The 121,327-nt window shown below is 52.0% G+C and overlaps 8 protein-coding genes across 17 annotated transcripts; 2 read left to right on the forward strand and 6 right to left on the reverse strand.

Moving 5' to 3' along the window:
* Positions 1 to 1,062: 1,062 nt before the first annotated feature.
* ENDOV (endonuclease V) lies at positions 1,063 to 10,786 on the reverse strand. The gene is made up of 9 exons (XM_065694101.1): positions 10,690 to 10,786; positions 10,062 to 10,233; positions 8,888 to 9,022; positions 8,723 to 8,762; positions 8,508 to 8,620; positions 8,344 to 8,412; positions 7,624 to 7,752; positions 2,399 to 2,475; positions 1,063 to 1,326 (listed from the first exon to the last, which is right to left on the reverse strand). The coding sequence occupies exons 1-9, from the start codon at positions 10,731 to 10,733 to the stop codon at positions 1,299 to 1,301; spliced, it is 807 nt and encodes a 268-aa protein (XP_065550173.1). The 5' UTR covers positions 10,734 to 10,786; the 3' UTR covers positions 1,063 to 1,298.
* A 31-nt stretch (positions 10,787 to 10,817) lies between these two features.
* RNF213 (ring finger protein 213) lies at positions 10,818 to 58,241 on the reverse strand. 2 transcript variants are annotated; one of them, XM_065694086.1, is made up of 67 exons: positions 57,922 to 58,241; positions 56,702 to 57,382; positions 55,784 to 56,068; positions 54,564 to 55,244; positions 54,291 to 54,472; positions 53,428 to 53,586; positions 52,969 to 53,162; positions 52,473 to 52,753; positions 51,113 to 51,381; positions 49,883 to 50,071; positions 49,298 to 49,496; positions 48,569 to 48,624; positions 48,160 to 48,313; positions 47,507 to 47,659; positions 46,781 to 46,879; positions 46,084 to 46,206; positions 45,530 to 45,710; positions 44,743 to 44,916; positions 44,330 to 44,488; positions 43,471 to 44,048; positions 43,046 to 43,211; positions 42,213 to 42,430; positions 41,532 to 41,672; positions 41,185 to 41,346; positions 39,632 to 40,772; positions 38,416 to 38,609; positions 37,875 to 38,027; positions 33,758 to 37,351; positions 33,415 to 33,551; positions 33,020 to 33,115; positions 32,608 to 32,726; positions 31,905 to 32,027; positions 31,463 to 31,539; positions 30,601 to 30,748; positions 30,100 to 30,235; positions 29,485 to 29,673; positions 28,915 to 29,054; positions 28,349 to 28,503; positions 27,929 to 28,150; positions 27,422 to 27,603; positions 26,567 to 26,687; positions 26,356 to 26,456; positions 25,907 to 26,086; positions 25,438 to 25,601; positions 25,241 to 25,343; positions 24,428 to 24,542; positions 23,329 to 23,539; positions 22,175 to 22,365; positions 21,714 to 21,842; positions 20,843 to 20,953; positions 20,370 to 20,612; positions 19,647 to 19,728; positions 18,992 to 19,026; positions 18,602 to 18,696; positions 17,683 to 17,842; positions 17,174 to 17,354; positions 16,386 to 16,480; positions 15,545 to 15,796; positions 15,103 to 15,235; positions 14,604 to 14,687; positions 14,057 to 14,237; positions 13,731 to 13,932; positions 13,514 to 13,591; positions 13,017 to 13,214; positions 12,172 to 12,261; positions 11,884 to 12,062; positions 10,818 to 11,417 (listed from the first exon to the last, which is right to left on the reverse strand). In XM_065694086.1, exons 1-67 carry the CDS (start codon positions 58,162 to 58,164, stop codon positions 11,264 to 11,266), a joined length of 16,401 nt encoding a protein of 5,466 aa, XP_065550158.1. In that variant the 5' UTR covers positions 58,165 to 58,241; the 3' UTR covers positions 10,818 to 11,263. The 2 variants fall into 2 exon arrangements, with proteins under 2 accessions (XP_065550158.1, XP_065550159.1); XM_065694087.1 differs by lacking the exons at positions 55,784 to 56,068; positions 56,702 to 57,382; positions 57,922 to 58,241 and having other exon boundaries at positions 33,758 to 37,348; positions 54,564 to 55,049.
* Positions 58,242 to 60,802: 2,561 nt separating this feature from the next.
* POLGARF (POLG alternative reading frame) lies at positions 60,803 to 62,309 on the reverse strand. The gene is made up of 3 exons (XM_065694042.1): positions 62,158 to 62,309; positions 61,521 to 61,813; positions 60,803 to 61,149 (listed from the first exon to the last, which is right to left on the reverse strand). The coding sequence occupies exons 1-3, from the start codon at positions 62,307 to 62,309 to the stop codon at positions 60,803 to 60,805; spliced, it is 792 nt and encodes a 263-aa protein (XP_065550114.1).
* SLC26A11 (solute carrier family 26 member 11) lies at positions 61,955 to 68,847 on the reverse strand. 2 transcript variants are annotated; one of them, XM_065694097.1, is made up of 16 exons: positions 68,463 to 68,847; positions 68,050 to 68,242; positions 67,784 to 67,869; positions 66,910 to 66,989; positions 66,269 to 66,411; positions 65,827 to 66,002; positions 65,618 to 65,690; positions 65,218 to 65,268; positions 64,798 to 64,858; positions 64,474 to 64,529; positions 64,228 to 64,368; positions 64,002 to 64,129; positions 63,782 to 63,890; positions 63,476 to 63,609; positions 63,115 to 63,187; positions 61,955 to 62,694 (listed from the first exon to the last, which is right to left on the reverse strand). In XM_065694097.1, exons 1-16 carry the CDS (start codon positions 68,769 to 68,771, stop codon positions 62,600 to 62,602), a joined length of 1,908 nt encoding a protein of 635 aa, XP_065550169.1. In that variant the 5' UTR covers positions 68,772 to 68,847; the 3' UTR covers positions 61,955 to 62,599. The 2 variants fall into 2 exon arrangements, with proteins under 2 accessions (XP_065550169.1, XP_065550168.1); XM_065694096.1 differs by having other exon boundaries at positions 63,476 to 63,612.
* SGSH (N-sulfoglucosamine sulfohydrolase) lies at positions 68,747 to 72,101 on the forward strand. Of its 3 annotated transcripts, none has more exons than XM_065694098.1 (9): positions 68,762 to 68,934; positions 69,163 to 69,323; positions 69,552 to 69,657; positions 70,055 to 70,205; positions 70,439 to 70,595; positions 70,770 to 70,851; positions 70,937 to 71,140; positions 71,343 to 71,500; positions 71,594 to 72,101. In XM_065694098.1, exons 1-9 carry the CDS (start codon positions 68,841 to 68,843, stop codon positions 71,900 to 71,902), a joined length of 1,422 nt encoding a protein of 473 aa, XP_065550170.1. In that variant the 5' UTR covers positions 68,762 to 68,840; the 3' UTR covers positions 71,903 to 72,101. The 3 variants fall into 3 exon arrangements, with proteins under 3 accessions (XP_065550172.1, XP_065550170.1, XP_065550171.1); XM_065694099.1 differs by having other exon boundaries at positions 71,395 to 71,500; positions 71,594 to 71,891; XM_065694100.1 differs by having other exon boundaries at positions 68,747 to 68,934; positions 71,343 to 72,101.
* Positions 72,102 to 72,217: 116 nt separating this feature from the next.
* GAA (alpha glucosidase) lies at positions 72,218 to 78,126 on the reverse strand. Its single transcript, XM_065694088.1, has 19 exons — positions 77,725 to 78,126; positions 77,493 to 77,638; positions 77,064 to 77,229; positions 76,630 to 76,726; positions 76,428 to 76,547; positions 76,167 to 76,285; positions 75,918 to 76,049; positions 75,681 to 75,791; positions 75,425 to 75,538; positions 75,229 to 75,313; positions 74,997 to 75,114; positions 74,541 to 74,674; positions 74,295 to 74,446; positions 74,029 to 74,177; positions 73,812 to 73,953; positions 73,505 to 73,603; positions 73,193 to 73,357; positions 72,663 to 72,815; positions 72,218 to 72,589 (listed from the first exon to the last, which is right to left on the reverse strand). Exons 1-19 carry the CDS (start codon positions 78,106 to 78,108, stop codon positions 72,530 to 72,532), a joined length of 2,646 nt encoding a protein of 881 aa, XP_065550160.1. The 5' UTR covers positions 78,109 to 78,126; the 3' UTR covers positions 72,218 to 72,529.
* Positions 78,127 to 78,320: 194 nt separating this feature from the next.
* Positions 78,321 to 90,194, reverse strand: CCDC40 (coiled-coil domain 40 molecular ruler complex subunit). The gene is made up of 19 exons (XM_065694102.1): positions 90,115 to 90,194; positions 89,513 to 89,623; positions 88,958 to 89,126; positions 88,610 to 88,764; positions 88,020 to 88,103; positions 87,712 to 87,931; positions 86,715 to 86,872; positions 85,747 to 85,869; positions 85,268 to 85,389; positions 84,312 to 84,555; positions 84,022 to 84,204; positions 82,762 to 83,007; positions 81,832 to 82,045; positions 81,239 to 81,408; positions 81,025 to 81,116; positions 80,353 to 80,473; positions 79,518 to 79,706; positions 79,206 to 79,364; positions 78,321 to 78,621 (listed from the first exon to the last, which is right to left on the reverse strand). The coding sequence occupies exons 1-19, from the start codon at positions 90,118 to 90,120 to the stop codon at positions 78,376 to 78,378; spliced, it is 3,012 nt and encodes a 1,003-aa protein (XP_065550174.1). The 5' UTR covers positions 90,121 to 90,194; the 3' UTR covers positions 78,321 to 78,375.
* Positions 90,195 to 90,420: 226 nt separating this feature from the next.
* TBC1D16 (TBC1 domain family member 16) lies at positions 90,421 to 121,044 on the forward strand. Of its 6 annotated transcripts, XM_065694093.1 has the most exons (13): positions 90,422 to 90,542; positions 96,679 to 96,914; positions 97,886 to 98,300; positions 98,466 to 98,516; positions 111,549 to 111,746; positions 112,268 to 112,415; positions 113,453 to 113,620; positions 114,276 to 114,424; positions 115,212 to 115,346; positions 116,407 to 116,593; positions 117,706 to 117,885; positions 118,438 to 118,584; positions 119,082 to 121,044. In XM_065694093.1, the coding sequence occupies exons 2-13, from the start codon at positions 96,737 to 96,739 to the stop codon at positions 119,325 to 119,327; spliced, it is 2,202 nt and encodes a 733-aa protein (XP_065550165.1). In that variant the 5' UTR covers positions 90,422 to 90,542; positions 96,679 to 96,736; the 3' UTR covers positions 119,328 to 121,044. The 6 variants fall into 6 exon arrangements, with proteins under 6 accessions (XP_065550167.1, XP_065550165.1, XP_065550161.1 ...); XM_065694089.1 differs by having other exon boundaries at positions 97,886 to 98,516; XM_065694092.1 differs by having other exon boundaries at positions 97,886 to 98,516; positions 113,456 to 113,620.
* Positions 121,045 to 121,327: the final 283 nt, after the last annotated feature.

A 121,327-nucleotide genomic window follows, 5' to 3' on the forward strand; every position in this document is an offset into this window, starting at 1 on the left:
ATCTAAACCAGCCCCAGGAGCCCTGCCCCACAGCACGCCCCTCCTGTCCTAGGAAAACTGCCTTCTTCCTCCTCAGGCTGGAATCCTACACAGCCGTGGCTTTTTATATCAACATGCCAGAGTTTTGGCTCCTGGCTCTGCTCCTGTTGTTCTTCAGGACCAGTCAGGAACAGCCTGCCAAATACAACCAGGAACCCCAGCGCTGCAGGAACACTTTAGCTGTGCAAACTGGAGGAGCCTCATTGCATTGATCCAGGGATAGAAGCTGTTTGCCCAGTGCTCTGCTGCTACAGCAAAGCTTCACAAAGGGCTTAACTGGTGGGTGCTGCTGTACGTTTGCTGGGCAGTGAAAACCACACACGAGTGCTCCTGGTCCACTCCAGCTGCAGAAACTCCAGCCTGGCACTGGCTGCGCTGACTGATTTGTGTATGGGAAGGACCCTCCTCCCCATTCTCCTCGGTGGGAAATTCTCTTCTCTCCTGAGATGCTATTTCTTCAGGAAGAGCTGGTCTGCACCGAGTGCTCTGCCTCAGCCCTGCAGAGGGTACCAGCAACACCGGGTACCACAGTGCCCCTCCAGCTGAGCTGTGCAATGCAGAGCATGTTCCTACCACCACTGGAGCACCGTGATGATGGAGACATCACCCAGACACAGCCACCGCGCGTGGTGGCTGCTGCGTGGCACAGGGCACGCAGGAGCCACTGGCACCAGGGACAGGAGCTCTCCAGTACCGGAGCTCAGACCTCGCAGCTCTCCCCAGCAGCCTCTTGGCTCTGTTTCTGCGCGTGAGTCACTCGCCCACCTCAAAGCCGGCGCCCTCGGCCCGTCTGTCGGGACCAGCCGGAGCTTCTGTTCCCGAAGACGTGCAGAGGGAATAACGTGAGCACAGGCTGCAGGGACAGGGTGGAAGCTGCTCCAAAATGATGAGAAAGGAAGTGTCTGTGCCACAGAGGGGTGGTGGGAGCCAAAGGCCAGTGCTGGAGATGGTTTAGAACTCTGTTAAGTGCCTCGGCATCTCTTTGTAAGTCACCTCCTGCCATTTCCCCGGTACTCAAGCCAGTTGTTGCAAACTTACAAGGGTATTTATTTACACAAATATTTTTACAATGCTTAAAAATAAACCCTGAGAAATATATCCTAAACATTATCCTTCAACAGAAACTGGTGCCTGCCCCATTGAACCATGCACCATGGCCTTGCACTGCTCTCCCCTGGGATGGCATTTGACAGACCCATAGTCTTGGTGGAAGAGAGGATCCAGTGAAGAGCAGCCCCGCATTTTCTTCTGGCATCATCCTAATCATCCAGTCCAGTCTTCTTTTTCCTGTTAGGAAGAAATAAGGAAGAAAAGGAAGGGTCAGAAAAGAAAGTAGAAAGCAAGAAGACCCCATCACTAAGTCACTTGGTGAATAAGGGGCTCAGATTCACAGATTTTGAGATACATGGCCATAAATGGGATGAGTTTAGTTTTGCTGTTGCACAGACCTCCAAACCAGCTAAGCCTCTGTGTGAGCTGCAGCACCCGCCATGGCAGGAAGGTGTCAGAGACAAAGCTCCAGCACAAACAGGGGACTCCCAGCCTGGCTCTGCACAGGGCTACCCCATGGCCTGGCCATGCTATGCAACTGCTATGAGCAGTAGAGCAGAGAAAGCCCCTTCTTTCGCCTCTGCCTGCATGACCCAAAGAATAATGGAGCTGAGCAGAGCACGATGAGTTGCATCATCCGGCTGTCCTACAGAGTCTGTCAGAGCTGCCCCAGTCAGTCAGTGTAAGTAATTACTCACTACTGCCACCACAACCTTCACTCCTCCTGGTCCATCAGGACCCTCAGAGCAGGGCAGGCGCTGGGTCCTGACATGCTTCATTCATCCCCGAGCAGCTCTTGAGGCAGGGCTCTCTGGTGCCTGGTACTGCTGTAGGTCTGAACGCAGCAATGCTCTTGTGAATGGTGCTGAGGGGGCAGCGTAGCCACAACACAAAGGAGCTCCTACACCTCAGTGGACTTGCTACGGATTTACACCAATCAGAGCAGCCACTGGCCTACATTATGTAAGGGGGTTGTGGGGCTGGCCCTCCCCTGCTCCTCAGGGGCAGAAGCCAGCTCCCCACAGGGTATTTCTGTCCCCTCGTGTCACACCTGTAGGCGTTGGTGCTTATTGCAGGCATCGGAAACACACCAAATCCCCAATGACCTTCCCCAGCCTGGGACACGGCGCCCTGCGCCCTGCGGAGAGGTGTGTGAGGAGCCATCACCAGAAATCACCCTCCGTGGAGGCAGCAAATGTCCTGCTGTCACTTGAGCTCACCTTGTTACCCAGCCTGTCCCTTTAATGCCATTACTGAAGATCATTACATGAGCAGATCCCTTTGGGGAGGCAGCTGCCCGCACACCCACCTCAGCACCCCAGAAGACACGACCTCCAGTGGTGAACACAGCTGCTTCCGAATGTACTCCCTCGATCTAATGTCAGCCTGGAATTAAGGAGGAAAAGGGGTGAAAATGGATTGATCAGCCTGCTCAGGGCCTCCCCTTTCTCATCTCAGTATGCCCCAGCACACCCTATTACAAATAGCTCTTGTATGACTGTGGTATGAAGAGGAACCTGCATGTTTCTTTCCTTGTTTGTTTTCTGTGCCTCACTGCAAGCTGCTTGGGAGAATGGAGACTTAAAATGAAGAAATAGAGGGTCCTGGACCAAAAGCCATACTGCAGTTATGGTCCATTTCAGAAGCAGAAATGACATCTGCTGAACCCTTGCTGTCTGCTCCTTTACTCCTCGCAGGAGTCACGGGGTGGGTGAGACATCAGGCTCAGACAGCTCCCACCAGCAGCTGTCTAAGGTCTGCTCCACTGTGACCCACCTCAAGCACAGCAGGAGGAACAGCCAAAGCAGGACCCAGCCTGGACTTCCCCAGCAAATCAGCTGCTGCTGAGTGCCATCAGCCTTGCCCAAGGGTCCCTCTGGGACGCAGAGGATGAGCTAGCACAGGCTTCCAGCACACACTGCAACGCAGCAAGCCTTCATGCTGTACCTGAACTGCAGCCCTCTCTGATGAACCCTGGCAGCAGAGCCAGACTGGAGGAGACCTGGGAGTCTGAGACTGGTCCAGTGCTTTCATCTTTTGAACTGACCCAAATGACCCCTTCCACATGTAAGCACCTCCAAGTGCAATGCAGGGAAACATAATGAGCAGCAAAGTTCCTTCACAGGCTTTCCCCAGCAACAGCTCATCAATGTCTGATGAGAGATGGAATAGACTTGTTAGAGACTTAAGGGCAGGGTAAGTCTTCCTTCCCTCAAGAGGAGATATTCCAGAAAGTAAACCAGCTCTCCCACTGAACCCACAGAAGCTGCCCTACCACCCTCACTCCATCAAGGGATCACATGCCCTGATCACTTGGGAGTACAGCAATCCAGAAGGCAAGTTCTCAAGAGGACAGGGGATGAAGAGAGAGAAGATGGCATCGCCCATTCATGTACCCATCCCTTTCCTTCCTCTGTCCCAGCAGTTGTGTTGTGCAGCAACAGATGGAGGAAGCTTACCACTCGTCTGCTGCATCTCCTGTTCCTAGGCAAAGCTTGGCTCATCCTGCCTGTGCACTCGAGGGGCTGGCACTGCATGGGGATTGTGCAGCTAAAGCAGGTAAAACACCCACTGGAAGCCAACAGAGACAAGATACAAGACACAAGCACATTCCTGGCAGCAGCTGCTATGCAAGAGACTGACACACCTTTCACACTGTTGTACACAGGAGTCAAAAGGCAAAGCTGCCAAGGAAGACAACGGGAGCAGTTTACACACAGGCCATACCTGCGCTCTGGGCTCTGTTTTCCCATACCAACATCAAAAGGAATAATGTTGACACCCTACCAAATTGATGTTTACTGCCCTCCCTGTTGAAACTGAGCTTGGAGCCATCACCAAACCTCATCAAAAACATCCTTACATGGGCCCACCTCCTTCCTTCCTCTTCTGACATGGTCTCCTGTGACTCCTGAGCTCACCAGGAAAACTAGATGGCTGTGTCTTAGCACTCTGTGTCTCAGCAGCAAGGCAGAGTGGGGCAAGGACAGCACCAACAGAAATCCCAAGAGCTGTAAGAAAGTGCTGCTGGCCATTTACTGGGTGTTCTTCCTCCCACTACCATGCAGCTTTCCAGTGCTGCACCATGCTAGCAGAGCACTCCAAGATACAAGTACGTGGATCCTGGGCTCTGGAGGACTTTGGGAATTGGCAGTTGATTTTTACATTCCCTCAAAGATTTCTGTCTTTTTTAGAAACTTCCTTTCTCAAAACCACTGCTGCTCTGTGGCATTTAGAACCGCTGCTGTACCCCTCCTCAAAGGCAGAGTGTCTCTCCACTTAAAAAGCAGTATGTGACCTTTCCCAGCTGGAAAAGCTTCAGAGCACATGATGATCATGCTAATAAAGTGGGTTAATGCATTCCCCAGTGGCAGTGAAGCATTTGCTACTCCCATCCCTGTGCTACTTCTGAAGAGCTTCTACCCCCCTCAAGAAGCTCCCCAGCACAGCTCCGTCAGGCCTCTGGGGTGGTGGCTCTGTGGGCTCAGGGCTGGAAACACTCATCCACCACTGCTTAACCATCTGCAAGCCTGAGAATGAAACACAGTTACATAAGGGATGGTTTGTTTGGGAGATTTTTTTTTCCCTTCTCTCTATAATTGGACAGTTTCATAACTGAACTGACAAATAACTTTGATCACTCTTCAGGATAAGAGATTACGTGATGTATTTTATAACAGGGAAGGAGGTTGTTCAATAAAGCCCCTACTGGGAGACCAAGGTAGCAAGAGTCACATCTACAAACCATTTTTCTAGGGAAGAAAACCCCACCACGTTGTGCTGGTCACATAAGCCAGTGCCTGATTAGGTGGCAAGTTACTGGCCAGTCCTCACTCCTAACGCAGTGCTGTGACACAGCTTAACCCAGCGATTAACCAGGAGGCTCATCAATAAGATGGATAACTGTCCAGAAATAATCCTCACAGGCTGTTTCTATTTTCAGAGGGAACTAGTGCTGGCATTAGGGTCTGGAATTGTTGCTTTGCCTGTTTTGTGAGGGGCAGCAGTGATCTCTGTGCACACAGCAAGCTGGGGAGGGTGCTACCACTGAAGAGAGTTGGAGTTTTAGGGTATCAGCTACTGATTTCCCTGCTGGGCAGCAGGAGTTCTTCACACAGAGAAGAGGAATGATGGCTCATTCCTCGGCTCTCCTAAGGGCATGTGTTTGATATTTCACAAGAGGTGCCATACCCGCAGCTCCAGGCAGGCTCCTGCCCTCCCTGGTGGGCTGGAGCAACCAGGCTGTCCCACCAGCCCCATTCTGAGCCAGCAGAGGCAAGGTGCCAGCTGGAGCTAAAAGGATCATCAAGTGAGCTGGAAGTTGGTGTGCAGCCAGCCAGGAACCTGGAGCAGGGAGAACCAGAGTCAGCCCCAGTGCAATCCTCTCAGCTGGAGAGTGTTAAAAGCTGCTGTTGCCCTGCTGTGTGTAGTGATCCTGGCTCTGAGCAGGCTGGGAGCGTGGGCAAGCACTGGAGAGGACCTTTGGCCTCTGCCAGAAGCAGGCAAGGGCGGCTGCTCTCAGGAGGGCTCTGTATGGCTCCATTGCCACTCAGTTTGAGTGCTTTGCTTATTGTCCTGGGATGACAGCTCCTGCCTACCTCAGTCCCTGTCTGGGTGTCTCCATATGACCAACTCCCTACAAAAGAACCTCAACATCTCACAAGAGATTAACCCCATGCAAGCAAAATTCTCCCAGATTGGCCTGGCACTTCCACATGGAGTAAGGACTAAGTGGGTGGTAAATACTGACTGTAGGTGATAATGAATTTCCCTCTGCTTTCTCGGAAAGATCACTTCTCTCACCTTTGGCAGCATGGCCACAGTGCGGGCTGAATGCAAACCAAACCATTTCTTATCACTGCCTGGAGGCTGTTGCATGCACAATACACCCTGAACAGACAGGTCAGCCATACCTCTAGGAAAGCAGAAGGTCTGAGTTCCCACAAGACTTTCCTAGCACTACACGTGCTGCAACATGCAAGCCACAAGCACAGCCTCAAGAAGGTATGGGCAGCACAGCTCTCTTAAGAACATACTTCCAGGACTAGCAGAACTTATGAACTAAGAGCTGCTGATTCAGAAGTCTTTCACGACTGAGAAAGCCATAAGCACCATCGCCCATCAGGTCTGCAAGCTTGTGCTGGGGACACGCCATAGCAAAAGGCCAAGGCAGGATCCCCCACAGCCATCCACTTCCTAACTCCAGCTTGAGGTGCTCCAGAGCTGAGGCTTCCAGCACTGCCCTGTGTCAAGATCTGTGAGTTACCACACAGAGGAATGGCAACAGGGAGAAGTCCCATTTTAAGTGCCCTTTTCTCCTGCCATTCCTCTACCTCTGCAGTAAACACACTCTCTTCTGGATTTTTAATCTCCCTGTAAGGAAAGTGACAATTCATTCCATCACTCCAAATCAAGATTGCAGCTAGAGGACTGGGAGAGTCTCAGAACACAGACAAATCCTAGAGATAGCTGGAAATGAAATGAGGGTGATGAAAAGCTTCAAGACACCTTTTTGTTTCCAAAGGGAATGCCTTTCCTCTTCCCTCTGAGCACGCCGCTTTGCAGAGCTGGCTCAGAGCTGGCTCAGAGCTCTGCAGAGGCATCTGTCCCTTGCTGGAGGAGATTACATAAGAAAATCTCTCAGCCTACTCCCGTCTGGCAGGTAGTGGTTTATGGGATTAGAAACCCCCGTTCTGGTATGGACACTTCAAGGTTTGTTTTGCTCTGAGGTGTTAGATTTTCGTCTGGTTTATAACTACAGACTCAAGACTCTGTTTTCAGAAAACATGTTCTGCAGCACCAACGAGAAGCTCCTGTGTGCAGAGACTGTGTAACAGCCTCAGCAGCATCACCTTAGCATGGCTCTGAGGAGCTGCAGAGCAAAGGTGGCCACACACCTGACAAAGTGTAGTGCTGCAGCAACAGGAACAGTGTGTTCCAGGCCAACAGCACCACCACAGACATTCCAACAGGCCGTGCTCTGGCCTGCCTGAGCCACTAACAGCGGGGTGACCCCTCGACAAGGGAAGCACTCGCCAGGCTGGAAGTCCCAGGGGCTTTACACTTTCGCAGATCCTTTCCTCAAACCCTGCTGTGATTTAATTAGTCTGAAGCTGAGTCTCGGTGATAGCTGCGGCTCACTGATGGTGATCCAGTGCTGTCACCTACAGGCTGGCTGCTGCCCCAGAGCCTGCAGCTCTTTGTGGAGTGCAGTAGCAGGGAAAAGCACAGAGAAGCAGCCCTGCAGTCTGTGCTAGGCTCAGAGTGCCCAGGAAAACTGCATTCCCAACAGGTGTATTAATATCAGCACCACAAAGTTGCCTGCAGAAAGGAACCAAGAAATCAGGCTGGGTCTGCAGTAAGGGCTGGATGTGCTTCTGGGCACTGCGTCACCACAGCAGTCTGGGAGAACAGGCCAGAACAGAGGGTGCCAGCTGCAGAGGCTCCTAAACATAACGAGAGGCTTGGCACCCACAGCCCCTCCACTGCCCGCTCTTCTGCTCCAGGCTGCTCCTCAGCTCCCTGCCCTCATACCTGGCGGATGGGCTCCGGGATGCGGTACCGGCAGCAGGACTGGACCAGGCGCACAGCTGTACCCAGGCACACCCTGTGCCCCACCGAGACGTAAAGTGGCTTAGAGCTGTTGCTGCAGCTACGCAGGACCTGTGCATCCAGAAACAAGAAAGATCAAATACTTAAGCAGCTTATTTTAACAGATAGACTGTCAGTTGAATTATAAGCCAGTTGCAAAATACAGAGCCACCATCCCACCTTCTGAAGGCAACTCCCAGCTTTCTTGAACCTCTTCTGTTAGCCCTTTTGGGCTGCTGTAGCCCTTTCCCAGATGCCTCACACTGCTCTGGGAAGCAGAGCTGCTAACGCAGACTGTGCTGAAATACCACCAGACACAGGAAGTTTCTTACACCTGCCTGTTTCCTGCACAGAGCTCTTCTGAGGCAGATACTCCCATATTGTACCTTGGCGAGAACTGGCACCTCTCCCTGACTGCAGCTCATGAACAGGGGTGCTGGAGCATAGCACCTCAGAAACTGCAGCCATGGACATGAGTGCATCCAACACCTCAACTGTCAACTCTGCAAGTATCTGAGCTCACAGAAAGAGGGACACAGTGGTGGCAGTAACCTGTTCACACTGAGACAGTGCCACTGTAGAGACAACACCCTCCTGTGCTCCCAGCTACACAAAGCTGGAAGACTTGATGCCCAAGCAAATAGGAAATTCCACACTGCTTACCATGCCCAGGAGCCTCCCTGAAGCGCCTGTCAGTGGGAATGTATCTCCTTCCCTCTGCAGGGAACGGATCTAGGGATAAACACACACAAACTCAGCTGGTCAGGAAGTGCTTGTATGCTGCTGCCCTAATTCTTTGGGGAAATAAACTCCCAGCCTGGCCTCACCTGCTCTCTGTGCAGCTCATCCTTGGCTAAGCCATCCACCTGCAGGAGGTTCTTGGCCACTCCAATGCATGGTAGATCTGTCAGGACTCCGAGGTGACAGGCCACACCAAACCCTGCCAACAAAGAGTCACTGTAACCACAGGATGCCAGAGAATTGGAATCTCAAGCAGCAGCACAGGGACCCTGCAGAGCGGGGCTCTCCAGGGAAGTCCTACCTCTGGGATGGAGCAGGCCATTCCCATCTACAAGAAGTACCTGAAAAAGCCAGAACAGAAGTGTTATTTCCTGTGCACTGAGCACCACTCTGTCAAGCAAACTGGTCCCATGAGGGAGAAGACTCTCTCCTTCATCTCAGCTCAGGACAGAGAAATGTGCCACACCTGAGGCTTGAGCTTGGGCTCCTCCTGCTGAAGCCTCTGAACAGCTTCCACCAGGAAAGGGACCTCCCGGAAGGCCAAGAATCCTGCCACGTATGGGGCACTCACAGCCACCATCCGACAATCCTCGTACAGCACCTAGGAGCAGAGCAGAGCCAGTGACCACCAGGACCTTGCTGGTCTGTTCCTGGCTGCCTCAGGGGCCTCTCCTCTGGCTTACATCCCTTAGACACATCTGTTTTAAAATACGCTGCTTCTGACTCTCCCCTGCTGAGCTGAGGCCATTGGGTTGTGTCAGCCTGTCAGTGACAGAAGGGGTGGACAATGGACCGCTGAGAGGAGGGCTGGACATCACCGTACCCTGCTTGAGAGCAGAGTCCTTGGGACAGCCACTTAAACTGACAGAGGGGAAACCTCAAAGTTCACCCACTCAGAGCATCATCAAAGGGTGTCTGGCTCCATGCAGGGCAGGACCAAAGCATCCCTGACAGCCCAGACAACACCTGCAAGTGGGCAGGGCAAGGCAAGAAGCAAGGCAGGATTTGAACTTCAGTTCATAAACATCCCAGTGGCCAGCATCAAACTTTATTTCTCTGCTTGTTAGAGGTTTTAAAGATAATTTTTATATCACATTGAAAGCTAGGAAAGAAACCAAAAATCTTTATTAATTCAAGTAAACTGACTGTGAGGTGTGGGATTGATGGTGGTTTTGAAAGGGTTTTACATGTTACATCCCATATTATTAGCTGATTCCCAGGAAGAACTCAAAACCAAGACAGCTGCAGTTTGAGTGCTACAAGTGCTTTAATTCCCTCTCTTGATCAGCACTGAATAACAGTGGTCCTTTTCATCTCCTGAGTAGTGGCTGAGCCTGACTCTTTTCGACATACACTTAAACCAGTTAAAGTCTTCTGTGCTGACCATGGAGCCCATCTCATGATGTCAGCAAATCAAGCAGTATCTAACCCGAACGCACGCTAAAGCTCTCTCCCCACCCTGTACGTTCCCAGTAACCCTACAACCCTCTCGCAGTCAGGAGCAGGTCACATCCCACCCTGCAGCACAGACTGCTCTGGGCTGGAAGGGACCTGCAGCAGATATTGGCCTTTGTGTAAGTTTTCTGTAACCCCCCTCCCGCTGTTCACCCCCGGACACAAGCCGTAGGAGCCAGGGTTACCTCAAGAGCCGGGTAGCTGAGCACGACCAGGGAAGCGCAGGCGCTGCTGTCATCTCCTTTGATGTAAGACAAGTCCACGCCTCCCACCCGCTCCAGCCCTGGAAAGCTGGAATCTTTCTGCCACTGCTCCGTGTCCTCCTCAACCACGCTGGCTCTCAACCGGGCCTGCTCCCTGAGAAGCACCACCGAGCCGCGGTGAACGGGCGCCTCCTCCGCCGGCTCCAGGCCCTGCCCATCCGAATGCAAGGCTCGGGGCCCAGGCTGCGCCCCACGGCCGGCAGGCCCGGCAGGAGCACACAGGGCCCAGCTCTGCGGCAGAGCTCCAAGGGCCCCGGGGCTTGCAGGGACAGGGCGGGCCCTGTGCTTTCTCCTCAAGGGAGGAGCTGGCCAAGGCAACAGCGCTCATGAGAGCCACGGCAGAGCGGGGCAGGGGCTGAAGGGATCCTGGGCCTGGCCTGGGAAGGGGACCCCAGCCCGGTACCGAGGGGGAGGGAAGGGGATCTCGGCCTGCTAGGCCCGGTACCGGGGGGCAGCGGACGGGGTCCCGCCGCGGAACACAGTCGCGCACGGTTGCCATGGCCACCACCACCGCCCCCCGCGCATGCGCAGGCCGCGCCGTTGCCCTTACCGTTCCCAGCGGCGGAGCGCAGCGGCCGGTAGCGGCGCCGCCATGGCGCGCACCGGAAACCCGTGTCACCCCCCCCCCGCGGGCGGAGCGCGGCCGGGCCGGGCGGGAGGAAGGGGAGGAGCCGCGGGCCAGAGAAGGAGCTTTATTGGGAAAGAGCCGGTCCTGAGGAGCAACCGGCGCAGCCCCGGCCCCAGGCGCGGATAAGGCAGCGAAGAGGCAGTTTGGGCCCGGGGCTCTGCTTGGCTCCGCTGCGGAGGTGCAGCCCCACGGGGGCGAGAGGACAGGAGAGAGGAGAGCGCAAAACTGAGCCCCAGCCCCGGGGAATGGTGCCTTGTAGAAATCCTTTATCTGCAGCAGGCGATTGGTGATGCCTCAAAGAGGTTCCACTTTGAGGTGCAGCCTTCGTGTTCCTGCACACCAGCACTGATCCCTGCCCCAGCGCAGGGGTGCTGGAGTCAGCAAGGAATCCAAACCCTCAGAGCGCAGGCACGGAGTGTACACGGTACCGGCACCGTGGGTGGGTGGCAGTAGCCCAGCCGGGGCAGGTCGGTCTGAGCCTGCCCTGCTGCCGGGCCTAGCGCTCCCTGCGCTCCCGTTTGAAGAGAGCAGCCGCTTTCCAGGTAGCAGTAACGTGAGAGAGAAGAATCTCGGCGGGGAAGAGCTCCTCCAGCTCCGTGGCTAATTCAGAGCGTTTTGCATCAAGATAAGGCAGGAGCGATTCCTTCAGGCTGGAACACAGAGCATAAGTAGCATTAATAGATGCTGTATAGCAAACTACAAGTGCCACACGGCAGTAGCATGTTCCTAAGCATACTCAGTATCCAGTGGTTTAATACGTGTATTTTGTACTGAGGAGGATCTAACAGCCTGCCAGAACCCAGCAACGGGAGGCTGCAGGTCACAGCCAAGCTGCGCGCGTTCATCCAAGTGACTACAGAAGCGCTTCTGTTTGGTGCTCATGAACAGCAGCTCCTGGTATATTCCAGCAGCGCTCCCAAAACACCTTGTGTAAAATAAGGAAGAGTCATGCATACCAGACACAGGCAGCATGGCTCAGACCTAGCTGAATGCTCTTAATGTTGGTGTCGGGCAGGGCAGTCATTTGCCAAGGGAACCATTTCCATCACGTGCATTTTCAGAGCCAGAGCAGCCTAAGTTAACAAGTGTGGTGCGTTTGGGCTACACAGCTCTTACCTCCAGTTGGGTCTGAATTTATTCACAGCTTGGATGTGTCTCAGCTGCAAGACTATCATTTCATGGAGCTCCTGCAGGAAGGTTTCCAGCCTTGAGTTTACAAGGAAGGTGGTGAGGAGCTTGGAGGTCTCTGAACTGAGCTCGTCTTTGTAGACAGCATTGATGTCCACAAAAGGGTCCTAAAAATGCAGTTAGGGAATAAAACCAAACCAAACACGCATTTGAGCAACTTCAGTTGGAGGAGAGAAAAAAGCTGATGAGACAGTTAACGTTGTGAGGGTACCTTACCCTTTTGAGGCGCAGAAGCTGCTCAGATTTGTGGGTAGAGAGAAGCTGCCACAGGGCTATGTTGTGCTTTAGGTGGCATTGTCTGAGGGCCTGAAAGAAAAAACACATCTGTGGAGTAACCCTGGGTGTAAAGGATGTATGTAGGAACCTGGCCACATCCTGCCTTGCCCATGCAGGTCAAAGCTGCAGCAGAACACAAGGCAGAGGGAGGGAGTTCGCTGAGCCCTTTTCACCCAGGTCTGCAATAGGCTTCTCTCCCTCTTTCCCATTTTGCCTTCAATAATCCATCTTTTTGGTATCATGAAAGGGAGTGGGAAAGTGATTTGGCTGTCACATGTACTTGTCATAACATGGTGCCTCTGGCCCTTATCAGTCAAGGGCCTCTTCATGCATCATTAGCGGGTAAAACCTTGCCCTGTCACCACTTCTGAGAGGTAAAGGGATATTTTCAATCCAGCTCAGCAGCAGCAAACCAGTGTCACTGAAAGCTGACTCATAATTGAGGGTTCTCCCTTTTCTCAGTTTTAACATTGCAACTAATTATGCTGACACTCAACTGAGAATTCTCCTTCCTGGTGCTGACAGAAGAACTTGGATCTGCAGACAAGTTTGACCTTCTGCACATCCTGCACCTGACCCTTCTGTAGGGTTCTGCAAGAACCTGCTGAGCACCACAAACTATTAGATGCTCCCACTGGTTGCAGGGGAAGTGAAAATTGTTTCCTCCCTGATGCTGAATGCAGTGGAGAGGGAATTCTACCACCTTTTCAAGCTGAACTTGTGCTGGGCTTGGAGATCAGACTGGCTGGATTTTATCCCGTAAGAGCTTTGCTCTCAGGACTCACCTGCAGTACATGAGGGTTTGTCTGGTCACCCATGTGCAGAACTTTCTGTATGTAGTCAGTCAAAGGCATTTCTGAATCCTCTCCAGCCATGGCCAGGAATCCCAGGGTAATTTCAGTGACAGACAGAGCATCACAGACATCACTGTAAGACTGGAGTTCCCCACTGATCATGTTCATCACAGAACTGGGGAGAGCACTCTGAAAACCATGAAGTCAAAGCAGTTGCCAGCATTAGTTTGGAGGCAATCCTTATTGCTGCTCAAGTTGCTAAAGCTATGGAAGATAGCAGAGCCCCTGATTTAGGAAACTGATAGTGCTTAAGTGTATCCCTTTCCTTCTTAAATCCTGACTGACAGAGGGCAGCCATTCAAGGCATGGTGAGAGATCAGTGGGCCAGCCTTCAGATGAACAAGGCAAGTGACAGAGGACAAACCTAACATTTCTTGGGACATCAAGGATCATGTGCTTGCCCCATTTCCTCCAGTGCAGAAACCCACCTGTTCCACCTTATTCCTGACATCATTAAAGAGCTGTTCGTAATTCCGATCACGTCTGTACACGAGGGTGGGTATTCCCTGTCAGGAGAGAAATCCACAGCTGTAAAGCTTTGCCTGCCCTGCTACAGTGCATGCCCACCTGCAGCACACACTGCAGGGCTCCAGCAGCAGCAGAGAAGTTGTCTGCAGGAAGCACAGCTAAGCTGCCTTGTCCTACCGTTAGGGTGATGAGTGGCTTCCCCTGCAGGAACTTGCTGATGACTTGCTGCTGGATCTTCTCCAAATCAAAGTCCTGCAACGTCTCCCCTCCCTTCTCCATGCTGTACTGGCAGTTGGACAGGATCAGAGGAATCAGGTCTTTCTCAACCTCGTAACTGATCAAGTGCAGGTCAGCCACTTCTGAAGGACTGATCAAGTACCTGCAGAAGAGAAAACAGTCTCCATTTAGAGCAAGAAGCCTTTACGAAGCAGGAAAAGCCGATTGTGCTTTTTTTTCATGACTGTTAATACAACAGAGCCCCCCCAAAATGCCTAGCAACATACCTGTCATCTTCCTTGATGTGCTTGTTCACTGAGTGGATGAAGTCATTGTGCAGACTAATGAGGTAACTGGTTAACGCTGTGGAGCAGAGGCCCAGTCCCTGTCGACGTGGCAGAAGGACCTCAAGCTTGCTGTCCAGGGTCAGGTCAGCGTCACAGTAGCCTTCAGGAAGCTTAATTTCCCCTGAAATAAAAGGCAGAGAAGACTGCTTGAGGCGGCCCAGAGCCAGCCATGATGAGCAAGCCTCTCCTGAGCTGACCCATGTCAGGAGAAAGTACAGAACTTGAGCAGAGCAGTGCTCTTTCCCTTATAGATAAGCACTAAAGGGAACAAGTTCAGGCAAGACTTTTACAGAAGGGAAACAAATTCTTCCCTCTGCACCCAGATCTTCCCAAACCTTTAATGGGCAGGGTCAGTTCTGAGCATATGTCTCAGCATTGTTGATGGAAGGAACTTGAACTGGCAAAGAGTAGAGAAGCACTGTTAAACAGCTGGGAAGCCCTTGTTCCTATCACCCTCAAAACAATGCTGGGAAAGAAGGGGACTCACCATTGGTGTCCAGTGAGCTTCTCAGCTTGTTCCAGACAGACAGAAACACATTCACTCTCCTCTGTAACAGTTCCCTCATCACATCTGAGGAGTAACAGAAAGATGTACTTAAGCATAACAGAACGAGGTACTTGAGTACAACTGAAGGAGTTACACAAAACACCAGCACGCTGCTCATGAATGGAAGGACAACTCTTCCACCTTTAGGCAGGCCCTAGTCTAGGACAGAGCTTATAAACCCAGTGCTGCATTGAGGGATTTATCTTGCCTATCTCTGAGCAGAGTCCCCTCTGTCCCTTGTGAACAATCTTCCTGTGCTTAATTGTCTAAGCCACCTGATGACTTCCAAGTTTAACTCCAGGGTTAAGGTCTCCACTTCATGAAAAAGGAAAATGAGGGGTTAAGATTGCAGCTCAAGAGAACTTTCCACCTTTGTTTTCAACTGGACTATCCAGTGCTTTTTGTTTCCCCAATTACAGTTTTGGCAGAGTCTTCTCACCTGAGAGGGGTTCGTTGAGGAAGTCTCTGATGGAGCAGTGTTTGACATCAGCAGTGTTCTGAAATCGCCTCACCAAGTCTCTCTGCAGAGCCAGAATCTCTGGTAAGAACTTAACCAGCCTCAGTTCTGTTTCCTGGAAGAGGAAAGGGGGCCTGTGAGAAGCTTGTTCCTGGATGAACCAGGTTTGAATGCTTCTCATGGAATTTCTTTTGAAATATTTGCAATAAAAACTGTTTTACATGTGCAGTTCTCGAGATTAAAGTTATGAGAATAGAGACTGTATAATCAAATGGTGGCTTAGTCCTGGGTAACTGGCTGTAGGGACAACCAGCCTGAGCAGGGCTGGACCAGACAACCTCCAGAGGTCCCTTCCAGCCACAATCAGTCTGGTTCTGTGAACTGATCTCTGACCATTGCAGCCTCATCCCTGTGTCGCACCCACCTTCTGCAGGAACTTCCAAAGGAGAGGGACACTGTCCTTGGCATTCTTTTGCTGGACTACATGGCCCAGGTTCTCCACTGAAATCCTCTTTCGGCAGCTCCACATCTTGGAGTGATGTATGTGACTGTCCCTTGGCAGCTGGGACAGGAAAGTGGCTGGGTCACCATACACGATTTTCACTACTGGATTGGAAGAAATCCTCTCATCCTCTTGTATTTGTCTGTTTAACTTCAGAAGTTTTTTGTCCAAATCCTGCATTTAAAAAACCCAAGCAAAGAACGAGATCAGAGCTGGCAGTGTTCTGCTGCACTGAACTGCCAGAGTCTGTTTCCCTAAGAGCTTGATGACCAGTTGACACAAGTATGTCAGAACAGAAGATGAGCTCCCAGGGATCACATGTAAAACATACTGCAAGACAGCATAATAAGTATTATAAAATTACTATTACAAAATATTTTAAAAATAGTAATAATTAAATAAATAATAATAAAAGAATAATAAAGTTATTCTTTGTTCTCCAGCTCATCCAGCTCACAGGGTTTCCATTCTCGAGATGATGTATATAAGGGAACAAAAGGCAGACAGGATTCATTTGGGGCAACCGTGTGCTCACCTGGACAAGTACTTTCAACAGCTCTAGTTTCGGATACTCATTTCCACAAGTAAAATAAAGTTGGCTGACCCTCACAAATGACAGCTAACCTGCAGCTATGTCACAGATGTCTTGGCTTTAGGAACAGCTGGGTGAAAAGTACAGCGCAGATACTGCAGCAGGTCAGATTTCCAGTAAGTGGATTTTGAACTGCACAGCTGCTCAAGTTTGATACAGAAGATTTCTCACCTCCAATTCAGGAACAATAACTGTTCTTGCAATAATTTTTTCCCATGTGTTTCTCTTCTCTTTGGTGGAGAGCACATCATCAAACTGAACTGGCCCTGCAATAAGAATATTTGATCTCCTACAACTGCAAGATTTTAGTTTAAAAAAAGCACATATTCTCTAAGCTTTCAGATGCGACATCCTTGCAAGTTAGCATTGTGAACCCACGAGCAATTATGGAGGTCCTACGACCTGTCTTGGTCTAACTGGACAGTGTCATCCAAAACAGCCCACAGCGATTTCAGGTTTTCAGTGGCTTCAGTCCAGTCCTTCCTTTGAAGGACAGGGACATTTACACCAGTCATTCATAATCCCAGAAAGGTTGAACAAGTTGTCCAAGGTCAGACCATGATCAATGACAGACCAAGGAACAGAGCTCAGAATACTGCTTCATGCTGTCACATGCTAAAAATATGGCTATTACATATAAATCCCTGTATGACACAATGAGTCAATGACTGAGTTGAGTAGCACCTCTGCTGGTGAGCTGAAAGCTCTGTCAACACAACGTGAGGTTATTTATGCAATGATTCCTTTCCAGAATTATGCACCAAACCTTGCAAGCCCCACGTACTCGACTGAAGAAGTGAACAGCCAAAAATTCTTCACTCCCTACACTGAGAAACAAGCCTCAAATTTCTGGATCTTCCTCATCAGTTCAGCTACTGTATGTCGGTAAAGCAGCCAAATGACTGCTGCCCTTCGAGTGCTGACACAGCCTGTGGCTGTCATATGGCAGGTATCCTTACACTGGCCTGGGTGCCGATGGGGGTCCTTGAGAAAGCTGCTGAGGACAAGGTGAAAGATGTTGATAGTCTCATCCACACTCTTCCCCAGGATCTTTGTCAGCTGTGCCAGGTCCTCCTGAATGTGCTGCTGCAGGAAACTCACAGAGTTGTGCACTGGTGGCTTGATAATGTTCTGCAGTGACTGAAGAGCCGGAAAAGGCAAGAAAGAGCATCACCGATAACATCCAGTTCAAGCACAAGCCATGCAGAACTACAGTGCCACCAGAGAGCCAACTCTGTCCTATGCAATTCCTACCACTTGAATAGAGGCAGGGGGTGTGTATGCATTTCCATGCACGGGAGTGCATGAAGGAAACAAAATCACTGCAGGGCAAGGAGGGAAGTGAATCTGGGGTCTTGCATCTTGAAAGACTGCCCCAGTTACTTGGCAATATGATGAAAGGGACTTGCACCGTTCAAAGGTTTCATTGCATTTTATGTAGCCACTTGGCACTATGATGGGAAGGTACCTGAGGATCTTTTGTGGCTCCCAGGAACATTGCCAGATGTGTGAGCAAACGTGTCAGAACATAGACAACCGGGGACATGTCCCGGTCAGACACTCCTGTTGTTTTTCTGTGGTTTACATCACCGAGGATGTGGCCAGTCTGAGTTCTGTCTTCATTACTCCTGTTGGAAAGTGTATGTACAGGGTTTTTTGCTTTGACAAAGCAAACATAAGATGTCTTTTATACCCAGCAACATCTGTTTGACCGGTAGCATCTCTAAATGCCACAGAAGCTGCCAACTGAAAGTGCTACAGGGGAATGAGGACTTGCAGTAAGTTTTGTATAGAAACAAGGCAATTTATTTGGTTTTGCTGGCTCATTACTCTTGCTTGGACATCTCTTCCTAAAGTTTTACATGAAAGGGGCAACATCCCACCCTGCAGGGCAAGATTGGGCAACTCCATGTTGGGCAGATAAGAAACCACTGCTGCTAGAATTAGTAACTTCAGCGTTCTTACACAAGGGCTGTAAGTGCTTCCCCAGAGAATCGAGGAGCAGGGAGCACAAGCCATAGTTCCTGGAGCTCTGGAAGGAGTTCCTCGGTCATGTTGCTCCATTTCAGAAAAGGCTGCCCATTACTATATGCTGGTGTAGAACCACAAACTGCATCAGCCTGGACAAGCAGGGAGATGGAGAACTCTAAACCAGCAGCTTGACAAGATCTTATGTTAAGGCAGTTTCTGCAAGGTCAGAGTTACACCAGCACTCCTAGCAGCTGAGCTTCTTCCCCCTCAGGAGCCAGTGTTTGAGCTAATGGGGGAATCCCATGTGCCACCTTCCAGAGAGCAGCAGGAAGTGGTTAGTACCTTTTGCCTTGTAAGCATGAGAGGCAAATACTGCATCACTTAGCACTGAAAAGGGAAAGGAATCAAAAGCATACTGGAATTCCTGGAAGCCGTGCAGCGGTTTGTGCGCTTCCCCTCCAACTCTGACACCGCAGTCCACACAACGGCTGGTTTCCATGGGGAGCCCACACTGGCAAAAAGCAAAAGAAGAACACTCAATTCCAGGGCAGGAGCCCCTCCAGCACAGACAGAGAACATACACAGGGCACAGGACCTCTGCCTCTCTTGTTTCCTGGAGCTATGGTATAAGCTGTGTTAGAGCTATTGTAAGTTTCACAATGGCAAAATGATGAATACTACAGAGTTTAGCAAATGAACCACTGTGCAACAGAAGCTTAAGCATTAAACCCATAAACAAAATGAACTCATTTATTGTTGCAAATGATGCCTGCTTAAACCCCACACCCCCAGTCCCAAATTCTTACCTCTCCTACAGTGCAAGGGTGGCCATTTGGACATCCTATCAAGAGAAAGAAACAGACATGACAGTGTTGTAAGACAGATGCTTATAAAGCCCCCGTTACTCCCTTTTGTAGAGACCATCATTTTTGAGCAATAAATCTGCTTCAAGATCTAACCAAAGGCACTGACTGTCCCAAAGCTCTAAGGAGTGATAGGGCTCCCACAGGAACACAAGGAATTTTTCAGTGCTTCTCCTTGAAAAACAAGGAATGGAAGCCTGAAAGATTCTGCTACTGAGTACCAATGGGCTGGTAAACATGAATACTCCCTTCCCAGATTCCTGGTCTGCAGTAGGATGCTACTGCGGAGAGCAGAGAACTGAAAGCTGGCCAGGAAGGTGGCCGAGAGCTCCTCTTCTGCTCACACTGCTTTACCCTTGCCAGAAGTAACAGGGCAGCTCCTCTGCACTCTCAAACTTAGCAAACAGCTACAAGCTTGAGACTAAACAGAAGCTCAGTGCCCTTTGGTTCACTGCCCACATAAACCATAGCTACAAAGGGTACTTTACAAGGGATGACTCATGCCGAGGAGCGTGTCTGTCCTCACGTTTGGAACAGTTTCATTCAAAACCCAAGGATTATCCCTGAATTTCTTTCAGAGCCAGTCAGGAGCACTTACTGTACCAGCGCAGAGCGGCCACTCCTTCCCAGGCCCTCGCCTGAGCCATGATATCTTCTGGCATTGTAGGCAGAAAAGAGCGCTAAAGGAAGAAAAAGGAAACAAGGTGGCAAATGAATACACAGATCAGTTGCTCCCTGTAGCAGTAGCTTACTGGCCCTTTATTCACAATGGGGAACAAGAGACATCTGAGAGCAGAGCTCATGCAGATGATGCACATGCGCATTTTCAAGTTCTGTCTTTGAAAATCCACTCTTAAGAACTGTCAGGACTGTTTAGATCTGAAAGTGCGCTTCTCTAGACATCCTAAACTGGATTCCTCTTGGGGTGGCCTGGTGTACCTTGCTGTGTCCTTACACCACGGATAGCCAGAAGTAGGGGTGGAGGGATCTGCTGCTCTACTCAGCCTAGGGCTCTGGGAGCCACTACAGAGCACACAGGTCTCCCCAGTATGACCCACCAGCTGCTTTCAGACTCACTCAAATACCAGCAAAAGTATTTGCCTGACTGCTCAGGATGCAGAGGTACCTTGAAAAGGTACCAGTCCAGAGCTTGTGGCTGTGCTAAATAATCCCAGCAACACTGAAACAATCATACATTGGTAAGTCACAGCTAAAACAAGTTGGTGCTTTTGATGTCGACAAAGGCTGGGCTATAGAGGGTCCAGCGGATATATGACAGAACTAGCAAGGTGCTGAACTGCCATCCGAGCTAAACCTCTACCTGCATGGTGTGTGGGTGGAATGCCAGGTTCCTCAGAGGCCCCAGGATGGGGTTCCTCCCGCAGAGCAGGACCGCTGCGGTGTGAACAGCCATCTCAGTCAGGGCCCCGTGGTGGCTGAAGCTCTGAGGGTCCACTCTCAGAGATGGCAGCGCATTCATCACAAGAGAAGATGCAAAGTCCTGCACGTCTGCAGAATTCAGGACTTGGGAGCTCTGGATGAAGTCACTCATAGCAGCTGTTTGCTGAGAGCACATATTTAAAAGAATTAAAACCAGCCTGATATTGCTCACTAAACTATCAGCTGCTTCCCAGCTGCATTGCCCCTGCTGCTGCCCATTTCCAGTCTGCTCAGATCAGCACATAACCATATTTGGGGCAGAAGAACAAAAGGCTTTTCTACCAGTTATTTAAATCTCATTCATCCCTATCAATGAAGCAATGCTTGTCACAAGCCTCCAATGAAGTACCTCACCTGCTGTTTGGGATGAAGACTGGAGTCACTAACTCCATACAGGGCAGTGACCTCTCTGAAAATAGCCAGGAGCAGATGGGCAGATTGTACGGCCGGGGAGCTGCTGGATGCCTAGGAAAGAAGACCTCATGAGATGGCAGAGAACAGGCTGTGGCTGTCACAGCTAAAGATACTGGATATGCTCTGCTAAACTCTCCCCACAAATCAAATGGAATAGCACAGGAATGGCTGTCCAGATTGAAATCTGACAGGAGGGTTTTACATCAGAAACCTCTCAAGTATTTCATTCTTCTAACATCCAGCCAGAACTGCAGACTTTATAGGCAGCAACCTGTACATGCCTTCCTTCAAATCAAATCAAAAGTGAAAACATAAATCACAACCAGTGTGCAATAGATGGTATGGAAACATTCATAGTCCTTTGTTTGCAAGCTTCTTTTCTTACACAAAATACCTGTTGCAAAAAGGTTACAATCACACAGAGATCAATCACCTGCTTGAGTTCTGCATGCCAAGACAAAGCTAGGCAGCTATGGGCAGGCAGGGAGGGGGCATAAAGCTTCTCTTGCTATCTGCCTACTGTCCTATCAGGTGGCTACAAGGTGCCCGTGTTGCTCGCTGTAAAGCAACCCTCTGTGGTAGATCACAAGGGGAGGAAAGCAAGGAATAACCCACAGAAATAACCTCAGTTACCTATGCTGGAACGCTGGTGAGAAAGCAAAGTAAACGTGCGTGTCTGCCAGCATAAACCAGAGTAAAGCAAAAGCAACCCGGCTGTCTCCACTGGAAGAGACACTGCCAATAGGAACACGAAGTCAAACACTGGCCACCCAGATCCCGCAAGGATTGTGGCGAGGAGCATGTGTCCTACCTTCTCTGCCTCTAGAAGCCCCTCAGTCTTACACTCGATCATGGCTTTCCCCACAGCATCACGCAGGACCCTGTAACTCTCGCCACATGCCAGGTAGCGATCGATGTGATTAGACTGGCTGTTCTGCACCTACAAGGGGAAAAGCCCACAGACATTACTGTGCACATTAACCACGTTAATGGATAATGTCCACAAAAGCACTGTGGACCTTAACCAGCCATTGGAGAAGGCAGAATCTCTTCCTCCTGAGAACTGAGGTGTTTCAGCCTTTGCAAAGAGGCAGCAGGCATGGCAACCCAAATGCTGCCCTAAGAAACTCCATTCAGAGAGTGAGCGTAAGCCACCTTCACTCCCACTGTGGTGTGTCCCCCAGGAGCCATGCAACAGTAGAAACACCCCAAAAGCAGCACAAACTGAAGAGCAGGACATGACCAGAGCCATCTCCAAGGAGACACCTTTACCTGCTGCAGAATTTCCCCTGGGAACACCCACTTATACTGTGCCTCTGTGGCAAGCTTCTGAGCAAATTCCATCCCATAGTGACTAGCGACTTTCCGGACCAGGTAAACACAATGCCAGTCATTCCTGGTGAAGCTGCAGAACGCCCTCACGTTTGCCAGGTAACGCTGCTTCTCCTCTACCTGCTCTTGCTCTGTAAAGGGAAGAGAGGAAAAAAGAGGCAGAGCTGCACCCTACCTTGCAAAACTTCAGTCAGCAGCAGTGCAGCACCAAGTCCATCCTACTGGTACCAAGTACACAGGAGAACTTGAGAGCCCTCTCTTCATCTTATGCTTGTCTAGAGTGTTTCCTCAGCAGGATTTCAGTCTTTGACAGAGGGTGACATACTCTGCTTCCATTTCCTTCTCTCAAGGACAAGTTTTACCAGTTACTGGTAGTTCATTCTCAGAACTCTTCTATCTTGCTCAATTACGGCTTTCCATTGTCTCAGCTGCCTAGGTGATAGTGCTCACTAAGAATAATCTCCTGGGATGTATTTCGCTAGCCTGACATCCTCAATGCAAGGGCTGGGCACTGAAGTCGTTGGAACTAGTTATGTTACTGCACTTGAATGCTTCACGAACTGTGTATCCGAGACTCTCCACACGCTGTTCTCCTTTATTGGGTCAGCAAATCAGCTCAAAACTTCTGTTACTTATTTTTAAGTATCTCCTCATCATTTTTAGCTGCTCAGAGCTCTCACTCACATAAACCGATAAGCCTTACAGCAGTCATGTATCTGAGCATCAGTTATGCTTTATTCATTTATTCATTAAAGTTCAGTTGGGTTGGCCCTAAATAAAATGTCACTGTTAGCATCTGGAGGATAAAATAAATCTTCCAAAGGCACAGCTCCTATGTAACTACAGCCCAGGGGTCACCAGCACAGCCTCGCAAGTTCTAGAGCACTTCTAGTGCATGGTAAAGAGAGCCAATACAGCCAATAATGCCTGACACTTTTAATGAATGAAAAGGAGGAGAAAACTGATGCACTTGTCCTTGGCCATACATCAAAACAAGTTCTAGCATAGCACAGGTGCATTGGCCACATCCAGCCCATCTCCCATGGTGACTGCTCTGGATACAGTATTTCTATTTGATAGCAGAACAGACTTACTTCTGGGCTCATGCAAGTCAAAGAGCAGCTCTGCAGCCCTGCTCAGGTACAGGCGAACCTTGGCTACTGCCTGCAGATATTCAACAGATGATTCCTGAGGAGTTTCTTGACTGTTCTTTGGGAGGTAGTTCTCTGGAAAGCCTCCATCTCCAGGCAGAGAGTTTCTGTGCTCATACCCAAGGCTGCCCTCAGACTTCTCGCACATGGCGTCCTAAAGATGGGCCAGAACATCGTGTGAGCGGCAGAACCACTTGAATCTGATGTCCTGTGCATTGGTACTTCACGTCTCCAATGCATCCACACTGAAATAAGCACGTTAAGCTTTTATATCTCACAGCACCCTCCAACACCAATGCTATTAGTTCCTCCCTGTGATCTCTCCAGTGCTTATCCTAAACCTTTGCCACATCAAACACCATTGTCAGCAGTGCATCCAAGCTTTCCCATCTTTCCTAAGCATGTAGATGAGCAGGAGTTATGAGCATGCTGCCTGGCCACACGCATGCTGAAACACACACCACACGTACTAACATGCCAAGCTCTAGCTGACTTACCCTCAGCAAGAATCCAGACTTTGATTTTATCTACAAAGTCACCATTGTAATGCAGACTGCAAGAAATGAAACCTCTGCCCTGCTGTCAAGTTTGCTTAAAGTTGTCCATAGTACTAGAAGTTATGCAAGGGAGGAAAGGGAACAATCCAAAGAGCATCATTATCTACAGCTCTGCAAACAAACAGTGTCTGTGAAAACAAGTAGCCCAGTAGCAGACTACCGCAACTAGAAGCCCCCCTGCTCACTGCACTTCTGTGCTGGAGTTTGACTCTTACCAGGCCTCACTTAACACTTAAATACCAGCCCAAGGTGTCCAAGAGAAAGGATTGCTGTAATGCTGCAGGCACACAAACCTTCCCTCGAAAAGCAAGGCCAGTTACTGGAGAGCAGGTGATTTGATATAAGCTTCCTTTTGGGCTTTCTAGCTGGGCAGCTGGTTGTATGCGCAAGAAACCTGTCTAAAACTGTGGAAGAATTTCTGTTCTTGGCCTTGTTGCTTCCCCTGCACCAGTTTCACTCCCAGCTCTTCCCCACCCAGCTCTTACCTCCAAGCAGTTGACAAAAAGCAAGTAGAGTTCTTTTTTATCATTCTTCTCTAGGAGCTCATCGCGCTCTACCTGGGACAGGTAGTGCTGCACATCATTTTTCACTTCCTTGAAGCTACAGGAGACAGAAACACTCCCTTACCACAACTGCAATCCTGACAACTACTACTGTGTTCTAAAGCATGACCAAACTACTGGTTGTGTCCATGTGACAAGTGAGGCTCACTCTGGATCCACCTGGAAGCTGGAAAAGCAGTTGTGCCTTGTTTTGCCAGATGTCATCTCGCTTCACAGTCTGAGCTAGGCTTTTACCCTCAACAAGACTAAATTAGCACTTCCAGGGCATAACTCATCTGATCTATTTTAAGCATCTGAATCAGGAGATAATCACACTTGAGAAATCACTTCCTGTGCACTGACTGCAAAGGGAGGCTGGAAGAGCTAGTGTGAATGGAGAGGTCTGTGTGAGCATACAAAAGGTCATTCTTGATTAAGTGTGGATGAGTATTGCTTTGCTGATCTAGAGCACATCAGTTAGTCAGCTACCTCTACATCACCCAAGCCATCCACATTCAGTATAAGTTTAGGTACACCTTGGCACCGACTGGTCAGATGCTTCAACACAAGCTACATGCAAGCCAGCCAAGCTGCATGATTAATAAAAGGCACAGGATGAACTTCACCTGTAATGACTCAATTTCAATGAACAGTATGGCAGCAAGGGGAACAGTGAGACTGGTTTGATGAGCCCATGAAGAACAAAGCTGAGCCACTCTCTAATGTAACAGCCATCAGCTGTCTGACAGTGCTCACCTGTACTTCAAGAGGAGCTTCAGCATCACTGAGCGGATGATGGGAGTTTCATCCACTTCTTCATTAAATGGGGACAGAAGTTTTGTGTGGACAGTGGAGTGATCTGTGGAGATAGAAAAGGACACGTTTGGCAGGCGAGAGGAAGCAGCAAGAGAATGAGCTCCATGAGGCTGAGCAGCAGGAAGAGGGGAGCTCACCTGAACCTTCCAGGACCCTTCTGTGAACAAAAAGCAGATTGAGGAGCTCTTGGATCACCTTTGCCTCAGGGGGTTCATTGTCCCTGAAGCACATGGTAGTGACCACATCGATGAAGAAATTATTGCATCTCTGACGGAACTGGGCATTTCTTGCTATGGCTTCCCTAGGGGAAGGGGAAAAAGTATTAAGACAATGCTCAAATACAGAGCCACTTAAGTAATGGATAAAGCAGAGAAGACAGGCAAAAATCACCAAGGTGAGATGCTTTTCCAGCTTTCCAAAAGGCTGGATTTGTGCAAGACTTCGGCAGTCCTGTCTGCAAAGGCTGTCTTTTACACAGGAAACAGAACACAGAGCAGGGCTCCCTCCACCCATTCTGCTCATGCTGACAACTTCAGGGTAGCAAATCAGAATTTGCTCTCACACCACCAGCCCCACTGCAATGCTTCCACCTTGGAGAGGAAGTACCTGAGCTCCTTGGAGACGCTCAAATCGACATCCTCCATGGCAACTCTGCAGCATGGACAATACATATGTGCTGGTACCAGCCACTTCCTGATGCACTGCTGGCAGAACACATGGTTGCAGGGCAGGCAGACAGGATCCTTCAGCTCCCCGAAGCAGATGAAGCAGGACTTCGGACCGTAACTGTAATCCAGAAACAGCAATGAACACAACTGCTTCAATGTTGTCTTGGCAAAAGCCTTTAATAAGATGTTTATCTGCAACTAAACCACGAGGAGGTAATGTAAGACCAGCTGGTTAACTGCTTAGCCTCAGGGTGCAGAATGAAAAGGAAGTTATTACTCTTCACTTGGCTTTCATTCCGTTGTATGCAGCACTGCTTTACACCCAGAAATATGCTGCAACACTGGCAATATTCCTATTGGCCGCTTGACTTGTCTCAATGTCATTACCTGTAAAGCCCATTGCTGACTTCTTCCTTACACTGGCACAGCACTCTCATCACTGCCACAAAAGTTGCATGGGTTTTCATGTCTGAATCGTGCTGAAAACACTGCAGAGGAAAAGGACAAAGCTGAATGAGTCAGCTCTAACACCAGAGACAACAATGCACACGGTCAGCAGAAGCAAGCAGGGAAGAGGTGAAATCCCATCTTTGCTTACCTCGGCAAGAAGCAAAGTGTATTTTTTCACTAAATCCTCAAGTTCTGGTATCAGAGTGTTGATGCCAAGCAACACGTGCTCCACAAAGAGAGACATGCAGAAAACCCGGTTCCAGCAGACTCTGTGGGAAGGAAAGTATGATATCAGAAAGTACAATTATAAGCTATGAGCATGAATGGAAGTGCAGTGTGAGGCCACTCTAATGATCTCCCTGCTTTTCATGCTCACCACTACAGCACTTGTGCAATTCTTATGCAACCTCTCGCTTTGCCCTTTGGTTATCGGCCCTGGCTTCTTGTCAAGGACAAAGCACACCACAGCACCCAAGACAGTGAGCTGGTGGCACAGGAGCTGGTCCTGTAGTCAGGACTGCAGCAGAACTAGGACCACTACAAGGACCTTCCCACAGCTCTAACTCCTACATCAAGGAAGTACTTAAAAATAATCACAATTAACCAAATTTTCTGATTTTTGGTTAAACTAAACAAGGTTTATGAGAAAATGGGAGAGCTCTCGGGCCTTGTCTTCCAAGAGGCGAGGCTCCATCTCTCTGAGTCTTAATGCAGAGAGGATGAAGTGGGCAGACATTGCTGGTTAACATGAACCTAAGGAGAGCTTTAACTAACCCTTGAACCCAGCAGGAATGTACTGGATGATGCTGCCACATTTAGAGGGAGAATCTACATGAGATGAGGAAAAAAAGATCTGGTTCTTGATGCTTGCTCTGTAACTAGGCCTAGCAGGAGCCTGGAAAGGTTTGCAAAGTCTGTGAGAAAAGCAGCACCAGAGCAGCTTTCAGCCTGTACTAACGGCAAGGCAAAAGATCACAACTGAGGGCAGATGTATGGTGCATACTCAAGTTCCTTCAGCAGCTCACGACACTGACTCCCACTCCTCTGTAAAACCTTCTCTTTACACAGAAACTCAATGGGCATACGAAGATTCTTCACTTTCTGCAGCCAAATCTCGGGGGGGTCTGTCTGCACTTGACTCTGCAGCTCCTCAGCACATCCCATCGCAGCGAACACATCCAAAACCTAGACACACACACAGGCGGTAAGTATAACACAACAGTTGCATTCCAGAATTACTTCTGAGCCTTGGGCTCTCAAATCTGGCTTGCTACAGCATGTGTTCTACTGAATAGCCTTCTACTTGATTATTGTGAGGGCAAACTACTGAAAGATCTGCTCCTAACAATGATAACAGGAGATTATTCCTGATACTAAGGATCCTGACTGAGCTTGTGCTCCCAACTTCACTGTTGCAGAAACCAAAAGGAGACTGAACACGAGATATAATTCAGTGGATAGAGGTCCCTGCCAGTGCTGAGCATCACAAAATGCTTCATAGTGACTCTACCATCTCTGGATGTGGTCTTCCATGTCCTTCCTCTCCTTCCCCGATACCAAGGTAGACAACCACACGGGGGTGTACAGCCAGGATCCTGGCTAGGTTCTGCAGGCGGCTCTTGAACTGATTGCATCCCAGGTGGACCCAAGGCAAGGACAGCACCGTCTCCTTTCTCATGGGAGATGCTGCCTTCAGCTCCTCTACACAGGATAAGAAGGCAATTCGCAGGCACTGCAAGTTCAGAGCAAAGTTAAAATTAAAAGAGAACCTGCATCGTTCCTTTTGTACTGGAAACCCTGGCAAAGCTCTCTGAAAGACAAGAACCAGCACTTCACACAGCCTGAAATGTGTCAGCTTTTACAGGGGCTCCCATGGAAGTGCTTGTCTGAGCAAGGTGTCAGCAATTTCAGCAGCCGTTCACACACTGACCTGCAGCTCCTTTGCAGAGGACACACCAATGGTCAAGGCAATGAAGTCAGTGGTATAGCACTGGAAGAGCATCTCCCTGTCTTCCTCGGGCAGAGCAGAGAGAAATTTTCCCAGTGCAGTTTTCTGGAAGATATCCACGAACTTCTCAGCGTGGTCTGGAAAATGGGAATGCAGAGAAAAGCTGAATGTTAGGAGGAGGCTGGGTTTGACACAGCTTCTGTCTGAAGAGCCTGACACCTCATTAATCACTGATGCGTGCAGCACTCCCCTCATTCACAGCACTAACAGGGATTTCAGGCCAAGCCTCCCCAGCACAGACACCAGTGTTGTATTTATGAAATCTCACCTTGTCATTAACTCTTGGCATTTCCACAAAGGCACAAAATAGATGTGAGAAAGGCCAATAGTGAGAAGCACAAAGAAAAGCTCTGCTGGCTCGTCTGAGCCCAGAGGTATTGAAGGTGACTCCAGGGTCACAGAAAGGTAGAGGCATGGTAGTGACAAACCAGAGGTTACAGGGCAGGTGGATGGAGATGCTCTGTCATGAGCTCAAGCCAGGATCTCACCTTCAGTGTTTTGGATATATTGAGCTTCCAACCACATCTCATCCAAGTACTCCTTTATCCTCCAGCTGAAGGGCATCTTATTCCCAGCATCAGCAGACACCACCATGTTGTTCTGCACCAGAATTATCTCTGGCTGAGAGCTAGGAAATTAAAAGGTCATTAATGCTCTGGGCTTTTGCCTGGAAAACACATTCAGACAGCAGAGGCAGGAAGCTGCAGAAGGCAAGAAATTAGCCCTGAAAGGGGACAAAGGAAGGGGAAAGAACTGAAGGACTCTTTAATACAGCTCATCCTGCCAACTTTGTAGCATTAGGACTTAGGAGGCTTTCCCTGGCCAAAGGGCTGTAGTGGCAGGACATGGGCACTCCAGGGGCTGGGTAAGAAGCGTGAGCGTGCCACAAGCCAGAGAGCAAAGTCCAGTACTGGGGACAAGGCAGAAAGAGGAGACTTCTGAAGGCACCAAGAGCTGCCCTTCAGCACAGCACAGGGGAGCACCAGCAGTGGATTTAACACCAGTGCTGGTGTCGGTGCTGCCACCCAGGCCTCCTGCTGCTCTCTCCAGGGGCTCACCTGCTCTTGCCCACACCGAAAGGGATGGTCAGGAGTTTGGGATCACTGAAGATGAACATCCACAGCTTTGTCACCCACTCAGCAGCCGGCCTGACCAGCAGCTCCAGGTTGCCATTCCTGTCTATGACAGCAATCAGGAGAGCCAGGATGGGAGTGATCACATTCTGGACTCGCTTCCACAAGGTGTGCCTTTGGGAGCAGAAAGAGATCAAGAAACCCAGAGGGAAGGTGAGCAACGATACCAGCAAATCGGGAGGTGGTTGTTCTGAAAACCTGCTGGCATTTCCACGCGAGGAAGTCCTAATCCTGCCTTGAAGGGGTAAAAATACCACCACAATACCCTCAGCTTCTCCCACTGGTGGCTGCCCCTAATCCCACTGTTCCGCTCAAAGCACTTGTGCCTTCCTGTCCCAGTACAGCCAAGTCAGATGCAACTCACGCTCCCCTCAGGAGCCAGGAGGGGACAGAACTGCCTTCAGGGAGCTGCCAGCACAGACTGGAGCCTGACACTGCACATATTCAGGTCACTCAAAACTGCTGTCTCTGCTGCAGAGTTGCCATTTGCAGATTGCTCTTGGAAGCCTGCAGGTTACAGGATGTTGCTGCTGTCCTCACCTGAAGGTGCCTGCCTCTTGGAGAGCACTGAGGTTGGAAGCCTCCCGAAGCACCCAGTTTTTGGGGTAAAGGGAATTTTCTTCTTGCTTCTTCAAAAGGGTGGCGAGACGAGCCTTGGTTGTCTTCAGGAAAGAGGCTGGAAAACAACAGGGAACTTGCATTTTTCTCTTCTACTGGGCTCTCCCAAACCCAAGGACCACACCAAGCACAGCATTTTACACTCGGTTCAACAATTAGCCAACCAGGAAAAGAAACCAGCCACCGGAGCTGGCACAGCCAGAGAAAACACCACAACCTATAGTGAAGTAGAGCTCCAGAAGCCGTACAGCCAAAGGAGGGATAGACTGGAGCAGACACACACACGCTTGGGAGATTGCCTGAGAGATCACCTTGTCTACACTACAGCAAGGACCACCAACCTTTGGGTCCCCAGAGAATTAACTGGCATGTTTTGGTGGTCCCTGGATGGGACACTACCTGCAGCAGCTAGGGAGCACATACCTTTCAAGTGATCCTCTTTGGACAGAAGGCCAAGGAGGATCTCAATTCGCTTTCTGCTTCGACTAAGATCTTCATTTTGGTCCCGTAGCATCCCCACAGCACTCTGTACACAGGTCCTCAGGAGTACAGTGGTGTCCAGGATTTCCCCCTTCCCAGGAACAGTGTGAAATCAAGTTCATTACTCCAGGTTTACCCCCAGCCCTCTTAAAGTGATCATAGTGCTCCCATAGAAAGGGCCTGTCCCCCTGGCATCCCTTCCCCCAGTTTTCCTCTCATCTCAGGCTGCAAATTTTAGTTCTTCTTTTGCTATCAAGTACATGATGCAGCTTCCGTGGCTTTCCAAAGTGGCCAGTGCAACACAGCACTTGTATTAAGACTGCTATGGGGGAAAATACAGCAGTTTAGGGAAAAAAGTGGACATGATGTGATATGGGAAGATATTCGCTCCCTGGGAGATGCTCAGGCACTAGAGGGGCAAAAGTCCCACTCGTACTGGGCATCCCCCAGGACAGCTCCAAATGACACCTCAGAGCACCCGCAGCTGGAGTGGCAGCTCAGAACCACAGTTCTCAGCTTCAGGCTGTACAAGGACAACAGAAGCTTTTAAAACTGATGTTTAAAATTACAAGTGTGAAATGACTGAGGAATATGAGGGTCCTTGCAATGGTTCCTTGCTTCAGCGATGCTGATTGGGAAGTGAGGGGAGGAATTTGTGGCTGACCATTAACATTCACAATGTAAGTAATATTCCTGATGGAATGCAAGTGAATGGGGATGCAAAAGGTGTGTTGCACCTATGGATGACAAAGAGCAGAGAGCCATGTTGAAAGCTGAGAAGCAAACAAATGTATTCTGAACTGACCTCATAGTGCTCTGCTTCTGGCACTGGTGTTTCAGCCTCCACCTCTTTTTCCTCCTGTTCTCCATTCACATACAGAGCTGCAAGTAAGATGTAGAGGTTTGATTAGAAAGCAGCAGCACACTCCTGCATCAGCCAGGTAAGGGTTTATTTAGCAGCACAGAGCAGCAGAACATCTGTAGAGATCCATTATCACCCACAGGAGCAGCTGAGATCCCCCCCCTCCAGCCACAGCTGCAGCTGCTGGGCTGCCAAGCTTCATGCAGCAAGAGCTGGAGGCAACGTGACACTGAGCTAATGCTCTGAGCTCTGCTAGGATCCTGTGGGGCAGTTTGGTGCCTTGTACCAAGCCTAAGTCCCACCAGCACCGAGTCTGGGACCGCATCTCCCCTTCTCCCCGCTGGCACACGGCCACCATGGCTGGCACAGCCAGCCTGCAGCTCACCTCTGGTTTTACTCGAATCCTCACAGAACATCTGGCTGATGGTGAGGTTCTGCAGGGCTGTCATATCAGAGATCATGTCCTTGGATCTGCGGAGATCGTCGATATGCACCGACTGCCACAGTCCTAAAGACAGGGAAGAGAAGAATCATTTCCTGCTTGCAGCATGCTCTTGTAGAAGAGCTTCCCAAGAATTACCTCCCAGTACCTGTAGGCTAGCAGTTCACATTCAGAGGTCATTTACTCTCAGTTCTTCATGCAGAAAGGGAAAGCAGCAATACACTTTGAACATGCTAATATGCACTGCCCTGACTGAGTGTGCATGCTGCTGGGGCTTTGAGGCTTCGAACCCACCGTGCGCAGCAGGAACCTTGCTGCTGAAAGCAGGACACGCAAGCACACACTCAGGAGCCTCCTGGGGGACAAAATGCCAATGCAGTTTGCATCATGTTCACTTGCTGCTCTCCAGCTGAGTAGGGAGAAGACTCATCCACCAGCAGGCAAGGCAAGGTGCTCTCAAAGGAGACCAGGACTCCAAGGTACTGATCCCCCCAGGGCAGAGGGTAAGGGAAGTACTCTGACAACCCACAGGACACACTGATTCCCGATGTTAAGCATTAAAAAGGAAGGTGAGCAAGAGCTGTTGCTGTGCTATGTTAGCCTGAAGCCAGCTGAAGAGTGAGGAGTGACAGATGACCAGACCCACCTCCCTGGAATCCCACGTAGGACGTTCCCCCTTCCACTCGGGAAAGCTTCACAATAAAGTAGACAAAGACAGAGACTTCTCCCAGGTCCACCTTGTTGATTTCATTAACAACAGTGTATCTACAACAAAGAGGAAACGCTGTTGACAGGTCAAAGACAGAAAAGTTCAGAGCCACAGGGCTGCTTCAGAGGAGATTACCTGGTAATTGGACCCAGTTTAGATCATTTTGACTTGGGTTATGAGTTATTCTTTGAAGCACAACTCGTGCTTCTAGCTCCATCCCGCTACAGAGCACACAGAAGGATTACACATTCCTGATCCTGAAATCCCCAAACAGCACTAAAAACCGAATGGTGCTGAGGAGCCAACCAAGCGCAAGAGCTGCCTGGGAACCACCTCACACTTGACTTACCTGGCTGAAGCAATGAGCTGGGCATTTTGAGAGCCATCTTCAAAGTCTGTCTGAATAATAAGGACTTTATTTCCTGGTGCAGCATCAAGGAAATCTCTGAGGAGTGAAAGGGGATTTAGAAGTAACTGAGCATAAAACCAAACCGCCCCTGTAGAAGTCACTCCACATTAGCTGTGGCTGCTGGAGGCAGGAGGAGAGGTCACAACACCCATCCTATGGGGATGGTGTAACTTCAAAATGACAGAGCCAACACCCAGTTTGCCCCGGGCAATCCTCTTCTCATCCCAGCGCAGCCTCTTGCCCCCCTCTGCCATATGCGTTACTCCAAACATTCTGCCCATCCTGCACCCAGTTGACAGCCTGTTTAGAGCAGGATAATGCAAAACCAGACTCACCGGATGCCCTTCAGGAAGGAGTACTCTGTGTCAAACTGCTGCAGGAACAGGATTTGGGGCCTTAGTGCTTTACCCTGCACTTCTCTCTCCAGACAAGCAGCATCAGCACTGGTGAGAAGCCTCGAGAAGGTGGTGACCTGGGAGTGCAAGAGGCAGGTTTGTTCTCTGCTCTGAACCCAGCAGGAAGGCAGTAGAGACTGACTCATCCATGCTCCAAGATGCGGAAGAGGTGGACTGCACCCAAAAGACCCCATTTATTTGCCCTGCCGGTAGGCAAAGGGTCAACATGGGCTGTTACAGCAACCCAGGGCTCCTGAGAGGAGGGTTTTGAGAGGACGCTCACCTCTGTAAAGACCGTCTGGTTCCCAGCCCCAGCGTGTACGTGAGCTTGGAGGAAGTCTGCGAAGGACGTGTGCTGCTGCTGCTTGAAGTAGATGTTGGCCAGAGACTCTGCCATGAAGAAGCCCACCGAGCTGCAGAGGCGGATGACGGAGTCCGGGGTGGCACAGTTCAGCAGTGCCAGCTGGGCTGCTCTCTTCACGCAGGACACGAGCTCATCGGGAGGACACACTAGTTTCAGCCTCTCCATCATCTGCAGCACCACTGAGGCACAGGTATTGGAGTGGTAGCCCACAAACACATCAGAAGGGCTGTATTTCTGCTTGCTTATGAAGTGCTCTTCTGTATTGGCTGCAGTGAACTCGTGCACCCACTTCTTCAGCTCTTTTACAGTTTCCCTTTGTCCCTTGTCCAGGACAGTACCGAGATCCAGGTAGTGCTTTTCCAGCCTATTGATCAGTGGGATAGGAAAGTGCTCATAGACCACATCCTTCTCCTCAATGACTATGAGCCGGAACTTGGGGTGCACTCGGCACTTCACCCGGTGGGTGCCCAGCCCCAGATCGACATACTTCTGGCCAGCCAGGTACACGTAGTACTGATTGAGGGCATCATAGAGGCTTTCATAGAGGTTTTGCAAGTTGAGGAGCACAACCATTTGGCCAGTTTCCATGCAGACCTTCACCCGGTTGATGTTCCTGCATATCTGGGTATACTCCTGGTCCTTAGGGAAACTGGAGCCAAAGATGATTTCTGGCTGTTGTCGGGCACTAAACAAAACTTGCTGGAGGATCTGCAGCGCTGCATAGTTCTCAGTCAAAATAAGCAGGTACCTGCAGTCACCGTCCTCACCACTGCTGTAAATGTTCTGCTCTACCAGCTTAATTCTGCTGATATCATGAGCATGTATATCCCCTTTTTCTGGTAACTGTGAAGTGAATATTTCCAAGGCATTGACGTCATCTTTGCCACCGAAGTTCCGAAGAACAACCGTGGCTATGTCCTGACGTGTCGGCTCCCTTTTGAAGCTCTTAGCTAAGGCAAAGAACATCTTTATGAGGCTGTAGTAGTCACGCAGACCAAAGAACTCCCTGTCTTGGGCCTTGCAAATATTTTCATATGCATCTGCAAAGTGGCAGAAGTACCGCTCGACCTTCTGCAGAGCCCCTCGTGCTGAGCAACAAATCCCCCTGGCACTCTCTATGAGCTCTTCTCTGCTGGGGTCACCACGTGAGACAAAGATGCCCCGATTCATTTTAGCAGGGTCCAAAGCCCAGTTGGAAATCCCAATGAAGCCAACCTTTTTGTGGGGAAGAGGGACATCATCTATGCAGCCATCTTCCAGAAGTGGATGCAAAGTCTTCAGGGGCATTTTGGGAGAGTCTTCGGCCAGCCCAATCTCATCCAAGACCACCACTGAGACATACTCGTCCAAGTTCTTCCCTTCTTGGAATCGAGCACAGTGCTTGAAAGTGCCTATGATTCCCTCTGGGGTAGAGAGAGGGCTGCACTGGAAAGACACTAGATGGGTCTGCTTCAGGTCCTTGAACAAATCTGAATAGGCTGCCTGGCCCTGCATAGCATCGGCCACAATGGTTTTCGCAAGAGATTTGGAGCTCCCAGGCTTCCCAACAAGAAAAAGAGGGATTTTCAGCTCAATGCAGATGACCATCATGAAGACATTTTCCTTCAAGGCCAGGTTTCTTGCTATGGTATCTTGGAGGTGCACACCACTCAGGAATAAGTCCTGCATTAGAGAGATTTCTTCCAAAATCTTTTTCTGGGTATCATAAGGCTTTGGAAGGACCCGGCTGATAGCACTCCTATACGCCTCCTTCTTTTCCAAGGATGCATGATAGCAGACCCCAACTGCCAGCACTAAGGACCAGACAATGTTGTTTCTCTCAACAGTGCTCTTTGGGGACTTCTTCTCAGCAAGGTACTTCTCCAGCTCCCTCAGCAGGAGTTTACTGCGCTTGTAAAACCACCTGAACACTTCCATGCAGCGTTCCACATCCCGCAGGCTGACGAAGCTGCACTCGTCATTCCTCTGCCTCATGTATTGCTGGGAAGTAAAGAGCACCTCTGTAATGAGCTCTGCCTCACTCTGCTCCATGGGGACGTGCTCAGTTGCTTTCTGGACAATCTGCTGTATATATATTTTTTCAGTGAAGTTGTTCAGCTGCCCAAAATCCCACACCAATGGGATCATGCTGGGGGGGAGGGCATGGACCCGGTACACGAGCTGTCTCAGTGGAATAGAGCCCAGTTTATCCTTAGTCTCTTCTGCTTTGACACGGTAGCCCAATCCAGCCAATTCCAGGCGCTGAATCATCTCTGGTGTGTGCTTCCGATAAGGATTGCAGGCTGCTATGATCTGCAGGCCAGAGCCAGAGACCAAAGGCTGCCCCTGCACTGTGCGGTCACACAGGACTTCCTTGATGCTGCTTATAGCCTCTGTTGTGTTGGCTTCATCGAAAAAGAGGACTGTGTCCAACCCATGCTGCTCCTTGTTGGTTTTAGCAAGGGCTTCTGCTTCTCTGATCCTGGCATAAATCATCTCTGCAGTAGTCCCCCCGTGAACCTTTACAAGCTTCATGTTCTCCACCTCCACGCAGCTCCTGCGTAACTGGCACAGGAACTTGATGAGTCTGGTTTTCCCACAGCCCGTTTCTCCCATGATCACCACTGGGATGTTGCATCTGAATCGCATCTCAATAGCCAAGATCTTCAGCACGTTGTCTGTTGTGAGTTCGTACGTCTTATCAGGGTCTATTACCCAGGGGATTCCCAAAACCATGCACAGCCTCTCTAGCTTCTCATGACGGGGCAACTGATCAAATGGGATATTGAAGGGAACTCTCTGGAGTAACAAGCCATCGTACAGCTGTAAAGTCATGACATTTCTCTTGATAATGTTGCCATTCAAAGGATTAATGGCATCAACACCCAGTCTGCCATGAGGCTGAAAGTGGAAGCCTATGAATGTCATTGACACGCGATCTGCATTGAAAAACAAGTACGGATGAGGCTCAGACTCCCACTTTTTCCGAATGTGGAAAGGAAGAAGATCTTCTTCCGCAACATTCTCCAGGTTGGAGGATTGCCTTCCTGGGCTCTGATCAGAAATGTTCAGGGAGGGGGTTGCAAAATCCCTTGCCATTAAAATCATGAAGCTAACAACGAAGTTTTTGAAGCCTTGCAAAGTGTCCTGGACAAAATCAGGGTTGCAAAAGTCAGAAGCTTCACAATCTCTCAACTGGGTGTTGAGAAACCAAGTGAAGTTTCGGAGTTCTGACCAGGAGGGATCTGTGATCCCACAGTGCAGGAGGAACTGCTGCAGGCATTCTGCTGGGCTCCCTTCCACAGAGTTTGCTGTGTAACGGAATGTGTCCAGGTTGCACCCCTGGTCAAATCTTCTCAGGTACTGGAAAGGTCTCTGGAAAGCCTCACTGCAAAACTCCTCCTCATCCATTCCTGGGTCCGAAACATCCCCAGACTGGTTCCCAAGTGTCTCCATTTCCAGTACTTCCTTGGGGGACTTGCATGTTACTTTAGGGAACACATCCAAGAAATTATAATTCTGGCTTGCTGACTTCTGGGAAAGAGGAAAAGAAAATCCATCATCACAAAGGTGCAGCCCTAAGCATCTTCATTCTGTTTAATCTGTTCCTATCAGTATTCTTACCTAAAATCACAGGCCTATCTGAGTAACAGCAGGTAGCCTATGCAACTGGGACACTTCTTCCCCTGTACATCACTTCTGCTTCATCACAATTCACCCTCTTGCCTCCTACAGTCTCCCTCCTGTAACATCAGTCCTTTGTTACCTCCTGCCCCTTCTCAGTGCTACCTCAAAGGAAAAGAAAACTTGACTCCAGAAACTGTTATTTTATCCTGACACTTCTACACTCCGTTCTTACAGCTGGAATTTACTGTCTGGTTTTAACATCGCTTTGTACGACACCACTTTGTAGCGCAGATGCACAGTACTCCCAGTACAAACAGGGGATTCCTGTGCTACATTTACAGTCAATCTCTATAACTCACGTGTAGCTGTGTGCAAACACGTGCAAAGTGACTGAGAAATCCAAAGAAATCAGCTACTGCTGTATACATACGTGTCTTGCTGCTTTCTTTGGCACTGGTGATACCTCAAGGATTTCAATGATATACAAATGGCACTTCTGTCGTAGCCACATGTTTCCATTATTATCTGTCAGGTACTGCAAAACCAAGAGCTTGAAGAGAAACTCTGGAATTCCACTTCGCACCTATCACAAAAAGAGCACAAAGGCATTCCCTTTGTATTTAATCAAAAGTTCACAGAATCATAGGGCAGTTGAGGGTGGAAAGGAGCTCTTGGAGATCATCTTGTCCAACCCCCTGCTCAAAGCAGGCTCAGCTAGAGCAGGGTGCCCAGGACCGTGTCCAGTCAGGTTTTCAACATTGCCAAGGTTGGAGACTCTACAGCTCCTCTGGGCAACCTGTTTCAGAGTTGCCCCACATTGATGGTAAAGGGTTCTTTATGTTACTCACACAAGAATTACAAAACACATCCTAGTGAAATGGCTCACTGAAATGCAAGCTTTAAAGAAACAAATTCTGCAAGGATTCATCCAGAATTTGTAGGATAAGTCAGTGTGGGAGGGATGTACTTACTGAGGAGGTGATATCGAAGTGGAATATCATGGGCTTTGTCTGATGTTTTCTCTTCAGAAAAGGCAGAAGAGATTTCAGCACTTTGTCTTCATCCACTTCTGGCTCAATGAGTCTGATGGTTTTCAGAAGTTCTGTACAGTCAGGCTGCTCTACTTGCAGTCTCTCATGTAGCCTCTTCACATACAGAGACTTCCCTGTTATCATCAAAAACGCCACAAGAATTACAGCCCTCACCACTGACTACATCATACTAAGGTCGTAACAGAAAAAAGTCAAATGTTTAAGCACCCTATCCTTGACACCTCTGAACCTTCAAGAAAGACACTGCAGAAAAAGAAAGCCTAAATCCAGTTAGAGCAGCTACAGCCTGGAATCAAAGCTGTTCCTGCTTTTGGCTACTGAAGGCTCTCGTTACCCACACGGCTTGGTTTTGCTCAGGCTACCTGAGAAAGGCTTCCCTCTATTTGGATTGAACCTCTTCTATTACACGGTTGTTTCTAAAGTCAAAACGCTGGACAGCAACGCAGTGCCTGGGCTGCCCATCTCCCACAGCGACAGCAGCGAAGGAGCAGGGCAAGGGCGCAGCTGGCAGCAGCTCTTCCCCAGTATTTCCTCCGTGATTTGGAGCTCAGGAGCTCCGATGTCAGAGATGCATCTTTGTGTTTAATCACCCCGATGGACATCTCTCTAGGGACTACACCTAATCACTTTTTAAGCCTGTGTAAAGCTTTGGGTTCCACAATTTAACTAAGCACTGTTTGAAGAACCACCTTCTCCTGTTTGCTTTTCAGCCTGCTGAGTAGTTCTACTTAATGCGCTCTAGTTTCTGCGGTAAGAGACAGCCAAAGATCCTTTCCCATGCAAGAGCAGGCAGGCTTTTACAGGCATTGCCCCAGCTCACATACCTTTTCCCACAGGCATATTTTAACCTCAGGAGGTCAAATTAATCTTCCCCAGCATTAGCTCTCTAGTTTGCATTAATTATGTAAGTCAGTAGTAAGAGACAGGGGTCAGATTAACAAGATGAACCATCTCTAGAGATGCTTATCTCAGAACAAGATGAGGTGCCCTTACAGCTTCCACCTCACTCCACTGACTACTGTCTGAATCACTCTTCTTCACTAGATGCTTATGACTTGGACACAAAACCCGGCAAGGTGAACACTACTCTGGTTTTCAACACTCAACAGACCCCACTTCCCATGTGACATCTTACCCACACCAGCTCTTTTGGAGGACACAATCCCAACACACATGTTGTCCTTGAACACAGAAGCAGCTGAGACTGAGGGCTGGGCAACTCTGTAGTGGTGCTGAAGGTATCGCTGGATTTCAGGCAGTTGCCTCTGGGGTATCAAGGGCACTTTGTACTGGCTGAAGACAGAAGGGATGTAGCTGTGCTCCCTCTCGCAGTTGCACAGAATGATGAGGCGATAGGTACTTCTGTAGTGCTGCAGGCGCTGGAACAGCTCCTCTGCTCTGCGGCTCACGTCATAGCTCAGCTCATCGGCATACAGCATGGTGTAGATCTTCTCTCCTCCGCTGCAGGGAATGAGGCACCTCCTGAGGAAGAGCCCCACTTGCTCAGCAGTGGTCTGAGGAGTGCACAGGAGAACTTCATCGAAGGTGGGAAGGGGCTGGCAGGGGCTGTTCATGTAAACAGCCAGAGCAGACGTGAGCACCTCAGAGCGAGGGCATGTGATGAGGTTGGGCTGACCAACACGCAGGAGATCCTGGGGGAAGTCTCGGGTCACCTGCTTCCTCTCCCAGCTGGCCAGGTTCTTGAGCCACTTGCCCAGCGTGTCGATATCCAGGCAGTTGGGAAGGAAGGAGCCCATGTTGCTCATGTAGCACTTCCAGAGGTGCTCCAGCTGTGCAGTCAGATCCTTCCCCCCATCCTGCATCACTTGGAAGTTAGAAATAGCCTTCCTTGAGCTGGGAGGCGCCTCATTCGTGGAGGCTCTAAGGACATCCACCTCAGTGCAGTCGTGTTTCAGGAACGAAAGCATCATGAGGGTGTTGTGGCTGAGCTTCCGCTGCCCCAGCTCCGTGCGCAAATACACCAGCTGCTCTGCGGTGTAGTAGTTCAGGTAGAAGTGCTGCGATCGTTTCTCATACATGAAGCTCTCCCAACTCTGCAGGAAGCCCTCCATTGTCTTGCAGAGGTTTGGGAGCACAGCTGCTATATTTCCTTGTGCTTCTAGCACTGGGATCGGTCCCAGAGAGAAGTCCATGAGAACACACGATTCTCTTTGGGGTGAGCAATACACATGGGCAAGCCAGGAGCGGAAGAGCATGTTCCCAGCTGAGTAAAGGTCTATAAAGGCCTGTGCAAGTCTTTGGACATTGAAAAAGATCTGTGTGAGGATAGAGGAGAGATTAAAAACACACTAAGCTGATTTGCCAATACAACCCCCAGTCATGACACCACAGAAGGTTTCATGAAACTAAAGGCTTTGCTCCCAAGCCAGCTATGTCAGGCTTGTCCAGTAACAAGACTCTAAAAGCCAGTAAGGAACCCCCTGCTTGCTACAAAGGCACAGCAACCCTCCCAGCCAGGAGACTTCCCAGAGGATGAGGGTACCAGTCCATTGTCCAGTCTCCAGCTCAGTTTCACCTTCACATGGAGCCAGAGAAGTAGGAACATCTCTGCCTGCTCCCACTCATTCCCAGCAACTCTGCTCTAAATGAAAGTCCTAAAAGCTGCCGTTCATGGCAAAATCCAACCCCAGCCTCAACATCAGCAGCCCACTGGGTTTGAAATCTGACCTCAGAGAACTTCTCCACCTCCAAGCCTTGCTCTCCCTTTGCTGACATGAGCATCAGTTTGTTCTGCAGCTCACGGAGCTCTGCCAGGGAGTATTTCCATGATGCCTCATTATCCCCAGAGCTCCCCGGGAGGGTGAAGCGCAGGACACTGTCCAAAGAGACCTGCAGAGAACAAGCCATTAGTGCTGCTGTGCACCGAGGGCCTACTTCTGAGGCTGTGCTGTGCCCAGCAAGGGGAGTGCTGCCGAGGCAGCAGCTCCCAAGAAGGGCAGTGCGGAATGGGAGAACAGCTACAGCCCATCTCCCACCATGCCAGCAGTGCTGCCTGCACGAGGGACAGGCCTCACCTTTTCCCCATCAGCTGGTGCTCTGAGAACATATATTCCTCTGCTGTTGATGGCAGCTGCCAGCGACAATGACGACAGCTCCACAGACCCATGGCTCTCTTTCACTGTTTTCAACCACTCCAAGTATTGAGCTGAAGCACGCTGTGGGAAGAGAAGACGTGGCACTGCTCTAATTGCTGTCTTGACAGTTCTTTCCAGGATTATGTCTGTGTTCAGGACAAACAGCTTGGGCTGGCACAAGAGTTACAGGATGGGGAAGGAAGAAAGGAATGACTACAGGCCACAGCTCAGCTTTCTGCATGGCTGCTCTTCACCAACACCATGGGAGACTGAATGACACCAAGCCCACAGTGCTTCAATGCCTCTTGCTACAGAACACACCCTGCTGCAAAGAGTGGGACACAGTTCTGCACCCTCACTCAGACTCTGGAAAGAGCAAAGCTACACCATGTCACGCAGGAAAGCCTCAGCAGTGCTCTGGAGTGATCCGTGCTATACCGGCTACAGTCACTGCATGGAGTTTTTGTGCCCCAGAAGCAGAAGCTATTTTTGTTCCAATACCAAGAGCTGCTGTGATTCCCCACACGAGTGCCATCTGCCCTGTGCAGTCAATCCTCCAGCCAGTCTTGGCAGGCAGAAACAGAAGAGGATGCAGAGAGGACCTGCTCCAGCAGAACTCACCAGTTTCTTGGGAAGATTCTTATCACTGTCCAGGGCTCGCCACAGCTTCTTCAAGCACTGCATGAAGTCATCAAACCCTGACTCTTCCCTAAGCTCATAGAGCAGTGAGGAGTAGCCGTGCACAGTGTCATGGAAACACGCCACACGGTCCACGTCCATGTCATTCTCCCCAGCAGAGATGGACGCCAAGTCCACAAATACCTTCAGCTCGTTTATACCTTAAGTGAGAAAAACACATGGACAAACAACAAATGAGGCAGCTTCAATGCAATTCCACATCACCACCTTCTACAGAACATGCAGGAAGAATGCTTTTGACCACCATCTCCTGTGCAGCCACCCCTCGCACATCCTGCCAGCAGCTTCGCAAGGTGATTCATCTGCATTAGTGACACCCTTGGCTCTGGCTTCTCTCTGCATTGCCACACGCCACAGGTTTACAACCAGGATGGAAACAATGCCAAGGGCGCCTCTGCATTTAAGACAAGTGAGCTGGTGACACTCAACTAACCAGACCCCTGCCATCTTGTTAAATGGGTGGCCTCTGTTCTCTCAAGTAACTCATCTGAACTATTACAGCTATTACAACCCTTCAGACCAAGCCAGCTATCAGCCAGGGTAGCTCCCGAGTGCTGTACGAGACTACAGTGGCATGGGCATGTTTAAAGGGACTGCTTCGTAGCACATTCCACACCAAAGCCTGTAAGAGATGCTTGTAACTATCAATTCCAGAAGCTGTGAAGGCATAAAGCAGATGGGTCAGGGATATGGCATTCCTTCTGCCTGCACACAAACTGGCATTCTTGCTAGTACTATCTGTGGGCAGCACACACCTTTCAGCGCTTCTCTGACCCAGCAGACAAACTCCTTTTGCTGGGCCAGCTCCCCCAGACAGCCACGACGGTTCACAGTGATCCCCTGCAGCAGTTCCTTGGCATGCATAAGCTCGGGGCTGATGGAATCCAGCTTTTGTGTCTTGTATGATTCAAGCTTTTCTGTCTAGAAGCAAGCAGTAAAAACAAACCTTCACTCCAGATACAGGGAATACAATGTGTTCTCCAGCCAGGAAAGGAAAGCCATGCCCCAAACTAAGGCATACACCAAAGCATTTTGTTTGAATAATTCATTTTTATCTCAAATAAGCACTCTGTGACAGGGAATGGCTGTTGACAGACTGGGACAGACTTGTGGGAATGATCAGATTTACCCAGGCTTTTAGCCAACACCCTGACAGTACAGAGCCGAAGTGGATACTTACTATGTGCAGCAAGTTCTCCAGGACACTGAAGTCGCCAGAAAGGTTTAAACTGTCTTTGACACTGGCAATGATCTTTGCAGCATCAAAAGCTAAATGCATTTCACAGTATTGCTGGATCTGCTCAAATCGCTGACTGACCCAGGCTCTGTCTTCTCCAGGGCTAAGCTCACACATGATGTTCAGCTCGGTTTCGATACCTTCAGAATCATTACTGAATTTCTGAAAGATTTGGTCAACTGCAGAAAGTGTGAGACTTCCAGCTCTGAGATCAACACACAGCCTTTGATACCTCTCAAAACAAGGGCTGATCAGGGCATCGAAAACATCATCAAGGTCCAACACATGCTCCTCCTCTTCCGAACTTTCACACTCCCTTCTTGCCTCCTGGGCTGCTTCCTCCCAGAACTGCTGGAAGATGAGGCTGCCCCTAAAAGTGTGCATCTTCTGGGCAAACCCTTTCAGCTCTGGGCTCAAGCTGTAGTAGGTCTGTAGGGGTGTCTCTCCCACATTCACAACTGTATTGAGCCTTTTTAAGCGAAGATCTTCCAAATGTTGAAATTCCACTTCACCTACATTCACTTTAAAAAAGAGACAGGTCAGAGATGGATCAGGTGTCCAGCCTGCTTCCAGCTTACTTCATCTGATCTGCTGAGATGCTATTGGGCATGTGGACCCTACAAATACCATCTGATGGACAAGCACTTGCTCGATCCCTCAAACACTCCAGGGCTTACACTTCCCCCAGCCCTCCTCATCCCTGCTGTGGTTTAGAATAAAACCTGCTTACAAAGCCCAGTCATTGTCAAAGAAAACCATGTTTTCCCAAGCTGCCACTTCCAAATTGCTCCCCAAACACTACCTCTCACAGACGCCTGCACCTTCCTACACATGCTCAGAAAGGTTCCTATTGCTTTTTTCTCTCTTCTGACAAATGCAGCTTCTTCTTGCCTCCTCTGCAGGAGCTCCTTCAGTCCTCTCCGAAGTGGTTCTTTGCCTTCAGGTAACAGTTGCTGGTACTCTGAAAGAAAAACGCTCCTCTGTAGCCACAAGGCAGAGGCTTCCCGCCCCCTGCACCCATCACTCAGGTTTGGATCTGCAGAGTCACACACAGAGCGAAATGCAAACGACCACAGCTGGAGCTGGGAGCTCCGTGCAAAGGGCAGCACTACCAACTGCTGAAGCTCCTAGTTAGCATTACTAATCACCGAGTAGGCCATCGATCACTACAATGACGCCCTAATCCAAGACTGCCACTATGAATGGTGCTCTTACTTATCTCATAGATGGAGATGAACTGTTCCTCATGCTGGAAAATCTCTTCCAGATGTTTCACAAGGATATTCCCACTCTGGAGGTCATTGGTGACATTCACAAACACAGAGTCTGCATTGACCATCACATTCTTTGCCTCATCTGTAAGCTTTTCTAGAAGCTTTGTGTTTGTTCCTGTTCCAGAAACAAAGCATGCAAAACCCAGATGAGCCCTGCTCCACAAACACCAGGCAGAACCAACAACTCTCCAGGGCCATGATACAGAGCCATAGAATCCTAGAGTCCTTCCACTTCCCGTTCAAATCCCTACCCAAAAGCCTGTGAACTCATCACACCACCCTCCGGCCCCTCATGTCCTCCTGAGCAGAAACAGCCAGGACCTCAGGAGAGCAATTCAGGAACCTTCCCGTGCACAGCCCGTACCCCAGACCCGTGAAGGACGCACGAGCCGTTTTGATCCACTCACACAACCAGCACTTCAGCATTTTTCTGTAGCAATAACTTATTAGAAGCTCAGAGGAAGAAGTTATGTTCTACACATCCACCTGAGCCACAGGCTCAGTGAGCCAGTACAAACCCTGAAGTGGCTGCAGCGGATTAGCACAAGAGGAATGCCAGCTTCCTCTTGGCCTTTTCTCTCCAAAACCAGGCTGAATTCCTTGAGCTTTGAGAAGAGGAATAAAACAAGAACAGGACAATTTTTATGTATTTGCTGCTCTGTGAAGTGGGAGTGGTGAGGCCGAGAACAGCTTTTCATAAGGCTCCCAAAAACGTAACTACCACATACCACTAAAGCTGAAGACACGTTTGATGTCAGGCCACGTGAGCACATGGCGCAAAATCTCATCAAAATCACCCTTAGACTGTCCAGGCCTCACTGGCCACGACTTTACAATGATCGTTGACACAAGCTGGCTGAATCTGTCCAAGTTGTAGGACGAGATCTTCTCAAGGAGATTGCTCTGAGTCTGCACAAGGAATACAAGGCAGGGGGAATGCATCAGCGGTCTGGCTTACACCGTGTCCATCTGCCTCAAGGCCAGACATTGATACCAAGAAGTCACCTGTCCAGTGCTGAGGCATTGCAGAAAAGCCTCAGCTCAGGACTGACACCAGAAGCCAGGATGGCGAGAGCATTACAAGTACTTTTCAAGACCCTTTATAAGCGGATCCTTACTTCCCGATTTCTTATCGACCCTTTTTTTGTTGGTCTAACAAATTCAGACAACCCCAGCAATGTACACCTCTCCTTCCACCCCAACACATGCCACTATACCGTGCAACAGGATCTCCCTGCAACAGGAGATTTCACTTGTCCTACCGTGAGCGAAAATACACTACCTGGCAAGCTGCAGCTACAGCCTCTGTGGCACAGTCACAGAAGCGCTGGTCAATAGAAGAGTCAAGCTGTGGAAATCGGTAGTACTGACAGCAGTAGACCAGGATTTGGTTAACTGGAGGCTCCTACAGGGCAAAAGGGAGGTTTCAGCTTAAAGTTTCCACAGTGTTTCTTCTGAAAGCATGAAAGAGTGCTGCTATAAAGACAATAAAAAGAACTAACATGCACCTCTCCAAGCCAAGCTTCCACCAGGAAATACTTGTTTCCTGATTATACCATGGAAATCAATGGCTTAAAGTATTTTGCAACTGATGTAGCAAGGAGATGAGGAGATATTAGAAGCTCAATTTAGAAACGGCCTATGCATGTGCTTCTGGGAGCCTGGACAGGAATTGCCATTTCTGCAGAATGAATGAAGAGAGACAGGCACCAGCTTTGCTCTGTAAGTCCTTGGGTGCTTATTTTACACTCACTGTTTCTTAAAACTGTACAGGTGGCGGCTGGACATCTTCCCATCCAATTTTTAAGCCTCCAGAACACATTTTACAACAGCAATGGCAACTTCTACAACCAAAGCTACAGTGTTTTCATGCGCCCATTTAGGCTCTAGAAGCTATTCTCTGTGCACAGCACAACACTGTCTATCTGCTCTGGATGTGGCCCACCAGCATGCAGTGCCTGCCTGTAGTCCCCCCCTACCTCCTGAATTCTTCTCTGCAGATCCTCAAGTAAAGTTGCCTTCCACTTCACAGTGAACTGCTCATCTGGAAAGGTGACCTTCACAAAGGCATCCCAGGCCTGCAGGTGAGAAGCAAACAAACCCAAACCACTAAGTGCTTAGATTTAACATTCGAATAAGGAAATGAGAAGAACTGTGCTGAGGAGAGGCCCCATGCTCCTCCGCCTGCCATCCTTTCCGATGTTTCTATCCAGAAGAAAAGGAGCACTCCCAAAGCTGCAAAAGGCAACTTTAAAGCCCAGGGTCATAATGCCCCAGCTGCTAAAGGAGGCACTTGGGTGAACCATTTCCACCTTGATGTTGGAAATTGTTCCAGGAAGGGCTGGGAGCAGAGCAAGTCAGGCCATAAGGATCTGCTCTGCACTTTGCCTGCTGGAAGCCAGTAGGACGTACAGCATAAGCAGGACAACAGCTCAAACACCAATAAGGGGCAGCTCCTCATCCCAGAATGCCTCTTGGAACAACAGATTAAAAGGAGAAATAAAGTGAGCTCAGCAGCACTGGTTAAAGCCCTTTGCTTTTCACCCCAAGAGTGTTTAAAACAATGCAGCTTCACAGCTTGTAGTCCTTACTGCCCGTCCCCATCTCATTCCTTACCCAGCCACAGCTCCCACCAAAGAGCCATTAGACTCAAGACTACACAGTCAAGCTATAGTAAAACACCGTATTATAATAAGATGACAAACCTGAAGTTCCCAATAAAAAGAGAACATCACATACTCCGAGTGTTCTTTCACTAACTTCTCTTTTAAAGCATTTCGGAACCAGGCTCGAGTCTCTCTCAGAGCTTCAGTGAATACTTCCACCATTGGAGCTTCCTGCACAGCATCTCTTGGAACCTGCCACACATACAAAGGAAGGGGCGAGTAAATAAATAAATTACTCTAAGAACAGTTCAAGCAGGACAGCAACATCCAAGTGATTCAAGTATTTCTAAAGGAGAAGGCCTAACTGCATCCAAAGCACAAACATGCCCAGCAGAGACCCAGCTCTATTTGAGTAAAAGAGGGAGGGAAGCTGCAAAAACGCAACACTTACAAACAGCTTGTGCTTAAGATCACTTATTCCAGGGAGTAAAGACAACATGTGTTTAAGGGTAAAAACACCCAGACAAAACCCCCTGACAGGCAGCTGAGGCATGGGACCTGATTTCAGCAAGAAACAAAATCATGAAGTGATTTCACATCTACTTGGAAGTACCACAATCTTGGTTCTTTGGGAGTATCAAGGTTTCCAAATTGAGAACGGCTGTGATCTAAACCCAGCCCCTTGTACCACTGCTGTAACACTTCAACCTATCTCGCTTCTATCAAGCCCTGAATGGTTCCTTGGTACTCACTGCTGTGGGCTGAAGTCCGGCAACCTTTGAAAGCACCATGGCAGAAGTGACAGGAACGGTGAACAACTCCCCCTGCTTCATGTACTTGCAGATCTTCTCGTGCAGCTTGAGGCAACAGGTCAGGCAGGACTGCCAGGAGTGAGCTTCCAGAGCCCTGCAGGACGGGAATGAAGAGGGAGAATTTCTTCTCTGCTCAAAGGAAAAGTAAAAGCCACCTCCAAGTTCAGTGCATGGGGCAACTAACACCCTCCGCAGGGGGATTTGAAACACGCCGCTCTCTGGCACAGGTAGAAACTCAGGAATCTTCTTCTCCCACAACGCACACGTGCACGCTACAAGCATACCACCACCCTGCAGGCATGGTGTAAGTGAAAAGGACACCGCTGTCACAGGCGTGCCCTTCAGTTACCTGTCCTGTTTCTCATCCAAGGTATGCAGCACTGTCTTTAGAAGGTTCTCTACAACCTAAGAATAGAAAGACAGGAATGTTCAGCTGTGGAAGGAATTTTAGAGAGCAGTTTCTCCTTAGTTATGGGGATGCTGTGAAAGAGGGAATTTCCTATTTTCCTGTGCCTTCTCCAATGCTTTTAGAAGTACACTATGGAATTGCTGAAATTACTTGCTGGCTGCTAGGGTCAACATAGGGGTGGTTATTATTTGTACAAACAAAACCTGCACTTCTTCCAGCCTACGGGTTTAAATTGATCATTACTTGCAGTGTAGAATTCTGCCCTCACGCAGACACAAGCGGTTTTGCCACAGGCAGGGAAGTCTCTCAAACCAGCAGCACCGTGACCAACCCCCAGAGGCTGTGCAAAGGCAGTTTCAAGCAGCCATCTGAGGAGCTCAGGATTAAGATATTTGCCATCAGTGACTAACAGCAAATCCAGAGAAGCAGATCCTTCTCTCACCAACACCAACACTCTTTGCTACAGAGACAAACTCCTGTCTCCTCTTAGGATTCTCCCAGTAATAATTCAGAGCACCTATTCTTGCTTTCAGCCAAGTTTAAGCTCTTTGTGCTCTGACCTGCCACCAAGCACATTCCCTTCAGTGACAGCCAGTTCTACTAAAAGGCATGGTACAGCCCTGTTTCAGCCTTTAGCCCTTAGCTGGGGAAAGCTACTGAAAGACAAACCTGAGAAGTGGCCCACAAACGGTCAGTGTTCTCTAATCTGTAAGAAACACCTTGAAGAATGAATAACAAATCACTGGAGAAGTCTTCTATAAATTCAGCCAGGCTCTCCAGGGGCAGCACACAGATCCAGGATTTGACCAGAGTCTTATCTAATCTCAGCAAGTAGCTCTTTGCTTTCATTAGCTGTAGCAGGGTCCTCCTTAAGGAAAGACAAATCAAAATCTTCAAGTTTTCAAGGTGCAAAAGCCCAAGAGCTCATTCAGCCCCAGAGGACTCATTCTCACTCCTGTGCTTTTTCAATTTACAGCTGAAGATCAGTAGAAGACCCCAAGACCCACGACCACAGAAGCAATGCCAAACTAACAAGCAGAAGCCCTTGTGTTTGAAAGGTTATATACTGCACAGCTTTGCTATACACCATAATCTCTAAGCAACCAATGCTTCATGTACCTCAAATAGACACCACCACCATGCCACGTTTCTTATTTTATAAAAACAAGAAAGAAAAAAAAGAGAGATTAAGATGGTCACCACCAACTGCAGTGGCAGGACCACGGATGTAAGTAATAATCCTGGAAGACTCACGGATCTTGCCTCTTCCTTGTTTCAGCGAATGGAATCCCTTCCAGCCCTGCCCAGGCATCTTCTTCCATCAGCAAGTGGTCACGCTGCAAAGGGGCACCAAAGAAATGCAGAAGAGGAAGAATCCACACCCAGTGGTCTACTTGCTCCTCGATGCACCTCTGGCACAAGCTTGTCAGCCGTAACTTCAAGCTAAATGAAAAATACCAAAGCAAACACAGGCAGTGAAAGAAGAGCTTTTTACAGGACACAGGGATGCTGCGGGGTGGGAGGGGAAGGCCCCATCTCAACCTCGCTATGTACCTTCAGTAACTGCTAGTAATTATTTTAGCTCAATCTTCTCTTCATTGAAGAGTACACAGTAAAAGGCTCAAAGCTGTAAACCCACATGAATCTCTTTGCACAAACTCCACTAACACAGCACTAAGAAGTGCCAGTACTGTATCTGCAGTTTCTACACGAACCCCCAGCTCACTTGGGGACTGGGTGACACCGATGGGCAGAGCCCAGCATCCTGGGACAAGTCTCTGCTTCCTTGGTTGGGCTGAAGCACCACAAAGCCTCCAAAAGGAAATGTAATAGCTGCAGCAGTGCAAGCGAAGAACTACACCTCTGGGTGCCAGGTAAGCAGTGGGATAACAGCCTAATAAGCAGCATTGAGGAAAAAAATCAGCAAAGTTCACATGTAATGGTGCACATCAGAGGAGACAAGAGCCACCCAAGTACTGCATTCAAATTTAAAGGAGTAAATACACGATGATCCCGCTCACTGGAGTTTGTATGAATAGCAAATGGGTGAGGAGCTAGAAATGACTTGACGGAAAAGGATTTCTTATGTATAAGAATCTAAGTTAAGACAACACTTGTAACCCAAAGTACTACTCTGACAACGGTGGCAAGTTAAATAAGGGAAATCCCATTTGGGCAAAAGGAAAACAGTTTTCACATCCAGAAAGGTCTGTGACTGTAAGAGGGCTCCAGTGGGGGGGGGGGGTGCAATCTTCACCCCTGGAGCTCTTCAGAACTCGCCTGGGACCTTGGCTGCACACTAGCCCTGCTTTGAGCAAAAGGTCGGAACAGAGACCTCCAAGGATACCTTCAAAAACCTGCGGGGTTTTTGTGGGTCCCTGACACTGGAGAACTGAATTTCTCATTGTTCTATCACAGGGTGCTCCACCTGCAGCAAAACCAGCCCAGCTGGCAACCTTGTAAGTGCTCCAGTAACATACATACCCAGCAGTCCCTGGAAAAGCCCTCCCGATACTGTGAATCTCATCCTGTACGGCTTGTTGTGGCGCATTATCCAAGCACAGGAGGCTACACAGGTTGGCCAGATCGGTTTTAAATGCTGGAAGCCCAAGCATTTCGACAACTGTGAGAATGGTGAGCCCCAGAGCTACTTTACTTTTTATTACTACATCCACCTGCGATGCTTTTGCATCTTCAGATGCAAGGAAAGGAAGAGCAATTTTCCTCATATATTTTAGCAGCAGCTCATTCACCTAGGATAAAACAGAAAGGGAAGTTACAAACCAACCACAGCATTTGATCCCCAACAAGTCTTTTTTTAATGAAGCCATTTTCTTCTGCCAGCTGCAGCACGGACGCTCTAGCCCTGCACTCCCTCCGGCACTGTGGTGGCACCAGGACCTAAGCACACACAGTACTGACCACCACCAGAGCATCAGGCACGGGACTGCAGCACCTGCAAGGGCTTGGTGCCCTTCTCTGTGCTACCAGCTCCCACCACTCAGCTACTGCTGCACCTCCCCATGCCCAGCAGAGCTGGGGAGCACCAAGGGACCGGGGCAGACCTTGGGAGGGGAACCAGTGAGCTGAGCAGTTGGACAGCCCACGCTGCCTTAGGTCACTGTCCCGTGACTGCACCTTCCCAGTAGATTCCAGGCTTCACTGGGAGTCAGTAAAGGGAGAGAGATTTCTGTCCTTATCCAGAGCCCCCAAAAGCTACTCTGAAAGCACACCCCGGGGCCCATAGTACTGCAGTGCTTGGCGACACCAAAATCACCCTTCCACAAGCCAGCAGTGACACGAACACCCATTGCCTCTGCCGAGCCAGGCAGTTATGCCATCTTGTGGCTTCTCCCTTATCACCAGGAGGAGAGAGGCTGTTAAGAGCTAGAAACGCGCAGCCCTGACACACAGGTTTGAAGCCCTTAAAGAAATCAGGTGGCATTCCTGCCATAGTTCATAACTATGCTGCTTAGAACTGGGCCAGGAGGAGCTTGCCTCAAGAAAAGGCAGCTTTGGAGACAACAAGTACAGGTAAGTTAGTGCCAGCAAAACTGCAGGGCCAGGCTTAGGAAATCAATATCCAGACAGAAAACCCACTTAGGAAGTCACCACATCACGGCGCTGCTGCTGACCAGCACGGGACCTTCAGAACCCCACTAACTGCAAAGGTGTGCCTGAAGTTCACGGCAGTCACCCCAAAAGGATCCCCACCCGTTCTGTCCCACCTGAACCTTCTGACAGGAAAAGCAAAACTATCCCAGCAAAGTCAACAGCCCAAGTGAAACCCTGTGGTTGGAAACCAAACGCCTGTTTTCTGGTACCTGCTAAAAGAAAAGATTACCTGCTCTGAGCCAAAGTTTAACTCCAGCCATGGCATTTCCTCACCATCAAATACCCATGGCTCACTTGTAACCACATAAAACTGTCTCAGCTGGGAGACAAAGCTTCTCAGGTTGCTGGAACTCCAGGTGCCAAGAATGCTGAAGATGCTTTCTAACATAGTATTTGCAGCTATTTTCTTTCCTTCCACCACATCCTTGTACCCATTGCGAGAAACCATATGCCAGAGGTTTTTCATCACAGACGGCTTTGCACACACGATATCATCATACTGATGCCATTCTGGAATAAGCAACACAAAGAACACAGGGAAGCAATCATTTGAGGAGCACACACACACACATTTGCACATGCCTCACTCTCAGCTGTCCACAGAGATACCCCCACTGACCCATTAAGTCTCCACCTTCAGCCAGTGCTCTCGTAATGATGCTAGCCCATAAGTTAAGAGATCTTCCCACCACAAAAGGCCCCATGGATCACCCCGAGCTGCTCACCTCCACCGTTGAGGAAGTGGCTTCTTATCAGCAAGTGGCGATTCACATAATGGTTTCCTACTGAGTGCTTGTAAATAAACTCATACTCCCCTTCTCCACAGCCAACCCAGTACTTGTAAGGGATTGATTTATTCAGATTTTCTTTTGCAAGAGTCACGGTGCCTTCAATGAGGTATCCATGCGCTCCCAGGTGCCTGCGAAACACGAAACACGGCAAAGGACATGTCAGCTGTCCTATGCAACTTCCTTTCCCATGCTTCTCTCCATTTATCATAGGAACGGTGATTATTCCTTCATGATGCAAGTTTTAAAACAGCTCACTATGAAAACTCTTTGTGTCAGGACCCACCTATGCAGATATAGCTATTGTCTTTTGTATTAAAGGAGGTACCACACTGCATCCTGTTCTCCAGAGCCAAAACTCTCCTGCGCCTCTGTGTGACTCAAGAGGGTACTTACTTGGTGCAGTTCAGCTCACAAATGTTGTCACTCCAGTCTGCATAAGGAGAAATGCCTTCAGCCCTGACGAATACTTTATGGATGTCAGGGTTTACTTTGAAGTCTCTGGATAATATTGCATGGAAATACACTGTGACACCATCATTTCTGCTCACAGAACTAAAAGAACAAATCAGAAGGAAAATAGAATTTTAACATTTACTTTTCTTTTAAATTGCACAAATCATTATAACAAGTAAGATTTGAGCCACAGCTTAACAGATACAGGACTCAGAAGCTCTGTCAGCAATTCACTCCAGCTGATGCTATGTGGCAGGCCTGGCATAAAGCCTAGTGCAAAAAGGAAGAAATGAGTCCCATGAAATGCTCTGGTCATGTGCATCTGGGCCCCTGCACTGGTAAGCCAACAGAAATACCTGACCCAGCAGAATTACCTGTAATGACTGCACTTTATTCCCTCTTTCAGTTCATACACATTAAGCAAAACAGGTTATACTAATGAAAACAGTTCCTCACCCCATTAATCCACAGAGTTACAGGGGTGAAGCACATGTAAGAAATCAGAGTAAGAAACCAGAGGGCAATCTTGGTTTTAGCCATCAGATACTCAAAAAGCTTCAAGTACCAAGTGGATCACGTCCCAGGACATGACCTACGTCACAACTCCCGATGACACACCAGGTCCCTTTTGCATGAGCAGTAATTCACCTCAGGTTTAACGCAAAGCTAATTCCACATATCCAAGATACATGCAGACCTAACCATAGTACTTCAGTCCCCTGCCTCAGCCTGGAGTCCTCTGGTCCTCCTCACACCAAACCCTCCAAGTGAAGAACACTGGGGAGCAGCAGGGCTGTTCTCACCATTCTTTAGCCTTATCTGCTGCCTGCTGGTTCCTTTGGCGCAGCTTCTCCTTCTGACTCCCTGCTACAGCCAAAGCATCGCCCTTTCGGGGAACCTCCGGTCCTTTGGCCTGACTTGCTGTCTTGGTTACTGCATGCATTTTCTCACTTGTGGCCGTATTTTTCTCCTTTGCATCTTCATTCTGCGATAGCAAGACAAACAGCACACACTTAAAAAAGGAAACCTTGCCCAGCTCAAGCAAATACTGCCCAAGCGTTCACTCACACCCTTACCCTGGGAGCAGGGGAGCTCGCTTTCTGCCTGCTCTCTGCTTTATCCTTCCCAGCCTGAGAGCTGCGCGGTGCAGTCTTTGGGTCTTGACTCTGATGTCCAGCACAAGCAGTTGCAGACTTGCTCTTAGGAGCTCCCACTCCAGCAGATGGCCCAGAGGAAGCGCTCGCCCTCGCCCCTGTTGAGGTCAGGTTCTTGCTGCTACCTGAGGGCTGGGAATCCGGTCTCGTGGCTGGAAGCTGACCAGCAGCAGGGGCACCACTGCCCCCCCCCACATCACCCCTCACTACTTCTCCACACCCTGTGATGCTTCCACCCTCCACCTTCTCCTCGGGGGTCGCGAGGCTTGGAGGTGGGGCAGCCACCTTGTCTGTGCTGCTCTGCTTCCCTGGGCTCATCACATCCACCCTCCGGTGACTGCCTTCTGCAGCTGCTTCCACGCTTCCAGCTTCCCTTCCCAAGTGACACGAGGCCCCCCCGCTTCCACGTGGGCCTCCACTGGCCCCAGCACGAACAGCACCACCCGCTTTGGCTGCTTCGCTGCCTGCACTTTGGATTTCTTGTGGAATCACGCAGGTGGTCGGCAGTTCGGGGCTTTCAGCCGGTGCTGGGCTTAGGGAAGGCAGAGAGTCCTGCTTCTCAGAGCTCGACGGGCCCTTCTTGGATTTATTCCTCTTCTTTTTCTACAGCAAACAGAAAAGAAGGCACACCACAATGTCTGTCTATTCATGGCCAAAGAGAAATTCTTTGGTGGTGCTGGCTGGAGAGGAGGAAGTGACACCTTCCTCTACACTGGGATAATGAAGAATAACCAGGAACAGAACACATAAGACCAGCCTCTGCCTTCTATAGCAGCTGGAAATGCAAGTAACTCTTGAGCATTCTCTACTTCTACTACTAAGACCTCCTCAGCAGGAACATAAAGCAGCACCAAGCAGGACGCTCACTAACCAGACCAGTTACCAAGCCCACTGCATCCTGCTTCCCCCAGCGCAGCGCAGGGGCCTCTGCTGCTCAGGGCAGCTGCCCCGCTCTGCGCATCGGCCGCCTGCATCCCCCACGCTGAACCAAGCACAAACATCTCCAGCTTGCCTGGGAACACAGGCGGCAGCAGCCAGTGCAGGCCAGCGGGGCTCAGGTGATGCAGCCCAGCCTCACTGCTTGACCAAAGAGAGCAACAAGTGAGCAGCAGCCCCTGCTCCTCAGCACCAAAGAGCCTCACCTTCTTCTGTGACTTCTCCAAAGCATCACCAGCCACGGCCTCAGGTGCAGTCTTTGAGGTATCACTTGCAGCTGTTGCACCCTCCAGCAGTGATGCTCCCTCTTCCTCTTCCTCCTCCTCCTCCTGTGTTTCAGCAGAGGAAGGAGGACGACGCACAGCACATTCAGGTGTGGTCATTGAGGTACTGATGAGAGCAGCCTCAGCTCCTTCGGTCTCACTCACCTTCTCAGTTACTTCATGCATTTTCTCACTTGGGGCCTTCTTTTTCTCCTTTGCCTCTTCATTCTGCAAAAAGAACACAGACAATACCCAATTAAACAGGAAACCAGGGATGTACACCACCACAAACAGCCAACATTGCTTCAGATGGGGGTGACACCAGACAGCTCAGTGCTGCAGCTAGCTTCACGCTCCTGGTGATACTCATCCCTCATGGAGGAAGGCTACAGAAGAGGGAAACAGTGTCCGATTGAAGGGGAATGCAACCCAGTCACCCTGGGAAGTAGTCTGGTCACTAAGGCACAGGACCCCAGGGAAGGGACATAAAGAAAATGAAAGATGACCAACAGCAATGCGCAGCTCAACAGCCAATCCATGAGTGAGCACAGACACCCACAAAGCAGGAAGACCTCATCAGAGAGAGCGACTGAGCTCCCTGGAGAGCACAGCGGGCAGAGGTGGCAGAAGGGACCCGTTCACATCTCCTGGGGGCAGCTGAGAAAATTCCATGAGAGCTCAGCCAGAACGCACAGAGGAGAGCAAAGCTCCCAAAAGAAACGCTCTGGCACGTTCCCTTGCTCCCCACACCTCAGCCTTGGGGCCGTCAGTTTTACTGACAGCAGAAACAACCCAGAGTTATAAAGAGAAGCCTTGCCCAGCTCAAGCAAATACTGCCCAAGCGTTCACTCACACCCTTACCCTGGGAGCAGGGGAGCTCGCTTTCTGCCTGCTCTCTGCTTTATCCTTCCCAGCCTGAGAGCTGCGCGGTGCAGTCTTTGGGTCTTGACTCTGATGTCCAGCACAAGCAGTTGCAGACTTGCTCTTAGGAGCTCCCACTCCAGCAGATGGCCCAGAGGAAGCGCTCGCCCTCGCCCCTGTTGAGGTCAGGTTCTTGCTGCTACCTGAGGGCTGGGAATCCGGTCTCGTGGCTGGAAGCTGATCAGCAGCAGGGGCACCACTGCCCCCCCCCACATCACCCCTCACTACTTCTCCACACCCTGTGATGCTTCCACCCTCCACCTTCTCCTCGGGGGTCGCGAGGCTTGGAGGTGGGGCAGCCACCTTGTCTGTGCTGCTCTGCTTCCCTGGGCTCATCACATCCACCCTCCGGTGACTGCCTTCTGCAGCTGCTTCCACGCTTCCAGCTTCCCTTCCCAAGTGACACGAGGCCCCCCCGCTTCCACGTGGGCCTCCACTGGCCCCAGCACGAACAGCACCACCCGCTTTGGCTGCCTCGCTGCCTGCGCTTTGGATTTCTTGTGGAATCACGCAGGTGGTCGGCAGTTCGGGGCTTTCAGCCAGTGCTGGGCTTAGGGAAGGCAGAGAGTCCTGCTTCTCAGAGCTCGACGGGCCCTTCTTGGATTTATTCCTCTTCTTTTTCTACAGCAAACAGAAAAGAAGGCACACCACAATGTCTGTCTATTCATGGCCAAAGAGAAATTCTTTGGTGGTGCTGGCTGGAGAGGAGGAAGTGACACCTTCCTCTACACTGGGATAATGAAGAATAACCAGGAACAGAACACATAAGACCAGCCTCTGCCTTCTATAGCAGCTGGAAATGCAAGTAACTCTTGAGCATTCTCTACTTCTACTACTAAGACCTCCTCAGCAGGAACATAAAGCAGCACCAAGCAGGACGCTCACTAACCAGACCAGTTACCAAGCCCACTGCATCCTGCTTCCCCCAGCGCAGCGCAGGGGCCTCTGCTGCTCAGGGCAGCTGCCCCGCTCTGCGCATCGGCCGCCTGCATCCCCCACGCTGAACCAAGCACAAACATCTCCAGCTTGCCTGGGAACACAGGCGGCAGCAGCCAGTGCAGGCCAGCGGGGCTCAGGTGATGCAGCCCAGCCTCACTGCTTGACCAAAGAGAGCAACAAGTGAGCAGCAGCCCCTGCTCCTCAGCACCAAAGAGCCTCACCTTCTTCTGTGACTTCTCCAAAGCATCACCAGCCACGGCCTCAGGTGCAGTCTTTGAGGTATCACTTGCAGCTGTTGCACCCTCCAGCAGTGATGCTCCCTCTTCCTCTTCCTCCTCCTCCTCCTCCTGTGTTTCAGCAGAGGAAGGAGGACGACGCACAGCACATTCAGGTGTGGTCATTGAGGTATTGATGAGAGCTCTTGTGTTCTCCACCAGCAATCCTTCAGCATCACTTGGCTCCATAGTAGAAGGCCCAGCAGCACGTTTTCCTTTCACTTCTGCTCCTGTATCAAGGACTTGAGCAAGCTTCACCACTCTTCTTTCTGCAGTGGAGGCAAGGTGTATTGTTAAAGCTCTGGTGGTGAGCAAGCAGGGTCTGCTGCTGACCTGTGTACCAAACTGCTGTGGATTACTCAGGCAGGCAGCTAAACACCACACAGCCCACCCCACAGTGGGACCCTTGAATGGTTTAGATTTGAAGGGACCTTAAAGCTCCTCCAGTTCCAACCCCTGTCACGGGTAGGGAACCTTCCACTAGAGCAGCTTGCTCCCAGCCCCTGCATGGCCCTACCCAGCCCATTCCCACAGTTTTACTGATCAGTGTGAGCCAGACGAGCTGGAACATCCCTCTGGGATCAGCTGTCCCAGCCCTGTCCCTCCCGGCTCCCTGTGCCCCCCCAGTAGTCACTCCATTGCAGGGCAGTGAGAAGCTGAAATGTCCTTAACTTAGGTAAACTCTGCTCAGAACAGCTGCAATATCTGTGTATTATCAGCGTTGCTCCCATCCTGAATCCAAAACAGCCCTGGGAAGGGAATTAACTCCATCCCAGATAAAACCAGGACACGGATTCACAGCAGTCGCTTCGCTGTTCAGCAGCTACTGTTAGGAATGACACCATCCTCCCTAGCACAGCCTCCTTCCCTCTCCAAGGCCCCTGCAGTCAGCAGCAGAGTCATTAAGGTACGGAACCACCATGCTGAGGTGCTGATCCAGCCTCACGCTACCTCCAGCTGACGGGCTGCCTGCCAGCAGGGGTTCCGGATGGTTTTCCTATAGCATTTAAGAGCTGGAGGCGCCGGGTTTGTTACCTTGCCATTCCAGATTAGCAGAGCAATTTGCCAAGAACCGATCTTGTGGGCGGCTGACTCTGCTTTAGGGCATTCTTTTAGGACCTTAACTCTTCCTATCAACAACCCAAACGCAGCTCGGGTGGCCCAGGTCATTCTCTCCTTTAGCAAATCAAAGCATTAGGAAGCATCTCTTGCAGTGTAACCGCATTAAATGTGTACTTGATTCTGTTACTGTTCATAGATATAATTATGTGTTGTCAAGCAGAAACGCAGCGAATTCTAACCCTAACAGTAAGCTGAAGATGGGAAATTTGGGTTCAAGAGAGACCAAAACGGACTTCTTAATACAGCGTCCCACAGAAACGGGCCCTGCAGGGCAGGAACCAGCTCAACACCGGCCCCCGGGCGCGCAGAACGCGTGCGGGAGGGGCAGCGGCTCCTCTGCTCCGCACCACAACGAGGAAAACTCCATCTCTGGCCAGAACACGAGGGAAGCTCGCGAGGAGCCGCGCGCAGAGCGCAGCGGTAACACGGGAACCGGGGGCCAGCCGCAGCCTCTGGTCCCCGGGCAGCCGCGGGGCTGGAGCTCCCCGCAGCGCGCCTCCTCCTACCTGCATCCTCCTGCTCCCCGGTGCCGGGCGCCAGCCGGGCCCCGCACTGGCTGCAGGAACCGGCAGAACCGTCCCCAGACACAACGCGGCACCCGCGGCACTTCGTGTTCCCCAGGCACCGACTACAGCGAGCCCCCGGGAGCCAAGAGGGAGCGAGGAGGACGGGGCAGAGACAGAAACGGAGCCATTAGCGTGGGGTGATGAACGCCCGGGGGGGCTCAGGGAGCCGCCTCCCGCAGGGAGCCCCGCTGACCTTGACCGGGACCGGGACCGGGACCTCTCCGCGCCGGGCGGAACCCCCAGGCCGGAGCCCTCACCTGACCCGCCCGGGGCGGAGGCGGGGCTGACCCCTAGGCAGCACCCATATGCAAATGAGGCGCCGCTCGCTCCTGCGGATAGGCAGTAGCTCCTGCCACTTCCATGTACATATGCAAATGAGATGGGCAGACGGACCAATGGCGTGGCGAAGGGCGGAAAGCAAATGAGGCCCGATAGCTCCTCAGGAGGCGGAGCTGCGGCTCCAGCCTGCGCGGGGGGGGGGGGGGGGGGGGGGGGTCATCGGGGTCCCGGCGGGTAACGGCGGTCCCGGGGCACCGGCGGAAGGGGGGGGGGGGAGAACGGACACACCGGAGAGTGAGGGCTCACCGGGGATCGGGGCGCACCGGGGATCGGGGCGCACCGGGGATCGGGATTCACCGGGGATCGGGGCTCACCGGGGATCGGGATTCACCGGGGATCGGGGCGCACCGGGGATCGGGGTTCACCGGGGATCGGGATTCACCGGGGATCGGGGCTCACCGGGGATCGGGATTCACCGGGGATCGGGGCGCACCGGGGATCGGGGCTCACCGGGGATCGGGGCGCACCGGGGATCGGGATTCACCGGGGATCGGGGCTCACCGGGGATCGGGGCGCACCGGGGATCGGGATTCACCGGGGATCGGGGCTCACCGGGGATCGGGGCGCAGCGGGGATCGGGATTCACCGGGGATCGGGGCTCACCGGGGATCGGGGCGCATCGGGGATCGGGGCGCACCGGGCAGGTCCCGGGGCTCCCGGCGCGCAGCGGGGCCCGGTAGAGGAGCCCCTTCCCCTTGCCCCCGCGCGGCCCGCAGAGCCGCCCCCCGCAAGCCCGCTGCCGGTGCTCCGGGCCTCCCGCAGCCCTGCCCCGGCGCAGCCCCCGCACCCGACGGCGCAGCTCACCCGCGGGCCGGGCCCGGCGCCCGCAGCGGCCGCTCCCCCGCTGCCGACCGGTGAAGTTTCGTTTTCCCGCAGAGCCCCAAGTTTCGGTCTGGGGACGTCACCGCCGCCGCCCGGCCCGGCCCGGCCCCCCCCACCCTGGCGGCTCCCTCCGGGGTCCCGCCCCACCGCGGCTGCCGGGGCCAGGGGGGGTTCCCCGTGCCCCCCGCCACGCTCCGAGGGGCCGATGGAGCCCGTTCTCCCCCCGCCGAGCCCCGGTCAGCAGCTCCCGGCCCTGCTCCGGGCGGGTGGCCCCGGGACGCCCCTCCCCGTCCCTCCGGCCCCCTCGGTCGGTTCTCGTTGCCGTCTGGAACAGCGGCAGCAGCCGGCCCCGAGCAGGCTTCCCGGGCCGCGGGAGCGGGGCCGTGGGGCGCTTCACACCAGTGCGAGGGCAAGGGCCTGGAGGGGAATTCATCCCACTGGATCCTCCAGGCCGAAGTGGGGACGCGGCTGTCACCCCAAGCCCGGCTCCAGCCGGGACTGAGCTGCTGATGGGTCCCAGCAGCCCTCACACACTCACTTGCACACACGGTTTGAGCACACACGAGCCCAAAGCTTAAGCCATGCAGGTCTACACACGGGCGGTACGGTGAAACTGCGAATGGCTCCTCATTAAATCAGTTATGGTTCCTTATGGTTCCCAACCCTCTTCTACCCCAGGCTCCATTTCGAGGTTACCTGAGCCCCCTCTGGGCACGCAGAGCAGCTTTCCCCGCACAGCCCCAGGCGCCTGCACACGACGTGAAGAGAAACCTGCTCCGTCTGCACTGGTCACTGCCGCTGCGGGCAGGCGGACGGGCGGAGGGACGGGAACAGGGGGCACGGGGGCCCCTCCAGCTCTGCAGGTGCTGCCGAGGGTGCAGCGAGGAGCAAACCGCTCCAGGCTCCGGGGGCAGGCTCCGGCGGCCCCGCAGCTCTGTGCCTCCCGGCCGCGCCCGCTGCTGTGGAGCCTTTGAGAGGAGGAGCTGTGCCTAAAGGCACGGAGCACGCCAGCACCCGGAGCCCGGTTTCAGTTTCATTTCCCTGGTGCGCTCAGCAGTGCCCGGTTTGGTTTTTCTTGCCCACACAAAAGCGAACGGCTTTCCCCAAAGGAGCGCAGAGCTCACATTGACTCGTCTGCAATCACTGCTTTATTGCACCCTGCTTCAGGGGGGCAGTCAGGAAAACTGCCCTCCCTGCACCCTGCCCCAGCCCTGCTGCCTGGTGGCACTAAGTGCTTTTTACACCCATTTTATAGCAAGGCAAGCACAAGCTGGGGTCAGGCTGCACCCAGAGGGGCAGCAGAGCCCTGCCTCGTGGCAGCATTTGGCAGAACGTCCCATGAAACCAGAGGGATCCGTAAGGAGCAAAATCAGTGCCGGTTTTCATCTCCCCGCAGCGTGAGGGTGAGAGCTGCAGCACGCCCGTGGGCCCGGAGGGCAGCGCCAGCACCCTTGGAGCTCGCGTTGCAACGAGCACGCTGTGCATCACAGTTGGGTGTTTGAATCATTGAACCATAGAATATCCCAGAATAAGAAAAGGCTCCAGAATTAAAACAGCTGATTGAAAAGATGGCAGCTTTGAGGATGGGGAAAGGCCTGGAGGAGGGGTGGCTTTTCCCAATGGCTGGGATAGGGAATGGTTTTCCCTCACTAATCCCTTCCATGGACTGTCTGTCCTAGAGGTGCCCGAGCCCCAGCAGCCGGCGTGGGACCAGCGGGACCCCTGGGGCAGTGCAGGATGTTGGCTGGATGTCACCGGGGTGCCGGTGTCACCACTCACTGGATGAGCCCCGCGGGCAGCAGTGAGCTCTGGCTGGTGCTGGCGCTTGGGGCTGCCCCGCTGCCCCCGGGCTCCGCTCCTCCGCACCTCTCTGAGCCAGGGAGATAGGGAAAAACAAGACAGTTTTAGCTGGGATGGAGTTAATTTCCTTCCCAGTGCCGTGTTTTGGATTCAGGATGAGAGCAATGCTGATAACACACGGATGTTCTGAGCAGAGTTTACCGTAAGTCAAGGACTTTCCTCTGCCCTGTAGCAAGGGGACTGCTGTGGGGCACAGGGAGCCAGGAGGGACATGGCCGGGACAGCCGACCCCAGAGGGATGTTCCAGGCAGTCTGGCCTCACGCTGACCAGTAAAACTGGGGCCTGGGCTGGGTGAGGGAGCAGGGGCTGTGCACGGCAGCTCTGGGGCTTGACAAAGGTCACATTCCCCGGTTCATCCTGAGGCCCCCCGCTCAGCAGCAGCCTGGGGTCCCAGCCCCAGGAGAGCACCAGGGGCAGCCAGAGCCTCACCTGCCTCCTCCCGGCTGGGGAAGTGCTGGAATCCCTCTAAGTCTGCGGACAGCAGGACTTGGAGAACAGGGTCCTGAAGGCAGAGGGACCTGGGCTGCGGCAGCCTGCTGCTGGCTACTTCCCTTATGCCAGGGCTGCGAGCCCCGCAGCCAGCCCAGGACACAGGATGCAGCCCTTCCCCACCGCCCCTCTTCCACAGCTGCGCTCAGGACCTGATGCCTCCAGAAGAGAGGCAGTAGCATCCTCAGGGTAGGTACCAGGGGCCAGCACAGACCCTGCCCTGGGGAGCAGAGCTGATGCCTGGTGCAGGGAGAGGCAGAGGGACCCAGCATGGGGTCGGCTGAGGCTGCATCCCACATACCTGCAGGCTGCAGAAGGCCAGCGAGAGGCCGTGCTTGTGCAGCTCCTGCAGCAGCTCTGCCAGCCCCGCCACCACCGTGTAATCGATGCTGCTGATGTGACAACAGTCCAGGATGACGGAGCGCGGTGGAGATGCTGCTGGACAAAGAGCACATGGTCACGTTCCTGACGACCGGTCCAGACGTGACCAGCCCAGGGAACAAAGTCCAGAGCTGTGCCTGGAAGGGGTGAGACAGCAGCGGCAGAAATGATCCAGGCGGGTACCAGGTTACAACCAGGCTCCTGGTTGGGCCCGGGAGCACTGTACCTGTGAGAGCATGGCTGCACACAGCATCCCGGAGGCACTCAACAGCAGGGAAGTGCAGGCTGCTCCACGGCTGCACAAGGAGCATGTCCCCATCTGACACCTCTGACACCTGAGCAAGACCCCGGTGCAAGGGGATGAGTCACAGGGGGCTCAGGGCTGTGCCCCTATAACAAAGCAAAGCACCGTCCTCCCTGCATCCAAGGGGAGGTTTGAATCCCACCTTTATTGGGGGCCTGGCAACGGAGTAGAGCAGGAGAATCCCTGAGACCAGCATCCCGGCCATGATGCCGTACTGGATCTCCCAGAAGCAGAGCAGGAATGTCACGCAGAGGGGCACAAGGTCCAGCCCTGCAAGGGAGACAACCTGCACCTTGTCCTCGTGCCACAGGGCACAGGCAGAGCCGGGCTGCACCGGGGGATCCACCATCCCCGCCTCGTGCCCTCACTCTTAACCCGCCAGAGCGTCCTGAAGATCCCAGCGTCAAACATGGGCACCACAGCCGAGATGATGACAGCGGCCAGCGCCGCTTTGGGGATGTAGTAGAAGAGCGAGGTGAGGTACGCCAGCGAGAGCAGCACCAGGGCGCCTGCGGGACATGGGGAGCCCCTGAGCCACGGGGCCCATGCCCAGGGTGCTGGGGTGCTGCGCACGGGGACCTGCGGAGCAGCCCCCGGCAGGGAGGGTGCGCTACCTGTGATGAGCCCTCCCGCGGGGGTGCAGACACCCGACTGCGCGTTCACCGCTGTCCTGAAACGCAGAGCGGTTCGTTGGGCCAGGCTGGGCCCAGCAGCGCCCATGGAGCAGCAGGAAAACCCCGCTGCAGAGGCAGGAGCTCCCAGCCTGCAGCAGCACCGCGGAGCACGCAGGAGGGGAGGGAAGGTGCCTGCGGGACCCTGCAGAGCCCAGCAGCCCAGGTGGGCACATGAGCTCAGGGACACATCGGCCTCTGTGCAACCTTCCCCCCGAGGTGCCACAGAGCCCCAGCGAGGGGAGGGCTGGGGCTCCTGCTACCCACCGGCCAAAGCTGCCCGTGATGGGATACGATGAGACGAAGGAGCCCAGGATGTTGGCGAAGCCTGCAGTGGGGATGGAGAGGGGCTAGAGATGCAGCAAGTATGGGAGGCACTGCACAGGGCCACGAGATGGGTCTGTGCTGCTGTCATCACCTCCTCCATCCCCAGCTGGTACCGAGGGCTGATCAGAGCCCACCCAGGTACTCGGGGCTGGACCAGAGCCCATCCAGCTGTGCGAGCTGCGCTCAGGCTGCTCTGGAAATTGCTCAGCTGTGAGAAAGGCTTGGGGCGGGGGCAGCAGGCAAGGTTAGAGGGGCAAACCTTCAGGCAGAGGTAGGCTGCTGGGATGGGGATCTCTGGCACCACAGTGGCGCTCGTGCTGCATCCCCACCCCTGCCCTCCTGCTCCGAGCAGTCTCTTACCCATAGCCAGCAGCTCCTGGTTGGGGTCAATCCTGTAATCATTCTGCGAGGCTGAAAGGACAGGAGTGACATTGCCCGAGCTCCCCATGGGCACATGCGCACGGAGACAGCCACGGGTCCATTCCCAGCACCCCAGGCGCACGAGCACCCAGCACTCAGATCCCACGCACAACACAAGGGTGCCCCGGCCCCCTCCCGAGTCAGGGATGGGGGAGCTGCCCGGCCAAGGGGAGGGGGTCAGCAGCCCCGCACGGACCCCTCCTGCCACCCCACACTATGGGGGTGCTCAGCACAGGCAGCCCGGTTCCTCCCAGTGCCCCCATGGGACCAGCACCCTCCTGGCTCCCGGAGCCCCTGCAGACACCCCTCGTGCCGGCACAGGAGCCTGGTGCAGCCATACCAAAAGCCTTGGCAATCGCAATGGTCTCCAGCAGGCCCATGAGCGGCACCACGGCCAGCCCGACCCCCATGTCCTGGGGGAGAGGACATGGTCAGTGTAGGCACAGAGGGATGAGGGTCACCCCACAGCAGAGTCTCCTCCCGCTGCATGGGGAGCCAGTGAGTGCAGGAGTCAGCCCAAGGGGAGCCCATCCTCTGCCAGGCACCCACCTCCACCATGCTCGGGAAGGGGATGGTGCCGTTGGGTGTAGCCATGGAGAAGCGTGGCAGCCGGAATGCCGGGAGGCCCTGGGGAATGCTGCCAGTGAGTGTGAATGGCTGGGAGCCCATCACCTGGAAGGAGTAAGCAACCAGGCCAGCAAACAGGACCACGAGGGCGTTGCGTGCTGCAGTGAGAGAGCAACCGTGAAAACCTGCCCAGGGCAGCAGGAGGTGGGTACCAGGCTGCTGGGGTCTTTTAAGCCCTCAGGAAGGGGCATGCACAGCAGCAGCCCCTTCCCTGGGACTTTGCCCTCCCTGACCCACCTCCAGCTCTCAGCTCCTGCTGACCTGGGGCTTTACCAGTCTGGGGCTGTCTCTCCCTTGCCCCAAAGAGACAAGACCCCAGGGGAGATGGCAGCGGGAGGAGAGAGGCAGGGGGTAGCCAACGCACCCGTGGTGGTGGTCCAGACGATGAGGTAGCTGACCCTGACAGGCAGCGGCTCCACACGGGTGGCTCGGGGCAGGCGGCTCTTCATGGCCCGGAGCCCCCCCAGCACGGCCAGGCAGGCCAGCCCCAGCACAGCGTCCCCAGCCCTGCAAGAGGCACATCAGCGCTGCGGGGCACAAGCAGCGCTACCCCAGAGCCCCGCGGGACGAAGAGCCTGTCCCCAGGGAGGTGCAGAGCTTGCAGGGATGCGGCACCCCTGCCCCACCACCAAAATGTGGCACCTCTGGGGGGACAGCAGCGGGGGGAAGGGGGGGACCCCCAGAGATGGGGGTGAAGCAGCAGACCCCGAGCCCCCACAGCTGCAGCAGAACAGAGCAGAGACGGAGCAGGGATGGAGCAGGGATGGAGCAGGGACGAAGCAGGGATGGAGCAGGGAGGGAGCAGGGATGGAGCAGGGAGGGAGCAGGGATGGAGCAGGGACGGAGCAGGGATGGAGCAGGGACGGAGCAGGGACGGAGCAGGGACGGAGAAGGGATGGAACAGGGACGGAGCAGGGACGGAGCAGGGACGGAGCAGGGATGGAACAGGGACGGAGCAGGGACGGAGCAGGGACGGAGCAGGGACGGAGCAGGGACGGTGCTGACCTGGTCTCTCCGATCCTCCGCAGCGTCTCAAACACCTGCAGGAAAAACTGCCGAGGGATCCCCCGCAGCCCCAGGATGTTCTATGGGAAGGCAAAGCCTGGTGAAAGCCTGGCACCAGCCAAGCTGCCAGGTGCCATGGAGGGACTGCCAGGAGCACCGGGGCTCTGCCCTGCCAGGGCCGTGGCACACACACGGCGCTGGCGCTGCCGGCAGGAATGCTCCTCAGTAACCACCCCATGCTCCTGCACGCACCCCACAGCAGCCCTTTACCTGCAGGATCTCTGCGGACAGGGCCTCGGGATGCTCTGGGTTTTAACCCGCTCCAAGGCCCTGAGATGCCCCCACCCCACCCTGCACCCTCCCGTGCGGCTCCCAGGAGGGGTTCACGCTGGAGCCCTCACCCCGGCCCCTGCAGCCCGACCACCCCCTGACCGCGCTGCAGCCGCAGCCATTGGGCAACAGCGGCTGCCGGCTCCTGGCAGAGCCTGACCCCGCCTCCCGGAGGCTCTGATTTTGGTCAACCACAGAGGAAGCTTTGCAGCCCCGAAGAGCCTCAGGTCCCTGAGGGGCAGGGAGGGAGCAGTGGAGCTGCAAACCCACCCTGACGAGAGAATCACCACCGCCCCCTGCAAGTGACCAGATCAAGCGTCCTGGGTTTCCTGGTGTCCTGGATGCCACCAGCTGGCCACAGGCTTTGGCCTTGGTCTGCTCAGAGCACAGCACTCATGGAGCCACCAGAACTGCTGTCGGGGGGAAACCAGGGCCCCTCTGGGCCTCCTTGCTCTTGCACTGAGCACATCACCAGCCTGATGCTAAACATCGCAGCTCTAGGAGAGGGCAGGCGACGTGGCCAGGGCAGAGCAGCAGGACCTACCTTGATCTGGTTGAAGCTAATGGTGATGGAAGCAGCTGATGTGAACCCTTTAATGACCGGGCAGGAAATGAAGTCCAGAAGGAAACCTGCACAGGGTGGGCAGCAGTAAGCACGCTGCTGGCCCGACAGCGAGCACAGGGTGTTTGCACACATTCAGAGCTGTTACAAGCGGTAGCAGGACAACCCCAGTGTCTCAGAGAGCACAGGAGATGGGGGAACAGCTACAGGCTGTACAGTGATACTCTTGCACAGCAAGAGCATCTCACCGAGGTGCAGGAGCCCCATGGCCAGCTGGATGCAGCCAGAGAGGAAGGTGAGCAGGATGGCATAGACAGGCTCATGGAACGCGTAAGAGGAGACAAGCAGCGACATGATGGCCGTGGGGCCCAGCGTCACGTCCTTGGCGGTGCCCAGGAAGCAGTAGACAAAGCAGCCCATGAAGGAGGAGTAGAGGCCGTACTGCACAGGGACAAAGGGAGCGCTGGCACAGCGCGGGGCAGCGGGAGATGCCAGAGCCCTCCGGGACGCGGGGGCCCGGGCTCCCTCCGCTCCCTCCGCAGCCCAGCGCACCCGCGGCGCCCGCGGGCTCCTCCCGGGGCACGGCTGACGGCACCGGACAGCCCGGGGCCGCCCGGCCCTGCCCGCGCCGGGCAGCGGGGGCCCGGGCAGCGGCACCCACCTCGGGCGGCAGCCCCGCCACCTCGGCGTAGGCGAGCGCCTGCGGCACCACCGTGAGCCCCACGCTGAGCCCGGCCACCAGGTCGAGCCGCAGCCAGGCCGGGCTGTACCGCGGGAGCCAGCGCAGCACCGGGAGCCGCCGCCGCGCCGCCGGCCACGGGCACGGGCGGCCCCCGCCGCGCTGCCGGGGCCCCGGGGCCGCCATGGCCGCGCCGCTGCTCCCCGCCCGGCCGCCGCCAGCGCGCTCCGGACCCGTTCCCAGCCGCGGGGCCCCGCCCGGGCCGGATCTGAGCCTCCGGGACTGCCCCATGTGACCGGGGCAGAGGAGGAGCCGCCGAGCGCCGCCGCCGGTGCCGGTACCGGTGCCGCTGCCGGAGCCATGCGGCCCTGGGCGCTGGCGCTGCTGCTGCTCGCGTTCCGGACCGGCGGGGCCCGGCCCCCGGCCCCGGCCCGCAACGTGCTGCTCCTCCTGGGTGAGTGCGGCCGCCGCAGCCACGGAGCCGGTCCCGGGTCCGCGGAGGGGAACCTCTGCTCCCGTGGGCAGCGCAGGGCCGGCCCCGGGGTCCCCCCACAGCCCCTCCGTGCCGGGACGGTCACGGCAGCACCGGTCCCGGTCTGCACCGGCCCCTGCAGGGATGCTCCCGGTGTCATGAGTCACCGGGCCGGGTGCCCGGGGCTCACCCGCACCGCTCCCGCTGCAGCAGATGACGGTGGCTTCGAGAGCGGCGCCTACAACAACTCGGCCATCCGGACACCCAGCCTGGACGCGCTGGCCCGGCGCAGCGTGGTTTTCCAGAACGCCTTCACCTCCGTCAGCAGCTGCTCCCCGAGCCGGGCCAGCATCCTCACCGGCTTGCCCCAGGTAGGGCACCCGCACGCACTGGGGTCCAGGCACAGCGGGGCTCAGGGCTGACCAGAGCTGGCTTTGTGGCACGGTCAGGACCTGGCTGTACCCCCCTGCCCGCTGACATCCGCCCTTCCCAGCCCCCTGGGACCTGCCCCCACCCACACAGATGCAGTGCACATCTGGGCTTGTTTTGGGGCCAAACCCAGAGGCATCGTCCAACTCTGTTGTCTCCCCTGCGCACAGCACCAGAATGGGATGTACGGGCTGCACCAGGATGTGCACCACTTCAACTCCTTCGACAGCGTGCGCAGCCTGCCCCAGCTGCTCAGCCAAGCACGCATCCGGACAGGTAGGGACACAGGGCAGCCAAGGACCTGTGCCCATGGTCTGTGCTGCCCCTTCCTTCCCCCCCCCCCCCCCCCCCCCGCACTGCTCTGTTGCCACCCTCATCACACCTCAGCTTTTCTTCCTTTCCTCCTCCTCCTCCTCCCTGGCTCTCATGTTCACACACGGCTCCTGCTTTACCCAAACTTCCACTTCCACTAAGCCTGTGACCTGGGGCAGCGTGGTCCCAGTTGGGTCCCATTTTCCAGCCAGATGTGGAAGTGCAACTGGCAGCGATGACAGGAAGCCGGTGGCAGCTTCCACTCTCCCCAGCGCTGGCTGAGCACAGCCGGTGCCGGAGCAGAGGAGCTGCAGCAGCCCCTGTCCTCCCCTGGCTTCTGGCACAGCACATGTTCCTGCAGGCATAATTGGGAAGAAGCACGTTGGGCCTGAGGCCGTCTATCCCTTCGACTTCGCCTACACGGAGGAGAACAGCTCGGTCTTGCAGGTCGGGAGAAACATCACCCGAATCAAAGCGCTTGTCCGGCGGTTCCTGCAGAGCCAGGATGAGAGGTGATGGGCTCTGTGTCCCCGGGCCAGGCTGCTGGGGGGGGGCAGGAGAGGAGGGGGAAACAGAGAAGAGGAAAATCGGCTTTGCTGAAGACGCGTGTCCATGTCCCATTGGGAGACCCTGTCTTTGGGTCCCCCCATATCTGGAAGCCCACATTAGGGGGCAATCCCAGCTCCAGGGCAGGTCTCGGGGCGGGGGCCGCCCTTTGCCTCCACCTCCACCCTTTCACCTCTAGGCCTTTCTTCCTCTACGTCGCCTTCCACGACCCGCACCGCTGCGGGCACTCCCAGCCCCAGTACGGGCCCTTCTGTGAGAAGTTCGGCAATGGAGAGAGCGGCATGGGCTGGATTCCCGACTGGAAGCCACAGCTCTACCGCCCGGAGCAAGTGCAGGTGAGGGCCTGTGGGGCTGCATGTGGCTATATGGGACTGCACAGGGGCTGGGTGCAACAGCAGCCTGTGATGGAGCCAGTCACTGTCCTCAGTGCCACGGGTGAGAGCTGGCGGAGGCCGCTGTGCTGTACCCACAACCTTCCTGGGGTGGGCACTTTCCCTGTCTCCGTTTAGGTCCCGCACTTTGTTCCGGACACACCGGCCGCCCGGGCGGACCTGGCAGCCCAGTACACAACCATCGGGCGCATGGACCAAGGTGGGAGCTGCGGGGCCAGGCTGGTGCTGTGAGCGCTGCCGTCCCTCCTGCCCCTCCTCATCTCTGCCCCTCCATCCATCCGCAGGGATCGGGCTGGTCCTGGAGGAGCTGCGCCGAGCCGGCTTCCACAACAGCACGCTGGTGATCTACACCTCCGACAACGGCATCCCCTTCCCCGGCGGCAGGACCAACCTCTACCGGTCGGGCACAGCCGAGCCCCTGTTGCTCTCCTCCCCGGAGCACAGGGAGCGCTGGGGGCAGGTCAGCCAGGCCTTCGCCAGCCTCCTGGGTAAGGGAGCAGAGTCCTGCAGAGCTGGTCCCCATCCTCCCCGCACCAAAACCCAGCGTCCTGTCCCATGGGGCAGGCTGCAGCCTCAGGCACTGGCACAGCCCTGGGACCACCCACAGCCCATGTGGCAGCAGACCCCAGGGACCTTTCTGCCTCTCTCTGGGGTTGTGTTTCCTCCTCTCACCCTTCTCTTCCCCTCCAGATCTGACGCCGACCATTCTGGACTGGTTCTCCATCCCCTACCCTTCTTACAGCATCTTTGGCACGAAGCGGGTGCATCTCACCGGGAAGTCTCTCCTGCCAGCGCTGGAGTCGGAGCAAGCCTGGGACACCACCTTCAGCAGCCAGAGCCATCACGAGGTGACCATGTACTACCCCATGCGAGCCATCCAGCACCAACAGTTCCGCCTCATTCACAACCTCAACTACAAGATGCCTTTTCCTATCGACCAGGACTTCTACGTCTCACCCACTTTCCAAGACCTGCTCAACCGCACCAGGGCCGGGCAGCAGACCCACTGGAACAAAACCCTGCACCAATACTACTATAGAGACCGCTGGGAGCTCTTCGACTGCAGCACTGACCCCACGGAGAGCCAGAACCTGGCCCCGGACCCCCGCTATGCTCCCATCTTCCAGCTGCTCCGTGTGCAGCTCCTGAAGTGGCAGTGGGACACGGGGGACCCCTGGGTGTGTGCTCCTGATGCTGTCCTGGAGGAGAAGCTGAGCCCTCAGTGCCGGCCGCTGCACAACGAGCTGTGAGCAGCCCCGCTGCCATGGGACAGCTGTGAGCAGGGTCCTGGCTGGGCCGGTCCCGCATCGCTGGGGGACACCTCTGCTCTGTACCACAAACACTGCCTGGCCCTGGAGCATTCAGGGGTCTTTGAATCTCACTCCTATGGAGCCACAGGGACGAGCTGCTCCTCAATAAAGCCTCTGGGGGAAGAGGTCCCTGTTTTTACCCAGGGCTGAGCATGTCCGCATCAGCTCCCAGGCAGGGATGGGGGGTTCCTGGCCAGGGGGTGCTGAGCCAGGGCAAGCAGCAGCAGAGGGGCACAGACACAGCCTGGGCTGCTCCCAGCAAACAGCAGCTTTATTACAGCTCCCTCGCCCCCTCTGCAGATCCCACTCCCCCAGAGCACAGCCAGAGCCGCCGGCCAGCTCACCAGCACCGCACTGAAGGCTCCCAAGGCACTTGGGTCTTTTCCCCTGTTTTGTGATGAGGGTTCCCCTGTCCCCGGGGGTGTGTAAGGACCCCCGGTGCAAGTCCAGTCTATACCCTGGTTACTCCTGTTAGCCAGGAGGGAAGCCAAAGCCCAAGAGCTGCATTGTATGGGATAGATTTGGCCCCAGAGCAGGAGGGAGCAGCTTGGTGCATCCAGCAGCGGCTCAGGACCAATTGATCACAAACTGCTCCCACATGGGCAGCGACACTGGGATTCTCAGCACCTAGGGGCAAAGGAAAGGTCAGCACAGGGAGAAGCAGGGATGGAGCCCAGGGCCTCCGGCCGGCAGCACTCACCTGGGTGTCGTTGCGGTAGGAGAAGTCATCCACGAGGGCACCGTTGGCCAGGACTTGCCGGGGAGGGCTGGTGACACCCAGCACAGTCACAGCCTCCAGCAGGACCCCATCGAGGTGGGCACTCGCCTGCAGGAGCTGGCTGAGCACGGCGCCCTGCGGGGACAGCAGGGCCATCACCGTGCTCCCGGGTCCCACAGGCACCCAGGGCTTTTCAACGGGTCCTGCCCACTGCAGGGCACCCAGCCCGAGGTGACGGCTGCTCTGCCATCACAGTGGCAAAGCCATTTACCAGGCTGCACAGCTCTACTGGTGCAGAAAGAGCCATGTCCCGGGCATGGCATCTTTCCTTCCCAGAGCTCCTACAGGGGGCTCCTGGACCCCACCAGTGCTGTAGCCACAGCCTGGCACTTTTGGCACAACCCAGCTCGGCTGCACCAGGGCACGGTGCTGCCCATGGCCACACGTGAGCCACGGGCACCAGGACCTGCCTATGGCAGTGAAGGCCCCTGCCCAGACACCCCCTCACTCACGTGCGTGGCCAGGAAGAGGAGCTCGGTGTAGTCGCCCCTCTCAAAGCTCTGCCAGCTCTCCCCATCGTCCCAGAACAGGTCTCCCCTGGCGAAGCCGCCCGGTGTCAGCGCCACCACCAAGGCCATGCCCTTCTTGCGGGACTCGGCAGTGTTGAATGCGGGCTCCTGGGGCACAGGACTGGGCTCAGCTCCGGGTGCTGCCACAGCAGCTCTGCCCCAGCCTGGCCGGACACCACAGGCTCATTCGGCAGCACCGGCTCTGGGGTCGGCGTTGTGCCCCACGCCTGTCACCACAGCGCAGAGGGGACTCACCTGCAGTGGCAGGATGTTCCCTGCGCGGATGTGGACGTTGATGGTGTCCAGGGGAGCAGGCAGGAGGATCCACTGCCCTTTGCTGTGGATGGTGGAGTCCTAAATGATAACGAAAAGAGGAAGCAGCAGGGGCAGGGATGATGCCCCATGTTGTGGTCCTCGAATGGCCACAAGCGAAGGTGGGTGAGGTACAAGTCCTCAACACAGCCCTGGTGGGGCCGGTACCCGCGGTGGGGTACAGGAATGCACATGGGGCCCTGCAGCAAAGCCCTGCTGCAGCCACTGGGGATGGCAGGGGAGCACCCACCCCTGCGAGGCTGTACCACGTCCCCGCCGGGAAGTAGCCGCTGACTTTGGTCTGCCCGGCCTCCAGCACGGGTGTGATGAGCAGCCCCGCGCCCCACATCAGCTGGCGGTCCACAACCCACGTGTTGCGGTCCTGGGGGAACCTGGGCGAGGAGGGGAGGGCAGTGCAGCGCCCGGAGACCCTCGCCCCCTCCCCGAGCCAGGGGCCCCGCGCTCACTCGAGGAACAGGGGCCGCGCCACCGTCTCCCCGGCAGAGTGAGCGCGGTGGAAGAGAGTGTAGAGGAAGGGCAGGAGCGAGTAGCGGAGGTGGAGGGCGCTCCTCATGGCGGCCTGGCCAGCGGGGCTGAAGGCGTACGGCTCCTGCGGCTGCAGGGAAGAGGACGAAGGGGGATGCTCAGGCCGTGCACGGGTGCCTTCTGGGGACTCCGGATGGACTCCCCGCTGCACGTGCTGCCCAACGGGACGAGGGCTCCCGGTGCTCACCCGCGCACCGTGGTCATTGTGGTTCCTCATGAAGGGGTAGAAGGTGCCCAGCTGGGTCCAGCGCACGCACAGCTCCTCCGACGTGTCACCCGCAAAGCCGCAGATGTCAGCGCCCACCAGCGGCACCCCAAAGAGGTTGAAGAGCAGCACCTCTGCAGGGCAGGCGCAGACGACATCGGGGTGCTGGGGTACGGAGCCTGCGGAGGAGGTGCAGGGGAGATGGAGCCCCAGCACCCTGCAGCCTACCTGGTATGGAGTAGTAGAGCTGCTCCCAGTCGCTGCCAACATCCCCAGTCCAGTGCCCCGCGTAGCGCCCGTGCCCAGCAAATGTGGAGCGGGAGATGATGAAGGGGCGAGTGCCCCGGACCCTCAGCAGCGCGCTGCAGGCAGGATGGGCCCCACTCAGCACTGCCCAGCCAGGGAATGGACTCAGCAGCTCTCAGCAGCAGCACGAGGCTGGCGTGTGTCAGGGCAGACACCCAGTGCCATCGTGGCCATGGGGCAGGTGACATGGACAGCGCACAGGACATGAGCCCCCAGCCCATTACTGCATTACAGACCAAACCCTCACCCACCCGTCAAATGCCTTCCCCATACCCAAGCTGCCCACTAAGGAGGAGTCTCTCTCCCAGCTGGCATCCCCTGGGATGTGCATCAGCTCCTCCTGGGCAGCAGGAGCTGCAGCAGGAGCTACAGGCTTACTCGTGGGAAGCGATGGCCTCGGTCAGCCCGTAGAGGCTGTGCAGGTTGTAGTGGGAGGACAGGTACTGCTGGCTGGAAGCACAGATGGTCCCAGCTTGGAGGCGTCCTCCAAACACGCCTGCATGGGAGAGGTGCTGATGAGGGTGAGCTCTGAGCCTGCTCGGCGTCAAAACATCCCCCAGGGTCCTCCTGGTGCTCCCACCCAGGACAGGGGCTGGTGCCGCTGCCATACCTGGCACGTAGGGGGGATGCTCCAGGTTATTGTTGGGGCAGCCGTCCTGGGAGCCCTCCACAAAGTTCGATGGCTCGTTCATGTCCTGGGGTGGTAGGGAAAGGACAGGATGTCCTCACTGCAGCACCGGTACCCAGCAGAGATGCAGGGTGGGATGCGGAGCGCTGCAGGCGGGAGCTCTGCTGGGATGACTCACAATCCACATGCCATCGAAGGGCACCTGGTCGTGGAAGTCCTTCACCATGTCGTGCCACCACTCCCGAGTCTCTGGGTTGGTGAAGTCTGGGAAGACCGTTGGGCCCGGCCAGACCTGCAGGAGAGAGGCAGCAAGAGGCAAAGCCCCATGGCCCCCATGTGCCACTGACCATCCACTGGGGCCATCCCCTGCCCTGTGCCCTCCAGCTCCCAGTCCTGCTGCAGTCACCCAGCACAAGCCCCCTCCCCGCACTCACCTTCCCAATGAGGGGCTGTCCTGTGGCGTTCCGGATGAACACCCCCCGCCTCAGTCCCTCATCGTAGGGCTTGTAGGTGCCAGGAGGCCCCGAGCTGCTGATCCCAGGATCCTGGCAGGGCACAGAGCCAGGGTTTCACCAGCAAGGGCAGGGAATAGCCCCCACTGTCCTGTGAGGAAGCTCCATCACTGCCCTTGGGGGCAGCTGGAAGCCCCGGCACAACCGGGGGTCACTCACCACAATCATGATGTACCTCAGCCCGCGGTGGTGGAAGTCCCGCACCATCTCCGGGTAGTCCTTAAAGCTTCTCTTGTTGAAGGTGAAATCCCTCTTGGCATCCGCATAATCCAGGTCGTTCCACTGCACATCCTGCGGGCGACGGCACCAGTGATCAGGGAGGAGCAGGGACCCCCACCTCATGGGGCTCCCCATTTGCCCCCCACGGCTGCTATGGGGCAGAGGCTCTGGGGAGCAGCCGAGACGTACCTGGGGGAAGCGGGCTGCCGACATGTTGGTCACGACCTGTCGGGTGATATCGGTGGAGGAGTAGCCCCAGCGGCAGAGGTGGAAGCCCAGGCCCCAGTACGGGGGCATGAAGGGGAACCCTGGCAGCCGGGAGGGCAGGTGATGGACAGATGGGATCAGGGATGGCCAGGCATCGTGATCCCTGCAGCTCCCTCCACCACACTGCTCCCAGCAGAGCCATCCCGGGAGCACCCGTGCCCCAGATCCCCAGCTCAGCCCTACCGACCACATCCAGGTACTGCCGCACCACACTCTTGGGGTCGGGGCCCAGGAACACATAGAAGTCCAGGATCCCGCCCGTCGTGCGCCAGGTCAGGGCCGGGCTGGGCTGCAGGAGCACGTCTGGGGAAGCACAAGCACCGGAGGAACCAGGTGGGGACGGGGACAGGACCGAGCCCGTGCCCAGCGCCTCCACGGGACTCACCCATCGCGTTGCTGTTCAGCAGAAAGACACCGTGGGCAGAGCCATCATCCTCCATTCCCAGGTAGAAAGGGTGGGAGCCGTAGAGGTTGACCTGGGGCTGGAGCAGAGCACGGTGCCGGTGAGGCTCCACCAAAGACCCCAACACAGCACCCACCTGCCCCTTGCCTCCAGCCAGGAGACCTTGGGGTGCAAACCCCAGTTCTGCAGCCCCAAACACTGCTTGAGTTGGCCAAGCTCTGCCCTGAGCAAGAGCCCTGGACTGCAACTTCAGAGCCTTGCCGAGCTCAGCAGGACAAAGCCTGGCCCATGGGCTTACCCAGGGCTCAGCTCAGCTGGACACCTTCCCCCAGCCAAGGACAAGACATAAGAGGCCACGGGGCCACCCCTGCGAATAGAGCTGAGCCGTCTCCCTGTCCCTCAGCCCTGCTCCATACCATGGGTGCCATGTCCCGATTCCAGAGGGTGACCCTGGTCCACGCTGTGTCAAGGACCAGCGGCGTCAGGTGCTCCCCCAGCCCGGAGATGAAGTGGGAGGGCAGGGAGGTGGAGATCTGCAGGAACTGGTCTGCGAAGAAGAGCGGCGCGACCGTGGTGTTGAGCCTGCCAAGGGAGAGGGAAGCACGGAGCTGGAGCCAGCACCGGGCAGGGACACAGCTGCTCGTCACCGTGTGAAACAAAACCAGGTTTTGGCTCAGATCTGGGATTCCTGCTTCCCTTCTCAGCCGCTGAACCAGAAGGGAGGCAAACCAAAGGCTCGCTGGCTGCCACCTTTCTGCCAGCACCACTGTCCCATCACCTCCCTTACTGGAGTCAGGTCCAACACCAGATCCCTTTGGGAAGCCCAGGGCAGGATGGGCACTTACAGGACCTGCCCACCACGCTGCCGGGAAACGATGAGGCCGAAGGGCTCCTCGTTGATCTGCACCCCATAGAGCGTGGTGGCCGCTCGCCGGCTCACCCGTGGCGTGTCCAAGGGCACCTCATAGCGCTGCCGGGCCGGGTCCCGCAGCTGCGAGGCAGAGAGGGGGGATCGGTTGGGGACCAGGACCAGGGGACCAGGACACCGGGATTAGGAACCGGGGCACGGGAGCGCACCGTGAAGCGCAGGCGGGCCGGGGTCTCCAGCAGCACGTCCAGCCGCAGGCAGCCCACGTCCCCCGGCAGGAAGCTGGCGGCGACGCGGCGGAGCCGGGCCGTGTACCCGCTGCCGGTGGCCGTCACGTTCTCCGCCCGGTAACTGCGGTAGCCGCGGGGAAAGAAGCACCAGGGCGGGCCGGGGCCGGAGCCGGAGCCGGGGTCGGCGGGCACGTAGCAGCAGCCCCGCGCCTCGCAGCCCTCCCGTGCCAGCAGCCGCTCGGGGCCGCAGTCGAAGCGGCTGCCCGGGGGCACATCGCAGACGGCGGCCCCGGCGCCGAGCCCCGCGGCGGGGACCAGCAGCGCCAGCAGCGCGGCGGCGGCAGCGACCCCCGGCCCCGGCATGGCCCCGGCTCCCAGCAGGCGCGGCGGGCCCGGAGCGTGTCACCGCTGCCCCCGCCTCCGGGGCGGGACCGGCACCGGGCGGCCGCCTTCGCCCTCCCGTTCCCCGCCCCACTTGGGCGGCAGCCGCCGGTGAGGGAGCGAGGCCGGGGCGGCGGTGGCCCGGGGAGAGGGGAAAGCGATTACAAGTGAAAGGTAGAAAGCAAACGACGTGGTTCTTGAGTCAGGTTTTCTTTCTTTACAAACACCAGGAGCCGGTGCTGGGGCTCCTCAGGCTTCCTGCGGGGTCAGCCTGGATTGCACGCACCGGCCGAGCCACTGCAGAGTCCCCTGGTGCTCAGGATGCTCCTGCTGGACCCGACCGATGATGGCATGAACGGTGCGGAGCCGGGCCTGCAGTTTCTGCTGCTCGTTCCTCCAGGCTTGCTCAGAGCGGCAGAGGGGACTGTACTTCCCTTCCTTCAGTGCCTGCAGGTGCTTCTGGCGGGTCTGGTGGGCCACAAGCTCCAGAAGGTTCTGAGAAAAGCAGAAAGAAAATGGTTTTGACATCAGGCTGCACAGAGAACTAAGAGACTGCTGTAACCATTCCACTGTGAACTGGAAGGGCTGCTTAAGGCCAGTGCTGTGAAGTCACCCTCATTAACAGCCAAACAGCAGCCTCATTCTGTGGCTTGCAGAAGCAGCATCTTGTCACAGAACTCCATAAATCAGAAGAACACCCGTGCATACAAGGCAATTTGCTAGGACAGGGCTTCACCAACTCAAAAACCTCACGGGAGCTCATTCAAGACCTGGAACTGGCTCTCAGATGTGTCACATCCTTGGGAGCTGGCAGCTGGTGCTCCTACAGGAAAGCTGGTACTAGATATTTTCAAGATAGAAACAATGCCCCCCAGGTGAATGCTGCCTTGCCAAGAGTACAACTGCAACATCTATTCAGGTCCACCATGAGCCCTCAAAATGTGCTCAGTTCACTAAGTGTTGCTAAAGCCCACACCACTGTGCCCAGTTCAGGGTGGTGATGAGACAGGGAGGTGGCCAGAGAAGAAAGCAGCAGGTTCTGTTTGGCTCACATGCTGCACATAAGCGGATGTGCTCACCCATCGCTTCTCGTTCCGAAGATGTTCTGAATCCGAATCAAGAACGTCAGACTCTGCCTGCAGCCTGCATACCTCCTCCTGCTTCTGGGAGACAGCAGCGCTGAGGGAGGCCTGGGTGCTCTCCAGCTCCAGGATGGCTTTGTCACAGTCCTGCGTACTCTGGTTAATGGAACATAAGGAAATGGCAGGTTCTCGTTCCATAGTTCAGCTGCGTTCCGAGCCATCTTCCCAGAACTCCTGTGCTGGTGCTAATGACAAGGCACACATAGGCCATAGCTCATGAGCTCTCGCAGCCCTGCCCTTCTTGCTCACCTTCTGGGTCTCCATGATCTTCTTTACCAGCTCCTCTTTCTTGCGCTGGAAGTCGCTCTTGGTGAAACGTTTCTTATCTGCAGCCTTCTGCCCCTCTCCACGAACCGTTACTGCCTCTCTACGAGAAACACATGCCTCCATCTCACGAATCATCTTCTCCTGTTGCTTCATCAGCTGGCTGTAGCGGACCTGCCATTTGTCACGATACAAAACAGGCTGAAAATGACTGTGTGCAAATGGCCCCTCACTGAAGTCTCCTGTGCGGCCCATCCCATCAGCATGAACTAGATACATGTGACACGTGAGTGTTGGCAAGCCAAATTTGTTCTAAATCCGGACCTGATTTGCCCTGTGTGGATCTGGAAGGCAGAAGGCTGGATTATCAACTTGTATAAAGTAACCTTCAAATTGCTTCACTGGAACTCATTAGCAAGAGCAGCAGCAGAAGAGCAGAAGCATCCCAAGAACGAAAGGGAAGAGTTGCTTTGCCAGAAGAGAGACAGCTTCCCTAACTCGTGATGAAGATGATGCAATGTTTAGTAATCAGCATTTCTTCACTTATAAATTGGGGTCACAGAGGAAGGAGGCATATACAGCATTTTAAACACACTCTGCTGCAACCTGGTATGCAGCACACAGACGCAGCCAGGGCACACGCGCTGGGTGCATTTAATTCAGATTGGCTGCAGGGTGCTAAGATTTCCAATACTGCTGCGGCCTGGAATATCCTACCTCTCCAGCCTGTTCCCCACCTCCTGCCTTACATGTCAGGACACCAAAGCTGAATATGCTGGGAGCAGCTTCCCCTCTCAGCCCTCTTTCCCCCAAGGCTTACTTGCATCCTGTGAATCTCTATTTTCATAGCTGGGATTTCACCCTCTCCTGTCACAGAATCCACTGCTGCTCGCATCTCTCTTGTCAGCTGGATCTTTTTCTCCCATAGCATGATTTGATGCCTTCAAGGACAGAAAGGGAAAGCAGTGCCTTAGTAAACAACAGTGAGGATGCTCTCTGTATGCACACTCCTGAAAGCCACTCTGAACATGGCTGAATGGTTCAGCAGAAACTGAGGATTTGTGCATGGGACATATAAAAGGGCAGGAGCAGAGCAGTGTGAGAGCGCACAGGAAACTCCACTACTCAGAAAATGGTATGAAGACTGTAAAAACAAGCATGCCCAGACTGCCAGGGGGCTGCTGGACCCCAGTTAACTGCCCAGAGCAGCACACTCGCTCTGAGCTACTGGCATGGGGGACAGCATGCAGATTCCCACACAGAACTTGGCAGCATCCAGCACAAACAAGTGTGCTGGAATCATTAAAGCCAACATCTTTCAGCTCTTGCTGGTTCCAGAGTTAACTAAAGCATCTTTCAGTTTCTGTAATTAATTAAATCCCTTTCATCCTTCTCGAGGAGGACAGAAGCACATTTGCTGGTGCTGTAACATGGACACAGATACAAAAGTTCAAAGGCTGTGGCACAAAGCAGGAACCTCTCTGGTACCTACTCTGCTTCCACCACGCTGTTCAGGAGTCTTTCCTTCTCCTCAGACAATTGACTATGCCTCTCCTGCATCTCAACTGCTTCTTTTTCTGCTTCCTAGATCGGGGAAGGATAAAACAACAGGACATTGTCAGACTGAGGAAGTTTGACAGGATCACTATTTGCCTCCAATCTGCATGGGAGGTTGAGGCCTGGAAATGAGATGTCACCCTCTGTACCTTGAGAGCACGTATGAACTCGTTCTCTGTGATTATGTTGCTACACTGCAGCTCCTTGTAGCTGCTGTTATTCTTGTTGATCAACACATTCAACTTTATCAAGTCATTGTACATGTGCTTCATGTGATGTTCGATGTCTTTCTGTTCTTTTGTTTCCTGCTGAATTTCATCTACAGGTGAACAGAGAAATGCCTTTAACTTCCCTCGAGCACTGGACTGACTACAGCTGAGGGGTGACAGGCTGCTGCTAGACCACAGTTGGTTTTGGCCAAGGAAAGTGCTATCACTGCGAGAGACATTTACCTACAATTTAAAGAGGTGTAACTCATGACATGGTCACTAGGGTGTAACTGTGTCAGTTCAGACAGCAGGATCAATTGTTAGAGGAAATAACACACAAGGCAGCAGAAAGTGCCTGGCTCACAGCCCCAGGATATAGCACTGGAGACACTGGTGTTACTGCTCAACACATGTACAGGAGGACAAAGAGAATTCTTTGGTGAAGGCATAGCATCACCCATCTGCAGGCCTTCATTCCCTTTTTCCTCCCTTCAAGGATGAACATCTTAAGGAAGAGCTGGGGAATGACTTACTTTCCGTGCGCAGTTTCTTCTGCTGCATTATGGTCAACTGTTTCTTTAACATATCCAAGGAGGCAATTTGCTCCTCCTGTTCACATGTTAACTTGACCAGCTCTTTTTGCTGATTCAGCCAGTTCTTCTGCAGTGTCATCACCTCAGAATTACATTCTTCTATCTCCTTATTCAGCTTGTTAATCTCAATTTCCAGTGGTCCCAATTCTTGCCCCTGCATAAGAGCAAGGTTTGAGATAAATCAGGCAGAAGCTGCTGGAGCACTTGTTTATAGCACCATTGCAGAAAGCCCGTCCAGCTGCTGAGCTGCCAACTAAATACTTCACAGCTATACTGTTAATTTGTTAGTTAGTTACTTTCTGCCTCCATTTCCCATGAGTTGGATGGGACCAATCATTCCTGACCTTGCAGGAATAAATGCAACAGAAGCCCTAAAGGTTCTCAGACTCTGTGGCAAACTCCTAAGCTCTCCCAACAAGTAAATCTGGGGACACACAAGTTTGCAGAGCATATGCCATAGCACCCATTTTCACACTCATATCCATAAAGGGCTCACAGTGCTAAGGACAGAGCTGGGTATCACCTGAATGGGGCCACCATCAAGTGTCTTAAATCACTCCACCTACTCCATTCCCCCTTGCCAGCCTTTGCAGATTCCATAAGGAGATCCTATTTACTCCCAGAGTATCGATGCCATTCAGTATTTTCATCAGGCACACCCTCATTGCACAATTCCCTAATGCCACCTCCTCTTCCCATGCCTTAAGAACTATCTGACAAATGTAAACATTTACACTAAATACTGCAGCTTTTAACTCACAATGCGGATGCCTGGTGGGTGTGAGCTACCCACCAGTTACATTTAGCAAGGATCTGTGGTCACCACAAAGAATAAAATCAAATTTGGGACTGAAACACAAAAGTACATACCCCCAGCTCAAAAAGAATCTCCTCCAACCTCTTGTTGTATTGGCTGATGGCCCGTCGCTTGTTCTCAGCCAGGAGGTTGCACTTTGTGATCTCTCTTTGCCTGCAGCTGACCAGATTATGGATATTATTTAGTTCCTTGTCCAGCTCACAAAGTGTTTTCTGGAGCACTGCCAGCCTGCAGGTGGTATGAGTTGTGTTCAGAATAACCTGGGCCGTATCATTCTCAACCTTGGAAAAATGCAGCTCCTGGGAATATCAACAGACAGAAAACAAATTACTGTCACCACCAGCAACACAGTGATTTTTAATGCCCACTTATCAAACACAGATTCTAGATTCTACTCCCAGGTCTGTACTACAAGCCGTAAGCAAGCTACTTCCCCTCTCTGTACCTTTGCTTCCTCATCTGTTGACGGGAGATAGCAATATTTACCTCTGCCATAAGGCTGTTGGAACGCATTAAGGAGCCTAAACATCCCAACCCCCTTTAACAGACCACACTCTTCATTTCTGCAATTATCTTCCTTGCCCATCTCTATCTGGCTAACAGTAGTAGGACATTGCTATATTGTACCTTCTCCACCATACCTGACACACACACACCGCACCTAACAGTTTCTCACAATGGAAGCCAACCCCGGAAGCCTTCCAGTTACTTAAGATATGCCCTCGATTTAAAAGAGCCAGGGGCAGGCTGAAGTAACACATGGAAATGTAGAAGCGTGAGCATGTTGCGTTAGTGCCAGCCTACACAGCTCAGTATGATAAATACCACACTGAGGCTTCCTGCTTTTCCTATCTGTACCCATTGTACACTCCCAAAGAGAGCAACTTGTCATGCCATAAAGAACTGTGGATCTGGTTTGACTGTTCCCTGGACTGTAATCCTTACCAGGGAACTGAAAGCACGCTCATATCGCATTCTGTGATAGAGCACAGAGATTTAAGTTAGTTTGATGTGGAGTACAGAAGTACTGGTAATACTTTATAGTAAATACTTCCAGAATTCATTATTCTGCCCCATTTTTTAAGTAAAGAAGGAATAGTAAGTTATGTGCCAGGCCCTTTTGGCCGAGCTCTTTCACATACACCAGAATCCTACAATAAGACACTGGAAGAACCAAATTGGAGTCACAAACTCAGCAGACTTTCAATTGCAGACCTGAAAACCAGAATGAAGACACTGACAAACCATGCTTGAGAAACACTGCTCTGGGCAGTTTCCTTTCCCTGCCCTCCCAAATGGGAGAGATACCATACCAGATCTGTTTTTCTCCTCTGAAGTTGTGCAACCAGCTGTGAGAAGTGCTTTGTGGCTTTGTTGGATATCAGCTGGTCCTGAAGCTTTGCCACAATTTCATTCTCCATCTGCTCTTTGACCTTGGTTCCTTTCTCTATATCCTTAATGATCAACAGCAACTCATTCAGATGAGCAGCTTGATCCTAAAAAGTAGGGAAGACAGAGACAGGATCACTACAAGTGTTTGGGGAAGGGTGTTAAATACCTGTATCCAATTCTAAAAGATTCTTCTTTCATGGACCCTTCTCACCATCTTAGTCCTACTGATGGCCTGCTCTGTCTCATGCAGAATGCGATTGTAGGTGCTAAATTCAATCTTCAGGGCCTCCTGAGCTGAAAGGCACTGGGCAATCAGTTTCTTTGTTGTGCTGGTGTGGTTCTGTGACCGGCTCAGGGTGCTGACAAGCATCTCATTCTTCTCCTCTTCTTTCCTGATCGATTTGCTACAGCCAAGGATGTCCGTTTCTAGGGACTTGAGGTCGTGACTGTATTTGCTGGAGGGGCAAAGAGAATGGAAAATCACCACAGGGGTTGATTTGTGTGCTGAACATACTATTGCAGCAACAACTGACCAAGAAGGGAGATCTTTATAAAGGCCAGCTTGCTGCGGCAGTGCAAAATCATCAGAAGATGGATGGAGGCATTAAGATTTAAAAGGAAATGACTGAAAGATGGAATTGATTTTCCTACAGACATGTCCCACCTCCCATTCTTATCAGGATGCCACCATGTAAAAGCATATTGTTTGTTCACAGAGAACCAGTCAAGCTTTAAGACTCCAGACCAAATAAACACTTCCTTTGGCAACAATAGGAAGGTTTTCCTGAAGATTCCTAAAGCCATCACAAGCCCGAACCAAAAGTGGCAGATAAATCCTTCTTGATGTTGAGCTCTCTGGATTGAGAGATGTTGCAAAGGTGATGGTACTCTTTTAAAGGAATAAAATAGAATAGAAAAACTCTGAAGAGCTTAAAATACCCCACACATTTCAAGGGAGAGCTGTGTTTTGAATAAAGAAAACAATAACAAAGAAGTGTGCTTCTTATCCTTAACCTCATCACATGTGCTTTAGAGCAGCAGACTTGTTCTGACTGACATATCCTGCACTTACATTAATGAACTTGACAAAGACACACTGTCCCTTTTGGAATCCCTCATGTGCAGATTATTTGAGGCTTCTCCTGGGACTGTTTTCAGACACCCTACCTCAGCAGCTCCTGTGTGGCAACGTAGGCCTCATCTCTTTGCTTCATTCCAGCCAAGCTACTATTCCAATAGTTCATCAGTCGTTTTTTCTCCATGTTAATAGCCTGTACCTCCATACAAGCCTAGGGAAGAGAGAGTTGGTAGACAGGATGAATCTATATTGTGTTGAAAAACTAAATTCTGTTCATAATATCCTGGGCAGGAACAGCTTCAGCTAACGTGTGTCTGGGTTACTGTCACCACAGAGCATAGGTCTGCAGGAAGAAAAATGCTGAGAAGCTGGAGGAGGAAGTGATTTACTGGCAATTCTCAGTGACAAAGGTGGGGGGAGGAGGAAAAACAAGAAGTTTTCATTCCTCCAAGCAGAAACAAACCATACAACTCTGGCCTACTTTGTATGTACCACGTGAGTGTGAGCCAAAGGGGCCAGTCCTTCCAGAGGGAAATACTAAGCAGAAGCGAATAAAGCACCCTCCTACCTCATTTACTGCTTGCCGAGTTACTTTTGTGTCCTCTGCCTGGGCCACAAACTGAGCTTCAAGCAGAGCAATCTGTTCTTGGAGCTCATATGCTTTTCTGGTTAAGCGGTCTAGGAGAAAGTCCTAAAGAGTCAGAGCCAAACAGTTCAGGATGAGTAACATAATCCCAGTCTTAACCAACTATATTCTGCAAGAATAACATAGGCTAGAAAAGGAATTACATTGGCAACTGGATTAGATTGGATTCCTGCTGAAACTTTCCCATTCCTATACAAATGGCTCATGGATGCAGCAGTGACAATCTTCAACAGAGTAAGACCTTTTTTTCCGTTTTTATTATTCTATTTGCAGTAGTAATTGATACTTCAGGTCTTAAGCAACATCCATTCCTGTCAGCATGCATTATATTGTGCCACCTCCCCAGCATCTGAGAACCTTAATGATTTATGTTTTTAAATCCTTTGTTAAAGAAACATCTAAATCCATCGATTTCAACTGTTTGCATCCAATTCTGCATTAGTAACCCTCAGTCTGCGTCGTGCTGCAGGCAGAAGGCAGCAGAGGGAGCTCCAGGCCACCAACCAGCTCTGCTCAGCTTCAAAGTTTGCTTTTCATTGTGAAACTCGTTGTGACTCAGAACAATTCTCGAGACCTGAACATATGAAACTTCTTCATTAAATATCTTTGTTCTCCCACACCCCCTTCGCTTCAGTGCCGAGTGATTGACTGTTATAATGCTCGTCAAAAGCCTCTGGGCAGCGCCACTGTCTTGGGGTGGGGATTCTCCATTTTAGAAAAGCCTGTGGGGTTTGGGGTTTTTTCAATTATTTGGGAAAAAATCCCCACAGATGTTCCCTGATTGAGTCACTGCAGCCTTCCTCTGGCAAGTCAGCACGTCCTCCACCACCACCACTGTCATCTGTAGTTAGTTATTTACTTTAAAGACAGTTTTACTCGGTACTTGGTACCTGTTTTCTCTTTTCCACCTCAGCCTGGAGCTTCTCTGCCTCAGCCTTCTTTGTTGACTTTTTCATAAGTAAAATATTATGATGCATATCCTCGTCCATATTCTGCATGTAGATGAAGTGCAAGGCCAGGCTTTCAACCTGGGTCTGCATCGCAGAAACTGAGGAGGCAGGAGAAAAAATATTTAGAGAAACACATTTGTAGGATAGACTTTAAAGAGTGATAAAAGGGAAAGGAATATAGAAGGACCCAAACCAAAACCACACACATACTAGGTAAATCAGCCCTCCCCAAAATAGCAATTTGCATCAGCTTTGAAGTATAGCTCCACAAGCTAAGCTAAAATGATTGGTAAGCAATTCCCTTGATTCCCAGTACATGAATCCCAGGAAATCAAAGAGGGGCCTCAGAAGGCTGGGAATCCACTCCTCTGCCCCAAACCAGAACTGTCTCTTTCTCAGCCTGTTCAATGCTTCCCTAATTTTTTTCAATAACCTTCAGAAACTTTCCAGGCAATCATTTGAATGCTTTGCTATCCTTGCCATTGCAATTGTTTTACTGTTTCCTATCCAAATGCCTGCAGCACAAAAAGAATTAGCCAAGTCTGATTCTGGGGTTAGAATGGGCTGCCACATGGATGGTGCTTTCATACTCCTGGATGCCCCTAATGACATTTGAAATCTCATCGCACCCCTGCAGAGACACAGGTAAACATTACACTGATAGGAATTTTCGCCTGCTAAGTTGCAGAACAGCCACCTGCAGGAATGGACTTAGTTTTAGTCCTAAAGACCTTCTGAGAATTACAACATAAAACCATGGTCTTAGAAACAACAGAAATTATATGAGGGAATATAATTAACCAGGAATAGCTGTGAAACTTTTCAGCAAGTGCATTATTCCTGCTTAATTTACTGTGTTTTTCAACCCAATGCTTGACTCAGATTCAAATTAATTTCTCCTTATAATACCGGAATTAGGAAATACTGCCTCAGTCACCTTTCCTGCGTTCATCATCTGTGTTCTGACACATGGTCTTGTAAGTGAGCCTCAGGCCCTCCAGTTCCTCTTCCAGCTGCTGGCGCGCTGCGGCTGCCTCTGAGCGGCGGTCTTGGCTCTTCTCCAGCTCCAGCTGCAAATGGGCCAACTGCTGCTGTGCTCCATATAGAACCACCCCGAGCTCTTCCCGCTGTACTTTGCCCTTCCTCGTATCTGCCCTCTGCCAACACAAGAGGAAATCAGCTCTCTCACTTCAGCTTGCACAGGGACAGTCTGTTGCAGGAGGGCAAAGAAAGGATGCTACATACCAACTCCTGAAGCTCTAGGTTCACTTTTTCCATCTGCTTAGTAAGGTAATTCTTCAGAGCAGCCTGGAATCTTCTCATCAGAGGCTGTAAAGTAGGATGTTGATAAACTTTAACATACCTGTGTCAATAAATTATGAAGAAACCTTGCTGCTATTCCCACTATTAAATAAAACATCTTATTTTCTGCCCTAGACACTCGCATTCTTATTTTAGCTGCACTCACTCAGCAAGCAAGGAGAGTTACATAGTCGGTATTAGCTGAAATCAGAAAGTGACTACTGAGAAAATTTGAAAGTCAGAAACATATCAGAAGAGCTACATCCGAGAACCCATCCACTCACTGCAAGTACTGCTCTTTCAGGAGCCCTGAAGAGCATCAGATTTACCCTTTACATTGCTTACTTCTGAACCTGCAGCTCTGGGGTTAATGCTGAGGGAGCAGACACACTCACTACTTTTGTGAAAGCTATTTTTGAACACGTAGTTTTAGCAGACAGCCAAGCCCCTGCTTACAATTTACCTCACACATTTTAGACAAATAAAAATCTCAACCCTGCAAAGGAGTATGACAAGATTTGAGGACTTCTCACATGTTCTGGATCCAAGACAACCACTTCTGTTTCTTCTGCAGTTTTCTCACTTCTGCGTATTTCACTTTCCTCAGCCCCATGCTGCTGCCATTCCTCTTCCTGGTTTTGGTCACCATGCTCACTAGGAAGTGCTCCAAACTGCTCAAAGGCAGATTCTGAATAGAGAGAACTGGGTTCTCCAGTGTTACCTGAACCCCACACCACCAAAAATAAGAAGATAAAGAAAAAAGCTTTGATGTCATAGTATTGTGCCTTCAGTTGAGCTAGTAATGATCAGAGAGAAAACCAGGAACTGTGCTCAATAGCTGGTATCAAGTGTTGCGCTGTCAATAAAGACCTGAATGATACCTGACTCTGTGCAGCTGCTCAGCTCCACTGACAAAGCAGATGCCTGCAGAGGAGCTCCTGCAGGAAGGGGAGTGTTTCCTCTGTCTGTCACTGGCTGCTCCATGTCACCCAGCTCAGGAGGAGAACTGTCACATTCTGCTTTGTCCGAGAATGTCTCAGGAGGTTTTTCCTGAAACATAAAACTCAGCACCTGAAACAGCTATTCAATCTAACCCTATTTGCCCCTAAAAGTCTGCTTATTTTTGTCAACATGAGACATGAACAATGCAGACAAAGGAGCAACAAGAGGCCTTGCTCTAAAATCAGTGCACAGAGATATTGGCAAAGCTGTATTACTCTTCATGAAGAAAACCTTGCACATATACAGCACAACAAGGGAACCAGGTTTGTCAGAGCTTTTCTATACTTTGTGTTTGACCAGTTCACTGCTTCTCTGTCCCAGCTTTCATTGGTTTTGTGTCTGCAGCAACCAAACTGCACCAGCAGAATGCAAAGTTACAAACACTGGCCATACATTCTGTGGATAAGGTTATAGATAATATTACAGTGTCTCACTTCTGTAGCTCCAGAGGCCTCTCCTTCAGCTGGGGGAAGCACCTTTTCTTTATCCTCCAGAGGAACAGATTCTCTCTCTTCGGTCTCCTTCCCCTTCTCTGCTTCCATGGCCTAGCGTACAACACAGGGGAAGAGCAGAACAGCAGCATTAGAAGGAGTGGTGCACTTTGTTTAACATTATTGTAACAGGCATGTAACAACTGGGCACAGGAGTTCAATTTAGAAGTTTAATCTCATTCACAAAACCAGTCCCACAGCAAGGATGGAGACAGGACGGACCCTGACACAGTCTTGCACACCACTTGTGATCTCATGTGATTTTAGCTCACATCTAGTGAAACAAATAAATGCCCTTAGGGATTTATTAAAGAACCTCTTCCAGCTTACAGCACATGTAGCCAAATTGCTCTCTTTTTGTTTTCTTTTCAAAGAGACACTGTTTTATCCCATATCCTTTTGGCCAAATTCAAGTATCGTGCAACGGAAGAAGAAATCTTAGCACCAACACAGCCCAATAAAAAACCACCAAGTATATACGTCTATGAAACATGAAAAACTCCTTTTTAAGGTGTCTGCAGCAGAAACGTGTCAAAGGAAATCACCTCCATAGTGAGATGCGGGGGAACTTGGATTATATCCTGCTCAGCAGAGCCTAATTCAGGTCCAGACCCCCCTGCTGCGGCAGCAGGAGCCTTATCCCCGGGGCTGCTCTGTACCTGCAACCAGAGGCAGGAGACGGAGTGAACCCGGGCCGCGGGCCCCGGTGGGGCCTCAGTCGGGCCCAGCTCCGCACTCACCCACCACCGGCAGCACCATCTCCCCGTTGCCAGGCAACGCGTCAACACCTGGTCACGTGATCGCCGTGGGCCGCACCATCTCAGCCCGCGGAGGGGGAACTCGGGCCGCACCACTTCAGCCGCTGGGGGGGAGGGGGTGTGCACGGGCCGCACTACCTCAGCCCGCCGGGCCCGGGCCGGGCCTGCTGTGTCCCGGCCGCCATGGCCGCGCCGGCCCCGGTGCGGGGCAGCAGGTAACGGGGGGCCGGGCGGGGTGTGCCGGGGTCGCTCCTTGCCCTTCCTTCCCTGCGGCGGCCGCACCTGAGGCAGCTCCGCGCAGCCCCGGGTCACGCCGGCGGCGAGCGGGCGGGGCGGGGCCGTCGGGCGGGCACACCCCTACCGGGCCGGGCCGGGCGGAGCGGGGTGGCGGCGGCCGCGGTCCCGGTGCAGGGGCCGGGGTGGGCGCTGGTCCGGCCCGTCCCGTCCCTGCGCTAGAAGTTTCCCCGGGGCTCTTCGTTGCCGGTAAAAGCACCGGGGCCGCGGAGGGGGGGTCGCTCTGTGCGGACGCGTTGAGCGGCGGGGCCGCAGTGCTGGCCCGGGCCGGCCGCTCCTCACGCGTGGGGCTGTCACATGGGGCCGCGGCTCCCGGTGTCTGCACCGTTTCCTTATCCCGTTCTTTGTCTTCCCGAGGGTCCTGGGGAGGGGGTGTGAAACCGGGATGAGAAACAGTTCTTAAACTTCATCTGCCGCTCCTGGGGAGCGGCTCCGCGCAGCCCCGGGTACCGGCACCGTGCCTTCCCTTCGGGAGGTGGCCCTGCTCCCAAACCACCCCGCTGTCTGCCTCTTCCTTTGCCGAGTTCAGCGGAGACATGAAGATGGATGTTGGGATCCTTGGTAATTATTTGATGTGTGGCCTTCAGGCGCTCCGGGGCAGGGATTACGCGTTGATATATTGCTCACTGTGCTGCTGACACTAAAATAACTCTGCTTCTTCCTCTCTGAAGTCTGCCCGTCTTTTTGGTCCTTAGACTAGAAGCTTGTCTTGTAAAGGTATTATGTTCTCAGCTGCCACTCTGAATAGGAAGTAATAAAAATGAAATATCTTTTAAGAGAAAATAGTAGAAAATATTGAGACTGGGACAGCTCAGGGTGAAGATCTGGGGCTCGCTGCTTCTTTTGCTTCTTTAAATTTGTGGGCTTAGAGGAGCTCATCCTTGTTCTGGTGATAACTTCACTGGATTGCTGGGATGGGGCAGCGTCGCGTCTTCTGGCAGGCACGGAAGGGGGGGCAGGGGGAAAGGTGACTCCTTGAAAGCATCAGAGACACCTGTTCTGACTTGTGTGTATTAAGAAAAGACTTTCCAATTAGTTCGTTGGTTCAGCTGTGATATCAGGTTCCGGGAATTCTTTACCTGCTGGTACTGGGGATCTGCTATTGGGGGCGTTACCGTGCCATGGCTGCAGGGCATTGGGAATCAAAGGCCATAAAAAGTTACCTACTGCACAAGCACTGCAGTTAAGTGACATGAAATTACGTTTAATCTGGAGATGGAGGGACATATGGCACAAATAGCTTCCTGCACAGAAGCGTGTGTTGTGGTTTGGCTCCTGGTGCTGGAGGGAGGGAAGCTTCTTGATTGCTTTCTTTCTGCCTCAGCAGGTGTGGCTGGAAGCAGCAGGCAGGCTCCCACCATAGCATTTGGTTTCCCGTTTTGTCTCTGAGTCACAATCTTGCAGTGTTGAGTCTGCTGTCCCTTTTTTACCTTCTCAGCTGAGACACATCGGAGTGAAGCTGTTCCACTGAAGTGACTGGGATCAGAGCTGAATCCTGTCAGGATTCCAGCCCTGGCTGGTGACTGCTGGTTCTCTGCCTTTCCTCTGCGCTCCACGTGCCACTGCCGCACCAGCGGCTCAGGAATGAAAGACTTTTTGGTGACCTACATAATTCTCCCTGTGCAATGGGATGGCTTCAGAATGGTTCCCTATGGTAAACTTTTTTCTTTGATTTGGCTAGGACATCTTAAATAGCTCCAGCTAATAGCTAGTAGTTCTGGAAGCTTTATTTCCCCCTAATGAGGAGGTATTGCAGTACAAAGGGAAGGTTGTTTCACAGCTCTCATGTATACCTAGAGTAGTAGAGATGAAGGGAGTGACTAGCTGAGTGGCGCACAGAAATCCACTCAGAGGACTGGAAAAAACCTGGGAGTCCTGACCCCAGGCTCCAGTCCCTGCTCTGCCTTCCAGCACACTGTAACCTGTGCTTGAACCGCCAGAGACAGAGACACATCTGCTTTTCTCAAGGGGAGGAAGGGGCAGGAATTTGTGCAGTGTCAGAGACCTCCCTGGTGCAGTGACTCTGTACTCCTTAAATACGTAACATCAAACTGAAGTTGTTAAGGGCAGAAAAGACAAAAGACTTCTATTTTTCTTCAGGCATTTCATGCTTCAGTTCAGTGCCGATGTTTGACGGCTCATGTTTCTCCTCTGCGCCCAGACATGCTGTAGGTCTCATGTTTCGCTTCAAGAGCCCTGTAGCTCGTCTTATTTTGCTTGTAAAGCTATTAAACTCACATAGCAAGTTTGTCCTTGGAGCCACAAGACCCTCTGCCAGGCACCAAGTGCTCAGCAGTGTGACTTGTTGGCAGCAGCCGACCCCGAAGTGTTGCTGTCATCTGCCTCTATGGGCTAAACTCATTTGTGAGAGGAGCCTTGTTGCCTTGTGTGCTCCGTGTCAGCTTTGTAATGTGCAGGAGCCCTGCATTGCCCTCCTGTGCCAGAATACAGGAATCTTGTGCAACCGGAGGCAGCAACATTTGGTCCAGCAGCAAGTGCCAAGGTGAGGGTGTGATCTGCCAAGGCAAACAGCATTTGTTGGTGGTGGGTTTGGGAGAAGGGCACATCTGAGGGAGGCGAGCAGCCGGCGTTACTTGAGCTGCTGCTGGCTGGAACTGCTCAGGCTCTTGCGAAGAGGCTCCTGGGGTGATTTCAGGAGCTGGCTCCCCAGCACGTTTGTGAGCTCTGGTGTAGCTGAGAAGTGCTGGCACTGCCTGGGAGAGCAGCCAAGGGCTGCGTGAACAGACTCAGTAGCTGTAGCAAAGATTTTTAGCGGCGACAGTTGATGTGTGGGAGAAGAAAATGTATGTGCGCTTAATAAATATTGGCACTCAGCAAGAGCTTTTCAGCTAATTTGGTGCCTGAGCTGCTGGGGAGCTGGGTTGTCTCTGCCACGTTGAAAAGGATCCCTTCAGATCAGGGCATAAATAGAAAATTAATAGGAGAGAACCTTTTTTTGTGAATGGTGCTAATTCACTGCTGACTGAGCAGCAGGACAGATCTCACCGGCCTTCCCAAGCTCACACAAGAGGCAGCAGCAAATCCTGCTTCTTCTCCAGGCCCATGGCCTGTGTCTGCAGACATTGTTCCACACAAAAAGGCCTGAGAATAGAGCAAACCCTGCAGACCTGGTCTCTTTCTTTGCTGGTTTCTGTTGTAAGAACTCTTGCCTTTTGGGAAAGAGAGGCACGTTCTTCACAAGCTGTGTTTCAGAGTCCTTGCTGGGACCATCTATTTCTGTGGCCAGACTCTGAAACTCCTCAGTGATGGAAATGGCCTCTCCAGGTTGCCCTGTTCTTCACACCTTTATCCCTTCTATGAGAATGAGTAAACTACATATTCCTTGCCACAGCTTAACAGCTGTGAGAGGATTAATTCCAGTCTTGCTGGTGATGTTTCTATCTCCCGGTATATTTGGCTGCTTGGTTGCAGCACTGTAGTTGTCTCTTATTTCTGATGCATGGCTCTTTTGCAAGTCAGATGCCACAGGCTGAGTTTCTGTGCTGGCAGGACACCATATTCTTCACCTCCTGTCATTGCTGTTGTTTCCTCTTCCCAGCACACGTATCCGTGTGTGTACCTGCAGCACCGTCCAACTGCAAATCAGGGCAGTGCTGGAGCAACGTGTTCTGCAGGATCACAGCAGTATTTCCTTTTAAATTCCTCCTGCTTTCCAGGGAGCAGCTTTTGAACTTTACCTGTGGCTTTGTTATTTCTGGGCTAGGTAAAGCTAATTAAATGCTGCCTCTGTTGGCAGTGAATCCAGCACCTTTGCTGTGCGCCGAGAGCCCCTGGAGAGCAGCAGGAAAGCGTCACACAAGCTCATTTCATACCTGCATCTCCATCTGCTGTCCTTAGCAGGAAAAGCTCACTGGTGTTTCCTGAGGAAGCCGCCGGGTACCACCCTCCTCCTTTGCAGGTTTAGTGCTTTCAGAGCTCTCATGAAATAGCTGGCACAGCTGAAGGTCCGGATATCCGGGCTTGACAGCAATGGGCAGAGCTGCACACACACTGCGCTGCCTGGCAGTGGTACCCTCCTCAGCTGTGCTGGAGGCTCAGGGCCTCTGATGCCGTACAGGTTGCTCCACATCACTGCTATGGACTCCCTCAGCACCGTGTTGAAATGGTGTGTTGTAACTCGGTGGTGGGAGGGAGGAATTGCAGCAGTTTGCTGTGTGTTCTTGCAGTGCAATGAGAGAAAAGGTGACCTGCTCTTTAAATGTGGTTGAGGCAAACGACTTTCTCCAAGATGTGAACCAGAGCCTCAAACAGTGCTGTGGTTTTTGGTGATTTGGACAAGAATGAGCATATGGCTCCACTGGGGTTTGGTTTTGGGGGCTGAGACATGAAGATACATGTTGTGTTTGGTGCTAGAAGGCAACAGGAGTGCAAAGGACTTGCAAAGTAACTGTCTTACCCTGAACACTTGCTGGGCACAGGATGTAGGAGGGATGAGGCTTCTCCCTCAAGTTCCAGCAAAGACTGAAATGCTGGAACTGCTTATGCTGTGATTCAAGCTGACAAATGCAGTGATTGCCAGTTAAACCAATGGTTTGTCCTTTAATGAAGGCTCTGTCAACCACTTGGCAGCCTCATTTGCAATCTTCTGTATGGGCAAATCTGTCAGAATCAGGACAGTTACTTTCCTTCCCCGCAGCTTTCATTCTGCTCTTTGAGAAGCGCTGGTTTCCATTGGCTCTTTCTGCCTTCTTGCTTCCTGTTTGCCTGGAGATACCTTTAAAACCATGTTTAAAGAAACCAGAGCTGTTCAGTGGTTGACGATGCTTTAGGCCCCTACATGTTTCCTGCATATAGTGCCCTGATAGTACAAGGCAGGGCCTGTCTGCTCTTGGTTTTATGTCTGGCTGCCCCTGTTGCATGCTCTGCAGGTCATGGTGTGGGAATTGTCATGAGGAACACAGTGGGCTGCCCCGGACGTGGGACCGTGGTGATGTGTGGTGTGTGCTGGGTCAGACCGGCCTGTTCATGAGCAGGTGAGGCCATGTACATACAAAGGAACAAAAGTAGATGGAGCCTCTCCTTGTGTACTTTTGACAGAACAGAAGCTGCTGTGCCTCGGACAGTCTGCTTCCCAGCTGGGCACAGCCAGAGCAGGTAGAGCCTGCTCCATGTTGAGCTGGGCTGGGCTGTCTGTGGGACGCAGCACCCATCTGTTGTTTCAACACCTCAGGTCTTCTTCCTGATCCATCTGCTAAATAGTTTACAGCTTGAGTGCCCCCTCCCCGGCCTCACTGTAGAGCTCCTCATCCACAGCCCTGGAGAGGAGAACGTCTCATCTGAGTACAGAGCTTCCTCAGTGATGAGCTGGGGATTGGACTCCCCGGTTAACTGGAGTCACCTATCCATAGATGACACGTCTGCTGGAGGCAGCATGCCACGCTCTGCTCCTGGAGCCTGCCCGCTCTGCTCAACGTGGGCCTCCTGCCACTTATATCTGCAAAGGCTCTATGTAACCACACTGCTCAAACAAACAACAAAAGCCCCAAACCCCCAAATCCCAACCCAAAACCCTCAGACACACAGCAGGAATATGCCAAAAAATGGTGAGCACAAGATGAACTTGTTTTGCTTAATGTTTTCTTTGGCGATTGGTGGTTACTGCGGGTGAAGCAGCAGCCCCTTGTTTAGTGTCATGGTCTCAGCAGTTTTTCCGTGATGAAGGAATCCTCCAGGGTCTACTCTGACTCTTTGGCATTCCCAGGACAGTGATACATCGGGCAGCTCTGCATCGCTGAGCTATTCCCTTAATGGGCAGTTTGCAGTGACAAGTATTACTTTTCTCTTTCCCCCACAGTAACTATTAAAACGTGGGGGGTTTGTTGCCTTCGTATTTCTTCGTTGCAGAGAAAAACATCCTGGGATTCTGGATTTCATCTTTAAAATGTAAAGTTGCAGCTCCAAAGCACTTGGAGGCTGTTGCTTGGGCTGTAGGATGAATGCAGCGGTTATGGGAGACCTCTTCCTTCTCAGACAGTGGAGAGCACATGCTGTGGTGTCGTGTCTGTTCTAACACTGTTCTTTCCACCTTCTTGGCAGATCTTCCCAGTGTGGCTCCTGATTAGAGCTGACGGATAATGGAAACATTTCCTTGGCGATGTCTCTGGGGCGACTCCTCCGACGCGCCTCTTCCAAAGCCTCCGACCTCCTGACCTTGACTCCTGGTGGTGGCAGCAGCTCACCCTCCATACTTGATGGGGAGATCATCTACTCCAAGAACAATGTCTGTGTCCACCCACCTGAGCTGCTGCAAGGCATCGGGGAGCATCACCCAGGTGATGGGTTGTTGCAGACTCTGCTCACTTGCTCTTTTCTCTCTCCTGGGGGTGTGTTTGTATGGAATTCTACCTCTTGGGCTCTAAAGAATGAAGAGGTGCCAATGGGGGACAGGGGAAGGCAGTCTTATGGAAGACTAAGGAAAGCCATGCTATTTTTCCTTTCTTTCCTTGTCTATCATCAGTTTACCTGTTATAGGAGGTCCTCTTGAATTGCTGGAAGATGGACAGTTGTCTTTTGAGGACAGTAACTCCTGTGGCTCTTTCAAATATGTGTGTTGTTCAGGAAAGCCAAGTATCAGCCTGTAACTGTTGTTGCTGGCGGGGCCTCAACAACCATTGGTACAGGGAAAAGAAAGAAAGCATGGAGTAAATGAAGATAAATACAGCTCTATCCCTTTATTCTCATCTGTTCCTTTGCTCTTTCATGTTCTCATCAAAAAGAGCTGTGGCCACTGGCTTAGCTTCACAAAACTGATTATTCTCTGAACATTGACCCACGCTTCACTTTTTGTGTGTGTGACTCTTCTTTGTATTGGCTTGTCATGAATATTGTAGCCCTTTGGCTACACCAAGGTAAATAGTCTTGAGAAAGAAATGTCTAGCTGGCACTTGGAGTTGTTTAACTAACAAACAGCAGAAGTTTTTCATGTGCAAACATATTTCAGAATGTAATAATCCACGCAGGAAGCTGAAGTATTTGCATGTTGTTTCTCTGTCCACTTAGGCCAGAGGGAATTTAGACTGTTCAAAAGCCATATGGAGACTTGAAATTATTTGTAAATACTGACTAATGCTGACACGCTGCAGTTCATTTGGCAGAATTCTGTCCTGGCTAATGAAAGGGTTTGTTTTGCCCTTGTGTAATGGTGGTGAAGTGGGGGGAGATGGGGAAGAGCAAATTCCAGGCTTATGGAGTTTCCTTAGACTAAATCTGCATCATAACTGATGGTTTCTTTGCTCTCTTGAAGGCTACTTGTGCTTGTACATGGAGAAGGACGAGCTCCTGGGAACCACACTGATCCTTGCCTGGGTGCCCAACTCCCGCATCCAGCGGCAGGATGAGGAAGCGCTGCGCTACATCACCCCCGAGAGCTCCCCTGTGCGCAAAGCTCCCCGCAAGCGCGGCCGCCACGCTCAGGGCTTCGGTACTGTCCGGCAGCCTTCCCCCACCGAGCAGAGAGGGGCGGTGGTCCTGAGAGGAGAAGACATCCTGACTGTGTCACAGCTTGTGAAAGACGTGGCTTACATCAGCTCCCCCTCTTCGGAAGGGGAGAAGCTGCCGCAGTGCTGCCCCGCAGGAGATGGCACCCGCCGGTCCCCCCAGCCTGCGCGCAGTGACTCAGGAATCCTCTTGACAATCAGCTCTCAGGAGGAGCAGAACAGGTCGGAGCTGTCAGTGGAGGGGACAGAGGAAGGCCTGGACTGCAGGCCAGAGCCAGGGGAGGACGAGGGCTCCCTGGAGCTGTCTGCTGATGACGTGAGCAGGGACAGTACTTTTGACTCTGATTCTGATGCCTTCTCTTCCCCCTTTTGCCTCTCTCCCATCAGTGAAGCCCTCGGGAAAAGCAGTAGTTCCGTGTTCCTGGATAATGAAAGCAGGTGAGTGCATCGTTTTCTCTAGTTTCTGGGTGAATAGCTGGGGTGCTGGTAGCTGAGCGTGGAGGTGCTGAAGGAAATTGAGAAGTTTCAGAGTGGCACTGAGCTGAATATCCTGTCTCGCTTCAGACACCTGTATAATTCACAGGAAATTGTTTGACAGCCAGTCCTGTTTCTGCTCAGTGAACCCTGGCCCTGAATATTCAGGGCTGTGCATGTACAGCCTTACAGGTGAACTGTCTTGAGCCCTTTGAGCACCATCACTAAATTAAAAAGGTCCTTTGTTGGTCTAATTGGCTCTCTGAGGAGAGATGCAAGTTACTGCTTGTGGAGAACCACATCAAAGTGTCAACCTGACTGCCTCTGAGCCATGGCTGCCTCACTGCAAGGCACCGTGTTGACATGAAGCCTGCTTGTGGGACTGTTTTTACTGGTGTTCAGAACGTGGTCCCACTTATGACACACAAATACTAACTCTTGCATGTCTACCCTGGATGTTTTAGTGAATGCTGCTATATCCAAATGGCAATGCTTCTCAACAGCATCTGCAGTAACTTTTACCTAGGGGAAAGAGGGCACCCTAGCAGAGGAATAATGAGCAGTAGGATGCCTGTATAGCTCCCTTTACTGATACACAATGTTTCTGGCTTTCTGGTCTGTGCTCTGTGCTGTGTATCCCTCATTTCCATCTTGGGGAGGATGCGTATGCTGCGTTCATGAAGCACCATGGGGCTGATTTTAAGGCTCAACTTTGAAACTACACCTGAAATTAGGAAAAACGAGCTCTCCTTTGTGTGTGTGAGCAATGTACAGCTACATGAAGACTTGACCTCTGAATAGGTTTTGCCCCTTTATTTTATGGCCAGTTCAAGCCCTAGTAAGAACAGGGTTTGTGAAGGAAGTATTCAAATTGGTTCATCTCTCTCTGGGTATTTTAAACCACTTCAGAGCAGTGATGTCAGACTTCGGATCAGCTTTACACCGATACATGTCCTACCAGTATGCTTCTAATTAACCACGAGCCACAGGGGTTTCTGGCTTGGGCTCTGCAGCAGCTGGGTGGGCAGTGGTTTGAGCAGCACCTCGGCCAGCCCAGCCCATTCCAGCCCATCCCATCTTGTCATGTTTTGGTTTGCAAATTGTGTTGAACAAGGTCAATTTGACAGTGTCTCTCTCAGCTTTCTAAATCGTGACTGACAAGTATTCAGTGTAGAAGACTTTGGAAACTACATAAATGTCACAAAACACCCTTGAAAAGAATTTTAGAGAGGCCTTTGAATCTTTAAGTATCACTGCTAAGAACTGACTTGATTTTGTTGGTTTCCAGGCTTTTTGTCCCATTCAGATTGTGTTCTAGCACTGGGCTACTGCTTGGGGCTTGAAACTTCAGTCGCATACATCTTCAGAGAGTGTCATGTTGTGTTAGAAACTTCCTAGCATTGAGCTAAAAACCAGAAAGCCCCCCAAATCCTCTGCACCCAAAGCCTCTCTTTGGTAATCTTGTTTCCTTGACAGTTTGTGTTTGACCTGTCTCTGTTACTCTGAAAAAAGTGAAGTTTTGGGGGGTTTATAAGCATATTTTGGTAGATAAAGTACAATTGCAATGCTTCTGAGTTCCAGATAAGATTCTTGAAGGGCAAATGTTCCTGTCCCTCAGTGTGTGTGTGTGCATGTGGAAGCTATGGCCCTGCTCACTGCACACCCCGAGGCATTATCCTGGTTTTAGCAGTTAGGAGTGGCAATAGTGCTGGACACATTTCAAACAGCATCCTATTCCTGCTGGAAACCAGGGGGTTGAACTGATCCAGGGGAAATGCCAGCCCTTGGCCCACATGCAGTGCGAGGTGTGAGCAGCTGCAGGCGCAGGGCTCGGGGCACAGCAGGCAGCTGAGGAGCCTTGTGGTGTAACTGTTGTGCAGCGCGGATGCTCTGAGCTGCGGCGGTGTCAGGAGAGGAAGGAAACATTGCTCTTGCATCCTCAGCCCCTGCCTCTGAATTCCTGCAGCGTGTCCCGTGGCTCCGCAGCCTGGCTCGGGCGAGCCCTCTGCCGGCTTTGCTGCCGCCCGGCTGGCAAACAGCTCCTGCTCCTGGACGATTTTGCCCTTTTCCTTACCCCCCCCCCCCCCCCCCTTTTCCTATTTTTCTCCGTTTTCCTTTTCCCTCCCCCGGCACCAGGCTGGAAGCCTCACACAGTGTGTGCAGCACTCATCATTTGCAGCAGATTAAGAAAACAGACCTTTCATTGTTTGGGACTTCAGACTTGAACGGCTTTTGTCCAGTGTGGCCATGTTTTATGCCAATCTCTTCTTCCCTACAGAGCCCCCTTGCATGGCATCTGCGGGATCTTAACCAGCTCTCTGAGCAGGAGATTTTGCATACAATACTTTGCAGAAGTCCCATCAAAAGGCATTCCTGTATTCCCTGCATTCATCCCAGTGTGCTGGGGGTGGGGGAGTGCCGGTTCAGAAGTCACTACAGCATGAGAACAGCTTCCTTGTTTCTTAAGGTTTTTTTTTTTCCCTTCTGCTGGCTGCTTCCCATCTGAGGCAGAACTGGAGTGTGAACAAAGTTTGTGCTGCTGGCAGATGGTTTGAACATTTTTCCCTCCCTACCTCCCGGTCACCATCCCTCCCTGCAAAGAGGAACAAATGTTTCTGGTTATTCCCCTCTGCATTGGGGAGTTGATGTGAAGAGAGCTCTGCTTTCCCCTGGGATTGCTTCAGGAGCTGAAGCAGAGCATTGCTGGGTGTTTCAGTCCAGCCTTTTTGTGCAACCAGGTATCACCAGAAACAGAAAAATGTGACATTGTGGAAGAATTAGGATGCACACGTGGACTTGGATCAGATGAGATCAGGGGCTCAGCAAGCTGCTTACCAAAATATCCATATAACCAGGAGTCACAGGTCCCTTATGCCTCTTGGAACATCATAGAATACCAGACTGGCTTGGGTTGGAAGGGGCCTTAAAGCTCATCCAGTTCCAACCCCCTGCCACAGGCAGGGACACCTTCCACTAGAGCAGCTTGCTCCAAGCCCTATCCAACCTGGCCTTGAACACTGCCAGGGGTGCTCTGAGAAGGTGGCCTGACTGTGGGGCAGAAGGGAGCCAACAACAGAGCGGTGTACGTGGTGCAGGGGCAGGGAGGCAGGAGAAAGGAGGTAGGCAGCAGTGTCTGAGTTGTGCAATGAGTCCGTCATTGTGAGTTAACAACTTGCCTGGTAGAACATAAGGAAATGAAAATGTATCCATTGTTTTTTGGGGTGGTTTTTTTTCCTCTTTGCTTCTCAGCTGACAGCCTGCCAGGGATCCCATGCAGCGACTGATGCTTTCCTCCCTTTTACACAATTCCTCAGGCTAGGAGCTATGGGAGTGTCCCATCACCAGCATACACATTCTTGTTTCTCTTTTTAGATGAGCCCAGCACTTCTGCCTAGTGCACTCCTCTCACATGGAGAGGTGGCTTTACTCTCTTGGGGTTTGTGGCCTTCTTAACTTTGGGGGTCCCTTTCTGCTTGTGGTACATGGTTCCTGCAGGGAGGTAGCTCATACATGAAATCCCTGGATTGGTGGTGGCCTTGTTATTGACTGTATTCCTGCAGGAAAGGAGGGATGCTGGAAATAAAATCATTCCATTCTGTTCCCTTTCTCTCCTGTCACCATTGTTTGCTGACTCTCAGGAAACATTTGCCATGCGGTTTGAAGGGCACTACTTGAGGAGAGCTGTCTTCTACACCCAGCTTTGGCTTGCTACCGCCCTGTTCAATTACTCAGCTTCCATTTTCCCCATCAGTAAAGTGAAACTAGAAGCCTTTTGTTACATCCTGGCAACCAAATAGCATCTGACACCAATATAATGTCTTTCAACTGATGCCTCTGAAGTTACTTTAACTGACCATGACATCAGATCTATACCAGTCGCTGCAGAAGCACTTAGTGTTCTGTAAGCGGAGTTTATTGGGGGGGTTGATGTTTTCTATACTGTGCCTGGTTGACAGGAGCTTCCCCTGGCAGTGAGTGGTCAGGCTGCTAAAGGCTTTTTGCTTCAGTAGTCAACTGTGATTGCTGTTATCTGATGAGCACCATGCAAAAATGCTGAAGAGGACAAGTAAATGCTGGCGTTGGTTCCTTCGCTAACATTAGGTTGGGATGGTGATTAGTACAGTAAGAATTTGGAGTGAGAAACCTCAATGGGACAATCACATGAGCAGAGCTTGGGGCAGCATCTGGCCAGAGGCTGGAGCTCTGTGAAGGGTCCTGCAGGTGGTGGAGTAGACACAGCTCACACTTCCACAACTTTAAAGGACAGGCAGAAGTGATGTAAGTGATGGGGTCATGGGTACCAATGGAGAAGGAGCCATCTTCCATAAGAAGGTGATGATTTTAGCTGCTAGTAATAAAAATAGTGAAAGGTTTTCACAATGGAGCTAAACAAAGCCCCGGTTCTGGTGTTCTCCAGCAGAGGGGAATTCACCTGACCCAGCTAGAGCAGGCGGCCCAGGCGAAGCACACAGCACAGGGAGGAACTGCTCTGGTGCCGCAGTTGATGCAATTTTTACAGCTGTGTTGCACATCCTGTCGTTAAGCCTCTTCCCAGGGAGCTGATGAGTAAATCACCTCCTCGGGACGGAGCGGAGGCACAGCGCTGCGGAGGGTGGCAGCGCCGGTGGGAGCGGTGGTAACAGTGTGTGGAGTTGCATCATGTTGTTTTGGCAGCTCACCTGAAGGGCTCGGTGCTGCTCAGCCCTCTGCAGGATAAACAGGAGGGAAAATTATAGGGGAAATGAGCTGAAATTAGTGTGAACTGGCAGGAGCTCTGGAGCCACCGGCAGGCTGGGGATTCATCGCTGTTGTAACAGGAGTGATTATATTCTCAGAACCAGGGGAATTGGGCACACGCTTCTTGCAGCATCTCGCTTTTGATGTTTCCAGCCTTGGGGATGAGTCTGTGGGGCTCTGCTGCTGCTGGGTCAGGCCCCAGTTCGCCAGGACATGGCCTGAACAAGTGTGATTACAGTATAAGACACCAAAGCACCTCATTCCATTTGCACCCAAATTCGTGCCTAGGAAAAACACATCCCCAAATCCTTCTTCCGTCACAAAGATGGTCCCTCTTCCCTTCTGAGCCATAGGGCTGGTGTGAACCTCATCCAAGGCAGTGCTCTTGGGTGTTTTGCAGGGAGCTGGGCACCGGGATGACCATGGGCAATGCTGTGTAATCTGTTAGGAGTCATTACGGCAGCAGAGCTGAGGAGGTTGGGCAGGCCCGGAGCTTGCCGAGGCTCTCAGCTTGGTCTGGCTTTACATCAATATTTGAACAGCAAGAACATTAATTACATCAGGTTTGGGTTTTGCCTCCTTTGGTTCAACGCCAGATTTCTGTGGAAGGAAATAGTGACAGCAAACTGCGATTGGGAACTGCTGCTGGCAGGATCGGGAGGCTGTATTTGGGATTTCTGGGGAGGAATAGTGGGAATGAGAGCAGGTGATGCCTGGAAAAGAGACCCTATGGCCACGCAGGCAGCGGCGGTGGGGGGGGACGGAGGAACCGCTTTGTCCCCCGAGGGCTTTGGGTGCCAGGGCTGTGAGGGGTGGCTGAGGAGGAGGGGAAGCGCTTGACGCCTGCGTAAAGGAGCGGCCGGGCCGTGGAGTAGTGCCCGTGCCCGTGCCCGTGCCCGTGCCCGTGCCCGTGGCAGGGGCCGTGGGCGCCGGACCGGGCGGTGAGCGCGGCGTGGCCGCCAGGGGGCGTGCTCTGCCCAGCGGCGCAGCCCGGCTCTCGCCCGTCCCAGTGGCCGCTCTGACCCCCCTTCCCCGTACCCGGTACCCCCCGTACCCCCGGGGTTGTGCAGCCTGGAGAAGAGAAGGCTCCTGAAGGGGAGACCTGAGAGCAGCTCCAGTGCCTAAAGGGGCTGCAGGGAACCTGGAGAGGGGCTTGGGACAAGGGCCTGTAGGGACAGGCCAAGGGGAATGGCTTGAACCTGCCCGAGGGGAGACTGAGATAAGCCCTTAGGCAGAAGCTCTTCCCTGTGAGGGTGCTGAGGCGCTGGCACAGGGTGCCCAGAGAAGCTGTGGCTGCCCCATCCCTGGCAGTGCTCAAGGCCAGGTTGGACACAGGGGCTTGGAGCAAGCTGCTCCAGTGGAAGGGGTCCCTGCCCGTGGCAGGGGTCGGAGCTGGATGAGATTTAAGGTCTTTTCCAACCCAAACCAGGCTGGGATTCTCTCATCCCCTGACCCCCAGGCGTGGCTGGGAGGTCGGCACCATGGGCTGGCTGAGCTGCAGGAGCAGGAATCTGCCACCGTGGCCGTTTTCTGCGGGAGGCATCGCAATAAAACGCCTTTTCCAAGGATATTCTTGCATTTCTTCTGTTCCTTATTTATATGATCGCAACACCCAGAAATCCTAATTGAGAGTGGAGATAAATGGCGCTGGCAGGTATCCACAGCTTTGTGAGGGAAGAATTGCGTTAACTGGATCAAAATAAAGAGCATGTCCCCTCTAAAGTACAGCAGTATATGCAAATAAATCTGCATAGTCTTTGTCGTCTTGGCTCGGTCCTCGCAATTATAAGAGCATTAAGCATTTACAATAACTCTGAAACATGCTTTTAGTCAGCTCGCCTTTTTCCTCTCCCTTTTCTGCTACTTGAAGAAAGCTCTTCCCTTGGGAAATCCACATTGTGTGGTGGAAACAGTGAAACCCTCCCTGGGTGGTGCTGGCGCTGGGGATGGGTCAGCGCCGGGGATGGGTTCACCGCGGCTCGCAGCATAAGTCCCCCCGAAACCCCCGGTTCAGTGCTCAGAGCCTGGGATCCAGGAACAAAGGTAATGCCGAGGGCTTCCCGGGGCCCGGGCTTGAGGCTTGATTGGAATTAGCATAATTAGTGTGGATTTTTATTTTTGCGTGGAGAGAACTGAAAGAGAAGAAGCAAAATAATCCATTGATTTTCCAACTCAAATAAACACCAGCAAGAAAGGTCCCCTCTGCCAGGCTGGAATGGGCTGCAAAGCAAACATTCTTTTGGGGGCTTTGCTGAGAAATCACTTTTTCCATCTAAGGAGTTGGGGTTTTTAAGTGTTGCCTCTCGATTGATTTATTAATGAGCTGCAGGCAGGCAGGAGGTGCCCCTTCCCTGTCTGGATTGTGGAAACCCACCATTCAGCAGCAGGAATGTTTTCCTTCCTTAGAACGAAGGTGACATTTGCATCGTCGAGCAGCGTACGCTCAGCTCCAAGTGATTTGTTGTGTTTGGCTTCTTGGGAGCCAAATGTGTATTTTAGTCATAAGCATCAAACTGCTAATTCTGCCCCTGCTGCCTCAGTGCAAGAAGTCACAGGGAAAAGCCTCGCCTGGGTTTTACTTGGGGAGCCTCCACCTGCCCGGAATCTCACCTGGGGAAAACACATGGAGTGCCTTTTAGCTGGAGGTGTGAATCACATTCCTGACTTCGATTGGGTAGAAGAGTAAACCACACATTAATTCAATACAAACTTCTGATGATATTGCTTTTTTCCTTCCCATTTACAGTCAAAATGATTAACTCAAGAATTACTGGTTTATTTTGTTTCCCTCTGGTTTAACACGCAGCAGCTGGGGGAACCCTTTGGAGGTAAGCAGGGCTGCTTTTCTTAATGCCCCCCTCTTGCTGGCTAAAATCTCTTGGCTTTCCTTTAGGCCACGAGGACTTGGAGGAAGGAGTTAGGAGCAACAAAGCCCGCAGTGTAGTGAGGCTTCTTGCTCAGCAGCGGGCAGGGAGGCAGCACCCAGCTGCGGAGGTGGCTCACCCCAGGCACCACACAGGTTGGCTTTTGTCCCCCGAGCTTTGGGGTGATGAAGTGCCATAGAGGTGGACACGGGGTCCTGCCTGCGCTGGGGTTGGTGTGTGTGCTCTGGGAAGGCAGGCAGGGTGCTGTGAGCATGGATTGCAATAGCCATGTAAAGCATAACAAATTGTTTTGATCTTTATTTCCCAAGGACAGGCGGATCCCTCCCATCGGAAGGCAGCGCTGGTAATCGGCTTTCCTTGAGTCCCTCGTTTCATCCTGTTAAAATGTTTTATTTCCCAGGCTCGTGATCGCAGAGTTGATGCTGATTCAAAGTCCTGTCCCTGATCATGAACTTGCTGTTACGGCCCAAGGTCAGAGGGGGATGTAGGAGTTGCTGCTGGCCCCGCAGTGTGTGCCGGCAAGGTGGTAACCACAAACCACCTTCTGAGCCTTTCCTCATGGCGGGGGGGGGAGGGATTCCAGCGTCTTTAAGATGTAACCAGCGTGTTCTTTGAATAGCATTAATGACATTAACAATATGAGAGTGACTAACAACAATATGCTGAAGCGCTGCTGAATCTGCTTCCTGGTGCCCAGCATGAAAGGATACAATTATTTTTCATAACCTTTTATTTTCCCTTTACGGTGAGCTAAGCAAAGCAAGTTTGTCAGAGGCAGAGTGCTCCTAATTTGGTCTCCAGTGACCTCTGGAGCCATGATTGGCAGTCTGGTGTCGGGAAGGAACTTGTGCCTCTGAGACAGAAATGAGCAGAACAAATGCCATAGGACAGCTTGGGTTCCCTGGAGGACACAGGCTAAAAAAGGTGAAAGAAGTGCAATTACAGGAGGTTTTCAGCACAGAAAGTTAATTAGCTACTAAATAGCATTTAGTGCAGTTCAACGTGAGGAAATTTATGTTTTGAAAGCAAACAGATCAATGAGAAGCTGTGGAACGAGCTTCTGGAAAGTCCACGTTGACATTCGTGTACTTTGTACTGTGACGTCCTGGGCAGTTTTTCCCAGGCTTCCCCCCCAGCTAGGAAGAATTGTTGGATGTGTTTCCATGTGTTTGCAGACGTATGGACACGCTTCCACGTGAGGATGTTTGACATTCAATTTCAGAAATTGTGGTCAGGCTTCTGTCCAGATTATCCAGCACCTTTTTCGCTATTCACTGATGTCAGTGGAGATGGGTTCTGTTTGGGCTGTTCAATATTTAAACTTCAGGTTCCAAATATGCCCGGCCACAGGGTGAATTTAACACAATTCTTCACCCAGCATGTTTCACAAGTCATAATAAATGTATATCGTCAAGGGCACTGTTTTACCAGAACAATAGATTTGGGTTCCAGCTTCCCCATATCCCCTGACTTTCTACAGTCACTGCACTAATTTTTTGGGCATTTCAGGATAGCTTTGAACTTCTATTGATGGATTATTCCTTTGAAGGTACCTGTCTTAGACGTTTCAGGCAGCTGATGCAGCCACAAGCTATTTCACCTTGCTGGAAAGAAAAGGTACCTGGAAGGTCAGTGCCTGTGGGGAATAGTGGAGAAACAGAGAAATGCTAACCCCTGGGGAGGAAAAGGGGCATGTAATTCCCATTACATGGATGCTCATACATTATGATGATACTTATTGTCTGTAAATGATGCTTCAGCAACCAGCATGCAGGAGCAGCTTGGGCTGTAAGGAGAGCTGTTATTAGTGAAGGTGTGCTTTGGTACCATGGTGGTGGAGAGCCAAGTAGGAGGGTTTGACTCTTGCAAGAGGCTCTCTGGGATTTGGGTGGTGCACACTGACAGCTTAGGTAACTGCCACATCACAGCTGTAATCTTCAGCCCCTTTCCCTCTTATAATTACGTTTGTCACATCGTGTTGTAAAATGAGTTATTAGAGCTGTGTTGCTGAAATAGTCTTGCCATGCCGTCGGTGCAGGTCTCTGCCCTGGCTCTGTAGCACAAATAATAATGGGGTTTGTCTCTCTTTATGCTCTAGGTGTGTGCAAATGCTTTGACCAAACAGTAAGTTGGGTCCCATTGTTGCACATCAGAGGTCTCCCTTGCAGAGTGGCTGACCCCTTGGATCAGCGTGTGGTGGGAGGACAGTGGGTCTTGACACAAGCACTTGCTTTCGCAGGGGCTACGAAGCTGGAGGGATGCAGATATGGTTGATGGCTGTCGTTGGTTGCTGAGTGGTCTTGCTCAGCAGCAGGAATGATTGTAGCAGATGTATTTTGAGACAAAAGAGTAATGGGACTTGGGTGAGGGGAAAAGGCTTGGGTGGAATCATAGAATCACAGAATCATTGAAGTTGGAAAAGACCTTTCAGATCAGGACCTTGATTGCCAAGGACCATTGCACTTGTTCTCTTGTCCTTTGAGCAGTGCTGTATCTTGACTGGTGCTCTGTTTTTCCTGGATCCTACAACCCAAATCTCTCTGGAATGTTCCTCCAGCTATTTTCCTTGCAGTGCCAGCTCCCTGCTTTTGCAGGGCACTCTGATACAAATTCCTCATCTAACAGATTGAATAGTCTGACAAACAACAAATTCTTCCCTTGCATCTGTGTATCTTGCGTGCCTGGTTAAAGGACTCCCCACATCCACACTGTTAGCATTGATCACACTAGTCGTTCTTACTTACTTACAGAATGATCTCAATATTAAGATGATTTTAAACAGAAGTCCAGCAGATCATTTTCTTTATTTTTTCCCAATCAATATATACAGGGAAAAGTAATTTTAAGCAGTGAGGTTTTTTCCTTAACTTCCACAGTCTGTGCCGGTGCGTGAGGTTGGACTCTCTGCATCTGCAGTGTGTGTGAATGCACATGTCCATTGGCCTCTCACAGAGCACAGGGTGCACAGATGTCTCTTTTGGATTTCAGCTTCTGCATCACTGAAAGCACTGGAATTTCCTGGGCTGCACACTCCGAGGCTCTGTGCTTTCACTTGCTGGCTTTCTGCTGTCCAGAGAGGGTAAATGCACTTACACATGTTGCCTCGCATCGCTTCCGTGTGTGTTGGGATCATGTGCAAGCTTGTAACCAGTGGCTGAATGTGAGCTGCAAACTTTCGTCTGGAAGAAGCGTTTCCAGGATATACCACGCTGCACATCTGTGGCTGGGTGCTCCAGCCCCCACATTCCTGGGTAGCTGCTTGTACCTGAAGCAGATTTTGGTTGTGTAGCAGAAGGAACTGCAGCTGGCAATAGCAGCTACACAATTCCCGGGATCAGAGCGAGCCAGCCCAGCTGTACGGGAACTCTTGTTTCTTGGCAGTCATCTCGCTGCTGCTGGTTGTTCCAGATGATGCTCTTGAAGAACAGGCACATTGGCCTCTGGGATGAAGGAACCGCAGGACAATAATCCTCGGAGCCAACCTGGCTTCCAGCCCTTTGTCATCCTGACCAGTTCATCTTTGCAAGAGCTTTAGAAAATGTGTTGCCTCTGCTTACTCTTTGAGCTGGTTTGAGTCACCTCTTCCAGGAAAATCCTGTGGAACCAGCTGTGGCTGTTGTGAAGTGTTGCTCCATAAATACCAGCTGCTTGTAGCGAGCAGCCCAGCACAAGTGTCTCGTACCAGGACTCCTGTTACTTTGGCATTAACATGAGGTGCTGAATGATTTGGAAAGTGTATTTTGCAGCTTTATCAGAAAGTAATGCTTGATTTGCCTAGACAGGCTGGACCAGATTCAAGGTTGAAGTCCCTTCCAACCTGGTGTTCGGTGGAACTGTGATTCTAGGGTTTTCACAAAGGCTAGTACAATTTTAATGGAAAAATTCCCAGGTGATGGTGTATAGCCATGCTTGAGACTGGAAGTATCCCAGTGTCCAACCTGGAAAAACTGCTATCATTCTTCATTGAATGATTTTGGGTATGTTGTGTGAGCCTGCTCACTTGGAGATATGGCCATGCCCCATCTAGGACCTCACCCTCCGAATGGCTTGAATGCGAGTTTTGCTTTATTGCTTTCTTTCAGCAACCTGGAGCAGCAAAACTTTATGAACAGAGTAGTGAAGCTGCTCTTTTAGCTGAGGGTAGCTCAGGCTTGGTCTCATCTGCATAATGCTGCAGAACTAGAGGAGGGGGCCTGGGGATTCATTTCCCCTGCGTGTGGGCACTGGGGTTTTGAGTCACACGTTTGAACAGGGCAGCACACAGGGGCATGGATAAAAATTTAACCCACAACTAACTGGGATGTCCGGAGACCTGTCCATTGGAATGCAGTGACCTGAACCATGGGTGGATGCTGCAAATGAGGCTTGTCCCTGTGGAAGAGGCACTGTAGCCGGGCTTGGAGAGCATACTGATGTGGTGTGCTGCAGATGCATGCTGAGTGTGTGATTTTCAGCGTTCAGTGCCTACATTGTTAGATAAGCGGATTAGAAAACATTGCATAAAGTGGCATTGCAGGGGGCTGTCTTTATACCTGCTACTTGCCTTGTTTTGCAAACCCTGATTTCACAGCGGAACCCATTCAGAGCTTGTGCTGAGATTGTTCACATGTATTGGCCTTTTTAAGAATCAAGGGGTCACAGTTTCAGATTCACTTAATTCTCAGAGCAGTGATATTTTTCTTTTGGGATCAGGGTTGGTGGTGGGTTTGTGGGGCTTTAAATCTAAACCCTTTTTACTCTTAAGGACGGATATGTTGGGTGCAGTGAGCTCCTAGTGTGTTGCAAGCAGTCAGCTTCACTGTCTCTGTGGTGAGCTAAAGAGCTTGTGTGTAATTTCCCACTCCTTAGCTCCCCAGAGTTTCACTTTTGCAGTGGAAACCAGTTGCCTGAAGTTCATACACAGGATTCCAGGTTTGTCAGGTCACTTTGAAGGTATCCTGCCGCTCAGGGCTCTGTGGCGTGGCTGGAAAGCAGGCAAGTGCCGTTGTACCGGCTCCCCAAACTGGTCCTTGTGCTGTGCCAAGGAGCAGGGACAGGCTATTCCTTGGAGGAGCCCGGCTGTTCCCACGATGGGCTTCTTCATTTTGCCTCCTCAAAAGTCAGTTTGGTTTTGGCTCTCCCTGGGTCTGTGTGCAATTTAGGAACAGACCCAAAATAGGATCGCTTTTAGGGATGGTAGGGAACTAATTTACATTAAAATAACATCATCTCTTGTGTGGGCTGTCAGTTATTGACTCCATACCTGCACTGAATTCCAGTTCCAAAGCTCTGACGAAAGATCTCTTAACATGGAGCATCTGTGGTTATTGCGTGTAACTGTAGTCCTCTTGGCTGATGTCTTGTGGGGTTTCTCCCTCCATGCTCCTATCTGCAGGGACACGTGTGACAATCACTTGACCTGCTCCACCAGCTCTGCCTCCAGCCTTGACACCAGTGCCCAGTTCCAGGACAATAATGGGCAAACACAGAGCACCAGATGGGATGAACAGCAGAAAGTATTTGCCCTTGAGCAGGTCTGTGGTGTCTTCAGAGTGGACCTGGGACAAATGAGATCCCTTCGCCTCTTCTTCAGGTAATGCGTTCCTCTGTATGGTAATTGTGTGTGCTCTTGATCAGTGCATGCTGGGCTCTGGGGGCAGATGGCTTCTGCCATCCTCCCTGGAAGACTGTTCCTGCTTGCCTCCAGGAAAGCAGGCGTCAGCCTTCCCAAGGAGAGCCTTTGAATTACAGTTATAGGGCCTAAAAGATTTTTTTGCCTAGTAAGGTAAAGGTTGCTCTTGCCTGTCTTACCAAAAGCATTTCAGATAATGGTAGAAGAGTGCTGTTACCAGGAGTGGAACTTCTTGGGGAAAATAGTCACTATGGCCATGTCATGCAGTCATAGAATATCTCAAGTTGGAAGGGACCCATAAGGATCATCAAGTCCCAGAGTATAAGATTACCTCTGTGCCCTGTTTTAAGTGATAACTTGGGGCTACACTTCCTTGTAATTTGCTTTCCACTCCCTCTCATCTGATGTTCCCCTTCCCACCAGGCCCCTTGCTGTCCTGGGCAATAAATGCAGGTTGCTCTTCCCGTTGTTTGGTCCCACAGCGATGAGGCGTGTACCTGTGGACAATTGGTTGTTGCGAGCAGGGAGAGCCAGTACAAGATCTTCCATTTTCACCATGGTGGCCTGGATAAGCTGTCCGAGGTGTTTCAGCAATGGAAGTACTGCACAGAGACCCACCTCAAGGACCAGGTACCTGAGCAAGGTTCATGGCACAACGAGGGTTTCCAGCAGGTGTTTCACAGGGTTTTAAGCAGGGAAGTGTGTTGGAGAAGTGGAGCAATGAGTTCATGTCACCACGTCAAGCAGAAAGACAAAATTCATTGCATGTTGTTTAGGATGGAGCTGTAGGTGGGACACAAGGTCTCTCTTGTACTTGCTTGTCCCCATCCATTCCTGTTTTGCCTGTGGAATGTGAGGGAAGATAATCCAAGGATTTGCATAGGTAGGTATTTGCTAGACCCAACAGGTCAGCTCGGGGCTTCAGGCGTGTGAAGGGGGGGATCTGCAGTGATAGGTCTGAAATTCTGTCAAGAGCCTTTCATCCATTTTGTGCACCATGGCACACTGCTTGGGAAATGTTTTGACAAGGCATCTCGCCATATTTTGTTCAATCTACATACAAATGTGATAAGAGCTCTTTAATTATCTGTTTAAGATACTGTATGTGCTTATTAGAAACAGTGATTTTTAAATTTCCATCCTTCCCACAGAGCCCCCTGCTGCTTTTCTTATTATGGTCGCATGGGCTCACTTTTTGCATTGAACAACCTTTGATTTTTAAATTAAATGTCAGCTGCAGTCTTGCACTGGGATCATGAGTGCCCTTAGAGAGCCTGGCAGTGCAGTTCCCTGCTTGCCTAACAGCAATCCCTTTGTATATGGCCAATCATATGTAATTTATTGCAGGCATTCCTGGCAGGGTGAAGTTTTGCTGTAAGCAGCATTAATTCAGTTTCAGGTCAGGGATAAGACTGGGGGAGGAATGGAAACAATTTTTTTCCAGGATGAAGCTGGTCTGTGGCTCTCGGATTTTTAATTATTCTAATCACTCTCGCTATTGTAATGGTTGGAGTCTAAAAACCCCTCCCCGAGTGCGGTGCCTCAGTGCTTAATCCTGCGGGAACCATGCAAAAAGGTTTTCCTGCTCTGAAAATTGCTGGGTTTCACACTCTGCTGCTAGCCCTGGCTCTTGCCTCCAGTGTTCTGCTATCTTTGCCCCCATTCAGCAGCTTACAGACGAGAGGACATGTATGCAGTTCTCCATCCGCCGCCCCAAGCTGCCCTCCTCGGAAACCCACCCAGAGGAGAACGCCTACAAGCGCCTTGATGTGTCTGCCTGGCTCCATCACCTGAATGAATCCGGACAGGTGGAAGAGGAGTACAAGCTGCAGAAGGTGAGGGGCTGCCTGCTGCTGGTTTGAGCCTTTTGCTGCTGCTATGGAGTGCAAGCCCCCAGGTGGGAGCTCCAAAAGTTTGCTTCCATGCTGGGGGCAAGAACTGGACGTTAGAGTATAAAGACTGGTGTGCAGTGCTTGGCTGGAAGTCTTCTGGTGACTGGAGATGAGTCTGGATGGTAGAGAATCTCCCTGCCCAGCTTCTGCTGCTGCTTGGAGTAAGTAAACCAAAGTGTCCAGTGCCAGATGTGTTTGCAGAACGCAGTGTGAACAAATCAAAGAATGAAAAATGGAGACTGCTGTATGAAATAGTGCAGGGGGAGCACTGGGTGCAGGTCCTGAGAGAGAAGTTTGCAGTGAAATGCAGTGTCTCTAAGATTGGGGATTAAGCCGTGACATGAGAACGACACGTTAATCATAGAGCCTCTCCAGGGGGGGTTATTGACATTGAAATGAGCCCGATTTGTGTCTGGTCTGGGAATAGAAGGCCAGCACTTTCCCTCTAAACATGTGCAAATTGCAGGAGCTTGAATCAAGGCGTCACTTGTCAGGAAAGAACTGCAAAGCCACCAAAGCATAGTGGCAGGCAGTTTCTTGTTGCTGTTTTTGGGAGTGTTAAAACTGTACCAGTCATAACTTTTGCTCTTTCTTCCAGGCCATTTTCTTTGGTGGGATTGATATTTCCATCCGTGGGGAGGTGTGGCCCTTCCTGCTGCACTACTACAGCTATGAGTCCACCTCTGAAGAGAGGGAGGCACTGAGACTGCAGAAGAGGAAAGAATACTTTGAGATCCAGGAGAAAAGGTAACAGACCAGCTTCATCCTTCCCTGCTCATCTCTGCTCAGGCCTGACGTCGCAGTGATACCACTGGTGACGTACAGAGTCTCTGCCTCCTCCTCCTCAGCAAAAGCTGATTGGAGTAGAGAAGTGAGAGGGGTGGTAAAGGAGGTGTATTGGGCACAGCTGAACTCTTGAGGATCTGGAGCTAATACCAGACCCTCAAGCTCAGATATTCTCATTTGCATTATTGAAACAGGCTCATCAGTTCCATGTAGGGAAGCTTATCTCATAGGCAAGACTATGAGCTTAGCATACACTGAAGGTGGAAATGGAAACTTACAGTTCTTTATAAATATATCTGTATATAAAAATAGGGAAGAAAAAAAGGATATCTAATTCAAAGAAGTTATTACTGAAAGAACTGTATGTTGTAACCCAGTTGTGGGTACATTTAAGCTGGAGAGGGACAGCAGTATTATTAATTAGGAGACAATCAAAATAGAGTGGTTAGTTCTGGTGTGCCACCCACAAGGAGCAGTGCAAAGCAGAGTCCAACTGCTTCTAAAGTGGAGTTTATCACAGAAAACCCATCATGTCATCCCGTTTATAGCCCAGGAGGCTCCTTCTGGTAATCCACTGGACAGACACTGCTGTTCTGGACAGACCTGCTTGTCTGTTTTCCAGGTGATGAGAAAACTCTGAACAAGATTAGTTCTTTTCTGCAATCTAAAGATTAAATAAGGCTTTTTGTTCGTTGTTTAACCATATTCCTCTCTTGGCAACATACTCCTGTTGCTGCTCAATTTCCAGGCTCTCCATGACTGCAGAAGACCAGAAGGACTTCTGGCGTAAAGTACAGTTCACAGTGGATAAAGACGTGGTGAGGACCGATCGCAGCAACCAGTTCTTTCGAGGGGAGAACAACCCAAATGTGGAAACTATGAGGTGAGGTGTCTGATTCTAGTGTCCCAAGCAGCGTGTCCTGCTGAGTGTATAAAAATCTTGGTAAGCCTGGCCCTGGTCACTGCCTTGGGAGGACTGAAGAACACACGTGTATGGTGACTGGTTCCAAGTGGTGCAAAACCAAGGACTTCTTCTCCAGTGCTTCCATCGCTGCTTTAGCCATGTACTTCTTGATAAAATAACCCTGTTCCCATCACCTGGCTTCCCTGCACACACAGGCACAGAAGAGGTGTGAGCCTCCTGTGGCTATGGGAGGGTCATGGATTCTGCAGCAGGGCTGGGGGTAGTTGCTTGTGTCTGTGGTGAAGGATGAACACAACAATCTGCTTCATGGCTGTGTCACTTGTGAATGTGTGCCTGCAAAACAGCTGGAATTCATCTGACAGTATGGCTTGGAACCTCATAGGTGTGTAGGTACCATCTTTCCCTTGGGTCTTTCATTTCTGTTCTCTTAGTCTTTTTACATTCTCCTTTTCTGCTTGTATTTTGGTGTCTGGGTATGCAAAACCTTCTCCTGGCATTTATTTCACTGGACTGATGTTTGCGGCAGGGTTTATCTCTATGTGTTGAAGTAGGGTTGTGTGTCCTTGTACCTGAGATGTTCTGTGTTGCTTGTTCCTACTGCACTGCTCCCAGTGGGCTAGAAAACAGGACCCTAAAGAGTTCTGTTCAGATCAGTTGTCTTATGCTGCTGTGTGCTGTCCAGAGCTCTGCATGTCTATCCAGGAGCCTCTTTGGATTGCTGCAAAATGTTGTATCCTAAAGAAAGGAGAGTTAGGTATAGTGTATCTGTGCTAGTTAGTGCATACTTCTAGGTACAGTCCTTTAGGGAATGCAGTTCTGTGGGATGCAGCATGCTGCAGAGCTGCTCAGAAGTTCACAAGCCTCCGGGTGCAACTGGAGGTTAATGTTTCAGATGGCAGGAGTGATCTGTTGCTCTTTTGCACCTTGCCTGTCTCAGCCTGTGTGGTAGCAGCTGGGATAGAAGGGAAGGGGCCCTGTGCTATCGTGTCTCACCTCTCCCTTTGCATCTCTTCTCCAGGAGGATCTTGCTGAACTATGCAGTATTTAACCCAACAATTGGCTACTCCCAGGGGATGTCTGACCTGGTTGCCCCACTCCTGGCAGAGGTTCTAGATGAGTCGGATACTTTCTGGTGCTTTGTAGGACTGATGCAGAACACAATCTTCATCAGCTCACCCCGGGATGAGGACATGGAGAAGCAGCTGGTGAGGCTGAATGCTGAGCTCCCTTCAGCCCTGTCTTTAGCTTCTCCTCTCCCCAGTCAAGTTAGAAGGATGCCATACAGCAGTTGCCTGGGCTGATGGGTTCCAACATGCCGAATCACACTCCAAAGCACAAAATACCCAATGGATAAAATTGATCCTGGGTGATCAGGGCACTCCTGAGGCAGTTATAGCCAATAAACTGTCCGAGAGGTTACCTTGGCTATGCTAAAGGCTGCTGATTCAAGGAATCTTTTATGATCAGACGTGCTCAGGATGCTGCTTGCTTTTCCTTTGTACTTCCCTCAGCCAGTAATGTCTCACCAGCTCATTTTTGTCCTGATTCTGGGGCATTTGGTGTGAATGAGGTGGAGGAACTGATTGAACTGCAGCCCTCTCCTCTGTGGGGTTGGTTTCGTTTGGGGGTTTTTTTAGGTTTTAACATTTTAAATAGATTTTGTTTAATTATATCCAAAAGAAAACCCTGATGTATCTGAAAGAGCTCCTTAAAATAAGGTGATCCTGTTAAAAAATAGGTACTTTTTAGATTCTAACATGAATGTCAATTGTTTTCTGGTTAAAATCCTGAAAAAGCCATTCTAAATCTGAACAGTCCTGCCTGGATCATGATGGCACCAATTTAAAGTGGTAAATTTGCGGTGGAACCCCCCTGGGAGGCTGCTGGTGCGGAGCAGTTAGTTATTGCACAGATTTATGCAGGGGAGTGGGCCTGTATAGTCAGGCTTTCCAAAATCACTTCCATATTGCTCAGCCTCTATTGAAATGAAATACTGCCAGAGATAGCTGTGCCCTTTCTTTTCTCTGGTTTTTAGCTGCTTTCCTCAGCCTGAATCTCTCCCCTTCTTTCTTTTCACAATGTGCCTGTCAGGGGGTTTCTTTTCACCCTCCATCCTTCCTTGTGAAATAGCTGCTGTGCCCTGCAAGCTCTGGCCTTTAATGATAGATCCAATAATGCTGCTGGCGATGCTGTAAGAAACAGGCTGTGAGAGGACTGTGGCCAGCTCTGCGGGAGCCCAGGGCTGGCACACAGAGGAGGGGCTCCTTGGGATGGTGCCGGAGGGTGCAGGTCCCTGTGCTCAGAGCATCTGTTGCAGATGTACCTGCGAGAGCTGCTGCGCCTCATGCACCCGCGCTTCTACCAGCACCTTTTGTCCTTGGGAGAGGATGGGCTGCAGATGCTTTTCTGTCACCGCTGGATCCTGCTCTGCTTCAAACGGGAATTTCCAGATGCGGAGGCGCTGCACATGTGGGAAGCATGCTGGGCTCACTACCAGGTAAGATACCTGGTGATGGGCGCAGTGCACACAGGGCAGCAGCAGGGCCTTTGCTGAGCCCTCACCAGCTAGGCAAGCACTGCACATTTCAGTAAAGGCTCTTAGTAGCAAAGCATCCAAAGTAAGTAGGTGCTACAGAGGGTCTGTAATCAGCAAAGAGGTTTATCTGTGCAGCAGGAGGGTGGAGCCCTGCCTCTACTACTTCAGGATTCTGGGCTTCAAAAGGAGATGGGTTTTTTGTTTTGTTTTGTTTTGTTTTCTCCACATTCACTTCTGAAGTTCAGACTTCTCTCACACAGCTGGAAAATGCCTTCCCCAAAATCACTAGTCTGCTTTGAAAGCTGTGGTGTAAACCTTGCTGCTGTGCTGGAAAGGGAAGAGACTTTGACTCAGCTCTGGGTCGGAATTCACCAATAACTCATGTTCTCTGTACCACCAGGCAAAACTGAAGGAGCAAAAAATCTCACTCAGGACATGCTTGTGGAGAGGGGGGAGGTTAAGCCAGACTCTGCCTCCACCTGCTGTACTCCAGCCCCTCGTTTCTCATTGCAGACAGACTATTTCCACCTCTTTATCTGTGTGGCCATTGTGGTGATTTATGGGGACGATGTGATTGAACAACAGCTGGCCACTGACCAGATGCTGCTGCATTTCAGCAACCTGGCTATGCACATGAATGGAGAACTTGTACTCAGGAAGGTAAATGCCTGTGTGCTGATGTGGGCTGAGTCTCAGGTCCAAGAGATGAGTCAGAGCATTGAGAAAATCAGGACCGATGCTGCATCTTTCTCATCTCCGGTCTCCCCTGCTTGTCTGCAGCCTGGGAGGGTGGGATGCTGCTGTTTGCTGGAGAACAAGACTGGAGAAGTAAGAGGTAGTTCTGGAGTGCTTGGGTGGTAACAGGATGGTTGGGATGACCCTTGCATGTGCTGAGGGAAACAGCAGACAGAGCTGTTCATCTTTGTGCCATGGTCTCCAGTTATCTCAGGCTTGGAGTGACCACAGGCTATGGGATGTGCTGCTGCTGTGACACGGCAGTGTCCCAGTGACCTTCAGGTTTGTGTTCAGGAGGGATGCTCCTTTCCTGAAGCTTTGAGTCTTCTAAGGTAGCGAAACAGGAGGGTGGGATGTGAGGCCACAGGTACCTGTGCTGTTCTTCATCCCTGGTGAGGACTGACTTTGTCTCTCCCTTCTAGGCAAGGAGTCTGCTCTACCAGTTCCACCTGCTGCCCCGCATCCCCTGCAGCCTGCATGACCTGTGCAAGCTGTGTGGGACAGGAATGTGGGACAGTGGCTTCATCCCTGCTGTGGAGTGCTCTGGCCATCACCCCGAGTCTGAGAGCTGCCCGTATGGGGGACTGGTAGAAGTGTCTTCTCCCAAACCAGGAACCGAAGGCAAGAGAAGCTTGAAAACACGGGACGTCTTTGCTTTCCGAAAATAGCTGTGGAGGAACAGGGTGTGTGGAGGAAGAGGGAAGGGCAGGAAGGATGTGCATAGGAATAAATGTCGAAGGCAAAAATGGAGGGGGGTCTTGTCAAGACTCCTGAGAACACTGAAAGGTGGAGAATAGAAAAGGAATTAAATCCCTCTACAGGAGAAGCAAATTCCAGTGCACTGGCGCTGGAACCTGAAGAAGATGCATCAAACCAGGAACAGTGTTTGCACGTGTTTGGATTTGATTTTGTTAGAAACATGCTTTTTCTAGGTCTTAACAAGGAGTTTTTATTCTGCCTCTGGGACTGGACTGGTTCACAACCAGAACTTTGCTACTTGCTGATGAGAAATGAGAACACTAAAGAGAGCCAAGTGCAACCAGCAGCGTTTGTGGGTCAGGCGGAAGGAGCAGAGCGGCGGCAAGGCCGGCCTCTGTGATGTCCCTTCATCCAGAGCACACCACACACACATGCTCTGCTTCAGCCAAAACGTGCAGCTTTGTGGCTTCTCTCAAAAGCCATAAAGACCATTTTAATTATAATCTGCCAAAAATAAAACTGCAGACTATTGGGATTGCAGGGAAGGTGTCTGCTTTGTTGGCAGGGAAGAACTGGTCACCTAAAGGTCTTGTCTCTTGCCTTTTTGTTGTTTTATATGGTGTTCTGCCTGGCATGATTGTTTTCTCTCCCATTTGTACAGGACATGTACAGCCACACGTCTTACAGCACTGCTTTTCTGCAGTCAGGATTTTCATGAACACCTTTCAGAGTTTACTTCTTCATGACATTACAGCAAAGCTGTTTCTTTATGCTGACAACTACAGACTTCCAACACTTGCTTATGGAAGTCTGTTGTTTCCAGTATGTATCCCATTGTGTTTCCTTTGGCTCCTCCTGATTACTGAGTATTTACTGTCCTTACCTGTCCTTGCCATAGGCTTCAGCACATACATTCCAAGTGGGCTTTGGGCTCCTCGCTTGGTGCCACTTATGCACCCGCTTCCCCTGCCCAAAACGAAAATGAAACTTGGTTTGTTTTTGCTGAGCTCTGTCTCTGGTAAAGGTTTCCCTGAGTGTTTCTGAAAGGACAGCACGTTTCTGCTCTCGCCTTCTGTAAGCGGAGCTGGGGCCTTGAGCACAGCCGTGGTGCCAAATGTCCTTCCCAAATTCACTGACATCCAAAGGTGTGTCCTGAGCCAGTGCAAACGGAGCCAGGGAAACAGTCTCCTTGTAAGAATGAAGAGGAGACAAGGTGAGAGTGGACTGTGCTGGTCTGCTGCATCCCTCTGCATGGTGTATGAGGCCTTGCAGCCTTTCCTGGTTGCCTTGTGCACTCACAAAAGAGGCTGGCAACTGAGCTGCTTTCTGTGAAACCAAGAGTATGCTGTGTTCGTAAGGGGAAGATGACTTGACCCGGTGCAGGCACATGCCAAAGACAGGCTGTTGCGTGGCAGGACAGTTTGGCTTCCAATTTGTGTGCCTTTAATTCAGAGGGTGAAAACCTTCCCTTTGAGGAGAGCAATGGTGAAACGTGCTGCAGCATGGCACACGTTCAGAATGGCCCAGCTTTGAGAGGTGCCACGGCTGCAGCATGTGCTGGGGTTGTAGGAGGTGACACCTCGTATAAGGGCTGGTGGCTGCTTTGCTGCAAAGTGGAGGGCTCTTTCAGTTTTATGATGTTCCATCATAAGAAAATAAAGGTCTGTGTGAGGCGTTTGTGTGGTACATTGCTGTGCAGGCTGCTCTGTACCTAATAGCGGGGGGACAGCACTTGGTTGGATGCTGCTTGAATGGTTCCTTTTGCAGCTGTACAAGATGTGTTGGGTGCTGGGGCTGTGCTGCTGTCCCCGGGCTCTGCTGATTTCACAGAATCCCAGCCTGGTTTGTGCTGGAAGGGACCTTAAAGCTCCTCCAGCTCCAACCCCTGCACTAGCAGGGACACCTTCCACTGGAGCAGCTTGCTCCAAGCCCTTCCAGCCTGGGGCTGTGTGGCTCAATGCATTCATCA

Source organism: Lathamus discolor, chromosome 13, assembly GCF_037157495.1.
Source record: "Lathamus discolor isolate bLatDis1 chromosome 13, bLatDis1.hap1, whole genome shotgun sequence".
Taxonomy (NCBI): Eukaryota; Metazoa; Chordata; class Aves; order Psittaciformes; family Psittacidae; genus Lathamus; species Lathamus discolor.

Bases quoted from the DNA above. Each gene is read 5' to 3' on its own strand.
- ENDOV (XM_065694101.1), bottom strand. From the start codon at position 10,733: ATGGCGGCGCCGCTACCGGCCGCTGCGCTCCGCCGCTGGGAACG. The intron at 9,023-10,061 runs GTAACCCTGGCT...CTCTGCTCCTAG, and splicing joins TCAGCTACCCGGCTCTTGAG to GTGCTGTACGAGGATTGTCG. The intron at 1,327-2,398 runs GTGGGTGTGCGG...TCTTCCTAACAG, and splicing joins GTGTCTTCTGGGGTGCTGAG to GAAAAAGAAGACTGGACTGG.
- RNF213 (XM_065694086.1), bottom strand. From the start codon at position 58,164: ATGGAGCCAAGTGATGCTGAAGGATTGCTGGTGGAGAACACAAGAGCT. The intron at 33,552-33,757 runs GTGAGCGTCCTC...TTGCACTCCCAG, and splicing joins ACCAGACGGTCTTTACAGAG to GTCACCACCTTCTCGAGGCT. The intron at 27,604-27,928 runs GTAGAGTCACTA...GTGTGTGTCTAG, and splicing joins GAAGACCACATCCAGAGATG to GTTTTGGATGTGTTCGCTGC.
- POLGARF (XM_065694042.1), bottom strand. From the start codon at position 62,309: ATGCACAGCGTGCTCGTTGCAACGCGAGCTCCAAGGGTGCTGGCGCTG. The intron at 61,814-62,157 runs GTTCTGCCAAAT...CCGTGCCTTTAG, and splicing joins TCCCTCTGGTTTCATGGGAC to GCACAGCTCCTCCTCTCAAA. The intron at 61,150-61,520 runs GTAACCTCGAAA...CCGCTGTTCCAG, and splicing joins CGTGCCCAGAGGGGGCTCAG to ACGGCAACGAGAACCGACCG.
- SLC26A11 (XM_065694096.1), bottom strand. From the start codon at position 68,771: ATGGGGCAGTCCCGGAGGCTCAGATCCGGCCCGGGCGGGGCCCCGCGG. The intron at 66,990-67,783 runs GTAGGTCCTGCT...GCCTTCCCATAG, and splicing joins TTAGCTTCAACCAGATCAAG to AACATCCTGGGGCTGCGGGG. The intron at 63,613-63,781 runs GTACAGTGCTCC...CTCTTTGTCCAG, and splicing joins GTGCAGCCATGCTCTCACAG to CAGCATCTCCACCGCGCTCC.
- SGSH (XM_065694100.1), top strand. From the start codon at position 68,841: ATGCGGCCCTGGGCGCTGGCGCTGCTGCTGCTCGCGTTCCGGACCGGC. The intron at 70,596-70,769 runs GTGAGGGCCTGT...GTCTCCGTTTAG, and splicing joins ACCGCCCGGAGCAAGTGCAG to GTCCCGCACTTTGTTCCGGA. The intron at 70,852-70,936 runs GTGGGAGCTGCG...ATCCATCCGCAG, and splicing joins CATCGGGCGCATGGACCAAG to GGATCGGGCTGGTCCTGGAG.
- GAA (XM_065694088.1), bottom strand. From the start codon at position 78,108: ATGCCGGGGCCGGGGGTCGCTGCCGCCGCCGCGCTGCTGGCGCTGCTG. The intron at 76,727-77,063 runs GTATGGAGCAGG...GCTCTGCTCCAG, and splicing joins ATCGGGACATGGCACCCATG to CCCCAGGTCAACCTCTACGG. The intron at 73,604-73,811 runs GTGGGTGCTCCC...GTTATCATTTAG, and splicing joins CGTGGTACAGCCTCGCAGGG to GACTCCACCATCCACAGCAA.
- CCDC40 (XM_065694102.1), bottom strand. The intron at 84,556-85,267 runs GTAGGGTGTCTG...TTGCCCCTCCAG, and splicing joins GCCACACAGGAGCTGCTGAG to CAAATACAGTCACGACCTCA. The intron at 80,474-81,024 runs GTAGGTACCAGA...CTGTCCTTGAAG, and splicing joins AACAGCGTGGTGGAAGCAGA to GCATCAAATCATGCTATGGG.
- TBC1D16 (XM_065694089.1), top strand. From the start codon at position 96,737: ATGTCTCTGGGGCGACTCCTCCGACGCGCCTCTTCCAAAGCCTCCGAC. The intron at 111,747-112,267 runs GTAATGCGTTCC...TTGGTCCCACAG, and splicing joins TCCCTTCGCCTCTTCTTCAG to CGATGAGGCGTGTACCTGTG. The intron at 112,416-113,452 runs GTACCTGAGCAA...GCCCCCATTCAG, and splicing joins AGACCCACCTCAAGGACCAG to CAGCTTACAGACGAGAGGAC.